The sequence below is a fragment of the Lycorma delicatula genome, chromosome 8 (genome assembly GCF_047948215.1).
Source record: "Lycorma delicatula isolate Av1 chromosome 8, ASM4794821v1, whole genome shotgun sequence".
Taxonomy (NCBI): Eukaryota; Metazoa; Arthropoda; class Insecta; order Hemiptera; family Fulgoridae; genus Lycorma; species Lycorma delicatula.
Genome location: NC_134462.1, coordinates 122,983,065 through 123,126,145, shown reverse-complemented (window position 1 = coordinate 123,126,145; position 143,081 = coordinate 122,983,065). Strand labels below are relative to the sequence as shown.

The window sequence follows — 143,081 nt, the reverse complement described above, 5'->3', positions numbered from 1 at the left end:
ACATCTTATTAAGTTATTATCTAATAATACTAAAAGATATTATCTGTATTGCCATTTTATAATTTGTTTGATTAAACCGAATATGGTTTTTAAGCACATTGTGCTTAAAAACCATGTACCATATGGTTGAGCACAAAGTTCTGGTTCTTGAGTTCGTGATAATAATTTCCATTTTTTTTCAGTTCTTTTATTTTGCAGAAAACTTTTACCGTGGCCTTGAAAAGGCCCAGAAAAAATTTTCTGGAGCAGCACCCCCACTAATTTTAGCTACGAGCCGCCACTGGTCATAACTAATGCTACACTTGGTTTCAATCATTAATTTACTTAATTTTTTGGATATTACTATAACAAAGCATGGTTATCTACAGCACTTTCTTTCTATATAATTTTTTTTTCACTTGTCTTTTTATGTAACATAAGAAATAATGTAATGTAAAAATGTTTGTAAGGAAAAAATTTCTATAAGCTATTAGTATTGATTAACAAATTATTAAAATTTCATATTTTTTTCTTTTTTGTTTTTAGCTAAATGAAGATGATTTTTCTGAAGCAGAAAAATTAGAATTACTCCTGATGGGATACAATTTAATACCAGCTCTTAACTCATCTCTACTTCCTCTTCGATCATTAAAAGAACTTAATTTAACTCACAATGAATTAAGAGAGTTTTCATTACAAGACATAAGAGGTTTACGCAAACTACTTTTGGTTGATCTTTCACATAACAAGATTTCCAAACTTGTAGGTCGTATGGAGGTAAATTTTTAATCGGTCTATAATTCTTTTAAGGATTTTAAAAAATCCTCTTATTAATTTACTGCAGTTCTATCCTTATTTCACTTACCATAGATGGTTTCACTAGCAATTAATTTATTTAATTACAAGAGTTTTTTACCTGGCTGAATAAATTATGAATCAGTTACAAAACTGAATTTATACTCGAAGAAAATTAATGATTTGCACCATGAGATATTCAAAATGAATTTTATCAGTTTTAGAGTGCCTTAACATTTCAGATTCTTCTAGTGTTTTGAGTCCATATTGTTTCTGAGTTTAATGTAATGCTTCAATATGCCCTCTTCTTACTATATAATTAGTAAGAAGAAATTCCATTTTTGCATATTTTCTTTTTATATGTAGCTGAATATATGTTTAAAATAGTATTTTTTCAGACTACATTTTGTTTAGTATGTACACTTCTAAGTAAGTGTGAGTATTTGTTGGTGTATTTGTGTATTTGAGTATTTATTGGTGGAATTAGGAAATCCCTTTGGTATGTGATCAAATAACATATATTATATTTATGGACTTTATTTATTAGTTTTGTTAAATTTAGAGTAATAATAAATTTATTATATTATTATTATTATAACTTAACTATATATTTTATTATAACTTGTACTTTTTTTTGTCTTCAGTCATTTGACTGGTTTGATGCAGCTCTCCAAGATTCCCTATCTAGTGCTAGTTGTTTCATTTCAATATACCCCTTACATCCTACATCCCTAACAATTTGTTTTACATATTCCAAACGTTGCTTGCCTGTACAATTTTTTCCTTCTATCTGTCCCTCTAATATTAAAGTGACTATTCCAGAATGCCTTAACATGTTGCCTATAATAACTTATACAATAAGTTGTTACAATTTTGGTTTTCCAAGCTATGTATACAATTTGTATGTTCTAGTTAATATTTTTGTGTAGGAATATGTATAATGCTTAAGATTGGTTGTTTTACAACTTTCATTGTTTACTGATGGCACGTCATGTCATAGGTTAAGGGGCAAGTCATGTCAGTTTTTATATAACTTCTGACAATCCAAAATGTTTTTTATTATCCAGTACTTCTAACACAAAGCAAACCATGCAAAATAATGAATTTCTTTTTCATTAGCAGCATTTTCCCCCAAAAAATATATAACCACTACCAGCTTAACTAGCTGTACTTAGAAAAAAAAAATATATATATATATCTTGTTTTAATATTGTGTGTATCACTACTTGGTCAAAATATTCTTACTTAATAATTACCATCATCATTGCTGGAATTTTGGTATTCATGACTTAATGATTGTAACAACATGAAAGAATTACTCATAACCAATAATATGAAGATAAGACACACTTTAGCAACCCAGAATTTACAAACACATAAAAACAACATTATAAATAATTTTTTTAAAACTCAATTTCACCCTAATAATGGCAATAGATTCGCCTAGAACTGGTTACTTACTTTTATAATGTCACATAAGGCCATTTAAAAAAAAAAATAGAGATAATTACATTTTTATCTTTCATACAACATATCTAATACATATATCACATAACTTAATACCATACAAAACATCAGTCTATTATGAATGTACTTATGAGTAACATATAGTATTGCTAATGTTAGGGTTAAATCACATACACCTTATCTGAGCACTTCATGAACAAAATTGTCCTTTAAAATCTAATTTAAATATCAATATCACATCCAACAGTACAACACTTTGCTCTCCAAGTAATAATCTGTGAAGAAGCTTGATTTTGAGCAAAAACTAATCAAACAAAGATGTTTATTACTTAAATTTATGTATAAACTATTCTGTAATTAATTGCACTTATACTACTTTTTTAGTGTATTTTGATGATAGTATCATAATATGTATGATTTATAATTACTTGTTACAGAACCTTGTTGAAATGGAGACACGAGTATTTGAACTTAGATTAGAGCATAACGAGTTAGAGTCATTATCTGGATCCCTAATGGGTTTAACTGGTCTACATAGATTAAATTTAAGTCATAATAGATTAGAAAGTATCTCTCCTGATGATTTAATTGGCCTTGATGATCTTAAAATTCTTGATATTTCACACAATAGATTAACAACTCTCGAAGAAACGTCAAAGGTTAGTACAGAATAGGTGTGCATTATTATATTTTGTGGTATTACTGAAAAAAGTTAATCTTACTTTATTCAATAAAAATAAAGAAACTTTTAAAACTATTATTAAGTTTCATCGCTTTGTTAAGTGGTTTTACTTAATTCTGCTTTTTGTCAATTAAAACATTTCTATGCATTAATTATAAGAATATTTAGGTGACCATTTTTTTCTAAAAAATTACAATTCATGTTACAAAAAGACAGACAACATAACTATTTTTATATTATTTTTACCATCAAGAAAGGAATTCAGTTATGCTTCATTCACTATTTTCCATAATTACCTAATAATAAAAAAAAACTAATGACCAGTTTATTTAAATTAAACATTTACTTTTACAGACATAGTGTTACTTTATTGAAGTTTCAATTAATACAATTGAAATTTTTGCTTTTAAAATGTACTTACATACATCTAATCTTTTCAAATATTCAAATATTTAACGATTAACATTTCCAAAAATTGTTATTTTATTCTGTATTAATTGAATTTATTTATTTATTATCCTCACCTAGTTACATCTCTATGATTTCATATAATAATTTTGTTTTGCTATTTCAGCTACGCTTTTTTATTCATTAATTTTATACTTTTTAATACTGCTTTGATGAAGGTTGCCCCATGGTTTCCCTTGATCCTTCCTAGCAGATGCTTTAGCTATTTATTTTTTATAATCTACGAACAATCAAACTTTAGCGTGCATGAATCATCATTTTATTTAACAAAATATGGAAATGTAATGTGTGCATGGACTTGTGCGCAAAAATCAGTTCAGAAGACTTCTGGCATTATAGCCAATATCAGCTTCTAAAAGAATAGAAGCTCTAACATTATAACTAGTATAACTTTATTATTTATTATAATTAATTATAATATTAAAAAAAAATGTGTAAAAATATCAAATTATTATAAATACGAGGGCGGTCCAAAAAGTAACTTACATTTGTGCCTAGTGTGGCGATGGCGGCTCTATTCCCATCCATCTTGCATCAAAACGTTTCTACACTCAGTACACATCACTCAGTACACATCAACATGTCATAGTGTGTGAACTGTAATATTTCTTATTTGTTCATTGTGAATTATTAGAAAATCCCGTGAGTTGTGAGGTACGTTCAGTGATTAGGTTTTTACTGGCAAAAAACCTCAGACCAATTGAGATTCATCGGCAACTTTGTGAGGTGTATGAAGATAGAATAATGAGTGAAGGTGGAACGAGGCAGTGGTGCATTCAGTTTAAAAAAATGGCCATACCAATGTTTCATGATGAGGACCGCAGTTGATGGCCTAGCCTTCTGACTGATGAGCTGACTTCATTGTGAAAATCATTGTTGAAATTTGTGAAAATCACTGCATTACAATTACGGAACTCTTGCTTCGTCTCTCCCAAATTCACGAAGTTTGCTGCATGAAATTGTATCAGGGAAGCTTGTTTATCCCAAGTTTTGTGCAACATTTTTTTTTTTTTTTTTGTCTTCAGTCATTTGACTGGTTTGATGCAGCTCTCCAAGATTCCCTATCTAGTGCTAGTCGTTTCATTTCAGTATACCCTCTACATCCTACATCCCCAACAATTTGTTTTACATACTCCAAACGTGGCCTGCCTACACAATTTTTCCCTTCTACCTGTCCTTCCAATATTAAAGCGACTATTCCAGGATGCCTTAGTATGTGGCCTATAAGTCTGTCTCTTCTTTTAACTATATTTTTCCAAATGCTTCTTTCTTCATGTATTTGCCGCAATACCTCTTCATTTGTCACTTTATCCACCCATCTGATTTTTAACATTCTCCTATAGCACCACATTTCAAAAGCTTCTATTCTTTTCTTCTCAGATATTCCGATTGTCCAAGTTTCACTTCCATATAAAGCGACACTCCAAACATACACTTTCAATAATCTTTTCCTGACATTTAAATTAATTTTTGATGTAAACAAATTATATTTCTTACTGAAGGCTCGTTTCACTTGTGCTATTCGGCATTTTATATCGCTCCTGCTTCGTCCATCTTTAGTAATTTTACTTCCCAAATAACAAAATTCTTCTACCTCCATAATCTTTTCTCCTCCTATTTTCACATTCAGTGGTCCATCTTTGTTATTTCTACTACATTTCATTACTTTTGTTTTGTTCTTGTTTATTTTCATGCGATAGTTCTTGCGTAGGACTTCATCTATGCCGTTCATTGTTTCTTCTAAATCCTTTTTAATCTCGGCTAGAATTACTATATCATCAGCAAATCGTAGCATCTTTATCTTTTCACCTTGTACTGTTACTCCGAATCTAAATTGTTCTTTCACATCATTAACTGCTAGTTCCATGTAAAGATTAAAAAGTAACGGAGATAGGGAACATCCTTGTCGGACTCCCTTTCTTATTAGGGCTTCTTTCTTATGTTCTTCAATTGTTATTGTTGCTGTTTGGTTCCTGTACATGTTAGCAATTGTTCTTCTATCTCTGTATTTGAACCCTAATTTTTTTAAAACGCTGAACATTATATTCCAATCTACGTTATCGAAAGCCTTTTCTAGGTCTATAAACGCCAAGTATGTTGGTTTGTTTTTCTTTAATCTTCCTTCTACTATTAATCTGAGGCCTAAAATTGCTTCCCTTGTCCCTATACTTTTTCTGAAACCAAATTGGTCTTCTCCTAACACTTCTTCCACTCTCCTCTCAATTCTTCTGTATAAAATTCTAGTTAAGATTTTTGATGCATGACTAGTTAAACTAATTGTTCTATATTCTTCACATTTATCTGCCCCTGCTTTCTTTGGTATCATAACTATAACACTTTTTTTGAAGTCTGATGGAAATTCCCCTTTTTCATAAATATTACACACCAGTTTGTATAATCTATCAATCGCTTCCTCACCTGCACTGCGCAGTAATTCTACAGGTATTCCGTCTATTCCAGGAGCCTTTCTGCCATTTAAATCTTTTAATGCTCTCTTAAATTCAGATCTCAGTATTGTTTCTCCCATTTCATCCTCCTCAACTTCCTCTTCTTCCTCTATAACACCATTTTCTAATTCATTTCCTCCGTATAACTCTTCAATATATTCCACCCATCTATCGACTTTACCTTTCGTATTATATATTGGTGTACCATCTTTGTTTAACACATTATTAGATTTTAATTTATGTACCCCAAAATTTTCCTTAACTTTCCTGTATGTTCCGTCTATTTTACCAATGTTCATTTCTCTTTCCACTTCTGAACACTTTTCTTTAATCCACTTTTCTTTCGCCAGTTTGCACTTCCTATTTATAGCATTTCTTAATTGCCGATAGTTCCTTTTACTTTCTTCATCTTTAGCATTCTTATATTTTCTACGTTCATCCATCAGCTGCAATATATCGTCTGAAACCCAAGGTTTTCTACCAGTTCTCTTTATTCCGCCTAAGTTTGCTTCTGCTGATTTAAGAATTTCCTTTTTAACATTCTCCCATTCTTCTTCTACATTTTCTACCTTATCTTTTTTTCTCAGACCTCTTGCGATGTCCTCCTCAAAAATCTTCTTTACCCCCTCTTCCTCAAGCTTCTCTAAATTCCACCGATTCATCTGACAACTTTTCTTCAGGTTTTTAAACCCCAATCTACATTTCATTATCACCAAATTATGGTCGCTATCAATGTCTGCTCCAGGGTAAGTTTTGCAGTCAACGAGTTGATTTCTAAATCTTTGCTTAACCATTGTGCAACATGGGTGCTTAATATCTAAGGCGGCAGATTTTTACAGAGAAGGGAATTGAAAAGCTTGTGTATCATTATGATAAGTGCCTCAATTTAAATGGTGACTATGTAGAAAAATAGTTGATTGTCTCTTTCAAATGTATATAACAAAATTTATTTTTTTTATTTGGTTGGTTTTTTATTTCAAAACAAATTACTTTCTGGACAGCCCTCGTATTTAAAAGTTAATAGATAGTATAAGATTAAAAATTCAAATGTTTCAATACAGTTTTCATTTGTTTAGATATGTAATATTTAACTAGCATTTCTTATAATTTATTTAAATCCAAACTGTTTGGCTAAGTTTTTAACTCTAAAAAATATGATTAATAAAGTCAGGAGAAAGTAAAACAATAGAAGTTAGCATAAATTAAACTTGCTAAATTTAATTTAGCATAAATTTAAAGTAGTTGAGACATCATTATATAGTAGTTCGAATTTTAACTTTTATATGAATTGAGTACATATATGTTGTTCTGCTGTATACTCAGCATCATCTAATCCCTGAAAGAGGAGGTAGGTGGTATAGTCAAATTTTTCTGGTGAAGTTTAGCCAATAAATTTGAAGATTAATATCAAGAATTAAAAAAAAAAAAAAATGAATAATTAAATCAGTGGAAAAGATACTTCTAAAAAAAAAAATAATTGTTCAAAATTACAAATTGAAAAAATAACAAAATAGATAAGTCAAGGTGGTAGGTAAATAAGTATATATGGTTTGAGAGAATATCGATTTTATGAAATTTTGAAATTTATAAGAACTTGGCAAGCTAAGTTAGAAGTGTACTCACCTCTCAAAAGATAGAATCCAAAGATACGGAAATGTTTCTATTCAAGGGCCTCACATTCAAGAATGATGCATTTTGCCTTCTCTGTAAATCAATGTCAAACTCTAACCTTACATTCTGTCATGGACTTTGCAGGCATTCCATTTTGGGGAAAAAACCACTTGTTTATCAAACTCAAACGGTGGAAAATTCTTGCGAGTCAATTGCTGTCATAAGAGTTTGTAATAATGTCTCTTCATCCTTCAATTTTTCATTCAAATCACAGTAATTGTGATATCTCCAGAGCAAATATGAATTAAAGGCAAGCATTGCAATATGTGTTTTATTAGAATATATCAAGGAGTTCCAATATTTACATATATTGTTCATATATTTTATAATGTCAAAATTTTGTCATTTTATTTGTTTGATATCTCATTGTAACTGTATCCCTTAGCAACCATGTTTATTTATTTTAAATGCTACATATGGTGTTAATCGTTTAATATGGATTGTGTTTTCATTCAAACCAATCTCTGTTTATTTTTTTGATTTTTACATAACAGAATACAACTATCATTATTAGATGAGGTGCTGTAAATTAGCTTATCTATTGAATAACCATAGTCCATGACATGATCTACAAACCAGAGCTATGTATCGTGCAACATTTATGTACTTTATTTATTTATTATTGCTATCCCTCAAACACAGATACAGTCTATCAATGTAGCTCTCTCTCTCTCTCTCTCTCTCTCTCTCTCTACATCCCCCTCTAACCCCCCTCCCTCACCATCTCTCATGATTTATTTTCTATTTTTTCTTTGCTTGATAATATATATCCCACATAAGCTTGAAGTTTGTGCGTTGAATTGGAAATGTTAATTTTGTAGTGTATGACCATCCTACATTATAATGTAATGCCATACCTGGCTGGAATTTGAGCGTGGGATCTCTAAATGTAAGGCCTAGACATTACCTCTGCTCGGAGTTTGGTGGATCTTTAGATTTAGATCATAATTTTACATTATGATGTAAATTAGTTAAAATAATAATAACAATAGTAATCATTCAGGAGTAATGCCTTAACAGACAGACTTTCAATATTTTTATTGTTATTTTATTATGTTCAAAAATATACTTTCACATGTATATTAATGAAAAAATGAGGTGGGTGAAATGAGAGTAAAAAAATTCTGGACATTACCGACGATTGAATCACAAGTATTTGATGATGCAATTAATTATTAAAAATTATCATTCATCATTAATACATTGCATATTATTAAAATATGTTGTTTTTTCTTAATGAAGTTAATTATTTTAATCTGTACATTACACATATTTTCACATATTTTTTCTTTTTTTTGTGATGCAGACATTCCTTCCATCACTTGAAGAACTCATAGCATCACATAATACATTAACGGTTTTAGAACGTGATTTTCATGGTTTACCAGTTCTTTGCTGGGCTGATCTGTCGCATAACAAAATAATAACTATGAGCAAAGAACTAGCGGAGAAAACACAGTGTCGCTTGCATGGAGTTAATAGTACTTTAAGGATCTACTTACAAGGTAAATATTATTCCAGATCTTTACTTCCAGTCACGTCTTTTAAACTATATTACCTTACTACAAGTAACATAAAAACTTTACACGATAGAATCTTCTATAAAGATGAATGTATGTATTGGGCAATTGCTTTCTGCAGTAAGCATTTCATTTCCAGACTGGACTTCTGAATAGTTGCAAGATAAAACATCCAAGTGTTTTATAAGCATTTACCAGAGATTACTAGAACTTCATGATATGAATAATTATAATATTTTCAGAGAAGTTATTTAAATTTCTCTTCATTTAAATAGTGATGTTTATGATCCTGGACTTTCAGAGCCAATTCCACTAAACCACACAAATACCAAATACACAGGAACTATACGGGTCACAAAGACCTAATAACAGATCTAGTGGATGTCTAGCCAGTGATGATCTTTGGCTAGAATCCCTTATAGAAAAAGGGTTGGCTAATGAGAAAGGTAAACTCTACCCATGGGTATAGTGAAGGGGTTGCTCCAAAGCCTCTTTAAGCAGTAGATCCCTATCCTTTCAATGATTCCACAAAAGACCCAGATATCATAAATTTGATACTATAGCAGATTGCTTTTCCTTTAAACAATTAAAAAGGCACCTGAATACAGGCTAAACTTTCCAAGAGAAAGTGAATTAATATTTTAATTTATTTAATTCCTTCACTACTTTCAGAGCTGTGTTTCTACAGAAATGTTACAAGCCAGAATCGATGGAAAATTTAGAGTTATCAGTTTTTTCTATTATTTTGTTTGAAACAGATGTATGAACACAATTAAGGCCACTAGCTAATAACTATCCTATAATGAAACTGTGATCTCAAAATAAAATCTAAAAAACTGAAATAAACATTTAGCCTTGAAAGATTTCTTCATTAGCTGATATCCATTCCTAAATGTAACTGTTCTTTCATTGAAATAGATATAGCAAATGCAATAATCCCCACTTTAGAGACCTTTCTAACTAATATCTAGAGAGTGGTTATAAATCAGATGATTTTCTTTAATATTACCAACAGTTGAATGTGATAATTTACATTCAGTGTCTATTTAATATGCCTGATTTCTCTTAGTTTGAATATTTCATCATTTTCTGTTAAAGTAATCACCACCTTGGTGTTTTTATGAAATTGTTGATTTCAATTTTTCGGCTATGTTATTAAAAATTTTATGCAAAGATATATTTTAATTCTAGGAAAGTTAATAACTGTGACACAAAGTATCATAAAATCTTAAATAATTACTGTAGAAAGTTATTTTAAATAATCACTATGCAATACAATACCAAAACAAAAACAAAAATTTTGAACTAAAGTGTTGAAATAAATTTGTATAAAAGTTTTTACCTAGCAGTACAGGTATATATTAAAGATATTTTAAAATCAAGACTTCTCTCGTAAAATTGCATTCACATTATGAAATACTAAATCAATATATAAGATAATGGCTAAACCAATTTTGGTGTAAAACAGCATTCAGAAGGAAGGAAAGGGAAAGTATTAGATTGAAAGAAGTAATAAAAAAAATTGTGTCAATACTCTTGCAAGATCATTTAGACAGTCATAAATATTGCCGTCATATGATCTAACAGTTACTTATTCTTAATAAATTAAATTGAACATTACAGAAAGTGATCATAAATCAGGATCAAACTCTGTATTTAATTAATAAGACAAAAAATAAAAACTTACATGTAGCGTACTGTACATTTATTACTAAATTTGTAGACATTAATTACAGTGTATCGATATGCAGTTTCTAAACAATTAATTATTTATCAATATCTGCTGCATAAAGGATTTTGGTGTGTAAAGCAACTTTTCACTACATCACCAAAAAATAGCTCCCTTTATTAAAAATTAGACTGATCACTGGTCACACAGAACTAAAATCTATATACATACTCAAAAATTCTATTAACATTGTCATTAATTTACACATGTTACTGTGTATGTATTTCACACTATTTTTTTCTATACACTTTGATTTTATATCAAAGTTATGAAAATTGTTATACTATTTTTTTTTTTATCCTAAAACATTCTTTGTGAAATTTTTTATTCTCAGTAGTTTATGCCAAACTATAAATACTTGAGTCTTACCTCAGCATTGCTTATTATACTTCATTGCTGAGTTTTACTTAATTGACTCTAAAGTTTTTTATAAGCATTTACCAGAAATTTACTACAAATTTATTTTATTTAAATAGTTATAATATTTTTAGGATAATCAATTAGACGTTTTTCTATTTAAAACTGATTAATGTGCTTAAACAAACCTTTTCTTAAACATTTTTTTCTTTTTAATTTCTTCAAAATTTTTTACACTTTGTACAAATGGCGTTTATTCTTAGGTGTTATATTTATTAAAAAAATTATATGGTTATAAGTTTTTAATAAGCGAGCTTATTTTCATATCAACTTACTATATTTTACAAAATTGTGTAACCCCTTCTATATAAGGTATATAATATGCTTGTTAAAAATAATATTTCTATTTTATTTGCTTATTTAAGTGCTACTTTTTTTCATCAGTTCACGAAAGTTATTTATTTTGAAAACTGATAATGAATTCCGACTGTTAGAAATAATAGTGCAATTTTGCCCTTTTGGCGTATGTAGTGATAATCACATGCTGGGCATGCAATGTTGTGTTCTTACATTACAAATAATAAATTCGCAATCCCACATTGTACTATTTTTATGTTTGAATGGTTAAATTTTTGTTTTGTCAATCATTTTACTATATTCATACATGTCATTAGTTTATAAAATGTTCAGTTTCTATGTTTGTCAACTAACAAAATTTGCAATGTGGTGTTTTTTCTCATAATTCATCTATTGATGAAGTGGTCCTATATTTTAATAGGCATTCAGCAAAAATGTTTATAAAAGGAAAACCAGTTAGATTTGGATTTAAGCTTTGGTGTTTGTGTAGTTGAGGTGGGTATTTGTATTAATTTATTCCATACGGAGGTGCAAACAAAGAAAAATCTGAATATGGTCTTCAGAATAGATTCACAAATCTGAATATGGTATAATAAATTTGTTAAATGTCGTACCAATCCTAATAAGCATAAAATCTTTTTGACAATTTCTTTCTATATTTGAAATGTTTAATTTACCAAACGAAAAATAATATTCTCCGAATGGTGGCACTGTCAGGAGAAATTAGGTTCTCCTAATTGCCTGTTGAAAAATAAATTTCACTGTCGCTAGATGGAATAACAGTACTAGATGGTGGTGGTGACAGTTGCCAGTAACCACAATGGCGTATATCCATTATCAAATACAAAAAGATGCAACCGAAAAGAAAGAAAAGACACAGTGATTGCTCAGCCATTAATACTAGCAGAATATACTAAAAGTATGGGTGGTGTTGATTTCTATGACAATAGTATTGGAAATTATAAAATTCCAGTGGGGAACAAATGGTGGTGGCCATTGTTTATAAATGCTATCGATTCTATCAGGACTTGCAAATAATAGTAAAATCAGTCAAATTGATTTTACAAGGCTCAGCTGATAAATTTTGTACACTATTGTTTCACGGAGACAAAAGGTACTATCAAGTTGGTCATGCAGCACATGATAGCTAAAATCCCTCTCTACAAATCTGTGATAATGCGTTGAAATCCGTTTACAGGTTTGTTTTCAGTAGCAGATAAAAAATGGATCAAGTAAGGCCAATATGTCAACAGTGATAGAATTTAATCCTATGAATATTTTTCATCGTTTAAAAGCGGTTTATGGTAGTGAAACTGTTGACAGGCGTACTGTGAATAGGTGGGCATTGAAATTTTGTGAATGTGAAGCTGGTAAATCTTCACATTGAAGACATACCTCACAGCAGATAACCTGTTTCTGTAACTGACAAGAAACATCAAAAGGAGGTGGACAATTTGCTTTATAGTGACCATCAAATCACACAGCAATGTATTGCTATTCAGTTACGCATATCTAAAGAATAAGTAGGCCAAATTATCGAGCAATTGGGTTACTGTAAAATCTGTGCGCAGTAGGTACTTCACAATCTGAAAGACAAACATAAACAGCATCGTATCAAATATTGCAAAGACCTTTTACAACGCCGAAGGAAACAACTTCCTTTTCAATATTGTGACCGTGGATGAGAGTTGGGTACATCATTATGATCCGGAAGAAAAAAGGCAAAGCAAGGAATACAGACATTATGAATCACCAAAACCCAAAAAATTCAAAACTCAAGCCTTGACGAAGAAACTCCTTTTGACAGCGTTTTGGGATGCCAAACACATTTATGTAACTGAGTATCTGGAACATGGGATGACTGTGAACTCCAAATGGTATATTGAGACATAAGACACCTCAGATGACAAGTATGTTGCATTCAAAAGACCACCATGTCCATAATCTTGCAACATGACAATGCGCAGCCTCACACATCGCATGCCACTACAGAGGTTCTCTGCAAGCCATATGATTGGCAATCATTTATGATAGTCTGAGCCTATTCCGCATCTGCCATACACACCAGATTTGGTTCTGTGTGACCTCCACTTCTTCCCTCATTTCAACAGGACCTTAAAGGTAATCATTACACCACCAACGATGAGGTGAAGGAAGCTCTGGCCACTTGGATCCAAGAAATACCCCCATAATTTTTCAGTGACGGAATGCAAAAACTTGTCATACATTGGGAAAAGTGTATCAGTGTAAACGGGGATTATATTGAAAAATAAATACTGCATTTTGTAGCTAAGTTATTGAACATTTATTCATTTTTATTTCATTCCAATATCTCTTTTCATTCCCATGGTATGCGTATATGCAAAATTTATCAGACGAGCCTCATAGGTCTTCTTTTGTATTATCACTTATAAAGAGTGAAGAAATAAAAATACCATGAAGCATTGCTGAGAATGAAGAAAAAGTAAAGATAATTTCCTTTCACCACCAATGGCAACCAAGGGTCAAGGGTCGTCCATCAAAATACAGTTTGCCAGAAGACGTTCAATATGATCAAATAGGGCACATGTTATTTCAGAGCATGTAAAAAAGCTACATGAACATGTAAGCTATGCAAAACCATACAATTTTTTTATGTATAAAATGTAAAGTGCATCTACATTCAAAATCTTTTCAAGAATTTCATCCACAGCAAAGAAACTAAATAATATTTTTTATAAAAAAACAAAATTGAATTAGTTTATTTGTAACTGTATTACTTTTAATTTAATAACTTGCAATATAAACTGTTCAATGTCTTTTTAATTTCTTCAGAAAATGACATTTTTTGTGTGCTTTTTGTTGAAGATGTGTAAGCAAACCATTTTATTCCTGAGCGAGAATTGATTTTTTTTTGCTATGAAAATATTTCTAGCTTTATATACTTAATAATAGATGAAATAAAGGATTCATTTAGAAAAAATTGCATATCTTTATGTCTGGCAGTTAATGGGTTAAATAGCATTTCAATTAACCATATCATTGAGTATACATTACTATTTATGTTACAAAATGTTTCATTCTCACATTTTTTTTCAAAATAATGGGTGCATAATAGATCAGCACTATTACAAAATTTATTACAAAAGTACGTAATAATAAATAGGAATACAGAAGAATGAAATTAAATAATATTTCACTACCAGTCATGACACCTGAAGAATAGCTGATAGAATACATTTTGTTATTACAATTTTTATTAAAGTATTTTCATTACCAAAATTTTAATTTTATTTGCAGGTGTAAATAAAAAATTAAAGGTTAATTATCAGACTCCCTCCATTCTGTTAACCTCATTAATGATGGTTGAAACTGACTGAATTTTATTAAAAGTGATCCGTGGGTTTAAGATGAAAACCCTTTCTGTTGAATTTGTTTAATTGTAATTAATGTTATCTACCCTGCCCCAATTCATATCCAATTTTTTTTTTACGTCCTATAAATACATATGCTTTCCAACAGAGGATCTGGCTGAATGGTTTCTAAAGGAAAACCCTTTGCCTATTCCAGAATTATATACTTGGTAGTTGTTTAGTATTTTTGGGCTGATCAATCCAAAATCATTAATCAATAATAAGCTATTCCCATTCAAAGCAATATAATCGCACTTCTCTGAGGCATTGTGGTAAATGCTAATTTCATGAAGGAGCTTTGAATCTTTTCTGTAGGTAAGTTTGTTTGTCTTAATTTTCTCTATGATAGATCATCCCTTACTTACTGACCCCCCAAAGTCATCTGTTGTAAGTTAGAATTAATTAAAGCTAGAATTATTGCATCCTTAGTTTTTGTGTAGTTTGATGAGGGAATTCCACTTTTTTTAGGTGTGTACGTAACTCATTAACAAAATACTGAAGTCAGAAAATCCACCATCCATATTAAATATTAATACTAAATTACTTGTTCTATAAATTGTAAACCATACTCGGAGTACAAAATTGAATTTATAAATGAAAATTAAAATAAAAGTACATAACAGGATTGATTGTTTATCTAAAGTTCAGCCAACATCAAAAATAATTTTACTGTATTAACAATAGTGTAAGCATTGTTTCCAGAAATTCTGGATACCACGTTTAAAAAAAATTTCAATGAAGTACATCCAATAAATATCAAAAAAATTTAGTATTTACAAAGTAGTATAACAAAGAGCACCTGCTAAAAAGTGATTTGGGGATGAGGGCTAATAGTCCATATATGTCACTTCACGTAATGATAAGGAAACTGCCTGCAAATATTCATACTAATTTGAAAATTTCAAAAATATTGAGTTAAAGCAGACCTTTGCTTTACTCTGTCTGTAAATTGCTGATTGAAATATGTAACACATGCCAAGTATATGTAACACAATTACCAAGCGAGTAGAGCCATGAAGGGAGAAATTCAACAAATATATTAGTACAACTTATTATTAAACAAGTGAGACAATGTCCTGTTTTAAATAGAATATTTCGGCACTTCATCCATTTGTCTTGCAATTACAGTCATATATTTTACAGTTTTAATGAGATTTGCAGTAAGGTTCCTTGATATTAGGTAGTATGATGTATGTGAAATGATTTTTCATAAATTTTTAATTTTCAAAATTGCAGCTACTATCTTATCTCAGCTACTGGGGTGAAGGACAGCAACGGTGGGGAAGTGTTTGTCGCTAAGCCAATTCTGCTACAATCTGAATGGAGCATGGATCTGAATGGAGTGGAGAGGGTCTCCCTCTCCACTCTAAATACAATCTACTCCTGTCACATACCACTTCCAGTCTATTCTCAGCAATTATGCCACAGATGCTTTACACTTTCATATTTAAACTCCATCTTAATTCTTATCTCGGAGACCATTCTCCCAGTATTTTCCAGTACTGTTAAATACTTGCAATAAATCACATTACTTTTACACAAAAAAATTGAAAATGATAAAAACATGCATAAAAGAAACATGGTGAAAGAACCTCCTCAATATTTATTGTTAATAATGTTTTTTGTCCCTGGAAATAATACTTACAATATTGCTAATAAAGTAAGATTATTTTTTATTTTATACTGGCTGAACATTTTACAACCATTTATGACTGACTATTCAGTTAAACTATGAGTAGTAACTAAACTCTGCCATTGTATTTTATACATTTAAATCCTTTTCAGTACATAAAAGAAGTAAAGTTTATTTAAGAGGTAAAATCTAATGAGAAGAAATATTTTCTAATACATGCTAAAAGCTATCAAATTGGTTAGCAAAACCTAAATTGCTATGGAAAGGAAAATATTACTATTTAGCCAATGAAATGTCCTACCTAGGAAAAATTATTGAAGTGAAAGTACCATGTATTCCTCACTAAATTGATTTGCATAAAGAGATGTAGCACTTATTTATATCATGTGATAAGTCAACTGGATAACCATTAAAACTATATAACTTTTACTAGGACTATTTTCTTCATTTGTAAGTTTTTATTTTCTTCTCACAATTCTACTTTCATAATATATTTGAAAGTTGACTGTAGTTCTAATAATGGTCATTATTATCTTTATAAATTACTTCTATTATAAATATATATCACTAATAAATTATAATAAATTTATAGGTAATCCTGTATTATGTGATGAAAAAATATCAGAAACGATTGCAGCGATGGAATCCAAAAATAATACAAAAATTCATGGAACAGCACAATGTCAGCCAGAACCTGTTCAAGCAAATCAATTAGATTACAATTCTACAGTAGCAATGTTGGAACCACAAGTTATAGCTGCACAGCCTCAACCTCTTATTTCATCACAGTTGCAAACAACCTAACTGAATGTATTATTTTTAATGAAAGTGTTTTAAATTGAAAGAACAATGTTTGATTGTACAAAGATGTGTATTTTTTCAAATTGTTTGTACAATTTTATTATTTTTTATGACAATGAATCATAATTTCATTTATGAAATACAAGTCATAAATGAATATTTTATTTATATGTTGTGATATTATTTTTCTGTTATGAATAACCAATGAACAAAAAACAAAATAAGAAGAAGGTTCCAGGTAATAAAGTAAACTTATGTATGAATTAAGGATAAGTAAAGATATTTAAACAAACTTAAAATGTGTTGTAGTTATAAACTCATTGTCATTACTACTAATTTTTAAAAATGAAATGTAAAAATCTTATTTTATGATACTTTATTTGGAAAATGTTGGTTTCAAGGGCACCAACTTTATAAAGAATCTGTTATGTTTTTATACCTAGTTATGATTAATTTACACAGGATTTGTTGTCACTAAAAATTATTTTATGTACAAAGCACTGTGTGTTACAATACAGCCATCTGGAGTAAATCTTAAATTACATTTAGTAAAATACTTTATTAGTAATAAAAATCATTTAAAGAGTTTAAGTATAAACATTTCAGTAGTTTTTGAGTTTATTGAACGATTGTTTACAAATAATTAAAACATAACACAACCGAATGAATTATTATCAGTTATATTGTAATTAGATTATATTGTAAGTTTTCAGCATTGATTTCATCTCTAAATATGACAACTATTTTCAAAAGATGCATGTTTGTCTAATTCAGTTTCAAAATCCAGCTGAGATTTAATTCACTTGACAGTGATTTTATGACTGCATTGCCAAAAATATATTTTGTCAGCCGAGTTAAACAAAATAACACTGTAGTAGAAAGATACATTTATTTAGAAAATAAAATTAAAACGGGCTTTAATTATACATATTGATTGTTTTAAGAAAATGTAATTAAATGATAGGTGTAAAGAATTCACCAAGAAAAAGAGTATTCTCCTGATGATAATATATTATGTAATTGTGATAAAAACTGGAATTATTTTCAATTTTAAGTAGTTTGACCATAACATTTCTAAAATAACTTTCATAGTTCCATTTATTATATATTAAGGAAAATTTTTAACTATTTCAGAGAATGAAACCTAGTCAGATTTTAAAATATTTATTTATCATAACTACCTGTTCATCATTTAAATATTCATTCATGATAATTTTTAAAATAAAAATTAATTAGTAATTATTTTTTAATTTTCACTAGTGGGCAGCCTATTTTAAGTATGAATTGCTACCATTCACATACAGGAATTATGTTTACTACATTCAGTGTAAGAACTAACCTGTTGTAAACAAATCTTACTGATACAGGTTGCTTCAAAAAAGTGATTGCCTAGTAAAAGAAATTTATATCCATTATACCTACATTACATACCTCTTTTCACTGAATGTAGTATTACACTTCTTTTGTGAATTTATATTTTTCTTTAACAGTCACTTTTTTAAGTAAAATTCTCAATTTTTCACCCTTGCAGAGATTATAGAGCTTATATTAACGTTATTATTGTTATCATTAACAATACTAATGTAGACTGGACAAGTATTCTAAATAGCCCATGTTAGCCGTTCAGTGAAATCTTCATTTTTTTTATCAGATTATTTGCTTATACTTATAGTATAATTAGTTTTACTTTAGAAATTGTTTTTCTTATTATGTTTATTTAATTTTGTACAGTTTTTATTTTAAATGTCACCTATTATTGGGAAATAAATTATCTTTATTTTTGTTATTAATATTATTGCTTTACCATTAATTATAAGCTAAGCCTACTTATTGTCATTTTAGGTCTTTATAATGTGATTAATTAAATAGTTTTATTATATTACTGTATTTAATTGTAATAACCTGTAGTATAATAATTATATAATTTATATAGCGTATAGTATCTATAAATATAAAAATAATGTATATATTATAATTAATTATATAAGAATTATAGTATTGAAAATTACAGGTACAATATTAATTATGTTATGATTGTTAATAATATATTTATGTTATATATTACATAAAATATTTTATATTAACATAACCTAACATACATCAGAATTTAAGAAAAAAAAGAATGTATTTCTGTGTAAAGATAAGTTATTTTAATTTTAATTACTTACATCAAAGAAAAATTAATATATTTTATAATATATTAAAGTAAGTATAATTTGAAATTTTGTTATTGTATAAATCAATTAATTAATTATAATTAGCAAATGAATGTATTTTTTTTCAATAATGCAGAATAAGAAGAAAAGTATTTTTGTAAACAAGTTACCAAATAAAAATATATTTTACCTATGGTTGATGATTTAATTTTACAGCCAACATAAAAATAATCATTTTTATATTACCTCCTGTATACTTATTATCCTTACAAGTAAAAAACTGCTAACACTTTTAGAAATGTTTTCTCAGCTTTTGTTACTATTGTAATTTGTTAACTTGTTAGATAATTTTTATTTTAAGAAAATATGTAAACCTCTTAACACATTCCACATTAGTATTTTTAAAAATTCTCATAAAAAGAAATTACACTGATAAAAGAATCGTAAATCTTGTGTCTGTGCTTAAAATTCTATTATCTTTGTTTATTTAATTCAACTTTGTGATTAATTATGAATATTAACAGTGGTTTTTAACTTTTTATTCTTTAAATTAAAATTATTTTAACATCTGACTTTCAAATTAGTTGGAAATTGTGTTGCCATGTTCTCTTTGGTAATTATATATGGTTCTTCTCTTTTTTCTGTTTAGCCTCTGGAACTACCATAAGGTATTTCTTCAGAGGATGAATGAGGATGATATGTGTGAATGTAAATAAAGAAAGTGTAGTCTTGTACAGTCTCAGGTCAACCATTCCTGAGATGTGTGGTTAATTGAAACCCAACCACCAAAGAACACCAGTATGGTATCCACAATCTAGAATTCAAATCCATATGAAAGTAATTGCCTTTATTAGGATTTGAACTTTAGAAATCTTGACTTCAAAATCAGCTGATTCGTGATGATGAGTTAACCAGTTGACCAGCCCGGTAGGCTAATTATATGGTTTGCTGCATCAGTGGAGTTTCCATTGCACATCTGTTATATCTAATATGCATGTCTTGTTTATTTCAAATGCAGTACATTTGAAAATATTATATTGTTAAAGCATGCTAAGATCTTAACAAAGAAAAACCCGTTTGTAAAATTTTCATGTTGTGTTTAATGATTTTGTACAAGTGCATACTGTTTTAGTATAAGCCTGCAGTTTAATTTGCGTATTCTTGGCTTACTGTTTCTCTGTTTGTTTTGTCTCTTGTATGTTTTTTGTATTTTGTTTGTGATTTTTAAATGATAATCTTCTTTTCTGAAAATAAAAGTTTACAAATTTTTATTATATTGATGCACTTAACGATTATAAGCATGCTAAATTATATATCTTTCTTATAGATTATTTTGCTGTATGTTTTATATAATATTTTTTCTAGTATTGATGGTTTATTAATCAATGCTAGGTATTTTATTCTGTTCAGTTTTTCAATGTACTTGTCATCTGACAAGGAATTGCATACAATCCCTTTGTCATGGTTCCTAGTTGATGTAACATGTATGAGGAAGCTCCATGTTATGTTGAGTGAAGTGATTAAATATGTTATTTGTGATAGTGTTTTTATGTGCTCTAAGAATTGAGCACATAAGTTGATTGTTCTGTACGTGGTGAGGCCAAGGAAGTCGTGCAATTTGTTGTGTTCATATTTTGCAGTATGAAATAATCTTGAAAATAATTAAAATAAATCATCATGAATTATATAGAAAAAAAAAACTGATAACGTGAGTGAGAACATCAATTGAAGATGGACTCAGGAATGATTGAATGTGTTTTGAAGTAAATTATATTTATTATTTTGCTATAAGTAAAATTTTATTTATTAAATTTGATTTGGTTAGGTATTTCAAAAACTTATAGTTTCATTGCTAACAATTATCAACAACAAATTAGCAGATTTCTGCTTTAACTTTCAAAGGTTGAACATTAGCCTTTTCTCTTGCATCCATTATTTTTTCCTTCGTCTGGTAGTTTCATAATTTCACACCCAAAAAGGTTATCAATTTGCTGGTATTCTTCAAAGTTACTTTCACCAATTTTACCAGTAAGTATTTATTATTCCATAACGCTTTGTTCAATGATAATCATTTCAAAGAGGTTTTATTATATACCTTGTGTATTTATTTATGAGTGCAAATGTTTTTAATGCTTAGACCGACTTAATGTGAATGACTGCAATTTATAACTCTACAGTGAATTAAATGTTAACACATAAATTACAGTAAACAGGATGGTTTAAAAAGTTTGTGCAAATTTTTAGAGTTGGCACCAATGATGTGTATCAAGGGGATTTTCAGTTAGTAGCGTCATTTGGAAGAACACACACCAAGTTTCTACTTGGTCGGTTAATTTCTCTTTGTTTGCTATCTGTTTGAATTGAGAAAGTTGTATGATTTCTAAAAAATGGATAAAAGAGAGTTTCATCTGTTGATTAAACATTACTTTATGAAAGGAAAATCGCCTCAAGAGACTAAAGAAAGAATAGATAAATATTACTGTCATCTGTATGACAGTCTATACAGACTGTAGACGTGTATTAGAACACGTCTATCAGGGTATCAAAATTTTTTAATTAGTCATATGAGCCCAAGTGACACCGAACATTCTGGATGCCCTGTTAAAGTTACTACTGCAGAAATGATTGATAAAATTCATAATATGGTGTTGTTTGTTAGAAGAGTGAAATTGCTAGTGCTTTGAGCATTTTGACTGAATGGTGTATAATATTTTGCATTAATTCTTGAACATGAAAAAGGTATCTGCAAGATAGGTGCCAAGATTGCTCACAGTTGACCTAAAACAAAATCATGTGAGGTATTCCATGAGATGTTTCAGCGAAATCCACAGGACTAAGTGTCCTTTCATCACTAGATGATAGATAGATACACACCTGAGACCAAGGAACAATCCAAACAATGGTTGCCAATGAAGAGTGCAACAAAGAAGGCGAAGACTGTTCCTTCAGCCAGAAAGATTATGGTGACTATTTTTTTGGCATTCGCAAGGGATATTCCTCGTCAACTATTCAGAAAAAGTTTAAATGATTACAGGCAAATACTGCACCTCATTATTGCACTATTTGAAAATTAAGCTGCAAGAAAAATTCTTGCAGCTGATTATTCTACAAAAAAAGTACTTTTCCATCATGATAATGTACCTGCTCACTCCTCTGCAGTATGGTCACAAAATTCATAGAGTTAAGGTTTAAACTCGTTCCATATGCCTCTATTCTCCAGATTTGGTTCCTTCGAACTACTGTTTGTTCCCCAACTTGAAAAAATGGCTGGCAGGAAGAAAATTTTTTTTCAAAAAAGTAAGTGCGTGCACAGTGTGTTACATTGTTATGTGTTTATCAATTTGTTATCACTTGATTATTTGTTTGTTTTTATTGACTATTTATTTATTGTTTGTTTGTATGGACTGTGAAGTGAAGGTATTCTTCCTCTAATAAATTTTAAAAACATTACTTACTGATAACTTTTATGGATTGACTATTATGGCAATTCCTTAAGAACCCTGTATAATGTGACTTGTGGTTCCACTTAAGGAACCATTTGTACTGGCTGTGGAACAAAAAAAGATTTTCAACAAACCATTGACAATGGAGATGCAGTATGAATTAGAAATTTCTATACTTCCTATATCTAACTATTTATCCACCAAATATATTGCAGTAATTATTAACTATTACTTTTCTTAACTCCAATTTAGTAAGTATAAATGAAAATTATTGTAATCATGCTTTTCAAAAACAAATTTGTTTTAAAAAGTCAGAAGTGTGGTAAATTAACAATGTTAGATTGTATAATAGTATTTTGATTATCAGTATAAATTCTAAGGTTGAATAAATTCTCTTCGACATATAAAATCAAATGAGTCAAAAGGTTCTCATTTCACTCAAGATAATCAATCTGATAAAAAAGAATGGCAGTGCTCATTTCTGCACAGTTTGAAAATTAAGGTCCAAGAAAAGCATTCATGATTTTACCACAAAAAAAGTCCTTTTTATTCACAATAATGCACCTGCTCACATAAGTTGTACTTATGTAGGAGGAATAAAAGGATAATCTCTTACAATGAAAGTCATATGTCAGGAAGAAAATTTTAGAGAAAGTATATCTAATAGTAGTTGAAGATCAAAGGAGCATAAAGAACCCCATCAAGCTAGTAGTTCTGATAACGTATCTATCTTCAACATATTTGTCTATAATCACTGTTAAGAACAGTAAAATTCTGGAATACCACATTATAGAGTGCACCTTTCAAAATTCAAAAAGTAGCTCATTTAAAACACAATTTTTGTCAAATCAGAAATGCTAATTTATTCATTAGCTTCAAGTATGCCTATAACAATATATTAACATGGTCAGTGCACATTTTTATTCCGAATTCGAATTGTACAATAAATTAGAAAATTCTGGTGTTAATAATAATGGAAAACACTAAAGCAAGTCTTAAATCTTTCTATGTAATTAAATCTAGGCAAGTTAAGATAAATATTTCAAAAGCTCTGTTTTTGACAGACTCTTAACCCCGGAACGGTTATTATACGTCTAATCGACGTACGTGAGAAGTAATTTATTAACTGAAAGATTCTATAACCCCACTCTTTCAAAAGTGCTATTATTATTTTTAGACATGACTGCAGTGCCGTGATACGTCGTTACATCACACTTGTCATTCGCAAGTTAGATTCCATGAAGATACCGTCTTCGTGGTAGTTTCCGCCTTGTCGGCGTATCGTTATCGTTTACCGACTACGCATTACAAGTCTTTTTACGCATAGTTACTTATACACGATATAGTTTATAAGATTTATTGTTACTTTTATTGGGGGTTTATGATATTTTTATCTGTAACGTCATTATTTTCGTATCTCTTATAGTTTTGAATTATCTGCGGTAGTTATTTGTATTGCTTTCTATTTGCTTTTTTTATTAGTTTGCTTTCTATTTTTTCAAGTAAATTTGATTTAGTTTTCAATGGCTGACCTAGCAAACGTGACGAAACGGAAAGTGTTACGGACAGTGTGTATTCTTCAGAAGAAAGTGAAACTGAAGATGCAGTTTTCGTTTTCAGTGATGACAGTGATTTAAACCCAACTTTTGCTTGATTATGAAGTTGAGGAAGGGAATTTTGAAAATATTCTTTGTAATATTCTTTGAATTTGACAATAAAACGCGATCACCCGCGAAAAAAAGAAGAAGACCACAGAAAATAAGCGCGGTGAAAAAACACGCCTTTCAGAAGTTCTGCCTTTGAAGAAAACATCCTAGTTTATAGCGAACCTGAAATTTTGGGGAAAAATGGATACAAGTGGTATTCAACTAACTCCAATTCACCTAGCAAAATTCCTCAAACAAATGTTCAAGACCTGGACCAACTGCAGGTTGTAGGTTAATTACTGATGATATAATGAATAAAATTCTAAAACACACAGATGAAGAAATTCAACGACAGAAGCTAAAATACAAAGCTCAAGACAAGGCTACATTGAACAATGTCAGTCGTCTAGAACTTGATGCGTGGTACTCGTTGATTCTTCTCAGCGCCGCGTTGAAATCTAACCATTTGCCAGTCTCTCTTATGTTCAACACAGGAGTTTTTTGAGAACGTTTAGAGTCACAATGTCTTAAAAAACTATTCAATTTTTTTAAAAATTGTATCAGATTTGACGACAAAAGCGCAAGAGCCGCTCGTAATCTTGAAAGTAAATTTTCACCGATATCTGAAATTTGGGAGATGTTTGTACAAAACTGTAGAGATTCGTACAAGCCTAGCTAATGTTGTACAGTCGATGAACAGTTAGTTGGTGGGCTTAAGGGGAAAATGCCCTTTTCGGGTTTACATGCCTAACAAACCAAATCAGTATGGGATCAAAATAGTGCTTTTATGCGACAATGCTACGAAATATATGACAATGTGCTACGACATATATATAATATATGCTACGACAGACTCGTTACTACAATAAAAGGATCTAATCGGAACGTAACCTTTGATAATTGTTTCTCAAGTATACCACTAGCACGTAAATTGCTTCAGTCCCAATACAAATTGACAGTAATTACAGGAACCCTTCAAAAGGATAAGAAAGAACTTCCGGTCAATTTCACCAGTCTTCATTACAATGATCACAAAATTGGTTCTTCAGTGTTTCTGACTGATGGAGATGTAACAGTTATTATTTACTAAAGAGGAATAAATTAGTTCTTCTTATGAGTACTATGCACTCAAATTTTCGTTTCAACAGTTTTACAAATAAGCCATATATTATACATTCTTATAACGAAACTAAAGGTGCAGTGGATACTTTTGATCAGCTTTGCCAAGGAATGAATTGCGGACGGAAAACTAAAAGATGACCACTTAGTTTTTTTTACAATGTGATGATGGATATTGCCGCTATAATTTCTTATGTAATTTATACTTCTAATTTTCTAAGAAAAAAATCTGGAATAAAGTCATTATCAAGACTGCAATATATGATAAACCTTCATAAACAACTAGCGTGCGAGTGACAAAAAATACGTTTTTCGTATCTGTCGATCAGCAGAGAACTTCGAAATATAATTTAAAATTCGCTAGGGATTACAGAAAATGTTGCGGTAAATAAAGAAAATTGTAAAGATTCTCGAAAATATTGTAGTGTGAAATACTATAATAAGGATGACAAAAACTGTTTGTGGTTTATGCGGCAAACCTAGTTGCGGTGAACACCAAACAAAACGCTGTTTCAATCGTTGAAGAAATCCTGTTTATACTTTGTAACAATTAAAATTTTATTTTATATTTTTCTATTATTATTGATTATTGTAGTTTTTTACTACTTACAATTTTTGTAAGTACTTTTCATTTTTTTATTTAACTCTTTTTTCCAAGTTTTCTTGTCAAAAATAAATAATTAAATTAAGAAATAAATTAATAAACACAAAAATATGTTTAAATAAAAAAATTATCCAATAAAAAGACGTTAAATAAGCGCTTAATCATGATCGTGGGCTAGGGAGGACGCCAATTCCATTTCCCTTTCTTTCAACCAATTGCTTATCTTCGATACTGCGTCATTTGTAGGTCTCCAACCTCCTTCTCCATACGTCCTGCTGTGAGTAGGGCTAAATCATCAGCATAGGCGATTAAAGTACTGTCATCTTGAAACTCTTGCCTCAAAAGGTCATCAAAGACCAGGTTCCAGAGAATGGGACCAGAACCGAACTCTGCAGAACGCCCCCACCCATCTAGAAACTCACCTCTCCTTCTTCAGTCATTGCCATTATGTTTCTGTCATGTAAATAGTTGTTTAATGTTACTTAATGTACTCACCAAAGCCCTTATTTCGTATTGTCTTTATTATGATCAACCAAAGTACGTTTCCGAATACATTTTTAACGTCTAACAACACAACGAGGGGTGTCCATCTGGTTCTGGTACTCATTGACCTGTCATTTCCCCAGTCACACACTGTTATTCGCAACAACTACGGACTTCCCCCTTACAAATCCATATAAGTTTTCAACTTACTATTGAAAAACTGTACCTGCTGACTGCTACCTCTTACAACGGTAAAAAATCGAGTACAGTATTAAAATTACTAATAGGCACTGAATAGGGAATCTGTAATAACTCTGTATAACTGAATAGGGAATCCTATATTTTGAAATTGGTAAAATTTGAAGCATAACTAACGTCATTAAATCAGTAGTAGAACTAAATAAAATGAAACAGCGCAAGCGCAGAGGTAAGTGTAAGAGTAGGGATAAAACCACGTTTTAAACCAATACAATAGAAGTGTTCTGATTTTGTATTTTGAACACTGATCTCTATATAAAACTACATATCTGATCTCTATATAAGTTTTCTACAACCGTAAATTTCTGCTTGTGTTGCGAAAATGACCGTTCTTTTAGCTATGACTTGAGTAAAATAAACATCCCCACGATCACGATTATAGTCGCGCAAGCGTGCAATGGTTTTATTTAGTTCCCAGCCGCTCGTTCTACGACGCTGATGTATGCTTCAAAATTAACACTTGTATTTTACGCCGAAGTCCCCTATCCAGTTATATAGAGATCAGTGCTCATAGGGCAATTACACTAATTATTCTTCCTCGAATAGTTGCTGATTCAATTATAGTGAGTTAGCATCGTCTTTCATGTTTGGCCTTGACAAAGATGTCATAATCAGTAATATAATTCTGAAATTAAAGAAACAAAAAAAATTGAAGTTAAAGAAAAAAATCCAGTTTAAAACGAAGTTATTTTAACAGTAATAAAAAGTTAATAAAATAGTTGATTGAGCGATTCACTTTAAAAATTCTCATCGAAGTTTAAATAATTGAAATTTTAGGAAAATTAAAAAAAAAATTGAAGGTCAATTTCATTTAAAAAACTTTTTCTCATAGGAATCGTTATTACATTAGCGACTTTAGGGAATGGTTGATAGCTCTGTTTTGTTGGCATACGTGTAAAACATTTGTGCATTGCCATTTACACATTAACTACTAGGAAAATGTCTACTGACTGAACCATGCGGTGATTGCTTTCAAACGTTTTCCTTAAATAAATTAAAATAGTTCGTAAAATTAATTAAACAGTTTTTCATTTTTCAACTGTGATTTTAGTTTTATAAATCCTATGGATAGTGTGTGTAACTATTTGTTATAAAAAATTGTATAACCTACGTTCACGTTACAAGAGTCCGGTTTGTCTGTTGATTTTGTATTTACACCGTTTAATCTAGGTACTTTGTTCTTGATTATTTATACTTATAATTCTATATTAATTATCATAATTGTCAGTGTAGATAAGAAACATTTGCTTGTTTAAAAACATATCATTATGGGTTTGTTAGTAATTCAATTGTGATATAACGTAACAGTAATTCTGTCGTTTCGGTTAGTGGTTATTCTTATCCAGAGTTATTTTCTTAATGTTGATTTTGCTTATATATTGGACTGAAATATTAGTGAATCGTCAGATTGTAGAAATTAGAAAAGAATGAATGTGTTTATCTTGTAAGAGTGTAAACCAATTATGCTGATCAATGAAAATTTATTTTTTCCTATAAATGCAGAAATAGAAAAAAAATTCTTTATAAATAGGCTCCCGTGTAATATTAAATGGGACATCAAAAATGTTAACTGTTCGTAATTTGCTGTCTCTTTTGACAGTTTATTACTTTATAATTAATTTAAACTGTTTTGTATTGATATTTGTTTCAGACATACATTTTAATGAGCGTTTTATTTTAATAAACTAGCCTGTTATTTTTTGTGAATTGTTTCAGTTATCTTTAGTGATAAGCTTAAAACTATTTCAATATTGCCTATTTTATAAAATGTGGTTTTGAAATTTATTGCATTACTGCTTCACTGTTATACAGAAGCAAATAATGCTTTTTCATATGGTGATTTTAGAGATTAAAGAAAATACATTAACAAAAAATTTATGTGCAAAAATTGTGTGAAGTCTATAAAGTGCTCTATAATTTGGTCTGGGTGTTTACTTTTACTTTTGATATTTGTAATAATTAGTCGTTGGTGGGACATAAGTTTGCCTTGATTTTTAATATTTCATTAATTTTGCAGTAACAATCAATATGAAGGTGAAAGGAAATATTCCAAACTATTTTATGTGTGTTTGCTTATATTATGCTGTATTGTTGATAAAATACTTATTTCAGCTTAATTATGTAAAAAGTTGTGGTTAGCTTGGGTCTTTTTAAAATTAATTTTATGGAACTTTGATTAATTTGCTTACTTTTTTTATAATAAATTTTATATTATTACATTTCCATAACCACTGTACAAATCTCATGATAGGCTACGCTGTAAACAGCTGGAAGTATATGTGCCCTGTAATGCAAATATTTATGTAAATAATTATTCTTTTTTAGTGTGCAATTTTTTTTTATCCATTATTATTAGTTTTATTTCATTAATAGTATAAAATATTGAATTTGCTTCATATATATATATATATATATTATATATATATATATATATATATAAGATGAATTACAGAAATTCGTTTGCAATTCTGTTTTTAATTCTTAAATGTTTGTATTAATTATGATGTGCTTTATTTACAGTTTACAAAAAAAACTGTTTAAGTGGCGAAGAATATTGCATCATAAAGTGTTTTTTGATTCCTTAATTCTTCTATTAGGCTGATTTGCATGCAAACTTTTCTTTATAAGATTCTTGAAGCTTCATTTTATTTTATTTTTTAGATTATAGATTTAGATGGATAGTGAAGACATAACTTCTGTATTTACTACAATCTCAAATTGAAACCAGATGAATGATATACCCTCCTTTAGTTGACTATTTATGTACAATTATCTCATATTCGTTTGTAATATTTTAACAGTGTTCTTCACAATTATGCATTTATTTGTTGTCAAAAGTAAATTTTGAGTCATACAGGGTTGCTTTCTGTTGAGTTTGGAATAAAGTCTCTTTAAATGACATAAAGAAATATGAGAACAAATTCCACTTTTTTATACAACTGCAGACTAATTTTGAAAAGTGTACAGTTTGAAGAATGTAAAAATCTGTGCCAGGAAGTTACCTCTGTTTTTACTGCAACCTGTAAGTTGAGGTTCTCTTACTACTAAGTTCCCCCCAGAATGGAAGAAAGAACTGGAACTGTTAGGTTTAGTTAGATCTATCACTGGATTTGGGAATAACTTGTTCCTTTTTATGCAGTAGCCTGTTAGAAATTTATCTTTTAAAATAGTGTTTATTGATATAATCAATTGATGTAGAATAGTGTTAATTGATCATATGATAATTTTTATTTTATTTTATAGAAATTCCTTATTCATTTTATGTTTATTTTAGATAATTTACATATTTTTCATTTTGTTATTATTGCTCAACTTCATGTTGTAGTGTAATAATATAGCTTGACATTCTAATATTAAAAGAATCTTCATGTGAAAATTCAAGAAGATTAGTTTGAAAAATATTGTTTAAGAAGTAATATATATATTTCCACATAACACAGCACCATGCAGTTTGTTGTTTGTTTTTACACCCATTTAAAACATTTGTATTAATAGTTTTTTATTTATTTTTTTTATCAAAATACAAAGAAATACATGTTTTCACATAACCCAGAACCTTAATTCTTGCATGGAAGTATTCCTTTTTTTGCTGTGTTCTCTGTATTCCTTTTCCTACTTAAGTTAAGATTCCCAAATTTGTTATGAGCATTTTTTTAAAAATACAGGTAGCTTTATTACAGGCTTATCCAAATTAAAAAAGATTAATAAACTTAAAAAAATTGTTAAATTAAATAAAATTATGTTAAAAAAATTTTGTAAAAGTAAAAAATTATACCTTTTTTCAATTCTTTGAATTTTGACTTTTCGAAGATGTTGACAAATTAAAAGTTAATAAGTCTTCCTCTTATAGGTATATATATATATATATATATATATATGTGCTACTACATCAAAACTACCTATCTTTCAGTGTGAGATCACCACACTCCAAGCCTTCAGGGAAGTTGGCCTCCATGGCGTGAGTGGTGCGTCTCAGCCTTTCATCCGGAGGTCCCTGGTTTTGAATCCTGGTCAGGCATGGCATTTTTACATGCTACAAAAATTGTCATTCATCTCATTCTGTGAAGTTATACCTAACGGTAGTTCCAGAGGTTAAAAAAAAAGTCTACAGGGAATGTACATAGGGGAAAACAACCAATTTGAATAGTAAGGGTAAAATAACATTTTAAAGGGCATTGAAAACTAAATGTTTTGTTGTAAAAAAGTTAATGCCTAACCAAAATGGTTACCATTTAATATTTTTCATAGCTAGTTTCAAAAGTGTTTTCAAACAAAGGTTTAGAAAGTTCAATACAGTATTTTACTTATTTTTTTAACAAGTTTCTGTTGAGCAGTTATTTAAGAGATGCTGTAAGCCCGTATGAAACTTCCTGTGAAAAATAGTAAGTAAAGGCCATTTTTAGGATTATTGAAACAAAGTTTTTTTAACTTTGTTTCAATAATCCTAAATAACATTTTATTTGTTTTTCAATACCCTTGAAAATGATGTGTTGTTAAACAACCCTACCTGAACCATCTAATATTCACCTATCTGAACTTGGGGTGTGGTAATATACTGAAAAGTAGATCATTTCAAGGTAGGAGCATTAGCTAGATTTCATCTTCATTTAATAGAGAGTCTGTGAGAGAGGGGAAGAACAGAAAGAAATGACTTTGTTTCTAATAGTGAGTTTCTATTATTATTGAGTCGGTATTTAAATAAAAAATACTGAGTCAGTATTGCTGTTAAAATAGACCTAAGTAGCAATAAGTATATTATCTAGTTATATAAACAGTCTTTCTTAACAGGGAGTCAGCCTTTGTTATTCATACTGGCGTTTATCTTGTACCTTACTTTTTTCGTCTTGTAAACACAGTTATATAATATTACTTTTAAATAGTTTAGTTATTGTTATGTGTATAACAATTTAATAATATTTCAAAAATACTATTGTTTGTAGATGGAGACAAATACTGAAATTGGTGAAGTTTTATATATTTTTCGTCAGTGGGAAGAAGAACATCAAACTGCAAATTATGATCCAGTCCCGGTATTAACTAGGTTAGTACTTATTTTGTAAAGTGTTCCAGGACATATTCCCTGTACTTCAGGTACTGATTCAGGACACCAAAATGAGCAAAAAGGTTTATATCAACATTAATCTTATTTTGCTTTGTTTTCCTTCTGGATGCCATTTTGTGATTTTCAACAAAAATATTATTTTTCAGCAAGGGTTTAATTATTACTTTACTTTACTACTTTAATTAAATTTGGCAGATCTAAGAGTAGTGTTTTATTCTACAAAATAAAATAATTTGAAAAGTGTCTCCTTCAAAATGGAGGCCATCTTCATTTTTGTAATCTTTAGTATCTTTGTAATTACTTGTTTGATCAAATTTTTACTTTTCCAAAATTTATTAAGCATTTTATTAGAAAAAAATAACACGTCATTTGTAAAAATCTGTTGACAATCGAGATATTGCAGACAATTAAGCCGGCAGTACACTTGTGCACTGTAATGTAAACCGATCATTTTTATTAATTTATTATATATTATTAATAATTTTTATTACATTTAGTGGAGGAAATAAAAACAGGCAAAAAATTATCAACTTGCATTACGGTTTGCAAGTGTACTGCCAGGCTAATTGTTTACCTGTTCCTGAGAAATAATTTTTTTGTTGAAAATCATAAAATGGCATTCAGAAGAAAAAGAAGGCAAAGTAGAACTTATGTAGATATGAACTTTTTAGGTTCAGTTTTTTTAACATCTGGCATTGTTGGTATTATATAATTTTGTGTATCCACTTACCAACAGTTGTGAGTATTGACTATCCAAGCGCTTTCAAATTATTCCTCCATCATCAGGGATTACTGATTAATTATGAATTTTATAGTTGTGCATATAAATTTTTATAAATGGGAATTAAAATGAAAATAAAATTTAAAATTATTATGTTCATAAGAGTTGATTGTCAATAGTTAAAATAAGTCAACGTTAAAAGAAAAACGTCTTGTGTCAGTAAGATGTTCACAACTGTTATCATTACTGTTAATTCATTTTAATTCCCATTTATAAAAATTTATATACACAACTATGAAATTCATAATTAATCAGTAATCTCTGATGATAGAGGAATAATCTGAAAGCACTTGGATAGTTAATACTCACAATTGTTGGTAAGTGGATACTCTATTTCTATATAAACTGATTTTTTTTTTCTCATTTTCGTGTTCTGAATGAGTACTTGAAGTTCGTGGAATACATCCCAGAACACTCTGTATAATAATGAAGTAAGCTTCAATAGTGTTAATCTGTATAAATTTGGATAATTTTGTTAATTTTACATTTAATAATTTATCTAGAAAAGCAGTAATGTACTTTGATGTACTTAAGGTGTTAGTCTGAATTTGATCTTATTACCTGTTCTGAGTTGGGTTTAATAAGTTTACCATTTGTGAATCATATTTGCATGTTTTTAGTATATTAAAAAATCTTGGTTTTATTAATTTTTTTTCTGGAATGAAATCTCTTTCCTTCAGAATCCGGAGTAAAACTGAAATAAATTGAAAATAGCAAATTTCAAATTGCCAAGTTTTAATTAGAATTTGAAATTTATCAGTCTTAATATTATTTAAAAGTACACACATTTATAATCCTTATTTTTTTTTTTTTTTAAATTGTTATAATGTGGAGTTTCCAGTTGCTGGCCAGTTCTGACTGAAACATAAATCTCTCCATTTCCCTTTCTTCCATAAACATCTATTCTTCTTCCTTCTTTGGCACCTTATTTTTCTACCTCCTTTCTGGTACTTCATCTTACGCTTTCTCCTTGGTATTATCTCTTTCCCTATTCTTTTTTTATGCCTGCATAATCTTTTCCTTTATATCTCTAGTTTCTCTTAAAAGGATTTCTTTTTTTATTTCTTAGTTCTGATTCTTTCATAATTTATCTGTCTCTACTATAATTCCCTTGTCACTTTTTTGAAACTTCTGTTTGTAACAACAATTTATAAAACTGTATAAAATTGAAAAATTGAAATATATATAAATATATATATATTTAAAATTGAAAAAAAAAAAATATATATATAATAATTAAATTTTATATATATATAATTTTACTGTATACTATGGAGACATTAGCTTTCACTGTGTACTTCTTGTTTCTCATTTACGTACAACTTATTTTCTTCCCAGCTTTCAATGAATGTTTAAAATTTATTTTAATGAGTTTTCCATTTTGAAGAATGATCTAGGAAACTTATTGTTTTCATTGGTTTTGCAAGGACATAAGAATTTACAAAATTCTTCATCATTGTTCTAATTCCTTTTACTGATTTCCATTTCTTCCTGCCCTTGAGCCGTAAGTTAACCAACGATGTTTTGTTAGTAATGATTATTATATTATTCTTAATAAACTTAGAAATATAAATTGTGTCAGATTTGCTGATGTTCTGCTGATTGCAGCTAAAGACATTCAGACATTACAAGGAATGATAAAGCATTGGAAGTAGGGATGAAGGAATATGAGATGAAAATAAATGTTAGGAAATCAAAAGTTATGAAGATGAATGAGAGGGAACGTGTGAATGTTGAAACAAGGAAAGATTGAGCAAGTAAAAAGATGCAAATATCGTGGGACAGTACTAACTGAAGACTGGAGTAGTAAAGAAGAGATTAAGATGAGAATTGCAATGGCAAAGGAAGCCTTTTTTAGAAAGATTAATGTATTCTGCTGCAATTTGGATATGAACTTGTGGAAGAGACTGGTAAAATGCTGTTTGTCTTGTACTTTTGCATGGTAGTGAAACATGGACTCTGGGAAAAAGGTAAAAGATAGGATTGAGGCTTTTGAGATGTGGGTCTGGAGGAAGATTGAGAAAATGAAATGGGTGAACAGATTAAGTACATAAGTACTTAGTGAACATAGAAGTATTATGAACAATAAATGAAGTAGAACAATATTGGTGACAGAAGGAGGAAAGGAAACTGGATCGAACATATATTTTGGGAAAAAGGAATAATAAATACAGTTCTTGGAGGCTCTGTTGAAAGGTGAAATGAAAAAGAAAGTCCAGGTCAATTTGTGCCTATTCTCTTAATTCCTGGCATACTCTTGGACAGTTCTCCCTCTGGTCATCAGAAAGCAGTGATGGAACAAACTATGCTGTGACAAAGTCTCATGTCCAAACCTTCAGTAGAATTCTTTGGCATGAACTCCAGGAAATGCAGTTATTTCCTCCAATTCGTTGATTGTTCTATGACGATCAAATGTGATGGCATCGTGCACTTTTTGAAAATTTTTGTCTGTTCTGGACATCGAGAGGCAACCCGAATGAGGTTCATCTTCAAGTGACATTTGACCACTACTGAACCACTTATAAACTCTTTCCTGGCTTAGAGCTTCCTTCCTGTAAGCTTCCAAAACCATTGAAACTGTCTGTGCTGCAGTTTTTTTAACAGGAAACAACATTTGAAGTTGGTGTGTTGCTCCTTTTGCCACTGCAAGTTTGCCATCACACAATCACTGAGAGCATTGGGAGGGGCTTAAGAAAACAGTCATTCTGTCTGCTCCCAATGCGATGGTTTCTTATGAATGCTACTTGGCCAATTGACCAGAGTGTCTAGTAAATATACCTAGCAGGAGAGAACAGACTACCAACCCATCTGCCTACAAAAAATAATTCTAGTTTTTTTTTGGGTAACCCCTCATATACTATCATCCTAAGCTAGCTGATGCCTATTAGTGGGGCTATAACCATGTTCTTTTAATGTATTAATATTAATAAATTTATTCTGAATTAATTTTAAATTTATGTTCATAAAATAATTGTTTTTTAAGCCTTCATAGATATTTCTTCTAGTTCATTTTATTTGTTTTGATTCTTATGTATTTGTTTTATATTAATTTTCAGGTTAGCAGAACTAATTGAGGCACAAGCTGAAAATTATATGAAAATGGACCCTGATCCATTTGATGAGAGACATCCTTCTAGAGCAGACCCTACTTGTGCTTTAGGACAGATGTTGAAAATATTGTTTAGGAAAGATAATTTTATGAATAAAGTAGGTAATTTTTTCCTCAATTTAGAAATTTTCTGAAATTCACTTTTTTATGAGTATGTTTATTATTTCCACCTGTTTTACCAGTATTTCTTATGACTATGGACACATTTAAAGCTCCTGAGGTGTAAAAAGCACCAATTAGAGTTGCTTTCTGTGAGAGTTCATTACAGCCATCCCCTGTAGTGAATGAAGTAACTTGAAGGCTAAGTAATAACTGTACTTAAGTCAGCTGGATATGCTGATGTTTTTATTATATGATGATAAAATCCTTGAAATTAATTTCCTCTTAGTAAACGAATATTAAGATTGTTATATTTGGTGTTTGACATTACTAAGTCGAACAAATAAATCCTATGCACCACACATTTTTTGAAATAAATATAAATTTTTCACTTGTGTGGTCACTTATTATGTATGGTGTGTAGAGAAACTGCCCTAGATGTTTTTCCAAGATTGTTCTTTCCTTTTTTTTTACCTCCAAACATTGCCTCTTAGATCACCAGTTGTTTCTGCTACTTTTTTGTACTGGTTTTTGAAGTATGATGCTATTGCTTGTTTCCTTTTAAAAATTTTAAAGTATATACATTATCCTGCTTGACTGTATAATAATATTGTACACTTTTATGACAGCTCCATTAAATAATTTATTATAAATATTAGCATTTGTAACAATTTAATCTTAATCTGATTGTTGAAAAAATTGTAACTATTTTAATTGTTCTCACTGTAACACTAATATTACTTAGTGTAGGCTGAGTGATGTAACAAGAATGTACTGATCTACTTAATTTAAGTGACTGTTTAGCCAAGTGTAAGTAATCACCATTAATTAGAAAAGGATATTGCCAAGTTGAAGAAGAAATAAAAAAGGACATCTTTCTCTTAGTAGAGCTTGAATAGCGATAATTATTGTTTGGAAATGTGAATAATCTATATGAAAATGAGTGTTATATTTAATTAGTGTTAGATTATGATGTAGTGTTTACACCTAGCTATATTAAAGTACTACAGTCCAAATTGGATTATAAATTATGACGTATAACTTGCATTACATTACATGATTCGTGTATGCTGTTCGTTAAAACATTACTTTCAAATAACATAGATTAAAATAATGTGCAGTAAATAATTAGTGTTTATGTAAAGTGCTATTTTATTGGGAATGATTAATTTTTTCTACTTATTTGTAGGTTTTATAATTATTTGTTTATTGTTTATAAAATATTAATACACTGATTAGAATAGTGTACTGTAAATAAAACTGATGTAATAAGACAGTATAGTAACATACTATTTGATCAATTTCCATGTATTTTTATTTCATTTGTAATTTGATAGCTGTGAAAAATTAGCTAAACTCTAGAATGAAGCTTATTAAAAAGTATAAAAAATACACTTAAATGGTACATACAATTTTTACCTATATTTGCCATTTAAGTGTACTTAAATAAAAAAAAACAATATTTGTAATATGTAATGTGAAATATTTTGTGATTTATTTAATAACATTCCATTATTGTTTGCTGTTCATTATTGTCAGATGATCTGTAATGTTAACTTGAAAAATGTATGTAAGAAGAATAAGAAAATTTTGCAAGAAACAGCATATTAAAAAAACATACACAGATGGTAGTAGTAAAAGTGTACATCTGCCATGTGTGTACAGTGTGATTATAAATTGAATAGAAACTTTTGATGGTTTATTAAACATTTAATGTAATATATTAAGATAATAATTTGTATGGTTTGTCAAGAAATATTATTAAATTGATACAGCTGCTGTTGATATCGATACTGATTATTGTGTCACAGTCAATTTGGCGAGGTGGTCACCGCTACCTCTGTGGAGAAAGCTTTTTTATCTGCTCAAACTGGTGTAAGCAAACTCCATTACCGTTGTGCAGCACTATTTCAGTACAAACTATAATAAATTACTCACAATGCAGTTCATGTGCAAATGGAAAAAGCAATTAAAAAAAAACATTGGACCTCTGTGTAAAAAGGAAAGTTACAGTTTAAAGTTTGTGATGACAATAATATCTTATGTAAAGGTTTCTGTTTGGACATGCTGGATCATGCTGTTGAAGGTGCTTTTTTTATTATTGCCTAATATTTGAAAAGTATATGTTTCACATTAGTGGAAAAGTCCCGTTTACAACATACTAATATGGGGAACAGAAAACCCTAGAGAAACTGTACAATGAATATATGATTTGTGTAAGGTGTATGTGTTTCATGCTATTTCCCACAACAAGATCTACGGGCTGTTCTTTTTTCATATTTCCACAATAACTGGAGGAATTTTTCATGATGTATTGAATGGTTAATACTTTCCACTAAATAAGTGGTGAATAACTCAAGGAACATACTTAGAATTTCTTTCTCATACAAGTTGTAGCTCCACCTTGCTAACATATAAATATTTGAAATTATCTAGATTAACACCTTCCAGGATGTTGGATTAGCCTTGTGACTGACAAAAATGTGGCATTGATACATTGCCACTAAGAAGTTATTTATCATTTTTAATTGTGTACTATTTAATTACTGAGAATTTTGTTATTAACTATGTTTATTATTTTTTTAAGCATAATTTTGTCATCTGATTATGTTTAAATCAACATAAGAATAACAAAAATTAGTAAAAATTTGTTTTAAAAAACTAAAGCACTGCTTAACTGTTTTTACTTCTCATTCATTTTTTGCTCTTTGTATTGATTGCATTATTGATTAAAAAAAAGGTTTTAGTGAGCTAACTTTTTTAAAATTAATCTTATAAACAATTTGAGTACATCCTTGTATTTATTTTTTTAAAATATTATATAGTTAAAAAGAAAATAATGAGGTAAATTTTCCCTAAAATTATCTTTACATTGACCATTAAATGTGCAGCTGCATTCAACCTTTACACAAATGTTAACTACTTTATTTCTCACTTCATATTAAATCACCAAAATTAAGTTAAAAACCTTATTAAAATAAGTTGCTAATTATTAAAAAGAAAAGAAAATTTGTGAGAAAAACCTTTTAGCATAAATAAAAACCCATAAAAATTAACCTATTTCCAGAGATAAGAATTAATGTGATAAAATGTTATTTATTGACAGAAAATTCAATATTACTTTACTATGTAGGGCTATAGCAGAGCTATAATTTTAGAAGGGAAAGTATTGTAGTCAGTCCAGTTTGGGCATATGTGGTTTTCACCGGATCTGTACATTTTGACACCCAAGGAACCCAAAAACCAGGTGGAAATTTTCTGAATGTTTGTATGTGTTCAGTGTCACACTCCAAATCACCTTATATCTCCTAAACTACTTGACTGATTTTGACCAAACTTGGTCACATGTATGAGGCATTAATGGTAAATTTACATATTAAAAGGTCAAGAAGGTGAGGTTGTAGAATAAGGTTACCCTCAATATCTTGAGATTTTGCCTAATTAAGGTCTTATTTTTCTTAGCTACATTTGTTAACAATTAAAAAATAATATTTGCAAAATCACACCCCCATCCCAAAAAATGTTATAAATAAATTAGTGGCTAAGTGGGTATACTGTGTCATTAGTACCCCCTTTCACCATAAGGAGCACTAATGTATCAGTGACATACATCTGCTGTAGTTATCTGCATGTTGTAATGTCACAGGTGAACGATAAAATTAAATAACTGAATATTTAATGTGTAAAAACATATTGAACGGTAGAACCAATACACCTGCGTGAATGAAATATGACATGTGTGCATGCTTTAGTTATAATCATTGTAAACAAAAAATATTATATGTAAATAAAATGATAAATATTTTAAATTAAATTGTGTGTATAAGCCATGGATCAGAAAAAAGCTGCTTGAAGGGAAAAGTTCTACAACTGTGTTATCAGATTTTTTTTTATATTAAAAACAAAAATTCTGTGCACCGCAAGAATGTAAATAAACAATGTGATTTGTGAGTAGTGAACATTTAGATAATGTTATGTTGCAAAAGCCATCACAAGGTGTAAGCCAATCGATTATTTATTTTACCTCATTTTTGTTAAATTTGTGGAATGTTGAAATTGAACTCCTAGGGAAAGAGGAGGAAAGTGGGGTGGATATTTTTTATGTGTAGTTTTAAAAATTCCTTCAGGTTTTCAATATGAAACTATGATAACAGAAAAGAACAAGTTTTGATTTGTTTTAAATTAAATTTTTCTTTTCATGAAGAATATTTCTTTTGAAATATATTTAAATATATCTTTAAATATTTCTTTTGCAATACAAAGAAATATGGCAACAATGGAAATAAATCCTTAAATTGTTAAACGTAGACCAGAATAGCATAAAGAACTAGGAGGGCTGATTCCCAAAAGAAATGTGATTCCCAAAAGAAATGAACTATTTTGATGAAATAGTTCATATGGTATAACTTCAAATGATTGAAGTATTTTTTTGTTTAAAATCTATATTTATAGTTTACTATATTTTTAATAATATGATGTATAATTTTAATGATTTCTTCCTTTTATTTCCATTTAGCTTGTAAATGATTATTTGCGTGATAACTACTGGTCCAGAATGTTAGTTACTGGTAAAGATGTAAGGGAATTAAATATAGCTGCTTGTCGATTAATGTTGGATATCATGCCTGGACTAGAAACATCAGCAGTATTTGAAACAGTGAGTATTATATTTTAAACAATTTTTAATTGCAGGTTTTTTTTTTTTTACATTTTTTTGCTATCAACTGCACTATAAACATCACCAGTCTTGATCAAATAGGTGGTAATGGATCTACATGGTGATCTAAATCAAATAGAAAGATGGTGAAGGACATCTTACATCTCAATAGATTATGATCTCCTTTCTAAGGTCTATTTTGTCATGGTATCCAAGATGGCATCCACCCACTTTTGGTTCTCCTCATTTCCATCGCCTAATTTTAATCATTTAAGATAACAGAAGATTCTTGAATCAGAATATGTTGCAAATGATCATACCACATCAGTTATCTCTCTTCCATCTTCTTCGTCAGTGGTCTGTCCACCAATATTTTTTTTTTTTAATTTGCTCATTTCTAATCCTATCAAGAAGTGTGAGACTATAACATTTTCAATGATTTGATCATTTTTTTTAGTTTGCTGATCTTCTACATCTCAGAACCATACGGAGATTAATCTCAGTGAAAACTGCAAAGAATCAGAACTTAGACCAAGAACATTATTTCTCTTTAAAATAAAATTTATAAAAAAATCTTTTATTTTTTTTCTATTCTCAACCTTATTCAAGATATCCCTATTATCTAATGCTTCTGAATTAGTGACATTCAAATATTTAAATTTTTAGATAACTTTAGTAATATCTTCATTAATAATATTTTTTTGTCTCTGCCAACTACCATATACCAGGTTTATCTAAATTTACTTTCAATTCGCATTTTTTAAATTCCCAATCAATATTCTGATCGTATATTCAGCATCAAATCTACTTTCAGCAACAATCACTTGGTCATCGGTGAATAAAATCATTGGAATATTTTTGTCATTAATTGCAATGTCATATACTACAGTTTACTAATTAAGAAAAAGGAGAAAACAAAGGATCATCATCATCTGGTGTTCTGCCTAGCAGCAGGTCCTTTATGCCACCTCTGTCATCATCTACTTCTACCCAAAGCCTTCTTCTTCATCCTCTTGCAGTTTCGAATCTTCACCTTATCTCTTAACTTCATCTTCCTTGCTTCCTTTCTCTTTCTATAGATCTTACCGATGCAGTTGTGAAGATTCTACTTTGTAACTACATGTCTTAATCAGTTTCCTTTACTTTTGTGTACTTCCCACCTAAGTGCTCTTTTTTTTAAATCCTGTTTATACTTTCTCTTTCCTCTTTTTATTCATACCTCTTATTTTCCACATCCTTCTCCATATCCACATCTCAAAAGGAATTCAGTCCAGACTCTAAGTCCAGTTTATTATTATTTAGCAATTCCTTCTTACATAAGATTTCTTTTGCCATCGATATCCTTTATTTTACTTCCATTGTGCTCATCCAGTTATTTTTTACCATAGTACGTAAAGATCTGTAATTTTTTACTTTTTGTTATTCCACTTGTTCTCTATTACTAAATTCTCTTTGTTGTTTACTTTCATTACTTTAGTTTTCCCATGTGTACTTTCATTTCGTACTCTTTCAGTCCTTTCTCGAGGGCTGTTAATAATCTTTTTTGAAGTGCTTCAAAATAAACAAGGGCAACTAAATTGAAACATTAGTATATAGAACACTTCTAATAATATAACAATTCATAAAAAATCATATCATCCTTGGTCTCATAAAATTAACACTTATACAAATATGAAATAGAGCAATCAAATACACTCATAACAAAGAAAAGTTAAATAATGAAATAAACATGTAGTAGATGAAAGTGGATATGATATTACTTAATAAATAATATTTATAAAAAAAACTATCAAAACACAATAATATGAAATAACTACCTTACAACCAATACATAAGTTACAAAAAAGTGAAGAAAAAAAAATATATATATAAAGAATGTATACAATAATAATATCATTGAAAACATGACTGTAACTTACAATGAATATTTAAACCAGCATACTTAGGTTGGTATGCTAATTCCATAATGAAATATTAAAAAAAAAACAAAAATAATAATAAAGTAGACAATCTGTGTGGAATTTAAAATTAAATGTAATGATTGTGATGTTATTTGTATAGGAAAAATGAATATCCTTTAATTCTTGAAAATTATAGAAATTACAAAAATAATAAATAGGTTTATTATCTAATATTGCAGATCGTCTAATAAACAATAAAAATTTATTTCTGATATTAACACAAATTTAGAAATGCTTGAAATTAATAAAAGTGACATAAAATTAAATATATTAGAAAGATATGATATATAAATACAAACAAAATTTATTTTTTATAAACCATCAGGTGGTTTTTGAGGGAGGTGGTCTTATAAAGCCTGCAACAGATAGCAGCATTCATGTAAATTAATACTTAATTTTCTTATTTTTATTTTTATTATGCAATAACAGAATTATTTCAATTATGACTGAGGATGCAATTGTGACTGAGATAAGATATCTTATCTCAGTATTCTGTACTAGGTGGTTTATTCAATAGATTTTAAATATAATTTGGAAATTGTCATTTAACTTTGAAGATTGTTTCCTTACAATCGCATTTCCCATTTCCTGTTTCTATTAAAATGTGAAATGACATCAGCAAAGTCTGCATATGTGTTGGTTTATTATAACTTCATACAACAACACTTTAACAAGGGAGTGAATGTGAATTAAAAATACTTCTTGGTTAAAAATAAATATTGGAAGGTCTACTTCCAGACCTATTCTCATCAAATTACTTTTAGTATGTTTGTTTTTGTTATGTAGGTAAAATTTTAGTTATTATATTTGTTTTTTTTAAATTGTTAATTACATTTTACTCTGTTCTGTTGTTTTCTAGCCTACAAATGATGCTTTAGTACATAGACTTTATAATTGGGCTGAAAAATCATCAGAACCTCTACAGACTTATGCAACTGGTTTATTAGCAGCTGCTATGGAAGTACAGGATATAGCTGCTGGATTTAGGTAAGTACCTCCTGTTATTATTAAACTTTATAATTTTTTAAACATTGTATTTAGTTATTTTATGTTTATTAATTTATTTTTATTTTATTGTTAAATTTCTGTGTATTATTATTAAGCTGTTCTAAGATTTATACCATGAAAGGTAAATAAGGCCTGGATCTGAATGTATTTAACTTATATTTGGAAAGCAGATTTTTTAAAAACCATTTTATAAACTGGTATAATATTTCTACCTAGATAGGCCATATTTGGATAACAATTGTTAACTAGTGTTAACAATTGTTAACATTTAGCAATAAGAGCTGTCCTATTTTAAACCAACTATTGTATGCAATGTAGGTTACCTCAAGTGGCTGTTTTATGCGATATATTATGATAAGCTTTTAGTAACAGTCAGTCAAAAAATATAAGTATGTTGGGTCATACTCTTCTTTTGTACTCTCATAATGTCATACTGTACAATATCACTCATTGTTAGAAAGAAACTTGATGGAAACTTCATATTCTGAATATAATGTGGTTGTTTGTGAGACTATGATGAAAATACACTTTAAAAATATATTAATTTGATGGGATGTTGTTACTCTGGTGATATATAAAAATAAAATTATATTTTTACGGTACATCACAAAATTTTCTGAAGTTCAAAATATAAAAGTAGTGCAGCTTATGGCAGTGTTTAATTAATGAAATTGATGATTTAAATTTATAAATTTCATATCCTATATATATATATCATTTTGAATTGAATATTAAGGACTAGATAAATTATAATAGACATATATTTAATCATTTTTTTCTGCATAAATTATTGGTGTTGGCAAAATTTGATTTGAAGGCTCCTTGGGTACTTGCTTAAAAAAAATTATTTAATAAACATGATGTAGTTAAATTAAAAAATCAAGAATATTTAATTCTCTAAGTGGCTGGTCACAATGTACTTTTACAGAATTGCATGCATAATGTTTGTGGTAGCTAGAAGTACATCAATACCTAATACATCATTTAATATTATACTGATCTCATTGATTGTGTAAGATTTAAAATAGATATCTAATTGGAAAAAAAAGTGAAAATATTATCTCCATTTCACTTAAACTGTGTGTTTTCAGGAGCTTCCATTTTTATTTTCCTCTTTATATTTTATTTAAAAATATAATAAAATAAAATTGTGATCAGTCATTTAATTTGTAGCCTTAATTGTTATCATAGTAGCTGGTTAGTGACTTAAACTGAACTGAGCCGGCTCAAACTGCAGTTATTTGAGTGTCACCTTTAACATTGCTATTATCGCCACTACTACTAGTGCCACCTACTATTCTCATTTATTGATTTATTTTTATTTTATTACTAGATTTTTCTGTATTAATTACTGAGCTGTTATTAGATTTGTACTGAAGGTAAATAAGGCCTGGATCTGAATGTACTAACTTATATTTGGAAAGCAAATCTTTTTAAAAGCATTTTATTTTTGTAAACTGGTATAATATTCTACCTGGTTAGTCGTCCGTATTTAGATAACAATTGTTAACACTACATTTAACAGTATTATTGTTAGTTGTAAACTATTCTAACACATTCTTCAGTATTGTTTAGTTTCTTTCTTAGCAGTTGTGTTATTCTAAAGTGCCGTATTTGATTAAGGAATGGTTTACTATAGTGGAATTTTATGTGTTTTCTGGGTATCCTTATGTGTGTTCTGGGTATATTTTATGGATAAAATATTCCCTGAGCAATTTCTGAATGTCAGTATCTAAACAAGGAGTAGTATACACTATTTGGTTAAAAATGATATTCAAAGGGGTTGATTTCAGACAAAACAAAATAAGCAATCTTCATTTAGGACTCCAGAAGACATAGCTGATCAAAGAATTTCTGCCAGTCTGAAGAAATCTATATGGAAGTCATCATCATTATGTAAAAAGTTATGTAAAACACATATCTGGCTGTAAGATTCTTTATGACTTAAATTCAAAACCGTATCGTATACAGCTGTACTACAACTTAAGAGAACAGATAAACCAAAATGTCTTAATTACTGTGACTGACTTCTCAAAAATATGTTGATCGACAGATAGACCTGATTCTAAATCTCAGATGAAGTATAGTTTCATTTATGTGGGCATGTTAATTCATACAACACCAGATATCAGATGACTGAAAGTCCTCAGTAGATGTTTGGGCATCTACTTCATGATGAAAAATGTCTGTGTGTGGTGTGCGGTTTCTGGTAATCTTATAGTGGGAACAGCATTGTTAGACCTGATTGTCAATACAGTGTACTATACAATTTTTTCAGAATTCTACGATCGGTTAACTGTACTTGCTTCAGCAGTACATATACTAAAATTGGTTGGTTAACACATCATGAAAAAGAGTACAGATTCTTCCAACAAAATGAAGAAATGAGTTACATATCAAATAATTCACTAACATGCATTCATGTTGCTTTTACAGAAGAATAAACTGTCAGCAAAGTGTGATAGCCTCTGTATTCGCCAGATTTGTGTCGTAATTTTTTCCTGTTCGAATGATAGTTTATGAATCAAATCCCCCCCGCGTATTGTTGAACTGAATGCGAACATTTAGCAAGAAATTTACGGGCTTGACAACGATGTTTTGAGTCAGATGAGTCTTAATAAACGCTAGCACAAAACTGCATTGCTGTGCATTTCAAACATCTTTTGTAAAAACAGGGTAAATATGTAAACTTTTGCTAATATAAATCCTGAATGTAATTTAATTTACATTTTCATTTCATTTATAGTTTTAGATGTTGCAACTGTGTTAAGTTTGTAGCGGTTCAGTTTTAAATTGCTTACCCTGTGTAATATAAGATATAGTTGTAGAAATGTTTTTGCTGTCATTTTGGGTAAAAAAGGTAACTTTCTGATAAGGTATATTATTTGCAAAGTTTATGATCATAATAATTTGGCATTTTATTATTATTCTATGTATCCATTTCAGAGAAGAGAATGGAAAGTTAGTACCATTGATGTTGGAACGTCTGCATGCTCTACAATCAAAGGCTAATGAAGAACGTCATCAAGCAGGATTTAATAATGTTAACCGTCCATTTGCACATTTTGGTCGAATTAAAAGAGATTTAGATCCAGATCCTAATACACCTGTTCGTAATAAAGGTAGGAATTTTTTCACCCATTTCTTTTTAATTTTTTAATACATTGGCAGTTATTAATTATCTTATTCAGTAAATATGATAATGATGTAGATTCCTTTCCTTTTTTATTAAAAATGTTCAAGAATAAATTACTAATTAATTATCAACTGAATTGATTTGGTGTCAGTGAATTTTAAATCAAATTATTATACTTAATTTTGTTTTTGTTTAATATAATATTCATTTCTCTCCATCATAAAAGAAACAGAAAATTTACTGCAACTGAACATCAGCCTGATATTACAATACGGGTAGAAAAATATATGTATAAAATGTTTTTGTATAGTATGGCATACATTTTTTTATTTATATGTCTACTGAAATATAATTTTGATATACCAATTTTCTAATTTGTAAACAAAAGAAATGCGGTTTTTCTGGATACTTATTTTTATTAAACAGAAACTAAAAAATTAAATGTGGACAATTTTTTAAGTTAGATTATTGAACATGGTGAAATTGATTTAATTTCTGTTTTTTTTTTTTGTTTTTGTTAATAGATCAAATTAAAGATAAAAGTGTAAGTTTAAGTACTGAAATGTCTCCACCACCCATTGAAAAAGAAAAAATTGAAAAAAATGATGTTAATGATCCAGAACTCGTAGGAATCTCTTCTGATGTAATTTCTGCTGCTGCAACACCTCCAAGACCGAATGGTATTATTAAACGACATTCTGAAGCAGGTATTGAATATTTATTAATTTTTAAGTATGAGTTAGATGTAAAAATTGTAAAAGCTGATCGCTAATGAAGTGGTGACCAATTAGCAAGTCAGAGTTTATATACATAAGTTTTAACTTGTTCATTAAATTGGTATCAGCTAGTTTTCTCAGTAGTCTATTATTTATTTTCCCATGACAATGGTTGTAATCATTGCAATTACGAAAAATCCTACCAGTGTGTAAAGTTCAGTAAGTGATTTAATTTCTCAAATTTTTTTAGTGCAGCAAAAATATACCACAATTTGTCTGAGATTTATGGGATTTCAGTTATTAAATGATAAATGATGCAGTTTCATCATAAGCAAAGAAGAAGGAAGGAGAACCTTAGTGAATGCAAAAGTTGAAAAATCCTTACAGTTAATTATTGCTGTGATATTTATTGACATTTCATAGAGTACAATGAACAGAATTTCTTCTTAAAAATTTTTAGAATCTGCATTGAAGATTGTTTCTGTAAATGTTGATAGGCGCATATAAAAAATCAAAAGATGATACATTTTTTGATTTTAATGAGGGAAAGGGAGTAAAATTTTTCCTGCATTACGATTGGTCATAAAAAAATTTCTTATATTAATATAAATACAAAACAGCTTGTGCCAATATATCATTTAACTTTATTATAGGTAAAATAATTAAAGCTAATCCGATCAGCATATATAAGAACAACTATATTTTTGGAATCAAAAAAAGGTTTCCCGATTAGTTTATTATTTGTGGTATATAAAATAACATTCACAGTTGAAATAGATGTACCGCAGCATACTTTCAGAATTTAGGTATACATTTAAAAAATTGGTGATGTCACAAATTAATCTTGCTGATGATTCTGTGAGCAAACACTTCTGAATCACATCTGCCAGCTCAGACCTCACATCCAACTATTTACATACTTTCCTTCATTTCAAGAAGTAGCTTGGTTCTCAGGAGTTTCAAGAATTGAAAACAGAAATTTCTTAATAGTTGGTAATTTACAATTATTTAATCTGCTTACTTCTGGAGAATAACATTTATTAATTAAAAAACTTTACCCTGTTCATTAAAAAAAAAAAAAAAAAAAAAAAAAAAAAAAAAAAAAAAAAATTATTAATAAGTGTTATAAAAAATAGTGAGTAAATTTTGCATGCTGTTTCTTTTTGATTACCTTAGACAAAAACCAGTTTGAGAAGATTGTGAACAAAAGTGCTTTAAAAGCAGGAAAACATTCTTTCCACCAGTTTTATGTTTTCTTCTCTTACACATTCAAAGCATCTGTTGGCCATCAGTGCTATATACAGTGTGATGATTTTATTGCGCACATCATTTGTCTTGAGCACACTGACAATGAGTAACCACATTTTAGCAATTTTTGAAAGTTAGTTGATGTTTGTCTAGGTGTTAGTTGCGTAGTTAGCTAACCTATTAGTAGGTGGCATCAGCATGCAGTATGCAGTAATTATTTTTGTATGTTCAGAGCACATGGGCTTTGTGATTACAGAACGTGTTCCTTGTGAATAATCAGGCCGTTTTCAGTAGCACAGTGGGTGTTTATTATTGAGGTGTACTTCAGAAACAAATCATATGTCTACGTTAAAGAACAATTTCGTGTTACATTTCCAGGTGCACCTGTGCCAAACAACTCAACAGTAACACGAATCATCAATCGCTTTTGAGAGATCGGGAATGTTGCTGACAAGAAGATGAATAGACATGCTTCAGTATTGACAGATGGGAAAATGGAAGAGGTATGTGCATTATTTCAATAGCCTCCAAGGAAAAGTTTGCATAAATTATCATCGCAGGCAGGAATATTATATGGGAGTGTAAAAGAAGGCCAAAAAGAAATTGGGTCTACATGCATACCAAATACATTGTACAGGAACTGAATCCTCCAGATGGTGTTAAAAGAATAAGGTACTACCAATGGTTTATCAACCAGGTGGAAAGTAATGGAACGGGCATGCTGGATAATGTGTTTTTTAGTGATGAGGCGTATTTTCACCTTAGCGATTATGTCAATAGTCAGAACAACAGATTTTGGTCAACACAAAATCCTTGCATGTTAAATAAATTGCCGCTGCACTCAGCAGGGTTTGGTGTGTGAGTTTTAAATGACAATTAGTGTACCTTGATAGTCTGGCATACCAGGATATAACTATGCAATTTATAGCTCTTCTTCAGCTTGATGAATGCTATTGTTACCTTCAAAAAGATGCGGCAACGTGCCATGCGTACAAAAATACCATGGAATTTCTGGAAGAAATGTTTGGTGCTTGCATGATCTCAAATGGTCTGGGCCCTCTGACCTATTGTCACCAGACTTCTTTCTCTGGGGTTATTTTTGAAAGTATGTGTATATTGAGCAAACCCACATACTCTACAAGCCCTGGAGCGAGTCATTACTGCAGAGATGAATTCCATTAGCCCCTGATGTCCTACAAAGAGTGTCAAAAAATATGGTTCAGATCTGCCTTCAGGAAAATGGTGGATGTTTCCAACACTGGCTGTAAGACAACCAGTTGTGCATAACTACATTCTATGAATTAAATAAAATGCGAGTATTATAGTCCATAGTGGAATTATAGTGTATAGAATCATGATGTGCAGGATAAAATGATTGTGTTGTGTATTTGATCAGTTAATCTGTTGACATGACTTTATCTTGTGCATAATATTTAAAAAATAAAACATAATTTTAGTAACGTTTAAGTAAAATTTGTTTGTACATTATTGTTAAATGCTTATAAGTAGACTATGAATTATCTACTTGGTAATTCAATTATTCCTTATCATATTTATTGTCTTTAAGAAATGAATTATAATGAAAATATTTGATTTTGAAATGCAATTTCGTGTTTGACTTCATAATACTTTGTAATATTTTAATCTCTTTGTTTATTACAATTATAACTTTGAAATGTAAATGCATTTATTTATCAAATAATAAATAATTATTAAAATTATTTATATAGGTAATAGAATATGTCCATTTTATTTCCAAGACAATTATTTTACACCAGACAAATTAAATTACTATAATGTAATACAGAAATATGAGAATAAATAAAAATTGAACTTACTTTCTTGAAAACATTTGTTTTATAATCCAAATTTTTATTAGAGTACCAGAAATTTAAACTATCTTGAGATTTTTATTAAATTGTACAGTTAATTCTGTTTTTAAATGTACATTTATGAACTATTGGAGTTAAAACTAGAGGACTTTTAACTAAACTCATCTAGAAACAAGCAACATTTTAATTATTGATAGATGTTTTTTTTAAGGCAATTAGTTTCTAGAGTATTAGCTACAAAAAATGAATGTTCATAAACAAAATTTTGTTGCTAAAAGTAATTGCACCCATCTACCACTAAGATTTCTTAATAACAAAGAGGAGATAAGTGTGTCTTCTGTCAGTCTGTGCATGCACATCAGAATTTTTTTTTATTCATGGTGGAGATATAATTCACGTACAAAAGAGGAAGATCATGTGATGGTATTATATGTTAAAGTCAAGATAAAATATTAAAAGAAGTAAATATTTTTTAAAAATAGGAAACTGGGAAAACAAATCTTGAAAAATATTAAAAAAAGATTAGTAAGTACTTGGATGATTACTTGTAAGTACATTACATTGAGTAAATCAATCCAGAAATGAACACAATAAATAGATTTGTGCACAAAAAAAAGTTGTGAGAAGAGAAAAAATTTTTTACCTTAAGTAAATTTATTTTTAAATAATTTTATTACAATTCAGAAGAAATTAGTGAAGAAAATTAATGTAACATGTAATTAATATGTTATGTATAATTAAAAAATAAATTTGATCTTGCAAACAATAGAAAAAAAAGTAATTAAAGAAACTGATTCGTCTAGCAAGAGCTAGAAATAAACAAGAACCTAACAACTTTTTACCAACCCTCATCATTCAAACAGAAAGGAAACCTACCTATTATCTATATCTGCATAATCCAACACAAATGTCTTACATATAACAGCAAAGCTTACTGCCCAAATTCAGCCCCAACTGGTTTGTAGATTCATTAACTTTATTAAAGTATTTAAGACTAATAATAATAGATTTTTCATTTTTGTCCTCATTTAAAATTTCATTTGCATAAAGCACATCTTTGAACTGTTAAGGACTCATACATCAACAGTTATGTAACTATACTGTTTGAAGAAAAAATAATTATAACAGTCTTTTTTTGACTGTTAAATATAGGTATGATTTTTTTTTGTCCTTTTTTTATGTATGGCAAGTAAATTGTAAGTCAAAACATTTTCAACGAGCAATAGACCAACTGTAAGAACAGGCTTACCATGGATCTTTAACGTAAAACATTAACAATGTAAATGTTTTCTACATGTAATTTTAAGATACTCTTGATTTTATTATAACTTAACATTTAAGTACTTTTTTTGTTTTAGATGCAGTTAATGATAGTAAAAGAAGGAAGTTAAGACCTGAGATGGCTAGTCCACCACATGTATCTAATTTGTTAATGTCTCCTCCTCCTAGACCTTCGCCGTTTAATGTGTCTGATTGTAGTAATTCTTCATGGGCTGAAATGGAATCTTATGTTATAGGACATATTCAAATGTATCCACCTACATTAGCTACACAACAAATATTCATATTGAAATATTTAACCCCAATGGGTGAATATCAAGAGGTTTGTACAGTTTTGCATGTTTTGTTTGATAAACAGTATTTTTTATAAAGTATAAAGTACAGAGTTAATTTTAATTAGTTGTACAGAGTTTATAGAAGGCCATTTTGCTGAAATAATGTTTCTTGATTATTTTATTATAGCAGAAATTTGAAAAATAAATTGATTTATAAAAGCAACACTTCAAAATATGTTGAATCAATGAAATTTTGAGTTAAATATAAAAAATAATTTTAACTTAACATACCAAATTTTTCAGACAGTGGCTCACCATATTGTTTGAATTCTTTTCTAAGTTTCCTTCTATACAGTCAAAAATTGTTGTGACTAAAATATTAGAATTCTCATTGTTTTATTATGTATTGAAATTACACTTAATCAGTAAACATCTTTTAAAATAGTTTGTAATGTGCATTTAAACTTTGCAAGAAAGCAGAAGTGGGGAAATCAGTAAATGGATATGTTATTTAGTTAAGAAAATAATTTTTTTTTACTATTTAAGAAGATTAGAATGAGATATAACAAAAAAATTTCAGCGACTAAAAAGATACTGGTCTTCAATTTTTTTTTTCAGAAACATGTTCAGAATTACTGATTTTGTAAGAATGTTATGAGTCTTCCATGAAAGTGGGGGTAATTAAATTGGAATAAGGTAAATTTTTTTTAAAAAACGATTGTTCTAAAGCTTTTAGAAAATTTAATTTTACTTTTTTATCTTTGCACTAGAAAAAATTAGGCCTGCAGCCCACTGCAGAAATATTACATGGTTTATGTTTCATTACACATGATTTTGTTAAATGTTTTTGCCAATTGTAACTAAATAACGTTACTAACAACAAGAACTTTAACAATGAAAAGCCTCAAAATCCTGAACATTTTTAGCTGTTTCTTGAGTTGTGATCTTTTAACATATTTTTTGATCTTAAAACTGCTTAGTTACCATTTAACTATCACTAGAAGGCAGAATTGTAAACTCATTGGATTCTTAAGAAGTAAATAATTTTAAACATATTTCTGAAAGATTGCTGACCAGTATTTTTTTTACAGTTTTTATTGTATGTTTTCTTTTGCTATAGATGCCACCAGTCTGTCATGGAAATCTTTAAAGTTATATTATTTATAACAATTTGCAATGCATATATGTGTGTGTATTTAAATCTATTAATATAAACACCGCCACTTGCAAAAGTACTTTCATGGTAAAATTAAGGGAAGACATGATCTTATCTCAATATTCTGTACCTGGTGGTTTATATTAATAGAATTTAAAATATAATTTAACAGAGGAATAATATGAAACTTAAAAAGATTGCCTGTAAAATAATATATATTTTAAATAATTATTATTGAAATTGCATTTTTCAACTTGATAATGCAATCTTTTTTAGGAAGAAATTTACGTACCATGTATGTAACGTTTTACAAAATATTTACATAGTATTTCTGCAAATAGTCAATGCTGAAAAAATGCATCAAATAAGGAAGGATAAATCTAGTTATTGCTTGAATTTTGTATTAAAACTATTTTTCTTGCAGAATTAGATAAATAATTAAACAGTTAAAAAATAATTTGTAAAATAACTCATTTGATAGATAAATGTCAATTAAAATTGAAACATTTATATAAAGAGTACATAATTTTATATATAAATGAAAATAAACCGCCAAAACACAATAAAGAGATAAGTTAAACTTACCATATTAATTCCAAGAATCAATTTTTGCGGGATCCTGCATCTTCAATTGGTACTTAATTCTATATAACATTAAAATAATTTTTTATAATGGTGAATTTTGAATTTGTTGAAATTGTTACTGTTTAACAAATTTTGAAATTTATTATGGATGAATATGTAAATTCTGCTGGCCTGTAATTTATATGGTAAGTTTAATTTCTACCCGTGTGTGCATGTACAGTGAACGACATAACAGTGAAATAACAAAGAAATTACTCATCAAAAAGCGTTAAATTATTTATAGGCAAATGAGAGCGTAATTATTTATTAAAATTAATTATGATTACAGTGATAATGGAATAATCAATTTTTTACTGTTTAAGAAAGTATTGGACAGCATTTATATACAATAAAATTGGTTTATGGTTTTTTATGATCAAATGAAAGATAATAACAATGTTACAGAAAAAGCTGTTTAGTGTTGAATTATGTTTATAAAATGTATAGAAAGGTTTTCAAATACCTTTAGATTGGACTATAGCAGTTGTATATATCAATACATCAATATGAACAGTAAGTTTTATTTACATGTTTATAACATTTCAGTAAGAAATTTTAGCTATAACAAAGTTGAAAACAGACTGCCACTCATGAAATTTTAAATTGTAATAATTGATTTGGTTAAATTATGTTTAGTTCATTTTTATATACGAGTATACTTTTTTATAAATTGCATTAAAATTATGTAATGTGTAATATGTAATTTTTTTGTTTTTTTGCAGTTTTTAAGTCATGTATTTGAAAAGAATGCGTTAGAATTAATTTTACAATTTATTAACCTTAGGGAATCAAAAAATTCAAGGTTAGCTTTTGAAGCATTAAAGTATCTAGCATCGTTATTATGTCATAAAAAATTTTCAATAGAATTTATTAACATGCAAGGTCTACAGGTAATTTATTCTGCTATTTTTCTTCTGAGAATTTTTTCTTATTAGTTAATTTTATGTATGTTAGTATTAATAGAAGATACAATTGAGTGATCACACATTTCTTTTGTGCTCATCCAGAGTTGAATATTTTGCATTATAAGTTAAAATATGTGTGAAACTATAATCAGTTTATTTCTTTTGAGACTTAAATTTTCTTAGTGAATGAATTTAAAAAATAATTTTTTAAGTTATCTAAGATTCTAATTATGTAATGTTTTCTTATAATTTAATTTTTATCTAGCCCACAAATCAAGCAGTACATGGGCTACTAAATTATTATTGTTAATTTATATATACAATACTGACAGTTTTTCTCAACATCTCTTTCCACTTTCTACCTCGTACCAGTATTATAATTCATCATTCATTCTCCTTATATCTAAACCAAATGCTATACTGTCTTAATCAAATTTCACAGAAATTTAATATTCCATTATATGAATATTGCTATTCTTTTTTGTCGCTCTAGTGATCATGTTTCTATTCTTTAGTCAGGATTAATATAAAATCAGTTAAAACATCTTACACTTATTGTGATGTTTAGACATCTCAATCCTTATATTCTGTAAGAATTGCCATAATTCTTGCCCTGCTATCTCCTTCTAAAAACTTCTGTCATTTATCTTTCATTCTAAATACTTATTAAATATTTTTATACCCTTGCCTCCTACCTTAATTTTCTCTTAGTTAAAAACTCGTTTTACTTCTAACACTACTGATCCTCATTCTGTGTGACTGTTCTTTTAAAAATTTCCAATTTTGATATTTCCTTCATTTTCATCCACAATTAAAATATTGTCAGTAAACAACCTTTCTTTATTTTCTCTTCTATCTTTTATTTTTTTAATTTTATTCATTACAATCATTAATGTTAATAATAGCAGCAAGTCACCTTCATTAATCCACATTCATCATTCTCAGCAAATCTCGTACTTATTAATGAAGTATGTCTCAGGTCTTTCTAATGTTAATGAAAGTCTTTACTATGTCTTTGTTATATTTCCAGTTCTTTTCTACCAATTGCCTTATGGTGGATATGAGATCAGTAATTGATCCGTTTCTTTGGAAAACTCATGATTCTTCATCTAAATTTTTCCTTCACCTTTACCCTTATTTGTTTTTCTCTTGCACTCCTTTGTTTTATGAGTTACTGTTATTGTGCCGTAGTTCAACCACCTTTTACTTTCCCGTCAAGATAGCACTATAGCTCTAGAAGGGGAAGCATTGTAATCTGTCCGATTTGGGCATATGTGGTTTTCATAGGATCTTGACATTTTGATACCTAAGGAACCCAAAAAACCAGATGGAAATTTTCCAGATATTAATGTGTTTGTATTTGGTATTGGCCTATAAATCACCTTATATGTTCAAAACTACTGAACCGATTTTGACCAAACTTGGTCAGATTACTTCTATATACGGGGTAATGATGCCTTTAAATTTTCAACTTAAAAGGTCAAGGGGGTGGAGCTGTAGAGCAATGTCACCTTCAGTATCTCAAGATTTCGTCTAATTAAGGTCATATTTTTTTAGGCACATATGTTAACAATTAAAAATTAACAATATTTGTAAAAATACTTTTTGCAAAATTGCACCCTGACCCCAAAAAATAACTATAACTCTTGAACCAATAAAAATTAGTACCACGTATGATATATCATTGAAAAGCTCTCAATGAGGGCTTATGACTGCAGTTAAGGAAAAGTCCAAAATCCAGATTTTTTTGATTTTGGACACTTTTGGTCCAGTCGATTGGAATTAAAAGGGGAGGTGCACAACTAGATGTTACAACAGTCCTAAATCCAAAATTTCAAACTCCTATGGCTACTCGTTTTTGAGTTATGCATGGTACATATGTCTGTACAGACATCATGCCGAAACTAGTCAAAATTGATTCAGAGAAGCAAAATCAGTATAATGTTGTGTATAATATACCTTGTACTGGTTGTTCAGCATGTTATATTGGGCAAACAGCCCAATATTTAAAAAAAAGAATCTAGGCACATAAATATAGGAAAAATGAAATTACTGCATTGAATAAGCAAGAAAAAGCCAAAAAACATAAATTTGATTTTGATAGGTAAAATTTTAGAAAGGGAACCTAATCTTGTTAAAAGAAATATACTGGAGGTGATCCACATTAAAAAGGATATAAGTTCTATAAATAATAGAACGAACATGTCTGATTTAAGTATTATGTATGCTAATGTGTTTTAAATTAATTGATAAAAATGGGTTGTGTATTATTGGTTATTTGTTGGTTTTAGTTTTTTTTTTGTGTGTAGTTTTGGTTTATTAATTTAGGATTTGTATTTTTTGTTTGGGTTGTAACTTAATGTTGTCATTGGAATGGTGGTGGGAGTATCTATGAAAATGTTAACAATTTTATAGTAGTGGGGGTTTTGGTTTTTTTTTAGATTAGGTGGTGGGGGGGTTTATAAGTGTTTGCTGGTGTTGTTTTTTTGTCATTTGTGGTTTGTCTTGATAAAGTCCTACATCTTGGATGAAACGTCGAGGTTTTCTGCTTTTGTTTTAGTTTTTTTTGGTTGTTGACCTAATGAATCGCATTAGAAAATTTTCTATTAATTTGGATAATTTTCTAACTTATTTAGTTTTTTTTATATTTGTCTAACCAAAGAATTGAGTTTAGTTATTATTTTATATATGTACAATATTTAAATTAAACCTGTTTAGTCTCATGTGCATATTTTTTTTTTACATTTAATTCTTTCCGCTGCTCGTACATATTACATATGATAACATTAAAAAATCTGTCCTTGTTCCTTGTTAATAATTTTAAATGCCCGCTGAGTGTTTTTTCACGCCCACATGTATCTAATATGATCATATTTAAAGATTCTAGTTTCGACATCTGTGCTGTTGTTTTATACACAGATTCAAATACATTGATTTTGCCTATTCTACTCTGTGCTCTGATTTGTAAGCTAATAAAAAGTACCTCTGGGTTTTGCAGTATTGAACACTGAATGTCAGGTGTGATTTGCCTGTGTGTAGTTACTAAGACTTAAAAAGGACTGACCTTTGTATCTTTATTAGGCCTATAAATTGTTTTTTTTTTTCTGATCTTTATTCAGCCTATAACTTGCTTTGTGTTTGTTTTTTTGTTTGTATAATTACTAACAATGCAAAATAACTGCAATTATTAAAAAGTAATTTAACTTTTATTATTTTTACTAAAATTGTAATTAGAATAAGTTATTTCATTTTAAAAATATATGTATACCCATACAATTTTGGTAACTATTAATCACCTATATCTTACCTCAGGTATCTTTACTACCTGCTGCGTGATATCACAGTTATATTTTGAGAGAATTATGGGTCTGTACTAAGGAACTTTAGATAGACCCTTTACAAGTGATCATCAGATTTGATACACGTACATTGGGTTATGGATGAACAGTTAACCACCATAACCATTAAGTCACCACCATAACCATCATGTATGAGGTTTGATAAAAAAAATATGTGGAATTTTAAAATTTTCCATGCTGTATAAGTCCAATTGTCTCATTTTTTTATGTGTTAGTACACTTGTCCCTAACATATTTACATTGGTAGCCATATTGGATACTTATTGTTGACTTTTGAAAAGGCTACATGTGTTTTCATTTGGTCACAGATTTTTAACTTTTAGAAAAATTTAACAAAGAATTTGCATTAAATTTTGCTTTAAGTATGGAATAAAGTATAGCATCATGTTGGAAACGTTGAGTGTTGCTTTTGGCGATTCTTCTGTGAATAAATAAGCATTTACAAGTGGTACAAATGTTTCCAAGAGAGCTGTAATGTAGAAGATGATGAGCACCCTGAACAATGCAACACATCAACAACTGATGACAATGTTGAAAAACTGAAGAAAATTATTATGGACAATGGGCCGAATCACTATCAGAGAGGTTGCTGATGATATTGACATTTCATTTGGCTCATGCCAAGAATTTTTTTCAGATGTTTTGAGCATGAAATGTGGCAGAAAAATCTGTTCCAAAATTGTTGAATTTCGATCAAAAGCAACATTGCGCAGGAGTTGCTGAATGAAGTAAATGTTGATCCAGAATTGCCCAAACAGATCATAACTGGTGATGAAACAGGTGTATGAGAATGACTATAAAATTAAGGCCCAATCATCCCAGTGGAAGTTTCCTGAAGAGCAAAAACTGAAAAGGGCTCATCATGTTCAATTGAATGTGAAGGTTCTGATCATTTTGTTTTTCAATTTCAACCAACGCCTTGGTGTATTATGGGTTCTTGCCATCAAGGTAAGGTCATTAAGACCTACCTGGTAATTCAACGCTGTTTGTGTGAAGTAATCTGTAGAAAACAATGCCTGGATCTGTAACAAAACAATTCATGACAATTGCATGATGATAATGCACTGCTCACACTTAACTGCTTGTTCATGAATTTTTGAACAAGCAGGGTGCTTGCAGGCACATAACAACAGGGTGCCTCAGCCTTCATATTCACTCACTGGACATGGCCCCCTATGACTTCTACCTATTCCCCAAACTGAAAAGAACCATGAAGGGATGACATTTTGCCAGCATTGAAGAGATAAAGACAGAATTGCTGAAGGAGCTAAACACCATACTGAAAATTTGAATCTTCAATGACCTGAGCACCTTTTCACAAAAATCTCTGGCACAAATGTATTAAATCTGAAGGTGTGTATTTTGAATGTGAAAAAAATCAGCATTGATGAATAAATAAAGATTTTTGAGAAAAACTAAAACTTTGCTTATTTTTTAAATTAAACCCAATATTTTGCAGATGAACATAAACTGAAATTCAGCTAATTTAGTAAATAAACTTCTCAACATACTTTTTTTAAGATAATACTATTTTTTAGCTGATATACCAACAAATAAAGTCAGGGTTCTTGGTGACGATTGGTCATTAAGATGTGGAATATAGATGTTTACACAAAACTTGGTATACTAGACATATGAATCTGTAGGAATACTAATGATATACTCTTGTCTGGGACTCGAACTGTTTTATATTCCAGGATGTTTTTCTGGTAGTTTTTCAGAAATATAGGAACCAGATGGCTCTTCTCAAGAATGGATTAGTTGCAGGATACACAATTTTATTTTCTCTTGTTCATTTGCTATTTTCAGTTTTATTTACTTATATTAATTATATATACACATATATTTTTTTTTCTTTTTTTCAGAGATTATTAGAGGTTCCTCGTCCAAGCATAGCTGCCACAGGAGTTTCAATTTGTTTGTATTACTTAGCATATTGTGAAGATGCAATGGAACGTGTTTGCCTACTTCCTCAACATATTTTATCTGATTTAGTTAGGTAATTAAGTCTTCACTTGGGTGATTTCTTGGTTGAATTCTTTTTACATTGATTTATTATCAGCAAAGTATTTTTCTGTGGTTTTGTTGATTACATATCAAAACAAATAAAAATGATTTTGTCTGTTGTAGTATAAAAAGTAATGATTTATAAATCCTTGATAAAAAGATTTAATTGTAATCTTTCATAAAGTTTAATGATTTTTAGGGTGTGAAGCTTTTATATGAAAATTTTATAATGCTCCTTGTTTAAAAAGTTTAGGTTTCTGAAATTGCGATTGATATTTTATATACTTAAAATATCAGATATTTTACTTATTATATAATTTGAATTGCTTATGCCTCACTTATGTGAATATTAACAATTTTTTTCAAATTCATGAAAATATAGTAAATCTTAAAAAACACAAAACAGTAAAACTTATCAAATCTCACATGTGAATCAAAAGTTGTGTTGCTGATACAAAATATAAAAACCAAACATTGTTTTTTGCTTGCTGGATGATATTGCCATCTAAGCCTGAAGCTTGTGTGTGGGATATGGAAATGTAGCATACGAAAAATCCCATACCCAAGTACCTCCGTATGAAAAGCTGTGATGCTACCACTAGCACCAAGGAGGCTGGCAATAATTAAAATTATTAATTTATTGCTAAATTGTTATTCAATTGGTTTTATTATTAAAATGAATTTTTTTAATGTTTTATTACTCATATTATAGAGTAAAATAGATGTACCGTAAGTACATAAATTTGTTAATAATCATATTTTAATGATCATAATTCCTAGAAAGTGATTTATTTATTATCAGATAGAATTTCTTAATGTAATCTTATGTAAAGTATATAAAAGTGTTGTTTATTTTCATTTAGCACAATCGAATTAGTTTGTTTTTTTGTATTTAGGAAATTTATCATTTAATTCTTTTAAATATACTGTAACTTAAATAGAAAGGTTTTCTGTTGTAATTTGCTCAGTTGAAAAGAGTGCCATTGTCTTAGATTATGTAAGTTTATTATTCATAGTTGTAGGATGAGCAATACCCTCAATGAAAGGTATTAAGAAACCTAAGTCTGTTTTCATGTATTGTTTTGATTGTATAGAATAAATTGGAATAAAATGTTCAGCATTTTAAAAAATTTAGGGTTAAAATATAGTGATAGAAGAACAATTGCTAACATTTACAGCAATCAAACTGCAACAATAATAATAGAAGAACATAAGAAAGAAGCCGTAATAAAAAAGGGAGTTTGATAAGGATGTTCACTATCCCCGTTATTTTTTAATCTTTACATAGAACTAGCAGTTAATGATTAGTTCTGATCTGGAGTAACAGTGCAAAGTGAAAAGATAAAGGTGCTGTTATTTGCTGATGATTTAGTAATTCTAGCGGAGAGTAAAAAACATTTTGAAGAAACAATGAATGGTGTGGATGAAGTCCTACGCCAGAACTACTGCATGAAAATGAACAAGAACGAAACAAAAATAATGAAATGTAGTGGAATTAATGTGGATGGACTACTGAATATAAAAATAGGAAGAGTAAAGATTATGAGGTTGAATTATTTTGTTATTTGGGAAGCAGAATTACTAAAGATGGATGAAGCAGGAGCGATATAAAATGCCAAATAGCACAGGTGAAATGAGCTTTCAGTCAGAAATATTATTTCCTTAGATGAAAAATTAATTTAAACATCAGGAAAACATTTTTGAAAGTATATGTTTGGAGCATAGCTTTATATGAAAGTGAAACTTGGATGATCAGAGTACCTGAAGAAAAGATTAGAAGCTTTTGAAATGTGGTGCTGTAGGAGATTGTTAAAAATCAGTTGGGTGGATAAAGTGACAAATGAAGAGGTGTTGGACAAATCGATAAAGGAAGAATCATTTGTAAAAAAATAGTTAAAAGAAGTGACAGACCTGCAGGCCACATATTAAGGCATTCTGGAATAGTCGCTTTGATACTGGAGGGACAGGTAGATGGGAAATATTGTGCAGGAAGGCAACGTTTGGAATATGTTAAAAAAATTTTTAGGGATGTAGGATGTAGGGAGTATACCAAAATGAAACAACTGGCACTAGATAGGGAATCTTGGAGATGCATCAAACCAGTCAAATGACTGAAGGCAAAAAAAAAGAAAGATAAATGGTCTATTTTTGTAATTATACAGTTAAATTTATATTTTTTTCAACTGATATTAAAAGTACTTAATTTACATAGATGTTAAAATTGTCTTATTCATTAATTTAGGCTGACAGATTTTCTCTCATATGTACAGTCAACCATATGTGTGTGAAATAACAACAGATTGTTGACAGCTGTAACCAAGAATATAAAATGAATACTTACAGAAGCATAATTATGATTTGATGCTCAGAATGTTAGGAAAACTGAAACAATTATTACAAAAAAAATAATTTTATTTTTCAATTAATCAAGTTAACATTGTCTTAATTAGTTAATATATAGATAGATAGTTTGTTATCAGCATATTAGAAGATATTATACCCTAATAAAATTCATGTTTAATATGGGTTGTGAAGATTGTTATTTTATATATAAAAATCTAGTAATGTAATATATGAAACTATGAATTTTCTGATAATCTAATTTCAAAAGGATTACTGCACTCCCCCAAATTGCCAAATCTTACCAGATTTTTTTCTCTGGGACTTATAATAAATATTCTCACACTTTTAATAAAAATTTTATTTTTAATAAAAATTCCCATACCATTGAAGAACTGAAAACAGATAAACAGTATAAAATGAAATTTAAAAAATTACAGGAGCTATGTTATGAAAGGAAAATATAATTAAAAGGGCAAAAAGTTTATCTAAAAGTAGGTTTGGACTTTTCCACAGTTTTTATAAAATTCTGCCATGAAAATAAAAAATTGTTTTAAAATTAAGTTTAATGTGTTCTATAATAGTCAGTGATTATGTTTTTTTCGGTTATTTGATTTATGGACCATAAGGTACATTGGAAAAAGCATTTGAGAATGAAAGCCCTTTTTGATTTTAAATATATAAAAAAATTTTAGTTGAAAATGTAATTCTCTGTATTTTTAATTTTAAAATATACAATTGTTTGTTTTCATTAATTCGTTTTCCTTTTTTCCTTTCAGGTATTCTTTATGGTTGTTAGAATGTTCTCACGATTCAGGTCGTTGTCATGCTACAATGTTTTTTGGTTTATCATTTCAGTTTAGGATAATACTGGAAGAATTTGATGTACAAGATGGATTAAGAAAATTGTATAATGTGGTAATTAATAAAACTAGAGTTATATATGTTTATTTATATATATTGAAATTTATTTTTTTTTTTAGTTTTCTTTATTAACTTGGAATTTTTGAATGAATGGTTTCTAAAATTTGTAGATTTATTTTGTTACTCTGATCCAGCTAAAATTAAACATTCATCATTTAGAAACTTGATTGTTATAAGGAATTGTAGTCTACATCATGGGGATGACTTTTTTTTGATCGAGGGGATCAAAAAAAAATTTCTGCTTCTTTCTTGAATATTTTTAATTTTATTGACGGCTTCTTAGAAACAAAAAGCGTATGTATAAAATCTTTTTTGTACATTTGTATTAACAGTAATCTCATTCCTCTCTTGGTAAAAAGTTACTTTCTTTGCTAATGTAGCTAGCATTTAATTAAAATTTGGACTAAACTGATTCCCATTAAACTTAAAAAATTGCTTTATTTCAGAATTACTTGAAATTGTGTTAGTGAAACAGTTTTATATTTTTCATTCTACATTATTACAGACAATACTGCCTCTAAACAGGTAATCGAATTCAGACGATAGGTGTATTAAGTTATCAGTGCAGTAGATATACATGCTGATTTTTGAGGGCTAAAATCCCTTTCATAAAAATAACCTTTCCATAATATTCATAAGATTTTTCTTTGAAATAACATATGGGCTAATAAAATCAGATATTTCATTTTAATTCAACAAATTTTCAAACGTTTTATTGCATCACTATTTTTGATTTAGGTGATATTATCTATATAACTACCCACCTTATAGTGGCCAAAAAATATTTTTTTATATTTAAAAAAAAATTTCTCTGAGTAATAGCCTATTTTCTAACTTACCAACAGGTAAGAACAACCATTTTTGTCACTTTTTCCGTGAGCTGTAGAATTCTTATTTTACATCATACAGAGATCAAAAAGGGCTTTTTGGAAAGTGTAAAGATGGAACTTCATCTTAATGCACTCAAAATTCATTTTATTACATAAATAAATCTTGTAATGCTTACTAAAGTTACATTTACAAATTGTTATTTTTTCAAATTTTGGGCCCAAAATAAATAGTGAAGGGCTTAGGGTAACAGGCCTGTTTTTAACTCAGGCACTTATAAAAAAAATTGGACTGTTACCAAGTGTCCTTCATTAAAAAAAAATGGTGTAAGATTTTGAAAATGTCTCATTTTTGGGGGCCCAAAAACCATATGTGGGACAGGTGGCAAAAATCTGAAATGTTTACAGCAGTAAGTGATTTTTATATACAACTGTATAAAATTTATTTTGTTACTCAAAGAGGTTGATGAGTAATGAAGCCACCAAAACATAAAAACACCATTCCTTCTAACTGAGAACAATATATCCAAAAATTCACAGCATGTATTTTTTTGGATAATAATATAGGCCTACTTTACAAAATATTTTGATATGTCTATAATGAGATAGCTTATATTCTAGATAGTTTGTTACTTAAAAGTATGACTCGTACATACAAACTCATATTTAAATACGGAAGTGAATAGACATGCATGGATATGAAGCTTACGTAAATCTGAATGTAAACATTGTAGTAGGCTCAGTTATTGTTTTGATTTCAATGTGATATGTTGTATTGTTGGTAATGTACACTTGTTTATAAAGTAATTTTATTAGCAGTGAACTTCTCTTTTATGCGATAACTTTTATTTTTATTTTGTTAATTAGGGGATTTTTATTTTAGCTGTAGAGAACTGGGATAAAACAAAGTGAAGTGCAATTGGTAGTTTTATAATTTATACTAACTGTATTGTTATTTAAGAACCCTTGAATTTTATATAAACAGATTATGGAGTGTTCAGTTGGCATTCATACTGAAACAGTAATTGACTTCAATAGATCTTCAGTATTGCATAATATTTTAGGGTTTACTGAACAGCAAATAACATTGATATCTTTAAGAACAAAATGAAACAAAAAATATTTGTACTTTTCATAAAATCGAATATTTAGATAAATATTTTCATTTTAATGGGAAAATTTGCTCTGACCTATTTAGCTGTAAACCAGTTCAGAAATCTCGAGAAATATCTTTGACACTTTCAACAAGCAATCCAAATTTAAAATTAATTCCAGGCAGAGCACTGTGTACAAAATGTTTAAACAAAATACAAAACCCACAAGATGATACAGAAAGCAAACCGGAATGTCAAGATATATTTCAGCCTCAATATGGTATAGTCAAGTCGGTGAATAAAGCTTGTTCAGCACTTGACATTTCCTCCATTATGGTTTAAAAATTATCAAGCAGTGCAAAGGAACCAATTTAAAAAAAAATAAAGTTGCAAAAATAGCCGAGTCAGTTACTAGTAAATTAAACGATTCCTTTGATTTAAATATTTCTACAGAAGAAACCAGTTTAGTACCACAAAATTATTCTGATTTAGGTAGGGAATATGAAGAATTAATCATTAAAATAAAGGATAAAATGAAAACAGTTACATCAACCCAAAAAAAATTTCATATTTTAAGTTTATTACCAAGCAGCTAGAGCATTCAGAAAATTCAAAATGAGTTTGGTGTTAGTCAGTATGATGCCAGGCAAGAGGGATTGTGTCTCTGTAAGACAAACTAACTGGAAGAAAATTAATATTCAAAAAAGGCTTATTGTATGTAACTTAAAAGAATTGTACATAGCCTTCAAAGAAAAACATAATTTAAAAATTGGTTTTTCAAAATTTGCTGATTTAAGAGCTAAATTTTGTGTTCTGGTTGGTGGGTCAGGTACTCACTTTGTGTGTCTTCTACAAAATGGTAAAATTCATGTTATCTGCTCTAAAAATGAAATTTGATTGTAAAATTCTCCTTTCAACCATAGTACGTGGTGATATAGAAAATGAAACTTGCATGCTGTCACAAAGTGAAAACTGTCCAGGCAGTAATGAACTGCTCAGATTACTGCAAGAGAGCTGGGATGATCTTGATTCCGAAATTATCTTCAAACAGTGGGTTTCTGTTATCCATTGTGAACTAAATACTCAAATTCTTCCATTTCAAGAATACTTAGTTAAACTTAGTGAAAATTAAAATAATCTAAAAAGGCATCATTTCGTTGCAAAGAAACAAGCTAATTTCCTCAACATTAAAAAGGAAAACTTGTTGGAGGGTGAATGTATTGTAATGGGAGACTTTTCTCAAAAATCTCCTTTTCTGATACATGATGAAGTTGTCATATCACTGATCAAAAACTTATGCTACAGTACATCCATTTCTCATATATTTTAAAAAAGAAGGAAGATTACAAAGTCAAAGCTACTGTGTGATTAGTGAGTACTTTAAGCACAATACTACATCGTTCTTCTACTTCCAAAAGCAAGTTAAACTGTTACCACAAGTTAAACAATTTTTCTATTTTTCTGATTTTATTTTTTTATTTTTCAGTATAAAAACAAAAAAAAAAATACCTTAAATTTGTGCTACCATCAAGAAGATTTTGAAATTGCAGCTGAATGGCATTTTTTGCCTCATACCATGGAAAAGGACCATATGATGGGTATTGGTGGAACTGTAAAAAGGACTGTAACTACAGCAAGCCTCCAAAGGACAGTCAACAATCAAATTGTTGCATCTTCTGAAATGTACAATTATTGCAAAGACAATATTAAAAATATAACATTTATTGTCTGCTCTAATAAAGATGTTCAAGACTGAAGAATACCTCAGTTCTCGTTATCAGGTACAGTCGTTATCACAACGTTAACGACACAGTCGTTGTGTCGTTATCACAACAGTCTCAGAAACAAGGCCCTTTCATGTTTATATTCCAACAAATTGGAAATGTATTCTGAAAGTCCAGGCGACCTCTGAATCAGAAACATTTACATTAGTATCTGTACCCAAGGACATTAGTGTTTCTGATTGCTTTATAGGTTTACCAAATCCAAATTGTAAAAATGTCTGTTGCGTATGCGATGGCTAGTGGTGGTTAGGCAAAATCATTGAAGTCAAATGAAATTGAAGAGGAATATCGAATACACTTTTCCATCCGCAGGGTCCTGGTACGTCATTCAAGAAATCATTGAGGGATAATCAAACATGAGTTCAGCTGGAAAATATTTTAAAGATTCTCACACTTTTAGAACTTCTTCCATCAACTACTGGAAGAGGACACAACATTATACCAAAGTTGAACGAGGACTTAACAGTTCTATTCAATAAAAAAATGGCAGGAGCACTAAGTGTAAGTTTGTTATCAAAAAGTGCAAGATTTATTCATAATCTCCAATAGCAGGAATAAAATAAGGTAAAAGTGAGTTGAACAACTGGTTAATGTATTTGAATTGTTAATTGTTTTGTTATTATTACTTATCATTCTATAATTGACTATTTATCATTTTTTAATTGACTATTAATTATCAATTTATTCATTCTAATGAATATATAATGTTTAGTTATAATTTGAAAAAAATACATAAAATCAGTATTTGTGGATGTATTGTTTACGCTTAGAAGGAATGTTGTTTTTAGTGGTTTTTTGGATTCATTACTCATCAACCCCTTTGAGAACAAAATAAATTTTATATGGTTTTAAAGTACATAAAAAATACTTACTGCTGTAAAACATTTCAGATTTTTGTTACCTGTCCCAAATGTGGTTTTTGGCCCCCAAAAATAAGACATTTTCAAAATCTTTTGATTTGGTAGTCATTTTTCTTAATGAAGGACAACCGTCCTTAATGAAGTCTTAATGAAGGTAACCGTCCAATTTTGTTTTTATAAGTACTACTAGTACCTAAGAGTTAAAAGGTAAAAACAGGCCTGTTACCCTAAGCCCTTCATTATTTATTTAGAGCCCAAAATTTGAAAAATCTTTTTGTAAACATAACCTCAGTAAACATTACAAGATTTGGTTATGTAACAAAATGAATTTTGAGTATACTAAGATGAATTTGCATCTTTACTCGTTCCAAAAAGCCCTTTTTTCCCTTCTGTACAATTTAAAATAAGAATTCTACAGCTCATGGAAAATAATAATGTACAATAATAATAAATTTTGGACCGGATGTTTCTGTTTTTGCATAGTACCAGGTTACTGCAAAAAATTTTAAATTATCATATATATTTTTATGCTAGAAGAGTTTTTGATAATTTTGAACCTTTACTTTCAATATTGATTTTTCTGGTTCTATGTCTTTAATTTTATTATCTGAGAAGAGAGCCTTTTGCACAACCTATCGGAATTAGGTAAGTTTTATATAGTTTCTTTTTTCTATTATTTTAACTTTTATATTTTAAAGACTTTGTTCCCGATATTAGTTTTGAGTTTTATTTCACCTTTTTGACTGTTGTTTTAATAAATCTTTATTATATGATTAATATTAATTTTACGCCTTATAAGTTTTATTATTTTGGAGCTATTTTACACTTTTCTTAATAAAAATTCCAGGCGATGATAACGCTCAGGCATTTTTCACCCCCAGACAAAAAAAAAAGCTCATGAAAAAAGTGATGAAAATGTCTGTTTTTACCTGTTGGTGAGTTAGAAAATAGTCTATAACTCAAGAAAAATTTTATTTTTAAATACAAAAAAATATTTTTGACCACTAAAAGGTAGTTATCATATACCAAATATCATCAAAATCAAAATTAGAGATGTACTGATCATTTGTTGAATTAAAATTGAATACCCCAATTAATTTTATGTTGTATTTTTTTTAATTTGTAAGTGGCTTTGTTTGTATTACCTTGTGTTTTTTTCAGTTTTATAATAAATAAATAGTAATGATTTTTACAGGAAAGGGGAAGCACAGTGAGCCCAAAAGGCTGAGGTGCAGTGGATTATAAGACCTTCTCAAATGAAGGGTGTGAGTTTTTTTTAATAATGTTTTCTTTTCAAAATTGTGTAGTCTATAAAAAAAATGTATCAAGCCATTTTCAAAAAATGCTTATTCAGAATAGGCTTCCTTTGCCATTACTTTTTTTGTATTCACTTGTCTCTGTAAAACAAATCTCTAACCTGCTAAGGCTAAGGGAATAGTGTTTAATGTGTAGCTTAATATTCTTTAGTTAAAGACATTAGTTACCTTTTATCATAAGAGTGTTTTAGGAACATTCACAGTGTACTGTTTCTGTTCTGCCTTTTCCTTATGTGGAGTGAAGTTGTTATATTCTTATAATTGCAATTTTTACAATTGAAGATATTTGTACTGTAATACATAGTTCTCATTCAATATAATTTGGGAAATAATTTTTAATGCTATTATTAGTCTTGCTAGGGATTAGTGAAAATAATTTTTCATAGATTTATAAGCTAGAATTAGAGATAATTTATTTTTAATTGTTAAACATACTTTTAAATTTATGAAACATTTTTCGGTTGTAAAAACAACTTAGTTGTAATGAGAATATACATTAATATGAATTGAGAATATATTTAATTAATACATTATGAAAATGGATAAGTTTTTAAAAATGTTAAATATTTTGGTGAAATATAACTGTTTTGATGTCACCACTTCAATGAGGAATTTGATAAAAATATATTAAACTAAATGTATGGTTTACAGATGAGTACTTTGCCAATATTAGCTGTAGAAGACGAAACTCCTTTAAATGAAGATGAAGAATGTTCTGCAAGGCAAATTGTGCGACATGTTTGTGTTGCTTTGAAAAGGTACTTGGAGGCACATTTATATATAAAAGCTGAACAGTTAAGGCGTGCTCATATACGCGAATCTGGTACAGAGACTCAAAAATTAGATACTTCATTACCTAGTTACAAAGTAAGTTTTATAATAATGTCTGTTTACTAGAATTTCTGGTACGTAGGTTTTAAAATTTTCAGTCTTCAAATTCTCTTTCCACTTTTATCACATGTGTGTTATTAAATTAGAGTAATAAGAAATAAACTTTTGTAATTAATATATTTACTACAGAAGTAAATACAGCACATTGACATGCTATCCATGAAAGAACTTAATTATAATGATAAATTAAGTAGAACTGAATAAATTCAAAATCTAATTTTATCTTGTAGATTGTAATTTGATGATCTTTTTTTTAGCATTGATAGAGCTAAAATAAGATAACATACAAATTACTTTTTTTCCTAAATCAGTTAAAAATATAATTAAAACAATAGTTGGTAGCAGTGGTTGAAGTTATTTCAGAGAATCTCTTTTTAAATTTTATATGTAAACTAGCTGACCCGGCAATGCTTTGCTATTGCTAGATTTGAGTATATATATATATATCTATATAGATTACATTAACACAATTGAAAGTTTGATAAAACTTTAAAAAACTGAACGTTATGGGACTTCACAAAATGTAACCTTTCACTTTTACTCTATTTCCCTTTTCCCCATTTTCCCTGTTCCCTATTCATCTCCCCATTTCCATGGTCCCTTCCCCCTTCCACATTTCCTCCTTCCCCATTTCCTTTTTCAGTTTCTCCTTTCTCCTCATTTCCCTTTTCTGTGTTCCCGTTACTCTTTTCTTCTCCAATTTTCTCTTTTCCCCTTTCCCTTTTTTCCATTTTCCTGCGCATAAACTAGATCCAGTAGTTTTTTAGTCTACAGCAAACATGCATATGAACATTTCCTTTTGTGTATATAGAAGAAGAAAGTCTGTATATTTGTTTGTTTTGTAAATATCTCAACTCCGACACCACCTAGTAGGTATAGTTTTTGAAAAAAAATTATTTTCATGTAACTCATAATATTCTGAATATGAGCCAAATCGGATCACAAATGCAATTTATTCAAACATCTCAACCCCAGCGCCTTCTAGCGGGTCCATTTTTTGCAGAGGTATTTTTTTCCATGTAACACATATTCTGATTATGAGCCAAAATAATTATAAATACAATTTTTCTGAGTATCTCGACCCCAGCGTTATCTAGCGGTTCCATTTTTTGCAAAAAATATTTCTTTTCATGTAATTACTGTATACTCTGAATATGAGCCAAATCTGACCATAAATACAAATTTCATATCAAGTATGAAATTGTACCTGATATGAGAATTAAACCATACAAATTTCTCTGAAAATCTTGGTCAGGTGTTGTGATTTAGTTTCCTATGTCTGTTTCTGAAAAAGTCAGTACCAGCTTAAGACTTCATAATGTAGGGCTATCAGTACACCCAGATTATTGTAGTTTTCCCATTACATGACATTTTCAGAATATCTTTTCTTTGGTTAGCCAGTGTCTGCTATTATTTAAAGAAACATTAAGTTCAAATATGATCAGATAGTATCGAGTTTTTTAATTCTCTATCTCCAATTAGTACATTTGTTAATTATCAATCTGTAACATTTTTTATTCTTATTCTATATTAATTTAGTCTTTTTTATTTTTTACTGTTAATTTTCAGGCTTACAAAAGCAGTCCAGAAGAAATAGAAGAGCAGATTACTACATTATTACAGCTTATGTCATTTAGAGCTTCTTGGCCTCCTGTTGATGAACTTATGAGACTTGGTGGAATCACTTTACTTCTTCAAGTAATTGCATTTGCTTATGAATGGAACTTTTCTGGCCGGTAAGTAGTTTAATCTTAAAATTTTTTAATGTGTATTTGGGTACATATGTTTATAATTTGTCATCAGTTCAATTAATAAAATAAATTGTCAGTTTCATGGTCTGTAAGAGTGTACAGTAATTCTTTAATTAAAAATTCTTATACTGAAAAATTTTTTAATCAAATAGTTGAATGTGTGTGTGCGCATGCGTGCGTGCGTGCATATGTTTAAATAACCATAAACAACGGTTTTCCTGTATTATTGTTATTATTAAATTCTGGTTTAATTTTGTGACATATTAACAGTAGCTTATTTTGTGCAGTTTTAAATTTAATAATAGTCTCTTTCTAACAAATATATTTAGTATTTGAAGCTTAATTTTTGTACCAACTAGGTTAAGGTGGAAAACCATAATGGAATAGTAAATAAATAATACAGATATTGTACTGGAACAGGTGATTCATGTAATGAAATATAGATTTGATTTTATTTTCACCCTTATATAACTATTGAAAAGCTAAAACTGTGTAATTAGCCCTAGCATTTTGCATAAGATTTTTTTTTATAAACAACATCCTATAGTTGGTGACCATTCATGATTTAGCAATATTCTTGCATTTGTGAGTTCAAGTTGCAGTAACTATCTGCAATATAATAGAGATCACTTCACTCTCTCATGAATCCTAGGCTTCAGTTCATTAATCCCTTGAAGATCTTTTAAAACCTCAGCTTCCCATCAAAAAAGAAAATCCTCTCAAAAGTAAATCATATACGGAAGCTCCAGTGATTTCACAAGCTAGATCATGTCACCATTCTAAGTCACAAAGTGGTATCTAAAAAGATTTTGTATATTGTTATTCAGTATTTTCATATTTTCACTACTATCTTGCTGAACCATGTGTTTACTGGATAATTTTCAGTTCATCTTTGAAAAACATTATATCATGCTGCTTTATGGGACTGAAATTATTTATAACTTCGTGGTCATCACCATTAACAACAGAAATACTGTCCTGTAATTCCTTTTATTGATAGTACTTATTATTAAATTTTCACTCCATAATGATCTGTGTTATAAAAATCAATAATCATCTACAGCGTAATAGAAAAGGTTTTGCTTTGCTTAATAAAACCACCTAAGATGAAATGAGCTTTATCAAACATCCAAAGATTTTTCAGGAATTTTCATTTTATGTCGTATTTTGGTATAAAATATTGAGCTTAAATAAACTCTTCCTAAAATCATGTCTCGGTTCTCAGATCATCTGAATCTTTTATTGAAACAAGTTTAAATCTAGAGTCCATGTTCTGCCCAAAGAGCTGTAAGAAAAAGCTGATGTTACAACATGACTCTGTGCAGGATCAAGGCTCTGAATTCTGACAGTTTCTGATGGTAGGATATTTTTTATTTGGTCTGAATTTCTTTTTAATGTATACATTCTGTAGTTTCAACATTTTCAATCCATATCTTTATAATGTGAGCTGGTGAATTTGGATAATGACTCCAAAAGTGATTGTGATAACAAAATTCTCATTGTCCAATTTTATTGCAATTTCTTTACTACAAACACACCTGCGTAATGTTCTCCCAACCAAAGCTTCATTGTAACTGGCCAACGTTGATTGGGGAATAAACACAGCAACTCAAACTTTTTCAGCTTAAGTCGTGGGCTTTCCACTGAACATATCAAAAAGTAAAGTGAAATTTAAAAAACCATTATTTTTATTTATACTTTCAGAAATGAAGTATGATTATTATTTTTCAACATAATTCTGTCTTACTTTTATACATTTTGGCTAACTTCTATCAAGCTTCTGAATTCCTTCCTGGGAGAAACTTTTCTATCCTGATGCATAGGAAATATTTGCACCGCTTCCATCATGACCTCACCAGAACTAAAGTGATTCCCTTACAGCTCTTCTTTTAATGAGATAAAAATATGAAAATTACACAGAGCCAGGTTAGAACTTTTTAATGGGTTGTCCAGCAGCTCAAAATCAAGATCTTGAAGGGAAAGGATTGTTTTGTAGCCGTATTAAGTCAGGTGTTAACCTGAAGCAAAATTTCACTTTTTGAAATTTAGCTGTGCTCTATAGGCTTGATGTTTGGCCTTCAATGTTTGCAGTAGGTCATATTAGTTTTCACCATACTCCATTTTCATATTAAAGTGTAAAGTTAATAAAAACTGTACCTTTCATATCATAGAATTTCATAATCAGATTTTCTGCAGATGTGTTTTTCATTTTTTTTTACTGTAGGAGATAAAGGGTGTTTCCAGATACAACTTTGTCAGTTACTTTCATGTTCTAAATGATGGATTCATGTGTTTTCAGTGATTATTATCCACTTCTGAAATGATTCTCCTTCATCTTCATAATTTTTCAAGCTCTTTTGGGAAATTTTTAGATAACTCTGTTTGTGGTATCTTCTCGGTTGACATGGAGTCCATTGAGCAAACTTTTCAAAAGTTTAAAATATAATGATTGAAAATGAAAAATGCACAGCCATGACTTAAGTTCAACTCATTTAGTAAAATATACGAGGGTAAATCAAATATAAACAGGATGTTTGTTCCTGAGCATCTGTGGTTGGAAGGACTGAGCCCATGCTACTAGTATGCTTGGGTGAGGTCATTAGGAGTGGGAAGTGCTGGCCATTCCACACACCCAACCAATTCGTCAGTAATGCTCACGATGTCAGAGCAACAGATGCACCCCCCCTGTTTATATTTGATCTACTCTTGCTAATAAAAGTTTGAGTATAATTATGAGCAGGAGAATATCTCTAGTAAATAATACTAAGTAAATAACTAAATGATACCTAGGTATATTAATGTAATACTAATTTATTTGGTAATTTTAAGAAGAAATTCATGTCATGTTAGCCAGATCACACATTTTAATTATTTTTAATTTATAATTTTCGATGGATTTATTTTATTTATTTATTTATTTACAATTTAAAACTTACATGGTCATCCGTCAGACCTAAGTCTGTCGACAGATATACTAAAGAGTTATTATTACATTATTAAGTGGTTAATGTAATAACCAATTTTATGTAACAACTAAAGATATTATTAGTTTTATAATACTTATGTTGATTAGTCTCTTAAGTTTGGTGTTTTTGTTTGTTTTTTTTTTATTATTTATATTGAATAATCTTAGTTTTAATTTTTACATAGATAATCAAAAGTTACTTTGCCATTTGTTGTTTACCAATTATTAGTGTGCACAGGGCTGAAACGGTACGCAGTGCACTAGATGTATTGTGCATCTGTGCCGTGATGCCACGTGTTCAGCTTCACCTGTGTGAGCGTGTTGATCTGCCTGATGAAACTATGACTGTTGGAATGAATGTTATTCTTGGTGCTGCTGAAGGTGAGATTGTCGCTGATCCAGATGTACAAAGAGCTGCACTTGGAGTTTTAAATACATGTGTCTGCGCACCAATTCACAGGGTATTTATTTTCTTTGAGCATATAAAAATGTAAGATTATTTAAAAATAATTGGCATGATTTTAAAGTTTTATCTTAATAGTTAATTCAAAGAGAAGAAGTTACTGGTGGAGGATGATATCACATTGACTTTGAGTTTATTTTCCTTTCTCTATAGCCTTCCTGTTTTCTTATATCTGAACTCTTCTCTTCTAGATGGTAGATAGATAATTGTCAGATGTTGCATAGGTTATTGCATCATCTGTTAGCTACTGGAGGCAGCTATTTTAATTTTGTTACTGTGTTAATGATTACACCTGCGTATCCTGTTTACCAAAACTTGTGTCCTGTCTGGAGTATCAGACAGAAGAGTATGAATGTCTTGGAATGCCAAGCTTCTTACTTTAACAGTCAATGGATATTTATTATTTTTCTGGTGAAACCTATTTTTAACATTACTTGTTCTAATGATTGGCTATTTGTAACACTTTTTATCTGTTCCACCAAAAGCCTGTAATAAAATTTTTAGAATTTCATACCTGTAATGTTTTTAGCATTTTTAATGTCATTTATAAGCCAATAGTTAAAATTTGTAAAGATATTTTTCAACACTTCTCAGTGACCATATTGCACACCACTACAATATGGCCATTAATTTATCTGTTTAACAACCTCCAATAGAATGGATTTTTTTGTATAAAAAAGTCCCAAAAAGGAAAAAAATTATACGTTGGTGTAAATGTTACTGAAGTTTGTGGAATAGCAAATAAAGTTTAATTTAGATCAGCAGTTTATTGAATTCTTTTTTTCAATTCTGTTCACAGTACTTATTTTAATTTGTTTTTGATGGACATAGTAATTTGTAGAAAAAAAATATAAAGTGCTTGACCATTATTAAGAAATTTCTTTCAGAGAAGTTAATTAACTTTTTTTTTTCACTTGATTTATTGACATGATTATTTAACATTGACTGATTTATTGTAGTGTAATTTTAATAGAACCTGATGATTTCATGTTTAGTTGGCAGCATCAATTAAATTAAAGACAGCCAGAATTTATTCAGCCACCCTAAACTCATGTAATAATCCAACCTCACTATTTAATGAAAATAATTTATTACATAAAACTGATGAAAATTAATTGCCTAATGATTCTGTAATGTTAGATTACACTCTATAATATTTATATGACTCTGTAATGTTAGAGTACTTGAATTAGTTTTAAAATCATATCGAATTAAATAACAATTGATATAAATTGCCTTTATCAATCTAAATGTTGAATAATGTAATTGTTCGTGATTATTCACGATAGATAGGTTCACGGTTGAAAGGTTGGTTAACAGAATATCACAACCATTATTGAGTAGTAAAAGTATATTGCTTGAAGGTTAGAATACTATAGAATAAAATAATGGTAAGATTTTACATTTCACTCATAACATTTTCCTGCTAAAATACTACTATTTTTCTTCATTCCTATGAAACTATTGCAACAGATTTTTACTGTACTTCATTCTGTTACTTTCTAACTTAACTTTTAATATAAAAATATAGTAATTTGATACTTACTTAATATCTTATAAGTATTATTTGTCAGTTTTTGTTTTAGATTATTTTTTTTTTAGTTTATTCTTTATGATAATTGTTTGTACTGAATCTTTAAATAAATACATGTACAGTTTAATAATAATTTATTAAAGTAAAATCAGTTGTTATTTTGAATTTTCCTTATATGTCATCTATCATTAAAAGTTTTTTAACCTTTTCCCATCACAATGATCCGCGGTTGATTAGCGCTCCGTGAAAATATTATGTTTGTATCTGATTGTCTCCCTTCATAGTCTTATGCAACCCTCTTATGAAAAAAATTTCAAAAAATTACAGTATATTAAAGAGATTTAACAGATTTTGACAAAATAAACCGTTACGATTGGATATTTTTTATGCCTGAAACAACAAAAAATTTGAAACAGTACAAAAATGACGATAATTTAATTGCAGAATTTTTTTTGCGCATTTCTACCGCATCTTTTATTAGCGAAAATTTTTTTTTTTGCTTTGTGTTTATGAAACATAGTTTGCTGATTTTAAAAATAATACTTTCAAGCAAATCGGTTGAAAATTGGGCAAAATATCACTCAAAAGGCTATTCAGATTGACAAAAAACCATTTTTACTGTATACTCTTATTTATTACGAATCTATATGTGTTACATGTTTACCGATATCATTTGTCAGAAAAGATATTTATAGGCCTCAAGTAAAAGTGACATATTTATGACCACAAATACCTTATTTTTTTTTGTGTGCCATGTATCATAATTTATTATGTTTTTCAATACATCGATATGTTGCTAATAAGATAAGCTATTTTTGTAAATAATAAATAAATCTGTAATCCTCATAGCAGTTATAATACACAAGTCACACACACACACAAGCACATTTCTGAGAAAAAAATGGTCATATTCTTTCTAGTCTAAATAAAACATTTTACATCGTATAAAAGTCGTTCAAATTGTGTAATAAAACTGATTCCTTTGTGAATATAAAAAAAATTACCGACTTAGATCCCATATAAAATGATTTTGTAACAGCGTTTAATGATTTTGTAACTGATGCCGCACATAGCCAGTTTAATGGCTACATTATCTGAAAAGGTTAAAAATATTTTCTTCTGTAGCATAATAGAAGATAGGTCAGGGATTCAAGACCTTCCCACTTCATAACACAATTTATCTAGTGAACATTCTCTTAATTTTTTCAGGTTTTTTTTTTGAATTACATTTTTCCATTTTCTCAAATGGCTTGTATTTTTCTGCACAAAGAGAATTTTTCTTTCTTATAAAGATTTACATTGACAAATAATTCAACATCATGATTTACTTTATGTAATTTGTAGGAGGCATTGTTGAATTATAAACATGCTGATACTAGTTTTTGGCATTTGTCTTGTTAGAAACTGAAAATTATGGAAAATCATATGAATTCCCAGATTTTGTTTATCTACTTTGGAGAATGTTTAATATTTTATTGTTTACAATTTCAGTTTTATATTTCTCAAAAAAAAAATTATCAAAATAAACAGAGAAAAATACAAATTATTCTTTAATTTAAAAATAATAACCACTAATTATGATCGGTTTACAGAATTAAAATTTATTGAGTATCAAGAAGCCAAGATGATTATTGGTGGTCTGTCTTAACAGATTCATAGTCATTCATCCTCCTTCTAAAGGACCTGTAATCTTGATATTGTCTTACAATTAGTACATTTTCTTCTACCATTATTACACATGAAACTTGGATTTTTCTTGTTATTATCCTTTTGTCTTAGCCATGCGAATTTGCAATCCAGTTCTGTTTCCTTTTACCTACCCTGATGATAGTTTACTGTTATTTCCACTAACATTTGGATATTTTACATTCTTTGACTTCTAATATTTTTTTTTCTTTAACCTCCTCCTGACCACGTTCAAAAATTGTTTATATTAATATGTACTTCAGTACAGTATAGTGCTAAAAATTAAATAAATTTTCTCTGGTGTCAGTCTGATAGTCTGCAAAACATTGATGACATATACTCTTTTGCTCATAAGATCTGTGACTTACTATGCCCATAGGTGATTTACTATGGAATTAACAAATCTAACTTTAAAATATTAATGATGTATATTATTTTGCTCATTAAGGTCTGTGACCCTGAAATTCATGGTACGGAATTTTATATTTGTATGTGATTTACTATGGAATTAACATATCTAACTTTAAATGTGTTATTGTCTTCTGAAATATTTATTATTTTCTGTCCTTATTTTAATTTTTAATTATTTTTTACTGTCTTTTACTTTTTCTGCTCTGTTAAACTTTCAGCAATAAGCTACGCAATCAGTGTTTCTTATTACGTGGCAAAACTGATTTATACATTTTAATACTCAACAGATTATTATGACTAAATTGTTTCTTTAGATTTATTACCGATGCAATTGCTGTATTCAAAGAATATTTTCTTCCTGAAAATAATATTTGTTTGAATCATTCAGTAATAATCGATTAAGTGAATGTTTGTTTTTTTAATTTTTGTAATATGCTTTCTGAAGTTCTTCACATAATCTAGTGAATTTTTATTATTAAAAATTTCTGTTATTTTTTTCTGAGCATTAAAAATACGATATTGCAGTTTTTAAAATTGCTTCAGTTGTTCCTGTATGGCTGCCAACTTCTTTGTCTTTTTTAAATAGAAACATATAATTCTTTTGCTTATTTTAATAGAAAACATCATTTTAAGACTGTCATTTGGATATTTTTTGTATAAAAGCAACTGTTCAAAACCTACACATGATCTCCAGTTGGACTTACAGTTTTGTCTACAGTACTCATATATTTTGAATCCAGATCTTCAGTGTTGTAAATTTATTATTTTGTTATTGTTTTAGTGAAATGTTTATTTTTAATTTTCTTTTTTTAGGTACCTTATAAAAGTGAAATTTTTTATTATTAACAGTTTTTTACCACTAGTTAAATGTTCAAGTCATATGAGGTGTGTGAATCATAAAAAATCAAATGATTTATTTCAATTTTTGAAGATAAATTAATACTTTAAAAAACTGAAAAATTACAAAATTTTAATTTTAGAAAATAAACTATTTACAAGGCTAATCTCATTTTTTTAAATATTTTTACTTATACAGTATTACTTCGATTTTTTTATCTGTATTCATGCAGAGATAGAAGAATGCAATAAAATATTCACTGTCTTAGAATTTTCCAGCACTGGTTAGGAGGATCATTTTCCTCATTTAGAACTATGAATATAATTTTGTCATTTATTCACAGTTTACATTAATTCCACATTTTTGGCAAAGTTAGTACATTGTGCATATTGATTATGTCTTATCCATCTTCTTTTCAACACCATCATCGATTGTATGAGGAATATCAAATCGATGATAAATCCTCTGTATACCATGATTTAATAATTAATGTTTTTTGTCATTCCACATGTAGGCTTCAAGAGACTGTGACTACTGAATGGTTGCATTTAGGAAAAATAACCAAAAATATAAAAGGCAAGGTCACTTCCTATTAGAAAATGTATAATTTACACTGGAAACATGAATTGTAATAGGAAAGATTAAGTTGGTCGTAATATTGATTTTCAATTTTAAGAGCTTATACCTAAACATTTATGTTAAGAAAAAAATACACAAAAAGAAGATAATCTTAAAATAACGTTTTCTCTATCAAATAAACAAAAAATTAAAAGTTTCCATTTAAAAAGTTTAACATAATAAAATTGACCTCCATATTGGAAAAATGTCAATTCATATTTTTAACATGCAGGAAAAATTGAAGTTCTCCATTTAAATTTTTATTTTATTTGTAAATCTCATGGGTTCAGAGATCATAATGGGGCACACTTAAAATCAACACTGTATAATATCAACTATATCATAATTTTGTTATTTTGTCTTATTAAATTTATGCGGCCTATGTTCTTTATGGTCGCAGAAAAGTGCCACAGAATGCAATTATGAAAATGTCTTTTAAGCAGTTAGCATCTGATTGTTGTCTAACATTCTCAAAATGTTTCAAAATGTTACTTCTTTGAATGTTTCAAGGTATTTTGCTGATTTAGGTTTTAAGGTATTACTGTTCGTCATTATTTATTTATATTTATATAAATATCATTTGCCATTATTATTTATAATAATTTTTTAATTAAACAATTATTTTATGTATAAATATTTTCATTATTATTATTATTATTACTAATATTTTACTTTAAGAATTTAATGACATTATGTTTCATTTAATTTTTATTTATTTTATAATTTTTTTTATTTATTAAGGAAAATAATTTTCTTTATTGTATTTTTTCTCTTCATTTTCCACTTGCCTCTTCTCTTCACTTAATGGTCTTCTCAGGAATCTTCAATATCTTGTCAAAGAAGTATTTTTCAGACACCTTGGTCTGTTGCTGGTACATCCCAATCATCTAAGAAGCATGATGTATGTATATATTACGTGAATCTAATTAATGAATTAGAAAAAAAGTATTGATAAATTTTGTTTGTTTATTTATGTGTTGCATACTAAATAAAATAATAAATGACATCAATCTAAAAAAAAAAAAATAAACAAAATAAGTTAATACAATAAGTTAATATAATAAGTTAAAAAGTTAACAGTCTAGCAATTTAAAATTTTTTCTAGCAATTAAAAATTTCTCTTTCCATGTCTTTTGCCTACAGTGGGCAGGCAATCTTTATTTAATGTTCCCTAGAATTTCATATGTTGTGTTTAAAATATATTAAGTTTTTAAAATTTTTCTAAAATAATTATTCTAATTGAAAAAATAGTTTATTATTTATGAGATAAGATAAATTAATTTATGAATTGTTAGGATTCTTAGCTTTTTGAATAATTTCAACTGATAAAAGTTTTCAAATTCATATTGTTTAAAAAACACATCATACTATCTTTTTTAACCTTTTCACTGTTTATTAAATTTGATTCACGAAATGTTCATGAATGTCTAATGTTCATGAATGTACCAGTATATTTTGTAGCAACTGTATTTTCATGTTTTCTAATGTTCTGTGCAGTTTGTTACTAATTTCAGTCACTGTATGTCCTCTATTTTCTGTATGTACTTTTCCTCTATTTAAAAATAAATTGTTACTGTATTTAACATGATTTGTTTTTATTTTTATAAAATTTTTAACCCATCTGTCACATCACACTTGAATAAACTAAACAGAGGCAATTTGCAAAATTTTTGCACGGGTCCATTTGTTAAACCTTATATGATTTTTTTTTTTTATAATTGTCACTTTCAAAATTATATTAAATCACAAACTTATGTTAAAAAGAACAAATACATTAAAATTAGCTGATTATTATTTCAAATAAGGAACCAAAAAACTTATAAAAACCTTTTAGCATGCGAAGGAAAACAAATGAAAACTTTTGATAGTTACACATATTGCCTGCTTATAAAACTTAAATTAACCTGATTTGATTATATTTAAAACAAGAAATTAAGGGTTTTTTTTAAAAAATAAATATGAAGTAGCTGAACATTCGGACAATGTCCGTCCTATTTTATTATCTGACATTAGGTGACAACATATGTTAAAGATTTGATAATGTTATTTTTTTAACTGAAATCAGTCAAATAGACTAGTGAAGAGAGAATTCTCCAGTTTAACCAAAGTAAAATAAACCAGTGAAAGGGTTAAATATGTATAAGACTCTGTATATGGTATAAAAGACACTTATACTTTGAAAACAAAAAAAAAGTCACTTATTCATAAAAATAATATGTTCACTTATAACAAACCAAACAATGGAACTATTTTTACATTATGTAGAATAGCATAATAGGAAGGACCTTATTAAGCCTTTGTTTGTATTTTTACTAAAATGTCATACAATTAGAAAGTTTTTAACCAATTTATTAAATTAGAGTAATATTACTCTTTTCAAGTTTTTAAATTATACTAATGTAATAAATCGTAATTTTACTCGTTTAACATGTATTTAAATATGTTCTCATATCTTTCAATTAACACATTAAAAATTGTTATTTTTCTGTTCCAGTTTTTTTCATTTATTACTTTTACACAGATGCATGATTAATTTTTTGTATAAGTATACTAATATGGACTATAACCACTTCTTATTTTTTATTAATTAATTTTATATTTTTTAATGCTGCTCTGATCGAGGTTTTTTATGGTTTCCTTGATCTTTTTTTCAAATTCTGGAGCAGTTTTTTTATCCATGCAGTAACATATATAGCATTCTAATATGATTACATAATATAATTATGTTCTGACCTAATTAAAGAATTCATTTACTTACCTCCTTCAGCAGTTAACTACATGAAGGGTTACAGGTGACTCGGTAAATCACCCTGATCTACCTTGGTTGTAGAACTTTCCTTTCCCACGACATGCTCCTTTCTTCATGTTTGAGCCCTTCTCTTTTTATTGGTCATATGAATATAGATCATATCCTCCTGCTAGGTTCTTCTCCCTTAGGATCTCAGGACCTGAAAAACTTGTGTGTATTGATGATATCCAGTGAGGGGCTGCATGTAAACAGTATAAGGATTCTATTTCCTATACAGTGGATGGATAATAAACTTAAGGGCTATTAGCTTAAGTGCCTGTTGGATAAATCCAGATCCCTAAATCCCTCCCCTTATTAAAAAACCCTACAGGAATACATCTGTTATCTTTCAAACACTTCCTGAACCAATTTAGTCAGTTTTTTCCTTTTTTTTTTAGTATAGGTTGTTAAGTCATTATTAAGAGGTTGATCTTTTGAGAGCATTTATCTTTAAAGCTATAGCTTTAACTATTAGGATTCAGATTAATTTTATTTCCTTTTACAAGGGACATTCATATATAAACCAGAATTTTGCCGCACAGATTGAGGAAGAGCACTAAATGTGGTGGGGCACTGGAAGTAGTTAGTAGGATAAGTGTGGAGGGGAGCAGCTGGCCAGCTATGCCAGTATATCATATTCCCATGTCAATAGCAGAATGTCTGAGCAGGAGATACCATCGTCTGTGTGTAATGAATTATAATCTGATCTATTACCAACGAAGGTGTTAAATCTTCTGAAATCTTAACTCAACTTAGGCAGTATTTGGAGATACTACGCTGTCAAAAACTCAAGTGTTTGAAGTTTGAAGTGTAATTGAATTGAATTTAATTTTGAAGTGGTCATTATATAGTGGAGAACAAAAGTCATGGATGTCATCCACGAACCAATGATGACAACATTCAGATCATTCGTGACCTTGTGGAAGGTGATCGCTGTATAACCGTTGCTGAAATTGTATCAGAGGGGCATAAAAATTGGGAGTGTTTATACAATGTTGTCAGACACTTTGATACACAAAAATGTTGGCGAGGTTGGTTCCACATCTTCTCACTGAGGCACAGAGAAATATCCGGAAGGACATCTGTCCACAGCTTCTGAATTGTTTTGAGGAAGAAGAAGAGGCAGTCTTGGACCATATTGTGACCTCAGTGAAACGCAGATCCACCACTAAACTTTGGAAAGCAAGAGAAAAAGTATGGATTGGTGGGAAAGTGGGAAGGGGGCACACCGATCAAGGCCAAGACATGCTTGTCAGCTGGAAAAGTTCTGGCAACTATGTTTTGGGTCTCAAAGGGGTGCTGCCGATTAATTTCCTTCATGAAAAAAGGATGGTAAATGCACCATACTACTGCCAGTTGTTGGATGATGTCGGTGCTGCTTATAACAACAAATAACGCCGGCAACTGATTTTCAATGACGTAACAGCATACAGCAGCTCAGATTCATGATAAACCTATTAAAATTCATTTGACACCTTTTGGAACACCCACCATACAGTCCAGATTTCATGTGTAATTTCCATTTGTTTGGTCTGCTGCAAGAAGCTTTAGGAGAGAAAAAATTTGAAGATGATGCTGCATTCAAGCATTATGTGCACAATTGGTTGTTGGGACACCCATCTTGCTTTTTTTTATAAGGGGATCAGGCAGTTACCCATTTGGTGAAGAAAAGTATTTCTATTGAAGGAAACTATGTGCAAAAATAAGGTAATTTATTTGTTACATTATCTAATATCCATAAGCTATGTAAACAAATACCAGTTTATATTTGAATTACCTTCATGTTTTTCAAAATACCTAATCCCTGTGAAGTTTTAGGTATAGCGAAATCGTTTTGCAGGTAGATCCATTTCCCATATTGTTCAAAACCGATTTGTTTAGTCAATGTAAATTTCCTAAAAATGTTTAAAATTTATCATGCGACCGAGACACTTTGCAATTAGAGGTATGGACACATGTAAGATCTCTAGTGTAAGTTGTTTCAGTCTCTCATTTAGTTATTTAACTATATGCAAACTATTTTTGTTATATTCACTATTTTTATGTGGATAAAGTAATTAGAGGAATAAGAAGTGTAAGAATGGAACACATCTAAGATCAAACCACATAAACATCTTTACTATTACACCTGAGTAAATAATCAACGTTTTAAAATAAAATGATAGGGTGTCATAATAATATCTGAATTATGGAAATCTAGAAATTATACATATTGCCTAATTTTAATATACTTCAATTTTTTAATAAGTTAATTACCAAATATTCTTTGAAAAAATACAGATTCTTAAAATTATGCACATATTGCATCCTACAATTTTTTAAAATTAAGTTATTACAGTTATCTTGTATTAAAAATTTTTCAAATAGAAGTTATGCTAAATTGTGATTTAAACAGTTAGGTCATTTAAAAGATATTTAATATTTAAAAGAAGAATGTTGTTTGTATGACCTGGCATAATGATAGCCTTTTACTTATAATTTATATTTAGTTTAAGTTCATGGTTGGATGCAATTTAATGAATTAACAAAGCTGATCATGATTTTTGTTATATGTTGACCAATAAAATAATGTTTAGGTTATAAAAGCAAAATTCAGATTTTTAGGTAAATATAAGATTGTGGATTTAAAGTTTTTTTTTAGATTACAGCTTATTAGACAATGGAATGTTTAATGGTAGAGAAAAAAAAAGTTAAAACTGGGAAATATATAGCAGAAAGTGTTCAAATATTACAATTGATAAAAAAGAACAAACGTTTAAAATTATATTACTAATTTTTTTCTAGGTGGGTGGTTCAGTAGCTCGGTATTCAACGAATGGTTCAGCAAAGAAAAGAACACATAGTTTAAAGAGTAGTGAGGAAATAATTGAAAAATTATGGGATTGTGTTCGTTCCAATAATGGTATTATGGTAAGAAATTTTTTATGTTTATATTTTATTAGTTAACCACACATATCAGGAATGGTCAGCCTGAGGTTTTAGAAGACTACCACTGCTAAAATTACTAAACCACTTCTTTGATATAGAATAATTTAAATTTACATTTCACTTTTAGGAAAGTTTGTTTTTGATACAGATGTTGCAAACTTCAATACAATTTCAGAAAATTAACATCATTCAGCATCTTCACCTTTTATGCTGAAGGTTTTGGGTTCATTCCTGATCAGGCTTGGCATTTTTCATATGCTATAAATATTTTGTATTACATTCAAAGTATTAGAATATTTCATGGTTAGAAGCATACACAAAGTTTCAGTCATGGAAGCTGACTATTTATACTAATGGCTGATAATATTTATCCAGCATGGCTTTAGTTTCGTGTATCTTTCAGAAAGTAATGTTTGATCAATACATGAAATTCTCTTTTGTCCACTTCTTACGCATCACAATACTTGATAAATTCAAACAACTGCCAGCCACAGAATTATAAATGTATCTGACTGAAACTTTCTGTATGCTCCTAGCAGAGATGTAAAAAACTAAGAATGACTTCAATAATGTTGTTACGAGGACTATCTCTTGATGTTCCACAGGCTTAACAAATACTCCTTGTATACCCTGTGAGTTGGATGCTTATATTTATATACAAATGTAAACTGTTTTAGGCACTCATCTCTCCCCTTATTCCTCATTTGAATTCATAATTCGAAGACATAGGAATGATCTAATAACTCCAGTGTAGATCTAAAATGGACCATACTTGTAGATTTATTTTATTTAAAATTAATTTTATCATGACTAAAGTTTGGATGTATATCAATTCACACATGAAAAACTATTTTAAATAAGTTTTTTTGTTTCTGACTTTACTCTGTGATCTCAGTAGGGTATGTATGACATTTCCAGATTATGTACTTGACTTTCATGAGCTAGATTACGTTCAGTTTCATCTGTTCCAGAAGGGATTTTACTGTAATAAAATAATGAGTAATTTTTGGAGAATGTGATTTAAGTATAGCATCACTAACATTTTGTCATCTTTATTAACACAACAGATGTATACTATGCTTGCATCACATGCTTATATTTACATATTCAACTTATTTCAGCATTAGCACTGTAAATTCAGTGAATTCTTACAGAAAAAGACTTAAAAAATATTGTAACAAGACTGGTATAATGGACCTGAGTAACAGATTCCTCCTAATTAAGAAGAAAGTAGTAGAAAATATAATAATGGGAGAATCCAGAAAGGGGCTAAAAGAAACCCTTTTTGTTAATGTAACAGGCCTGTTTAACAGTCATCTTTTGTAATACTGCCCACTGATTCACTAAACACATGTTTGTTCCATGATAAGAGTTACCCGACCAGGGTAGGAATTTCATGGGAATGTGGTTCACACACATTTCACCGAATGCTTCTATGGTTCAAGTAAAGAAGGTAAGAGTATAAATACAACGGGGAAGACCAGTTGAAATCAGTTCAGCGCGATTATGGTGATGTTATAAGTGATTAGAGTACACCAAAACAAGAAATGGTTCGGTTAGTTAGTGTAAGAGTTAGTTAAAGAGATAATGTACTATATTTCATTCATAAATTGTTAGGATAGTTTTATTTGTGAACAGTAAAGGTATATGCAGCGAAAGAACTTTATACTTGTCTTACCTATTATATTATTATTGTTAATATAAGACTAGTGGTTAAAAGTGTTAAGACTAGCGGCCATGTTAATGTCTTTAGTCAATGGGACTGAATTCTAGTTTTCATTGTTTATCTACGCGTCAATAAATCCTGATGATTACTTTTAAATTCTCTTTTGTATGTAATCTCTAATTATATAAACATTTTCAATTGTCAGTCTCTCAATATCTTGATCAAGTCATGAACATGTGACAACATGTATTCTTGAGTAATATTTCTGTTACTTGATAATATTTTATTGATTGTTTTTGAAAGTTACATTACATTGCATCAGCAGTGTTCATTACAGAGAACTCTGTGACTCTAGTTTTGACTATAATACACTTTTTCAAATATTTTTGAATTGTATAAGAGTTGTATCATAAAATTGTACTTTTAATACCTGTTATATAATGTTTTAATCTGTAAATTTCAGTACTATAGTTAATTTATTTGTGTTGCAATTAAATTATAAATAGTGATAAACTAACCTTGTGTATAGCTTTGTTTCTTCAAAAATACCTTCACTTGTAACACAGAACATTAAAAATAAGAATTGATTTTAAAAGTTACATCATTGCATAAAGAAAATGTTTGTTTTATGTGAAGTAAAAAGAAAAAAAATAGTATTAAGTAGTTGATTAATTAACTGCATCTCAGTAAAAAAAAAAAAAACTCATTGGAGGAATGGAGGTTTGGGAGAAATAATATAAATAAGAAATTTCCTATCTGCACTACAGTAAAAGTCTAAAAAAAATCTAAATTATGTTTAAAAACTGAACCATTTTAAACAACTTTACGCTGGTTTCTGAGTATGAATAAAATTACTATTCAAAGAGATAATAGATTTCTTTAACACAGCATTTGTTAAAATGCTGTTGGCTTCTATTAAAGGCAAAAGATTATTATTTTTTTACACTTATGCATTTGAATTAAGATATTTTAATCTATGTTAGTTTTTATTGTTATTTTATGGTTTAATTTGTTAATTTTTTCTTTTTTTTTAGGTGTTACTTACCTTGATGATGGTTAAAACACCAATAACAGACGCCGATTCAATCAGAGCTCTTGCATGTCAAGCTTTGTGCGGTTTAGCTCGCAGTGAAACTGTTAGACAGATCATTAGTAAATTACCATTATTTACAAATGGACAACTTCAAAGTATGTAAAATGTTGTATAACTTTAGCTTCTTTATTTGTACAAATTATATAGTATGTTATTATATGTAGCAAATTTTATCTTAGCAGTAGAATATAATTATTTATTGAAATTAATTCTACTTACTGGCCTATAGTAATGTCAAATAACAATGAAATCAATCAAGTACATTGTTCAATCAGAGCTCTTGCATGCAAACTTTTTGCGGTTTAGCTCACAGTAATATATATATATATATATATATATATATATATATATATATATAATTAATTATATATATATATAATTAAAATATTAATAAAAATTTCATATAAAACCAAAAGTCATGTCTCGTAAGTTTTTTTATCTGTTTTCATCTTCTACTGAATAGTATTTATTTTCTCTCTAAACTGCCAAACTAATCTCTGCTAGAAGTTGTCAAACCAATTTGAAGGTGTTCACCCACTCATTTTCATGTCTTGCTATTCAAACATTTTATCCTAATTTGTCCATTAGCTTTTAAATATCCAACTGCTCGTAAACTGTTCTAAATGTCTGGTTTCTGTGCAGTTGTTTTAGCCAAGAGTCTCCGCTGTATGAAAATCAGATGATCAACAATTCAGAAGTTAACAATGTTGAATAGTCTGTTTCGTACTTTAAAATGGATACAGTTTAACACTTTAAAATTTGACTTAATAATTGGATGATTCCATCAAAGATTTGAAAGTAAGTTACAACCATATAAATTTTTCAGCTTGGGATATCATAATAAAAAAATAACATGATGTGCAGGTATAGTACAAATTTATGTGGTGATTTTCAGACATTAGTTGACCGAAATTGTTATTACTCCATCCTCAAAACCTACTGCAAAAAGCTGTTTTGCTTTTGCTTTAATTGGGTTGATTTATGAGTTTAAGAAAGTATTAATTTTTTTTATCCATGTTGCTGCTGTTATATATTATTGATATTGTTATTTTGCTGTGTTAATTATTATTAATTTGTATATATTTTTAGATTTGATGCGGGATCCAATTCTTCAAGATAAAAGGCAAGAACATGTTAAATTCCAAAAACATGCTGTTGAATTGTTAGAACGTGTTTATGGTAAAAGTAAACCAAGTGGAACTGAGTTAGAAGTTTCTTTAGCAAAAATACATAGAGTAAGTTATTTTTTATTTTGGTTTACTAAATAAACTAGTTACTTATTAATGTTATAGAATATTGAAGGGGGTTGTTAATAATAATAATAACAATAACAGTACTACAGTACCAGTATGCTTAATGTATTTATTATAACTACAGTCAACCCCCGATTATCCATTAACAGTTTAACCACAATGCTTCTCAAAAAAAAAATTAACTTTTAAAAATTTATTAAGATGCTAAAAGTTTAAAGTATTTTTATCATTCTGTGATAGGTTTTACTCCTTCATTCATTTGTTACTTAAGTGTGTGCTTATTTTGAATAAAATAAGGATGATAGTTCGTTGTGTGATATTATGCCTTGAAAACTATGAAGTTCAATTAAAAGAAAGTGCTTTCAGTCACCAAAACAACAAACGGTCTGTATTTTAATATCTTAAAGAGTAAAATGCAAAATTTATTAATTTTTTTTTTATGTCTATGTTTTTTCTCATTACCTACTGTAGGTTTAATAAGTGTTAATTCATTACATAGTACTGTATGTACAGTCTATTTACATGAAGTATTAGTGATAGTGAAAATTTGTTATATGTTAATACGTATTTTGAATAAACTTCTGGATATTACTTTTACCAGGTATGTAATAGTATATTTTATTATTTACCTTAATAGTGCAAGTAAATACTTTGGTGTAATATAATATTTATTTTAACACAGTACTTTACTAAATATTATTTTTGGATCAACTGCAATTTTGCTATGATTTTTTTATTAATCTGTGCTCTTCTTCCTGGTTATTATCGCAGATAATTGGGAGTTGACTGTACTTGAATTACTAAGTATATTGTGGAATCTTGTGTGTTTATTGTTCATATCAATTTGTAATGTAATGTAATGTTTTTTAGAGACTACTTTTTTTTTACAAATAACCAAGAAAATATGTGGGAAAGATAATCAATTCTATATATTTTTCAAGTTTTCAATGTATTATTTAAACAGTAGATCATTGGAAGGTCATTTTATTTATGCTTTTGATTTCACAAAGAGCTTCAACTCTAATCCATTAGCTATTTCTGGTGTAATTGTCTACAGAGTTTTCAATAACATGGTTAATTAATTATTTCAACAGATTGCTTTGCTTGATTTTTATTAATTGATATTTTTGGCTGCCTATCTGTCATGGGTTCTGGATTGATTTTAGTAATGTTTTTATTATATAAATATTGCATTTATCTAACTGTAAATTGTTCCATAATTTCAAATAAATAAAAACTAAATAATTTAATATTTATTAATAGTTGGTGAGTAACAAAGTAATAAAATATTTAATTGAAGACACTGATAATACGTTCACTTAGACAAACATCATTTGCAACTTGGAACATCACTTTTAGGCTATTTTAAAAAGTTCACTGGAGTGTACATGCTCAATTTCTTTTTCTTCTTTCTTCATTATTGTTAGCATTGATTGTTTTTTATTTAAAATTTAGTTTTGTTTTATTTAAAATTTAACATCAGCTGGATGTAACTTGTCAGCTAGGTCAGACTTAATGAGACTAAAAACACCAATTTATGGGCCTACAGTATTTTTGAAGATGAATAACTAAAAAACTATCAATTTTAGAGAAAAAAAGTCTGAAATGAAACTATTTTTTTTTTTTAATTTGATTCTGCGATAAAAAATATAGGTTTCTATTTTAAAAAATTAAGTCGACATTTAAATGACCTTGTCAAAGATAACATAGGTTGTGAACGTATTTCCCCCTTGAAATGGAAAAACTTTATGAAACATTTTTTCCTAAAATGTGTAGTTTTTGATTTAAAAATGTGTCTCAATTTAAATGAACCACCTGATATACAAATTTGTTTCATATCTTGAATAGGAATTGTGTCTGTTTCTGATATGCAGGATGTATCACAAAGTTTTCTTGGGGCTTTCATAACCTATTATACGCATGAAAATAATAAAAAAAGTTCATAACGTATGTTCTACAATGCTTTGTTTGCAAGTTACGGCAAGTGAAAGATTTCACTTGGATTTCAGCAACCTCATTTTAATGGGATTAATTTAATTAAATGTTTTTGTAGTAAAATCTTTTTAACCAGAAAAATTGAATGAACTACGTCCCAGAACTGTATCTAGTTTTTAAGAACTCTGTGGTTGAAAACCAATAAATATGGGTAATAAACTATAATACTTTTAAAAAAAACTTATATAGAATTTAATTCTGAATAAAATTAATAATAAGATAAGTTTAATAAAACAAAGAAAAATTAGAATTTTATTTAGAAACAGTACACTAGATCAAAGTACATTGTGTTCAGACTCAGTGCATGTTATTAAAAATTTATTTAAGAAGGACTTTGTAAGTTAAAGGTCTTTCTATCAGTGCACACTTGGCTTCTGTCAGCTGCATCAGCTCAATACAGTTCACCCAGCTCCTTTCAGACGAACTCGGCTCCTGATGATTCACGACTCTGTACACACTATATTTTTTGGTCCTCCGACTACAGATATGTATTATCTACATTTTTGAAGAATTCATTATTTAATCTACCAGAACAGCGGATAAAATGTATAATTTGAAGAAACATCATTCAAGAGTCTTCATATTCAACAATCTACTGCATAAATGCACTCACAGCATCAACATCTACAACATCATTTACGTAAACATCTTTGATAGTTTATTACATTTAATTTACATTGTTTCATCATTTATGTAATATCGTTGATTCATTTCACATTTTATTTATCTTTTTAACATTTCATATTATTAGTTTATTTAATATCATTATGAAATTGGAACAATTAATAAGACAAAGAGGGTCAGTAAAGGCTTGTATAACAAGAATTTGCAATCTTACTGAAATTTGATTCCTCACAAGATGATAGAATTGAGTTACAAATTAAGTTAAGAAACCTTGATTTGTAAGACAGATATAACATCATTCAATCTAAAATTGAAATTGAATTTGATGATGTGATTTATTTTTGGATCTTGAACGAGACTTGTGCATTACAGAGTGCAAATTGCAACATTTAAGAAATGAAAATAATAATCAAAAATCATCTAATAAAGAAATTAATTCAAATACAATATTTAAGCAAACACAATTATAACCAATCAATACACCTGTATTTAGAGGTAATGTGTTTGAGTGGCAGCATTTTTATAACATATTTATTGACTTAGTACATAATAATACTGATTTAACATATTTACAAAAACTGCATTATTTGCATGCTTCGTTAAAAGATGAAGCACTAGCCATCATTAAAGATCTGCCAATAACTAACGAAAATTATATTATTGCTCTAGAATTATTAAAGGTACAATTTGACAACAAATATTTAATCGCATCTCATAATTCTAATTGCGTCATAAGTTCAGATTCCATAAAAAGAGAATCTGTAGATACTTTGTCTAATTTTATTAACAAAATATCCTTACATGTAAATTTTTTTTGAAGCTATACAACTTCCTGTTAATACATGTGAATTTTTCGTAGTCCAATTTCTAACATGTAAATTGGATTAAAGTACTTGAAGATTATGGAAAGAGAAATTGTCAAATCATAGATTTCCCAACTTTAAAGTCTTATAGAATTTCTCAACATGAGAAGACAACTTCTAGAAAACATTTACTAATCACTTCAAATACGCAAGTGAATACAGGAAACAATGTTGAACTAAATCGCTACAATAATTCAACCAAATCTTTTTCCAAATGCTTTATTTTAAATTATAGCAAACAATATAAAAGAAAAAAATGTCAGTTTTTATTCAAAATTTAACTTTAACCAATGTTCATTTTTGAACTCAAATCATTACTTATATCAGTGTAAGGAATCTTTAAACTTGTACATTGATAATCGTAAAGCCTGTTTGAAAATAATAATTGTTTATCTAATTGTCTGCGTAAAGGCCATTCCACTAATCAGTGTTATTCAAAAATCGATGTAAGATTTGCTAAGAAACACAGTACACTCATCCATGGACAATTTTAATGATTCTAAATTAGAAAGTAATAACTGAAATTAATAATTATTGTTTATCTAAGAATCAGTCACAGAGAAAAATTGGTAGAGTTGTATCGTACATATCATGTGTTGTCAATGTAATGATGGAAAAAAATAATCAAAGGAAAGTTAAAAGAAGATGATTTGTGCTTTTTTGGGATCAACAAATCCAGATGAAACAATAAGGATCGAACATCGAAAGACATTTTATTACTGAGAAACCACAACCTAAGGTATCAATCCAACAATTTTATAATAATAATAAACAATATTCTAAGAATAAACTAGATTATTCAAATATTGATGATAATCATAATTATCTGTTGCAATGAGATGACAATATTTATCAAAATAGATTGCATATGTTATCTCAAGAGAATATTCCTCTATCGAAGCATATATATGGTATCTGAAAAGCGAAGACTCCTTTTGAAAATCTTAATTCACAACAAAGGAAATAGAGTGTACAAAAAACGAATCTTAACATTAATACAAATGATAATATTGATAGTAATAATAAGCATAATCCCTATCAAGATTTAAGACCACAATCAAAACATTTAAGTCAAGAACAAAGGTACGTCTGTTATAGTGATGTACTACCACTACTGCAAACTAATTCTTTTCAATCTGCCCAATTATGATTCGTCATGGAGGGCAGAGGTCCAAACTTGCATAAATTAAGATTGCCGACTTACTCATAAACATCATATTAACATTTATAATTTAATTTACATATCTGTAACTCACATTTAGATTATACATTATATTCATTAATATTGTATTATTTATTCATTAACTACATGCTTCTGTACTGCTTTTGATGCTCCTTTTAGCCCTTCAGGGCTGTCAAGTTGCTTAGCTGCATCCATAATGTGGTCAATTAATTCCTCATGAGAATGTATTTTTGTTTGTCTGCAATATTTTTTATCCATCCCCAGATGAAAAAATGTAAAGGTTGATCAGGCGATCTTGGTCTTGACCAGGAATGTGGACCTCCTTTTTTAACAGTAAATTTTGTTTTTACAAATTTTTTACATCAACAAATAAGCAAGAATTGCTGTAGCTGCTTGAAGAAGTTCCTCTAGCGCTGAGACGCAAAGTATTCTTCCAGCACAATGGTGTGCTTACTCACTTTTCTTGTGCCATTTCCACTTACATAAATCATCATTTCCCTGAGAAATGGTTCATTCATGGAGCTCCTTTTTTTGTTTCATTCCTGACCATTGAAATTGTCTTTTCTAATACCTGAAGATTTTTACATCTGAGGATGGATGAAAAATAATATCTACAAAACAAAAATACGTTCTCAGGAGAAATTAATTTTCTGCATTATGAATGCAGCTGAGCAACTTAAGAACTGCCCTGAAGAACAAAAAAGAGCTACAGATGAATTTGAATTTTTCAGACTTTTCTTTTCATTCAACTTATCTTATACCATTTTGTTGAGAATTAAATTTTCTGCATAAAACAAAGGTTTTATGTGTTTATACTCATTTAAACATTAAAAAAAAAAAACTGGTTTTTTACCTTATAAGTTGTTGGTTTTCACCCCAGATTTCTCAAAAACTACTGCAAATAATGGTTCTGGGACTTATTTTATTTGATTTTTCAGATCAAAAACCATAAGAAATTATACATTCATGTCCTAAAAATTAAAGTATGACGCTGATGTCATACCAGGGTAGCTGAAATCAGAGCGACATCTATCGCTAGCCTTAACTCACAAACAAAGTATTTTAAAATGTATGTTTATATGAACTTTTTCCATTATTTTCAAAAGTAGAAAAGGTTATGAAAGTCCCAGGAGAACTTTGTGATACACCCTGCATATGTGCTGAAAGTATCTCAATCTGTTTTGCTGCATCTCTTACAGCTTACCTTGGCTATATCACTCATTTTAGATGTAAGTAAAGCTTTTGAGAGTGAGAATTTTGAACTCCTGTAAAAATGAGAGAAAATAGACAAGACAGGTGTAGTCAATAACTAGTTTAGATAACCAAAATATTTGTTACTTTAATATATTTCTGTTTAATTAATAAAATATTTTCTCAAATTTTTGTACAGGCAAACATAATAGCTCAAACTAGAATACAATTTAGTGATAAGCAATTATTCCAATTAATGCATAACCATTTGTTTCAACACGGTATGGTAGAATCTGCTATGGTTTTACAACGTGAAGCTGGTCTTCCACCAAACGTTACTATAAAATCTGGGACACCATCCACATTCCTGTCTCCATTCACGTATCAACAAAGAAGTCCTGGTCAACCATCTAGGGTATGTAACTCATCATTTATCGATCATTATAACCATAACTTTATTTATTCATTTTTTTTTCTCTATTGTGGTTGTCACCTGTTAGTGCTTGTAAATACTGTGGCATATAAATGTCATTTATTTATAAAAATACTGTTGGTGATTTCAAGTAAGTGTTTTAAGTGCATAGATGAAGAAAATATTTTTAGTTTTTTTTTAGTGTTGGCTTTTTTGGCACATAGAGGAAACTGGTTTCTTTAAGAATGGTCATTTTCAAGATGTTTTTAAAGTGTACCGAAGGAATTTAATCCTGAATATATATGATTTTCTATTGATGTTGCTATTTGCATATGTAGTTAATTATATCTTGTTTACCAGTTAAAAATACTGAATAAGTTAAAACTTCGCTTTGTCAGTAAGAAACAGTTATTTATCACTAGTAACTTGAAGTTGAAGAAAAGTTGAACTTGAATATGAAATTAAAGATGCCGAAAAAAAGATTCCTTATGAAACCATCAGCTTTATCACTAATGAATAAGATACTATTAAAAGTAATTTATAACTTATAACTATATTTTACTTCATATAGACTAAAATGTTTGATTAGTAAAAACTACTGTCAGCACCTGAATGGTTGTTAGTGCTTACTGCAGATTGCTGTACTTCATTATATCGAAATATGTTTTGAGTGTATTGAAATTTACAAGCTCTTTTTATGAAGTGCTTAACTAGTATCACAACTCAACATAAAAAAAAATTGTGTATTGTTTAGTTTTCACTATTAATAAGTAATACTTGAAAAAATACCAGTATTGTAAAAAGTATGAGGGACATTCAATAACAGGTTAAAAAAAAAAATGAAAATGAGATAAAAGTAGGTGGATTAGAATTACTGAATCTTAAAATGAAATCAGTTTTTCTTCATTATCCTCAGATTTTTTGTTACGACCCTTTAAAATATTGAGAAAATTTTTAAATAATAGAATACAAAAATAATAATAATTACAATTAAAATTACTTCCTTTACTTTGCAGACATTTATGATTATCTTATTTTCTTTTTTCTTATTTTTTTTTTGTTTTCAGTGAATTCTTCTCTTTCTTCATCTAGTAGTAGTCATTCTTCATATATTGATCCTATCTGCCTTGATAATGTTGTTCCGTCTGCAATATATCTTGGTGGAACCCTTCTCCTTGTTAGTCGCTTATATCCAAGTTTAAAGGCAAAAAGTCCAAATGAGAATTCAAAAAATGAATTTTCAGTGACATTCTACAGCCTAAATTTTTGTAGTTCACTGTGAGTTCATTTATAAGCTGATCATGGTTTTTAGCTTTTTTGTTTCCAAGAAAACCAATAACGACATTTTTGAATGACCTTCCATGTTGCTAGTTCTTTAGGATTCAGATTGCTGTCAAATATATTTTTCGAATTAATTTTCTTATTTGTGGCCTGATGAATATTCCCTCTTTTAATTTGGCTTCACTTAATTGTGAAAAAACCTCAGGTAAATATTTAAAGCCTTCTCCACCTTTATCTAATGCTTTTACAGAATTCTTCATAAGGCCTAGTTTTATGTGTAGAGATGGTAAAGTAATACGATCTACTTCGAAAAGGAGAATATTGACAACATTTTCTTTTCTTGAGGTAAACTGATTTGTTATTGGTCAGTCTTTAACTGGGTAGTATTTATCTGTATCCCTACTATCCCAAAAACACAAGAAATATATATTTTCTAAAGCCACTCAGGAGTTACACTGGTACAGCATGTGTTGTACCGGTACAAAAAAAAACTTATTTGAGTTTTAAACACTGTCTTTAAGCTTCTTTTTGACGAGTCTATAAATAAATGCCGATCATGAATAACATATTCAATGTCCAGTTCGGACATTAGTCCCTTAACATCACGGCAGGAACAAATTAAACCATCTCTTCTAAAGTATTTCAGTAAGTTTTTGTTTCGATTTCTATATACTGAAATTTTAGTATCCTTGTTTAATAAATTCCATTATTTAAGACATGATCCTGGGAGATACTGCATGTTGTTTCGACAAATACAAGTCATGAATTAGGTCATTAGTTCTGCTTGTGTGATGAGGTGAGGTTCAGTATCTGATTCTTTTAGAATGCAATTAATATTTATTTAAGTTGAGGATTCATCGGTTGAGCCTTCTGGGGAATCAGAAATTTGTTTCCAAGAAGTTGGAGTAATCAGAATCAATAAATCAACACCATGAAGTACCGGTCTTATAGCTGAATGAACATTTGGGTATGCGATACTGCTTTTATTGTTTGGATTGAAACCAATAACATTTGTTAAGCAGAAATAGCAGTCATCATAACTGTTAGTAGGCTCTTGCCAAATCATAGGGACACCTTTCATCCAAAGGCAATTGCTCTTTAACATAGCACTTGATGCATGCTACATGTGGAGCCCAGGATCTATCTTAGTCTCTCCCAAAGGACAGTCAAAATAATGTTTTAAGCAGTTTTTCAGCAGATTCAATGCTGGTTTTCATTAACTTTTCATGGTGAATTCTCTGCAAATGTAACAAAAAATATTTGGAGAAATTTTTATAAGCCAGACTTTTATTCATTGTAAAATTCACAATATAAATCATATATGCAAAAGCAAACATACGAATGTACTCACTTATTTGTATTGTTTGTTCCGTGAATGCTAGAACAAATCAATTTAAGGGGTTGTAACTTAAGAATGGGTTGCTTTGGAATACATATTCAGATTCAGCCTATAAATACTATATAGAACACCTATTCCCTTTTCAGTTCCAATTTTTATGTTGACCAGTGTAATTAATGACACAAATTGATGTAGAGGAAAAACAATTTATTCAATGGCAATAGATCTTACACTTCTAGAACACCTATTCCCTTTTCAGTTCCAATTTTTATGTTGACCAGTGTAATTAATGACACAAATTGATGTAGAGGAAAAACAATTTATTCAATGGCAATAGATCTTACACTTCTTTTCAACATAGTCTCCAGCAACATTTATACAGTTGTCCCACCATTCTGTGAGCTTTCTGATAACTGCAGTATAGAAGTCTTTACTTTGTTGTTTGAACCATTCATGTACTGCTATTTTGATCGCTTCTTTGTCAAACTTCTTGCCACATATAACGTCTTTGAGCAGACCAAACAAATGAAGATTGGATGGAGCGCGAGGTCTGGGCTGTAAGGAGGATGTGGGGGCACACGGCATGCAAGAGAATTACACCTTTTGTGAGAGCGCCCTGAAGTTTTCACCGTATCGCAGGTCCCACATTCTGTGGGAGCATGTTAGAGTAGCACCCACTTATTGCTGTACGTTCTTCCAAAAGTTAAGCCTGGCAAGTCAGAAGACCATGAACATCACGTTATCAGGTGACACATGAGTTTTTAATTGTTAATTTGCCATTTGTATTCAGGCTCAAAATGCTGTATCCATGTTTCATCACAGGTTATTATACTTGTACGATCTAGAAAGTTACCTTTCACTTCAAACTATTCTTTAAGCCCAGAAAAAATGCAAGTCCGGGTGTCTTTATGGGCTTGAGTCAACTATCTTGGAACCCATCACGAACACGTTTTGCGATAATTCAGCACCTCATGAATGATAAAATGCTTAGTTCCAACACTAATATTAAACAAACTACCAATTTTGGAATTTTTACTCGCCTGTCTTGGTGAATTAGATCATTATGCGATTTTGCAGCACGGTACTTGCAACTTCAACTGGTCTTTCAGAAGCGATGGAAATCAGTCAGTCATTCAGGAGTTCTGCCTGAATTACACTGTTCCACCTATTCATACACATTACTGTGGTTTTCACACTTCTCACCATACTGTTACAACATTTTTGAGTAAATTTCTGCCGGTTTCACATTTCTGATAGCAAAAATCTTATCATTGAATGTTGCTCTTCTGGCGAACATGTTTCAATCGTAGCAGACGTTCTGAAATCAATAAAAACAGTATATTTAGATTAATTATGACCGAACAGCTGGTTAAATGTGTTCCCAAGGTTGCCAACTTTACCCTCAAAAAGTTTCATTGTCACTGAATGAACCATCTTTTTTCTACATCAATTTGTCCTGTTAATTATTGAACATCCCTCGTATATCCAAAAATTAAAATAAAGTTTGTCCGTTTTCTTTTTTAAATCCTGACAGTAAAAAAAATTAATCTAAATTAACTCAATTTCATAACGCTTTATCTTCAATTTCCACCTGCATAAAAAATAGTCTGTTGCTTGCAAATTGTGGAAATTAGGATTCAAGATCTATAATTTTTAGTGTCATCAGCTGAATCATCCAAAAAAAATGAAAACATTAATTATTCCAATATCTTCTTAGACGAGAGTTAATTGTATAAATTTATTTTAATTTTTAATCATAGACTTAAATTTAATGCGTTTATGTTTTGTTTTTAGTTGACAAAATAGAAATGTTTAAGAGTATTATTCAAAATTTTACTAAACTCTGCATTGTAAAATTATCAAGAAAATTAAACTTATTTTTCATGAATGTAAATGTGGTGAAGGAAAATTGTGTGTTTAAATGATAGAAGGTTAACCATATAACAGTTTTATGGATATATATATATATATATATATATTTTTTTTTAATGTCAATATTTGGTATATTTTAGGGATAATGCCCTAAGTAAGAATATGTGCAGGCCATTTGTATGATAATTAATGCTTGTGTCCAGCAATCATCTGGTGACCTCTGGCCAACAATGAAGTCATTTAGTTCTCTGCTGAATTAGCTTACTTTGAGCCAAGGTACATGACTGTGAACATATTACTGTTTTCTTAAATGTTAAAAAATATATGGGGAAAAATAAAATCCAGCCAGTTGGAAAATTTGAATTTTGATTTGGTTTTTTTGAATTAGAAATGGTTACCCTCATGGGAAGTGATTAGCAAATAAGGAACATTATTGTGATGAGATTATGAATGCAAGCCAGGAAACACTTGGTTCTTGTCATGAGATACAAAACAAATGACACAGATTATTTTTATTTCTTTCATGATAACGCCTGTCTATTATAATCTGCTTAAAAATTTTCACTATGAAATGTTCTCAGTCATCCACCGTAGTACAACCTTGGCTCCTAGTGACATAATTTTTTTTTTACAAATTAAAGAATTTTAGATTGCATCATTTTGGAAGCGATGAAAAGATTAAAACCTGACACTGAATAGCTGATAGAACTAATTACATTTTTATTTATTTGAAAGATTAGTAGTGGCACAGTGTTAAAATTTAAGTGGAGACTTTTAAAAAGGAGGAAAAAAGGAAAGTTTAGTTTAAAGATACAAATAAATATTTTTTAATTATCAGTTTGTGAAATTTATTTCCCAAATGTTAACTTGCAGACAACTTACAGAAATACAAATTCTCGTAATTAATTCATTCAACAATCAAAGGTAAATGCTCTTTTAAGTCTGCATTAATATGCAAAAAAAGTATCCAATAAATAAGAAGTATATATAAATAGGATGTCCAATAAATATTGGATAAGATTACAGGATAAATGTTATCCTGTAGTTTTATCCAATAAATTGGCATGCTTTGTTTAACAGAGTGTAAGTTCCTCTTATTTGAACACTAATAATGTTTTCACAGTTAAAAATAAATAATGGAATAACTGTTAACGCATGTTTTGTATATAGAATTCCTGATTCTATTTGCAAATTATAATTTTTGATAATTAATTATCATCATCATCAATCATTTCAATCAATCAATCAATCGTCAATCACAATCAGTCAGTCAGTCAATCAATCATCATGCTTCTGTAATCTCACTGAGAGATCAGAGAGGCATTCCTACATCATTAACAACATGTGAGCTATTTATGACATCAATTAACTGAATATTTGCTATAAAGGGATTACAGCTTTAAAGTAAAACTGGCATGTATCTTAAAAGGCTCTAAAAGTAATGGTTGAATTAATGATAATTTTTAATAATTATTTCATGAAAAATTTAAGTTGATGTAATAGCAATATGAAATCGGTAATTACGAGTTTTCTAACCTAAATTGAATTTTTAGATTACTTAACTTCTGCTGTGAAATAAAGAAATTAAAAAAATATAATAAAACCATTTACTGGCAATTTTAAAATATTAACTCTATAAATAATAATCAGTTCATTACGGAAGCAATGGGCGGACACAAATATACAAATTTCATTTAATAACCAAAAATTATTTTATAAAAATGTCTTTTTTGTTGCTTTTTTACATTTATTTTTGTATTTTAGTCTAGAGGAGCACAAACATCACATCATATACATAGAATAGCACCTTCTACAAATCAGAGTTCTGATCTTGCTTCACCATCATGTAGTCCTTTAGGTGCTGGTTTTAGTGTTCGTGGTAGTGCATCTTCTAATGTTAATACAGCATCTTCTGGACAACCTATTAAGCTTACATTATCAAATGCCAGGTAAATTGTTTTCTACAAATCTCTTTAATATTGTGCATTGCAAAGTTGATGTGAAGTATGCTTTAGAATTATGTAATGCATTCTGTTCTTTCAGCATTAGCTTGGTTGCCATGCGGGTTTGTTGGGCAGTAATAAACCAAGACGTCAGTTGTTGAGTTGTGATTGAACGTGCTTTGTTTCATGTTGTTTCTTTTATCAAAATCAATAGTTGTAAGAAACATAATAGTTCTTTCTACAGAGGAACACCTTTTTCTTGTTGAACACGTCTTGTGAAGGTGACAAGTATACTGATTTAGTAAAGTACAAGTTTTCTGGAAAGTTGCCAAGTACTTGTATTCCTCACTGCAATGATGAACTCTTATTCTTATTATAAGAGTTCTTATTCAAACTCTTATCAAAAAATTTTGGGTAACAGGTTCTGTTGAAGACAATGATCAAAGTGGAAGATACCTAAACTAAACAAATGAAGTTGCTTGATATTTCAGTTGCTTTGGCCTAAAGTCCATCAAGATCAATGCGTTAGTTAGCACAGCAGCAAGATATCAGACTTGCTATTACACAAAGTCGTAAGAAAAGAAATGAAGCTTACCTCTTACAAAGTAATGTGAGTTCAAGAACTAAAACCTATAAATCATGCAAAAAACTAAATTATTGTCAATGGTTTAAACATTTTATTGACCAAAATTCTTTAGGTATCCTCGACATTACACTTTTTACAGATGAAACATGGTTTCATCTTTGAGGCTATATTAATTATATATCCTCCCATGACAACTAACAACCATGAATTACATAAACAATCTTTACGCAAAGGAAAAATTGGATTTTGGGACAGTGTGAGTAGTAAGTGCACAGGGGTCCAATCTTTTTTTTGGAAATGCGGTTAATCAGTCATCATTGTGCTGTTTTAATAAACTTCATTAGTCAGTTAACAGAAGAAATCAATCATGGTTGGTCCCAACTAGATAGCACACACCAGTGATTTTTTTTTAAATATAAAATGTTTTTGGTGAACAAATCATTTTGAGTGTTTGTGGCCTGCACGATTGCCTGATCTAACTCTCCCAGATTACTTTCTATGGGGGGCAACAAAATAAGCAGTGTATCGTAACAGACCATCCACAATTGACAAATTAGAAATTGCAGTAATGGCAAGTGTACAAGACATTCAGTACATAAGCTCGTTAAAGTATTTGAAAACAAATTGAGATGCATGCAGTGTTATATTGATGTTGGAAGAGGTCATTTTCAGCACTTTATAAACTATTCCAGTTATTGTATTGTCATTTTTATAAAATATTGAAATAAAAATTTAAAGTTAAGAAAGTTTCATCATCACACTTTTATAATTCCAGTACATATCAATTTTCCAGATGCACTCTTATTATATGAATTTTATATAAAATAAACAGATAATCATCTCTTTCTTTTTTGCTTAACATGAAGTAAGCTGAACTATGTGGATTCCTCTTGATTTCAAATCTTATTATTAACTAAAAAGTCAAAATTCTAAAAAAAATATATTTTTTACTTGCTGATCAGGGTTTGCTTCGCACATCCTTTTCATATATCCAGGGGGCTCCATCCTCTGGAGCCCCACTGTGTTTATTATTGTCATGCTTGTAAGAATAATACTGATAAAATAACAATTAAAGCCAGTTCAGTTTATAAAGTTTATCAGTATATTATAATTTCTTCTGAACAAAGTTTCATCAGCATAGCACTTGAAATTTTTAGTGATCAGGTTTCAAAATAATTGGTCCTCATTTTAAAAATAGTAATTATAGCTGTTTACCATCCTACATAAGGGTAAAAAAGTATTTTGCACAGTCTTAGTATAACCTAAAAAACACCACAAGGAGATCAACATACTTCGTTTCTCTTGTATATTTAATCAAGTTACTAGAGGCAGGTGCAGCCATTTGTGTCGCATCCATAGTAACTGTGACAATGTGACAGTGGCTGTGTAGGTTGAGCTGCCATGCCATATACTGTCACACCTTTAAGACTAATTTCTCTATAACCGAAAGAGATATTGAAAAAACAAAGATAATTTTTTTTTGTAGAAATTAATTTTACAATACTGCAAATGGTCTCTGAATGTGATTTGACCAGCAGTATGGCCATAGTAAAGTTGAATGTTGGCTAAGGACATATCCATACTGCAAGCCATTAAAACGACCACCATCATGAAACTGTGAAAAATTTCATAACAGCAATAGTGTCTTATGTTCTTTTCATGTACAGGGTCATTCACGGGAACCGGATGTTTTTAAAATAATCATAAAAAATTGAATATTTACTTGAAATTAGTTTTATTGGTACTGAAACACTTGTTAAATCAAAGCATTTGTTACTTACTCATGAACAAAAAATTATGTCCAGCAAGTGATATCCATTTTGGGCAATACATTGTTGTAGCCTTTCACGGTAACTGGCTTCAATTCTTTCCAGCATGTCTACATCAATCTGGGTAACGTGATGACGAATTGCGATCTTTAGGTCCTCCAATGTACGCAGTTTATTGCCGTACACACGCAATTTCAGAAACCCCCACAGAAAAAAAATCACAACTACTCAAGTCGGGGGACCGAGGGGGCCAAGGAATGTTGCTGAATCTGGAAACGATCCGTCCCGGAAACAAGTTACAGAGAACAACCATCGTTGCCCTCGCTGTGTGCGCTGTAGCTCCATCCTGCTGGAGTAACACATTTTGAAAATCGATTTCCTGGTTTCGTAACTCAGGGATGAAAAACGTATTCAACATCGCAATGTAACGATCAGCTGCTACAGTTACGGCAGCGTCATTTTCTTCAAATAAATATGGTCCACTAACACCGACCTTTCCTATTGCACACCAGACAGTCACCTTTGGGCTATGAAGTGGTCTCTCGTGAAGCTGATGTGGGTTTCTTTCTGCCCAATACCGGCAATTCTGTTTGTTGACGAAGCCATTCAGATGAAAATGGGCTTCGTCACTCATTAACAATAACAAATTTTCATTTTCTTAAAAAATGGTAAGCATTTGTCTACAAAATTGTAATCGCTGCGTGAAATCTTGCTCATTTAACTGCTGCACGACGGCTATCTTGTAGAGATGGAAATGCAGGTCTGTATGCAGAATTCGTCTTACCGTACTAGTGCTCATTTGAAGCGCTGCTGAATGCCTCTGAATAGAGCGGCGTGAACTTCTGACAATGGCTTCCCTTACTCGTTCGATGTTCTCCAGAGTGCTAGCAGTTCGTCGGGGACCCGGTGGTTTTTTCTTCAATATTGAACCACTTGTTCGAAGGTTGTTTACCCATCGCAATATTGTGTTACGAGAAGGGACACTTGCATTACGATGGATATTAAACTGACGGCGGAAATCTCACTGAACAGCAGTTATGGATTCGTCATTTCACACAAAAGTGTCATATGCGTACAGGCTTTAGTCTAGCGTCCACTGCTCCATCTCAACGACTAAAATGTAAATGCTATGAACAAAGGAAACGTCAGACACCAGCCACGTGCCCCTCCCACCACGAACGCCCGAGTACAACCCACTTCAAAAACATCCGGTTCCCGTGAATGACCCTGTATAAAAACTATGTTCATGTAAAAATTTTAGCTCAATCAGTTGAGCAAATTTTGTGTGAAAAAGTAACAGACTCACAGACACTATTAGATTTATATATTTAAATATTAACTATATTATTATAAATAATATTGTATTATATGTAAAATATTAAAACTGTTCCCAGATTTGTTTTAATTCTTGTCTATTAAAATCTTTTCAAAAATTCAACCACATTTTAAGAAACCACAAAAAAATTGTCATAAACTCCAATTTGATTGGAGTTGTTCATTTCATTGTGTGAAAGTTTTCACTAAAATACATTCTTAGCAAGTAAACAAATAAACTCTTATATCATCAGAATAGTAGAACACCTGTTCTCTATTTCAAATAAAAAGAAAATTATTTCTTATTTTATAACTTATCAGTCTTAGTTGTAGAAATAACAAAAAAATTCCTAAAAGATAATAAAATCGTTTTTTTTGTGAAGTGTAAAGTGAAAAAATAAATGTTAAAAATCTATATAATAAATTCTGCCCTGCTGGTAAATATTTCATATGAGGAAACAAATATTGCTAACATTTCAGTCATAAATTACTTTGATTAATTAAAGGTAAGTTCATTCTGTAGATTTTGTTAAAATAATTGTGCTATTCATGGGTAATTCCATGCAAGAAAAAAAGCACAAAAATAAGAAAATGAACATAATTGAAATTTTAAAAAAAACCATTGCAAAAAATTAAGAATAAAAGATTTACTAAAATGTAAAGCGCATCTTGAAAATTTACAGATATCATATCTTGAACCATATTAGTATTTCTTACAGATTGTGGTTTAGTTAGCAAGTAAAAATATTACTACATGAAAAATGATGCAAAATATAACATTACGTGTAAGCTTTAACTGTTCACCCAATATTTTAGTTACCTAGATAAATTTATCCCTAAAACTATTTCCAAATTCAGTAAAAACAGAATAAAAAGAGATTCATCCCATGATTCCTGAGTTTTAGGTTTTAATACTAAAACTAACAGGAAAGATACACATATTCTGGTTTAAGACAGAAAGGAGTCTTTTGTAGAAATGAAAATAAAATCAGGATATATTTTGTTACTGATGATCAAGGAAAGGTATGGATATACAAAAGCCTAGAAATGCTTTGTTTTCAGTTTAGACAGCTATTGAAAGCATTTGCCCTAATTATTGCTATTACACTGAAATTCTTGGGGGCTCAAATTATGGGACAGAATTCAAACTGTCGTAAAACTATAAATTAGAAACCTTTCAAAATATTTCGGTTATTAATGTTAAAAGAATTTTCATTTATTCATACTTTCTAAAATTAAATACTTATAGGGTCTTACTTCTTTAAATAAACTGCTTCATTCATTAAGCATCAGTAAATAAATAAGAATAGCATAGAGATAAACCATTTATATCATATCATTGCCTATCTTTTTGATTTATGGTAAATTGCATTAAAAACATGAGCTCAGATGTTGGCATTTTATCATACTTTCCAATTTCCAGGATACCACTTCTTGAGATGTTCGAAACATTTTAATTATCAGATTGTAAGGGGTGAAATTTACTACCATAACCAGATCCTATTTTACTTTATGATATACATACATAGTGTTTTAAAAAAAGTTGTATAATCAACCAAAAGTTTTTTTATGAGATTTTCATTGGAAAATTCATTTTAGGGATCAGACCCCTGGATTTAGAAATTGGTTTTAATAATATTAGTGTGTGTGTGTTACAAACAGGACTGAGCTAAAATTTTCCTGATTTTATTGAAATTTGGTGTAAGGTTATATTTTTACAATATCTCCAATTTTTTCTTTTGTTGTTGGTGGGTGGATAGGTTTATCACTAAAAATGACCAAAAATTAGGGGAAAAAGTTTTCTCAAAATGGTCATGTAATACTTAAAGATTCTGATATACTTCTTTATAATCACTATATCTAGGAAAATTCATGAGTCCTGGCCCACAAGTGATCAAAACTCCTCATTTTTTTTACAATTTTCAGCCCAGTGGTGCATTTTAGTAAAAAATGTGTGATAATAAAAATTAAACTCATTAAAAATTCTAATATTGATTCTTGTATATTTTATCTACATAAAATTTTACATTATAAGAAAATTGAAATTGAATGTTCTGAGTGTTTCAAAACACTCCGTTTCAATTGTCTTGTATAGTAAAAAATTTTCAAATTAGAATGGATTTTATAAAAAAAAATTCTATTAAAAGTACAAAGTAATGTAATAATAATGTACATTTACTTTTAAAAACCCAATTAAGTTTCAAACCTGTGTTATTTTACTACGTTACTTTAAAGAGCAGTCTTGAGAACCACATATACCAGCATAATTTAATAGGAGTTCTTAATTATATGCCTATTAACTAGATATATCCTTCTATTAAAACTGCAATGAAATGGTACTCTTGGAATTGCTAATTTTCTTCTCTTAAATATGTTTTTTTAATCAGAACATAGGGAATATTTTGTTATTTTATGTACTTATTTTACACTGTTATAAGCAAGAGTATTTTATAATATATTTAAATAAATAAGGGTTAAGAAACGCTACAAAATTACATTAAGGTACATTAATTGCATTTAAAGTTAATCTTAGAGCAAGTGGTTGTGTACATTAGGATGTATTAAAAGGAACTTTTTTTTTTCATATCTTTTACATTCATTTTGTTTACTGGTTATAGGAAAACGGAATTAAAATATCCATCAAATGGGACACCATCAAGATCACTTCAGAAACAGTTGTGTTTTGAACCAAATCAATTTATTATTTCACCACAGCAAACACAGAGTAATGTACCTATATTTAAAGAATGTCACGTAACCCTTGATTCTATTATTACGGAATACCTTACGAATCAGCATGCCCTTTGCAAGAATCCTATGGTTACCTGTCCTCAGTTTAACTTGTTTGAGTAAGTATCTTCTCTTTTTTCTCAATTAAATCAATTTTTTTAATCTTAATTTATTTTTCATTTGTTGTGTTATGACTAAATATGGATTCCTTTTCATTTTCAGACCTCATAAATGTCCTGATCCTAAGGCTAAAAATTCAGCTCCAGCAAATTTTACTATGAGGTTAGCTAAAGGTATTACTTCTCGTCGTTTAGACCAAAGACTTGTTCATTCTCGGTTCTGCCCTGTTAAAACTTTTCGTCTGGGAGATGATGATATTTTTTTCACTTGCTGTGTATTCCTTGTAAGTACTGCTTTCGGTAGCCTGATAACTAAAAAAATATTTGTAAATTAAAAACATGTTTTAATAACTAGTAAACTATTAACTAGTTAACATGTACTGTTAAGAATATGGTTAAAAATATAATGATTGTTGAATTTCTTCTTTGCTTTGTAAAATAGTGTTTCTTTGTTCTTTTACATAGTCACAAATTTTTAATTGCTAATTTAAGAAAAACATGAATATTTTAATAAAATAATCTGCAATTTATTAACTGAAATGGTAAAGTACAGCCGTTTCAACTTATTGCTTTCACAACACTCGGAGTGCCTAAAGGAGTAGTTTCCTGGAAATAAAAGATGTAAGGTGAAAATGCCATTAGCCAAAGTCACATATAACTACTTTCCATAAATCATCAGAATTAAGTACTGTTGGGTGTAGTTAATTTGTATTAGTGGCTCAGTAATTATTCAGTATTCTTAAGTGAACTCAGTAGTCTATATCATTTTACAAAGATGGAAAAATTCCTTATCCCATTATTTAATTTTTTATTTATACTTCATCCTTGTTATATGATGATGACTCATAAGCAATTTTAATGCAAGTTGATTTTCATTAGCCTAAGTATGTGATTTCACCAGTGTGTGGATGTGAGCATTTCTCATGACCAGACTCATGTGAAAAGTATAAATATTAAAAAAAACATTTCACAACAGTTATTTATAACTTGATCACTTTTTACTTCCTTGTATGAAGAAAAGGAAGTATTGTAATCGCAAAAAATTTCAGATTTCAACAGAAATATCCATTTTGACTAGTTTTGGCGTGACATCTGAACATATGTATGTGCATACATATATATCTCACATGACTCAAAAAACTATTTTTGGGTGGACATCCAAAAATTCCATAGAATGTTGAAATTTTGGATTTAGGACTGTTATAACATACTAGTTGTGCACCTCCCCTTTTGATGGATCAAAACATGATGGCACATCGCTTCGAATCCAACTTCATCTACTTTTTTTAATGTAAATATGTTGATTTAATAATAATTATTAACTTCCAATGAAAAAAAAGTTTTACAATAAATAATTCAATAATAACAAAAAAAAAGAAAAAATACTTTTCATTTAAAAAATATGTTTATATGTAATTTAATAGGCGTAGAAAGAAGTCATGTGGTGTTCACATCAGATTATTTTTTTAAAACTGGAACTTCTGTGACTTCCTGTCCTTAGCTATTATGTTGTTGTAGCTTCAGTTAGACAGTGAAAGAAATTAAAATATTGTTTTTTTCTTGGTCAAATAAGAACTACGTAGGACAAAAATATGTTTAAGAATGAATTTCATTATCTAAGGAAAATTTTACTCAATAGTTCTTCTGAACTTTCGTTTTAGTGCTTATTTTTATGTATAATTTTTTTCTATTATAATCTTTTTTAGTAAACTTTTTCTTTTTTTTGTTATTTATTTGTTTTAGATCTATTTAATAAAAACTGATGTGGACACCACATGACTTCTGCATTTTTTGCTGTAGTTCATTTAAACTTATTTCATGTGAAAGTGAGATATGATCCTACAATTCTTTAATAAAGTGGACAGTTATACAATTGCTGAGATATTAGTTTTTAACATCAAATACTTATACAATTATTAATCCAACAATCTTACATGAAGTATTAGGATAGAGTAAAAGTCCCTTTATTATTTGTACTGCTAGATGCAGTATTATTCATAGCTTCATGAGATGCTGATTAACAAAAGTTTAATCAGTCAGATTTCTGGTGTGTCATATAATAAATAAAAGTTAATAATAATAAACTACTCCATTTAGTGAACCCCTGTGTTCTGGTTACAAATGTTAATTTCGACTTTACGGTGTAAAATATTCAGTTTTTATTATTGGATTATTTGGTGAATAATGAAAAATTAAAATGAAACAATCATACAGGAAAAAGAAACATATCTTGAAAAAACATATCTCAGAAAAACGACATTAAGAGGAAGAAAATTTTAAGAACAAGGAAAGAATAAAATGATTAAGAGAGGATGATGAATATAAAGCGAGAACATTTTAAAACTAGAGAACATGTACACAAATTAAGATCAGAAGAATTATATCAAACCAAAGAGTGATTAAATGATTGTCAACAAAAAACATACAAACGAAATGATGATCAATTTCGACTTAGGGAGAATAATGTCCAACAATATCAGAGGAGTAATGAACTAAAAGATAAGAATTTTTTTCGATTTATTAAAGATTGGGCATGTATGCCTCAGTAATATATTTTGTTCTTGTCAGGGTCTATTTTTCAGTCACTCTGTAATTAACTTTAATGTAGACAAAAATTAAACAGAAATTCCAGAATAATTAAATAAAGTTAGAAATTAAACTAGAAAATCAAAAATAATACAATTCTAAATTATAATTTTCAATTAATATAAAATAATCAGATGTTTCACCAAATCTATTACATATACACATATGTAATAATGTATATTAAATTGCATATACACGTTTTTAAAAGTACATACAATTTTATTTCACTAATACTTTTTTCCTTTTATTACTATTATTTATTGTAAAGATTATTTTATAATTACGGGTTAATAATTAATTATGAATAAATCAATATATTTAAAAAAAAAAAGAGATGAAATCTGATTCAAACTGATGTGCCTTTCCTTGCAAGATCCAAATATATCATTAATTAAACTTTTATTTGGCTATAACTCTGGAACCAATGAAAATAAGTACCACTTATGATATATTGTTGAAAAGCTCTCAGTGAGGGCTTACTACTGCAGTTAAGAAAAAATCCAATTTTTGGGAATTTTGGGCTTTTTTGGACACTTTTGGTTCAGTCGATTGCAGTCAATAGGGAAGGTGCACAACTAGATGGTACAACAGTCCTAAATCCAAAATTTCAACCTCCTATGGCTAATCGTTTGAGTTATACGAGATACATACGTATGTACAGACGTCACGTCGAAACTAGTCAAAATGGATTCAAGGATGTCAAAATGCTTATTTCCGTTGAAATCTGAAGACCAAAATTTTTCAGGATCACAATACTTCCTTTACTTCGTACAAGAAAGCAAAAAATAAGACTCGATAAAGACCACATTTAAGGAGATATAAATCACTATATAGTTCTGATTAGAAAGTGATTTGAAGTTTGTGATAGCTGTGTAATAATTATAATTTTAAATTTTCTAAATAATATTTAGAAGTAAACTGTAAATTAAAAACATGTTTTAATAACTGGTAAACTTTAAAATGTATACTTTTTGCTTTGTAAAATAGGATTTGCTCTTTATTGTTTTGAAATTATTTTGCTTTCATAAAGAGCAGGTGACATTTTTTGTCAGATATTGCCTATAGACAAGTAAGGGATGGGCACCTCTATTGCCTCATGTAATGGAGGTGGGTGTCTAGATATTTTTTATAAGTTCTCATTTTTTGTCTGATTTATACTGCTGGTTTTTACAGTCGAAAGATAAGGATCTTATGATTGGAACACATCAGGGTGAAGTGAAAATGTTCAATCTACACAGTGGAGCTGTAAGTAATTCATATATAATTTTTTCTTTTTCACTTTTTGTGACAAATTAATATTTTTTTAATAAAGTAAATATTATAGAATTTACTTTCTTATATTTTGTTAAAATAATTTATTCTTAATTTCACTGCTTGTTTTAATATATGATCTTTTATTCTTTATTACTGCATTATTCAATATATTCCTTATGAGTTTAAACAACATATTTACATACATTACACATTTGTTCTGTAAAAAAATGAGTACTGTAAGTTTTATTTTTTCATTATCTGTACCAGTTTTTATTATAGTGTGACGTGTAAAGAATCTAAGATACAACAAATCCGATTTAAAGTTTTTTTTCTAAGATTAATGATGTTAACTGTACAACTAGTTTCTACGGCAAATAGAATGAAGGTGTCACTTGTAAGGCTAAACATCCTTACTATTTTGGTAGCTTAGGATACTTAAATACAACAACAATATATTCAGCTTGGTGAAGAAGACAGCATACAACCATTTCACTTTTTGCCTTGCCTACTAAGCCTGGCATTAATAGATACTTGTTATTGTTGAGGATGACCTTGTTGTTTTCAGGATTGACTTTGTCTCTTGTCAGGTTGGGTACAACTGGTTATGGTACTTAACTGAAGTAAATGTATTTTTAAAGCATGAAACAAACTTTTGTTTTTGTACCACATATATATTAGCATGGCAAATTGTAGAATCAGGGAATTTGAGATTTCCCTAGGGAAATCATGAAATGTCCAATTTTCAGGGAAATCATAAATTGCCTAAACTTCTTTCAGGGAATTTGTGAAGTCCCTGGGGAATTCACAATTTACCTGATTTTACTTAGATAAAATACAAAATGATCTTTATTTTACTGAGGTTATTCGTAAGATGTTATCGATGAATATTAAATATGATGAACCTGTATTAAAGTATAAGTGTGTATAAGTATATAGCTGTATATAAATAAATATAGGATTCTTACCTTATGACACACAAACAAGCATGCACACAACTAATTGGATAAACATTAGTAGCGAACAGATAGGTACATACAATTATGCACAGATTTTCACATTAGCACATTCCACATGTTGTTGTGATTTTACTGGTGAGCAGAGCTAGTCTGAGAACAACCTTATTGATGACTTGCTTGCGTGCACAATGCAAGTGAATTTGAAAGCGTAGCTTTACAGCATAGACACAAATGTGTTTGAAATTAGTTCCGTGCCTAGTCACCATAGAGTGATGAGTCAAGGTTCCACCTCCACTTTACACTCCTGAGTAAGAGTGAAAGGAGCTATGGGAGACACAAGAAGACAGTAAATACCAGCATCGGCAACACATGGGGTAGTTATACACAAACACTCAATTGAGTCAGTATTTCATTGTATAGTATATTGGTGCGTATAGTACTTAATAATCTATTGAAGATGAATTCTGTGGTATGATCCAAATCTCAAATTCAGTGGGAAAACACCTTTGAGCTTGAAATGACCAAAGGCAACCATTATAATGTCATGACCAGGGCTGAATATGATGATCTTATTGTCATCTAATTTCTGTAAAATCCCCAGACAGTACACTACAAAAAGTTCTAAACAGTATTACTGATTATGAAAATACGATGTGTTTGACATTGCTGGTGTTCGCAAATTAAACTGTAAACCTCAGCTTTATATTATTTTTTGGAAACAACATAAAATATTATTTGTTTATTAATTATTCAATGTCATTCATTCTGTATATATTATTACAAGATATGGTGGCAACAGTCTTATTTCTAGTGAGACATCCATAAAGTACACTAATGTAACATGAGAAATGGTTATACTTTATTTATCTACATGTAAAGTGTGTCAGTAAAAAACATTAAAAATTCAGAAGGGTTTTGTTTCCAAACCCATTTTGTACTTTCAAATTAACAGTTGCTGTTAATTCAATTTGATTGACTTTCAGTCAAAAGCTGATGGTAATTTTAAATTCACTACCTTACTAAATTTGTTATTTTATGTTCTCCTGTAAGTAAATGAAAACAGATGTTGCATATAATTTGTTAAAATATATTTCTACTGTTAGGTGCACCTTGCATTCTTTCTTTCTTTTTCTGTTTAGCCTCCGGAACCACGTAAGGTATTACTTTAGAGGATGAACAAGGATGATATGTATGAATGATGTGTAGTCTTGTACAGTATCAGGTTGACCATTCTGGACATGTGTGGTTAATTGAAACCCAACCACCAAAGAACACCGATATCCACGATCTAGTATTCAAATCCGTATAAAAGTAACTGCCTTTACTAGGATTTGAACCTTAGAACTTTCGACTTTGAAATTAACTGTTTTGCAAATACACATTCACCACTAGACCAACCCGGTGGGAATGCACTTTGCAATCTGATAATGGTCACGAGTTTATTAACCAAGTAGTATCCTTTAGCCAGAGTTAAAAATCGTCCACGGTAAACCTAGAGACAATCAAAACCAAGGGTCTGAGTAACAGGTAAACCAAGACATTGAGAATATGATAGCAACATAAATGAAAGGTAATAAAACTTCAAAATGTTCTACAGGTCTTTGATACGACAGTTAATGAAAAACAAAGCTTTTCATTCAGGTATATGACAGTGCCCTTATAAAGCAATGTTTGGTATGAAGCCAAGAGTTGGTCTTACAAGTACCAAATTTCCTGCTGAAGTGTTGAAAAATATTTGCAGTGAGCAGTGAGTTTGAAGAAATATTAACTACAATAATCAATGATGGGAATCAACCTAAGGATGAAGGAGCAAGTCGAGACACAGATCAAGGAATCACTCAAGTTGCAGATTAAGGACCCAATTAGAAAGTAGATAAAGGAATCAGTAAAGTAGCAGATCAAGCAAATCAGTTAAGTTTTAGGTTGAGGATCAACTACCAACAGTAATGCCATTTCAATAGCTAGAAAACTTTTGGTGAAAAGATTAAATAAACAAGCAAAGAAAATGAAAATTTATCAGATCAACTCCATTCACCAGTTGAAATAGGTGACATGACAATTTCAATACCCCAAGTTGATAGATCAAAAACAGATTTGCCCAATATCATGGGGTTGTTCTGGAAAAGAATGACAGTAATCTATACACCATTAGGACCAAATATGGTGCTCTGGATAAATTACATTATAGGTGAGAATTTGACAAGTGTGTACGGAAGTTTATTTAGAAAAATGTTCCAGTAAACAAGTATATATCCTTAAGGTCAACTGCAAGAATCGATTACGAGTAGATAGGATTATCTTTTATGTAATTGTCAAAAATCCTGCTTACCCATTAAATGTAAAATAATGGTATATTATGTCATTCAAAATATGTTGTAATAAATAAAAGCTTTAATTTTAATGAATAATTATGAATAGAATAACTAACAGATTGTTTTTTATGTTTTTAAATAAAACATTTATATGTTAATAATGCATTACCAAGTTTTCATTTATTTATTCCCTAAGAATATTGTATAGTCAATCTTATACACTTAAACATGCTTATTATTTAGTGTAGATTCATCATATTTAATAATATTCATTGATAACATATTTTACAATTACAAGTAAGCTCAGTAAAGTAAAGATCATTTTATATTTTACCCAAGTAAAATCAGGTAAATTGTGAATTTCCCTAGGGCTTCAAAGAAGTTCTTTCAAAGAAGATTGTAGGCAATCATAGATTGCCTACAATCTATGATTTCCCTGAAATATTGAACATTTCATGATCTTCCTAGGAAATTTACAATTTGCTGGTAACATATACGTAATAATTTACTATTATTTAGTATGTTTTAGAAATTCACAAACATAATATATATTTTGTAGTGTAATTTAAACAAAAATGTAATGGCACTTTTCTTTTAAGTTCTTGAATGCTGGTATTTTTTTTTTTATAGGAAGAAGCCACTTACCAATGTCATGAATCATATATTTCTAATCTTCAAGCTAGTTCTGATGGTTCCTTATTATTAACATCTTCAACATGGAGAAGACCTTTGTCTGCTTTATGGGGAATTAATAATTATTTTGAGTTGAAGTAAGTTATAATATGTGATATATTTCTTACCTTGAGTTGAAAAAAAAATCTGCAACTCTATGTAAGAATCATCTATATATTGCAGTGATTTCCAGACTGTGCGCCGTAATGCCCCAGGGAGCTGCAGCCTCTTCACAGGGGTGGCGTGAAATATTGTAAAAGCATCATAATTAATTGAGCCAAGACATTTATAATTATTAATTTAATGTTAATAAAATTAAAAAAAATAATGAAGATTCAAGAGTTTTATTTATTTTTTTATCTCTTGCTTATAAGTAGTAATAATTTTACTTTGGGTAGGGCGCTATGGAAAAATTTTAATTGAAAAAGGGTGCTGCGACTCGGAAAAGTTTGGGAACCACTAATGTACTGATTTGTTTTAAAAAATAGAATTCAGTTGCACAATGTACTAATATTATACAAATTTATTTATTAAGAAGGATAATAAACATTGTTTGGATTTATAAAATCTGTAATAATTTTATACTTTAATTATTATACTAGTTTTTCAGAAAAAAAAATTCTGTAAATACGTTTTTCAATTTTTAACATCACTACTGTACTTGCAAGGGGAGGGAGTAGTTTATTTTATTCCTAAAAATCATATACAGCAAATTATAGAAACTGGTAACATGACTAAAGTTCATTTTATTTTTAGTTCTATAAGAAATCAGTTTTTCCTTTTTTTTGTATTTGTGTTGACTAATATATCTTTGTTTGATTTTTTACAAATAATTGTTGTACTTTATTAAAAATCTGACAGAAAGAGAAGGATATAGTTGTTATTGTACTGTTCAGTCTAGTGAACAGTACATCTTTCATGGGGAAGTTTTTTCTACTCATTACATAAAATGTTTAATAAATTATTACATAAAGAAAAATTGTTGATATGATGCATGAGAAGCAGATGGGATTTCATTTTCTATGATAGTTTAGATGGATTCTTTCCCAAATTGGGATATCATAAGTGATTGGTAACTTATTGCTTGTTTGTGCAACAATCATAGTTATTAAAAGTTTTCAGTTTGTCAATCAGTAGTGGTTCTGTGGTTGTTCCAGTATAATAATTAAAATAGATCAAAACTCATTCTTGATGAACAAAAATATTTTTGTTTAGTAAATAGTAGAAAACTGAGTCAATTGTCAAAAGAGACAAGTAAATAGTGAAAAACGGATGATATGTGTATTAAGTTATTAGCTACATTTCACATCATTCTTATTTTAAAATATAAAGTTCTGAGTTATGGGTAAATTATATCATTAAAAACCACCCGCTACTCTAATATGTTCTAATAATTTATTGTTTTGCAGATTTTCTATGGTTGAGGATGATTATGTTGAATTCAGTAAACTTACACAAGATAGAATAATTGGAACAAGAGGTGAAGTTGCAACTGTAAGTATAAACTGATGGGTAAAATTAATACCATATCATTTAATATCAGATCATAAGTATAATTCATGAGTAGACTGGGTATTCGTAAATGATTGACATTATTAATGTTATGATTATTTATCAACATAGAATTATGATATTTTTATAAACTGCTGAACTCCTTTTCGTGTAAGTTTGGTGATTTATCAGAAGAGGATAATTAAAGAGTAACATTTTAATCCTTACTAATAATTATTCAGTTTACAGAATGATTTAAGTTGTTCCAGGTATTGTTTAACAATCAGGTAATAAAGGATGCAGTTACATTATTACTCAGGAACCAGTATATTTATATTTTCTAAAGGTAACATATTTCGATAAGCACCACTCCATTGATTACCTAAGAGATATCAGATCAGAACTTGCTTCAGCCAAGATCCATTCAGAAATACCCTGGGCAATAATTGTAATGTATTGTTACTTCATTTTAAGATGTTTCCTGTTGCAATTTTTTTTTTAATATTGTAAATTTTTTGGTTTTTTTTTGCAAGAAAAGTCAAAAGTTTTTTGCTGTTAAGTCTGAAATATATCACCAAATGCGTCATTTCTTTCATCTTAACATTTGAAACTGAAATATGGAGGTTATCTACATTGTGCTAAAATATTTTATGAAACCCATTTTTTCTGCTTCCATTTGATCAGTTTACTTAAAAAAAAGTTTGCCCAAGTATAACCAGATATGTGGAACTTACGACTAGTTTTCCATAAAAATACTTTTTTTTTTTTTGACTCTCCTCCCCTGGGCCGGTCCGACTGGTTGGTATTGTGCCACCCAGGGGAGTGCCTGTTGTACTCAAATGGGCCTTCCCACTACCGGCTGTATGTCCGGCATGGCAGGTCGGCCCACCGGTCAGTTCTTTTGAGTCTATTGATATGCCCATCTATATATATTGCCACACCATACTATGATTGTCTTGACGTGATGATTGGGTCTTTTCTTTGATCCCTTTCTTTTCTTTCCTATCAAGAAAACCCTTGGAGTCCCCAATGGCTCATCGAAACTGGGACACCTCAGCATGCCAGTCCTCACCACTGAGGCTATCCGCCCTTCCCTATACTAAGATCAGAACCCCAATCTCCTCTCGTCCTCATTTTTCTGCGTTAATATTTTCTTAATAGCTGAATCAACCCTCTTCCAGGCATCTTCACTCTGCAACATGTGATTAATTAATCTGCCGTTACCATCAGATGATAGATCGATGTCTACTAATTCTTCTCTCCATTTATGGCAGTCAGTAAATGTGTGCTCAACATCATCTTCGCAATACATACATTCCATCGATGCTCTTCTACCGATTCTGTGCAAGTAAAAATTAATGTTGCCATGCCCTGTAAAGTATTGTGACAGATGAAAATTCACTTCCCCATGCTTCCTATATATCCAGCTTTTAATATCAGGGATGAGTCTCTTTGTTCTACCTCCAGGGCCATTCTCATTCCACCTGTCTTGCCACTTTGCCATTAGCCGCTGCCTTGATTCGTGAATTCCAACTCCCTGGTCTCTTTCAACTCTTAAAAGAGCCAATAAATCAATCGGTGGGACTCCAGCGAGCACACATAAAGCCTCATAGGAGACCGTCCTATATGCAGAAATCACTCCAAGCAACAGTCTCCTATGGGTCCTGATCATACGTGCCAGGTTTTTCTTTACTTGCACTGAAATCCACCAAACCGGCACCGCATAAAGCATGGACGATATTACCGAAGACGCTACGACCCTTCTCTTTGATGCCTTAGGCGCTCTTTGGTTCGTCATAATGATATTTAAAGATTTTATCATTCTATCAGCCCTGTTACAAACTTTGTTTATATGTTCGGTGAAGGAACCGTTCCTCTGAAAGGTAACGCCTAGGTACTTCAGCTTATCAGTTTCTGCTATTGGTTCACCATTGATCCTGATATCCAGCCGATCAATGATCCTTCTTCCAGTGAAAGTGATAAATTTGCATTTATCAATGTTCATCACTAAATTTTTATTACATAGCCAGTTTTCTATCATCTGTAATGCCAAATTGGCCTTATTTTGTACTTCCAGTGCATGTCTATCACTTGCAAGGATCACCAGGTCATCTGCATAGGCAATGACCTCGACTCCTGCAGGATAATTCAAATTCAGGATTCCGTCAAAAGTTAAAACCCATAATAATGGGCCCAAAACGGAGCCCTGGGGAACTCCACCATGTATGTTGACTTCCAAATCTCCACTTTGCGTTGCAATTCTGCACGATCTGTCAGAGAGGTATCTCCTCACCTGTCTCCTAAGATAAGGACTTACGTTCTTAGCCAATAATGCACTGTGAATATGGCTCCATTTGATGGAGCCAAAAGCATTCTTAACGTCTAGGGAGACAAGTAACGGAATCCCTCTTGTTCTCCAAGAACAACCTCTTCTGACATCTGCTATTCAAGTAGTTACTTTCTTTGCTGCCAACACGGTGGAGCGTCCCTTCCAGAACCCGAATTGATTGACGCTTATACCCCTTCTTCAATTTCGCATACAATTCTGTTGGCGAGCATCTTCTCTACCGCTTTGTCCAAGTTATTTAAGAGACTCAGCGTTCTAAATCGAGACAGACCTTGATCATCACTGCCAGGGTGGTCTTGATCAAGACCACCCTGGCCTCCCTCCCCATAAAAATACTGGCCTTACAATAGTGTACACCATACATAAATTTTTGTAGTCACTGTTACATCTACTTTGGCTGTTCTGATACCCAAATTTGGCAGTTTAATTAAAAAAACAACCATCCATCTGAAGTGTAGCTTTGTCAGAAAAAACAAAACGTTCAAACATTTGCTTTGTCAATCACATTAAGCATACACAAACAAAAATATAAGCATTTCTGGTTATCTTCAGGTTTGATTATGAACCAACTGAATTTTTTAAGATAATACATAAATATCTATTGATAACTTTTTGTGCACTGATCTTGAGAATACCAAGATTAAACTTCATCTAGAAATTGTCACCTGGGATCCACACACGATTCATAAATGGCACTGTATATCACCTTCCAGCCATCCCAATGATGTCTTTTTCTTTACCGAATAGTTCTTTAAATTTCTTGTACATTGACATAATTGCTTGCTTTATAAGAAGGTGGAAGTTGGGGCCTCATCTTCATACTTAGAATTACATTACATACTGAAAATAGGTTTTGATTCATTATACCATATTACAAATTTGCCTTTCTCCTGTAACAATACCATTGGCATTATTGACAGTTAAATATTACTGTTACAACAGTTTAAAATCGATCTATTCTTTTGTCATATATTGCTGATTTAGATCATACTTAATTACCATAAAGAAAACTGTAATTTTTTCATCATTTGTCATCGCATCAACTTCCACTTTTAATAAGTTAGATTTCTTGAAAAATAAGTGTATCATAGGTTTAGTGAAATCTATCTTTCATTACCTTTTATAAGTTGATTGATAAAGTATAAGGAAACGAAGTTACAATTTTGATTTTTCTAGATTTTAGAGTTTGATCTCTTTTAAAATGTTTTTTCTTATTTATTTTAGTGATAATGTCATGAATGAATTTTTTGGATAACACTGATAAACATAATTTTTGTTTCCTAACATGTGATACATGATTTCAATCTGTTTTTTGATGCTGAAAACAAATATGAACTCAGAATGTTTCTACCACCCACCATTTTTGGAAAATTTTTAAATTTTAATTAAAGGATGTTTTCATTTTTCAACATATAGTTACCATTTTAAGCTCCTATATTGTATTCTGTTAGCTCATTTTTTATTGTTTAACTTTTTTAACATAATTTATATGCTATAAATAAACAATACTACACAAGGAATTAAATCATATCATAGTCACATATGACATCATATCTAATACTGAAGAGTGAGCCTTCATGGACAAGATTAATTATGTCTGTGCAGGTCAAAATATGTAGCTGAAAACACAGCTGTGTTTGTATTAATCATTGGATTTAGGAATGAATTAGTTTTTTTCAGTCTTATTGCTGTCTTACATTTGTTAACAGTGCAGTGTCATAACACCTCAAAATTGTGTAAAGGATGTAGATGCCTTTTTATGTATGTGGTGAGTTTACCATAAAATCAAATAAGAAAAGCATTGCATCTTTAATTAAAAAAGCATATCTTTAATTTAAATTTATCAGAAAATCAAGCTGAACTGTTAGGATCAAGACTGCAAGGTTGGAATTTACTTCAAGAAAATACAGAAATTTTGGGCTGACAGAAAGAACTTTCTCTGTATTTTATTGATGAAAATAATTGGTTTTATTGATGAGCTTATGTTGCACTTAAGACAGTTCATAAACCTGAGGGCTGGCGCCCTTTCATAGATTCGTCCAAGTATAGTTTAAAAGTGGTTCTACTACACAATAGTAACAAATATCCTTCGATACTAATCGCTTATGGTATTAATTTGAATGAGACATACGATGTGATGAAAGATGTTCTTGAAAAAAATAAATTATAAAAACATAGCTGGAACTTATGTGGTGATTTGAAAGTTAGCTATTTTGTTGGGCATGCAGTTAGTCAGTACTAAGTACATGTGTTTTCTTTGTGAATGGGACAGCCAAGCTAGGGATAAACATCATGTTGCCAAAGAGTGGAAGAAACAAGACAACTTAACTCCAAATGGGAAAAATATTATTCACGAGCCCTTTTGAACCCAAAAAAAAATATTTTTACCACCTCTCCATATCAAGCTAGGACTAACGAAAAATTTTGTAAAAGCAGTGAAGGATAGTTCCAGATTTTTAAAATCAGACAGAAATTTCCGATCGTAAGTGGAGGACAAATTAAAGAAGGAATATTTGTTGATCCTCAGATAAGAGAGTTGGTCAAAGATGATGTTATTTAACCTAATGTTAATGCAGAAAGTGCAACTTGGGCTTCATTTAAAGACGTTTGCAAAACTTTTCTCTGCAAACAAAAACCCATCAACTACCACGATATTATTAATCAACTTCTTACTTTAAGCATAGCTATGGGATGTAATATGTGTTTGAAAATACATTCCTCCACTCACATCTGGATTTTTTCCCGGACAGCCTCTGAAACATAAGTGACGGTGAAGCATGGTGAATGTTTCCACCGAGACATGTCGGTGATTGAAAGCCACTATAAAGAGAATTGGAATGCTAACATGCTATCCAATTACTGTTGAACAGTAATTCAGTATGTGCCTGAGGCTATTTATAAAAGAAAATCATTCTAACACAGGTATGGCCACACAAAATTATAAATTTTACACATTTTAATTATATTTTTCGTTAATTTTTTTTTAAGCATAATTTATTTAAAACTAAGGGTGGTAGAAAGATTGTATTCACAAATCTGTAATGTATGCAAAAAAGCGATTCAAGAAATGCTATCACACTTGGAGAAATATTAAAAACTTTCTTTTTTGTCTATCAGTGTAATTAATGTTATGAATGAATTTTTTTTATTAAAATTTACACATTAATGAACTCAATTCCTGTTGATAATCATTTCAGTAGTCCCATCTTACTCATTAAAATACATGTTCAGCATGACTGAGATCATAATATTAATGTAATAGTAAAAGAATATGATAAAATAGATTTGTTTTATTTTTTCAGACTTGCTAAATTTATGTTGTTTATTAGTCTATGTTAACACTTTTTTGTAGCAGTTAATTCATGAATGTCAAGGTGTTATTTAATAGGCTTTTGATAAGTAAATATAATTTAAATCATCTTAATTAGTTTTCTCATTTGTTATAGATTTATGATATTGCAACTGGAAAGTCAGTTTTGACATTGACACCGACACAGTCTAATCAATATAACAAAAATAGAGCAACTTTTAATCCTACTGATGAACTTGTTTTATCAGATGGTGTCTTATGGGATGTTACATCTGGTAAAGAGATTCATAAATTAGATAAATTAAATCAAACACTTAGCGGTGTCTTTCATCCTAATGGATTAGAGGTAATGTGAAATCTTCTGTCATTATATATGCTCTTATGTTGTTTATTTTTCCAATTTAAATGAAATTAAACTTTCATAAAAAAAAAGAAAGCATTTGATAAGTAATATGTTCTAAGCATGTGTATTAATTTTTCAGAAAGAAATTTTTTTTAGAAAGTGTTAAATGTAAATGCAGTTAATTTTTTGTATAACATTTATAGTTTTTAATTGTAATCTTTAATTTTTATAAATCACAAGCTGAATTATCTATGTTGGTTGCCAAATATATTAGCCCAATAGGGCTAACATGTAGGTCATTGTAAAATTTCTTAAAATGGATTTACTATTTGTGCATAAACTCTGAAAAATTCACACAAGTCAGAATAAGAGGATACATATAATAATGTGCACAAATTAATGTGCTGTGGCTTTAATTGTATATGACAAGCAAAAACATGAAAATGAAACTAATTATTACTGATTTACAGACAAAACTTTAATTATACCTACAAATTTTAAATAAAAAATGTTCTATTTTGTTCCTTTACCTACAGAACAGATCACCAAATTCTGATAAGAGATACCAAAATGAAACTCACATAATTAATAAAATTACCAGTTTGTTCAATTTTGGTAAATGAAATACTAAAGTAAAATTCAGTCTATTATAATTTCAGTTATGCAACCATCTAACAAGCTCTTATAGGAAACAATTTAAATCGACAGCTCAAGGTAATTAATACATGAAAAATAAATACTTCATGCTAAATACTACATACTATAAAATACAACATACTTTTGATGTCCTTAATGCTCATTCAGTGATAGTTCTGTCTGCGTAAATCTGTGTATTGAACATAAAGATTGGCGCAGTGGTCCTTTATTTTTAAGGGAACATCTGCACAAATAGTTCAGACAACAATCAGTTCATATAGAAATTCAGATTTATTTATTAAGAATTTTACTATTACTAATACAATGTATAGATTTTCATTAAAGAATATTTATTCATTAATCTAAAGCAGATTAGGTGTGCGCAATTACATATGTAATGATTAACATACTGTTACATCCTTTATGCATTCAACTTCATTTGTAGTCCTGACATTTATTATGTTGGATGCTTTGCAACATTTAGTAATCTTAACAGCCAACTTTATTTTTTATTATTAGCTAGTCAGTTATTTAATGTAATGTTTTAAAATGTTAAAATATATATTTATTTTTTGCAGATTGTTTCAAATACTGAGGTGTGGGATATAAGGACATTTCATTTACTAAGGACTGTTTCTTCATTAGATCAGTGTGATATATTATTTAATTCAACTGGAAGCACAATATATGCAGTCTCTCTTGAAAGAGAAAATGAAGATGATACTTCATATGAAACATCATTTAAAACTTTAGATGCCTATGACTACTCTAGTATAGGTAAATTAATTTTGAGTTTATAAATTTTCTTCATAACATTGAACTTCAATGCATTTTGAGTATTACAGTAATTTAATCTTTTTTAAAAATTAATTTCCATTTTTTTACATGTCTGTATAATTTATAAAAGTATCATTTTACCTATTCTTGATATCTTTCAAACACTTGTACACAAACAAAAAAAATTATTTGTTGACTAATAATACAAGAACAACAGAAATAATAGGTTAACCCTTCATGGGCGGCGATGTTTTATGGCTGTGGGTGGAATACATTTTCAAAAAAAAAAAGGTTCATGCAAAAACAATTTAAATAGTAACTTAAAACATGTATTCATGAATAAAAACAACATATTCTTTGTGTTTTTGCTGAGTTCTGCCACTAATCTGGTTAAGGAACACTTTAATTATCACGCAAGAAAAAGCTTACTCGAAAACAGCACAAGTCTCACTGAGCACTAGAATTTGCAAATTATAAGTGATGATTTTGGTTATGTTTTACATTGAGTTCTTTTCATGTAAAAGACTGTGAATAATAGTAACAGTAGTAACATTGATGGTAATATAATAACAATAGCAATTTTGAAGAATTAGTGCACCTAGGCAGGGAATACTGTAATAATATGGTTTTATAATAATGATAATATAAATTTTTTTTTTAATTTATTTCCTTCTGAATTTTTGTCTCACAAATTTTGTTGAGCTTGTAAGAAGCTCTCTTTTAACCATCATATCAAAAATGAGTGAAAAACAGGAAAAAAGTAATGCACGTATCTTATTATATACACACGATCATTGAACTCATCTGATAACTGAAGTAAAACGATTCCCAATCACATTGTATCAGGAATTTCCTCCTCAAAATGATTGAAAGAACATCTCTTGGAATTTATATGTAACTACATGAAGACAAATAGCCGGTCACATTCAAAGACTCATATATGGGTTTCCGCCCCCCAGTGTAAGTACAGATATCCCTGAAATGAAAGTGAAAGCCCTTAAATGGGTTTCCGCCAGCAAAGGGTTAAATTTTTATTAAAATGTTGATCACGCGTATCTCATTTTACTATGACTACCTGTTGTACACTACTTGGCTGTGATTTTATTAGTTTAATTTTTTATTGATTTCCAGCAGACTTTGCTAGGTATGTTTTGTAGAGAATAGTCTATACATTTGAATATCGGTATGCATTATTTTCATTAACTTCCTAATCGATAAACTGTTGCACTTATATAATGGAAATTTACATTTGTATGTTTAGTAGTTTATTTTTATTTATTTTGTTTGTTTTATTAATTTAGTTTATTTATATTTAAATGAAATCTCACTTTTTATTTTAGTTATGTGTTTTCTTTCCAATAAAAAGCACTGTGCATTGGTTTGTTTGCTGTATGTGCTCACATACAGCTGGTGTGTTGGTTTATTTGCAGTATGTGCTCACTTTTTTATTTTCAATGAAGCGCTACCATCTAGCAGAAAAAAATTGAACAACTGAATAATAAATATTTACAGTTATTAAATTTAAATCTGAGATTAAAAATTCTTATTAATTATTTTAAATAATTACATATATATATATATATATATATATATATATATAAACTTATTAATAAAAGAAAGGGATTATTAGTAGTTAATATTTTGCAGTAAAAAAAAAGGATTCTTTATTTAATGAATTATTTAAAAGCACGTTATAACGGACTGTGGGAAAGAAAGACTAAGACAGCTCAGGAAGCGGGAAAGGGTCGATTGTGTACAGTTGCCAGTGCACCATGGGGTTTGCTCTGTGCCAGTACAGCAGAATAAGGAGCAGCAGGTGGCCTAGCAATTAACACAACCTTACATGCACACACACAAGATTAAATGAAGAAGACAGTGTCTCAAGCCAACTCCCTGTTATCAAAATAACTAGTGTTACATATTATATTTCCATTAAAAATTATCAAATTCTATATCTACTCGCTCCTTAAGCCTGTTTTAAATATAAAAACACCAAAATGTTCAGAAAAATATTCTCTACACACTAATATTTCTTTTCTTTAATGAATATCTGTAAAATACTTAATACTCTCACAGACAGACATGAGAATACGAATGTGTTGAGGGTCCAGGAGGTGGAACGCCTTGATAGATGGTTGGGCAAGTGAAGCGAATGCTGACCGGCTAGTACTTTAAAATAAAATCTGGTATAATGATTTTTTTTTAAGCACTCACAAATTCAGTTTCCAATAATTTTTTATTGTTAGTAGTTTTTTTTTCATTTTTTATTACTTATTATTATTTTGTTTTTATCTTTTATGATTGTTTACTTACTTATGTCATTTCATGTTGCGCTACTCTCACCATTGAGAGACGGTTTTAGTACTTTGATCAATGTCATTATTAGTTTTATTATTTGCATTTAAACAAATATTTTTGATTTTCAGTTGTACAAGGCATATTCATAAAGTAAGGGCCGTTTGGTCATTAAAATAAATTAGGAATAGGTTTTTACTTAAGAGTTTTAGTTTACTACATATCTACTTCACTTTTCCGCATAATCGCCATTCAGTTCCAAGCACTTTTCACAACACTGCATCAGTTTCTTTAACTCCTCTGCATAGAAGTTTGTCGCCTGGGAATTGAACCGGTTGACAACGGCAGCTTGAGTTCCTTGTCGTTTTCAAACCGTAGTCCACCAAGCATTTTTTCAGATGCAAGAAAAGGAAGTAGTAGCTACGTGTAAGGTTGGGACTATATGGAAGGTGGTAAAAACGTTCCCGATGAAAATCTTGAATCTTCTTGGTTAAGGCAGCAGTGTGCGGACGCATATTGTCGTGAAGGAGGATTACGCCAGACAACAGTTTCCCACGTCGTCAATTTTGGATCACACACTTCAGTTTGGTGAGCGTTTTGCAATACACATCAGCTGTAATTTTTTATTCACGTTCCATGAAATCAACCAAAATGAGACGCCCCTTTTGATCCTAAAAAAAATGGTAGCCAGCAATGTTTTACTCGAGTACGGAGATTGTTTAAACTTTTTTGGTTTTGGGGAACTTAAGTGGCGCCACTGCATCGACTGTTGTTTTGATTCTGCGTCGGTATAAGATATCCACGTCTCGTCGCCCATAACAATGTGAGAAAACAAATCATGTCCATCTTGTTGATAACGGCCCAAAAACGCTCGTCTCTGTACATTCTTTGCTCTTTGTGTTGGTCAGTCAGAATTTTCGGTACCCACCTTGCACACAGTTTGTGATATCCAAGCTTTTCTGTGACAATCATGTAGATACTGGGCCCTACCACTCTACTCATTGTCATGCACATTTGTACAGCCATTTTTAAAGTCTCGACACCATCGTCTAACTTTTCCTTCACTCATTACTGTAGGTCGATACACGAGAGCACAACTCTCGATGAATTTCAGCAGCTGAAGATCCTTTTGCACACAAAAATTGAATCGCAGCACGCACTTCACAGCTGGCGGGAGAAACGATTTTTGTGGACATTGCAATCTGCATTCACCGGCAGGCAAACAACTACTGAATCAAAACATCAACTGTAGTGGCTTCATAAATAGCTGATAGATGGCCCTGCACGCCTGAAACTGTGTTCAGACTTGCTATTATTTAAATATAAGCTGATGGCCCTTACTTCAAAACACTAAAAACTTAAAAATTAAAACCAAAAATAGTCTAAGGACTGAAAGATGTCTCTCAAATGGTGAATTTACAGGTTCATTTATTGATATTTATACAAAATTATATATTTTAAATTATTAAATTATTTTTTACATGGATTTGTCAAAGTCCAATGTTTTATAACAAATTTATAATAATATTCACCCAGAAGATTAATTTTGTAACACTGCAGCCAAACAAAAATAAAACTCACTGCAGATGTTATTTCCCCATTTATTATGTGATATCCTTATACATTAGGCCAAATCAGGAATATGCAGATTAATTTTTTTTTAAATGTGTGAAATTTTTGGTTGGGCAAATGCCTGAGCTGTCAGTGATTTGAAACAATATATTTATGTTTCTCTGTAGCATCTATTAATTATTCATATCAATATATTGTTTATAATATTAGTTTTTAGAGTTCTATTGTTAGTATAAATTTCAAGCTTTGCAATGAAACTAGCTGTGAGGAAAACAAATTAGAAACACTGAGAAAAAATAGACAATTTTACATGATCTTTTTAAAAAAGTGGAAGATGAAAAATTTGATTTTATTATTGCTGTTAAATGTTGGGAGTTTTCCAGAACAAACCGTGGAGCCTTTTTTTTCAATCGATAAAGAATCAGATTTCCATGGATAAAAACTATATGAAATGAGAAAAGTTAATGTATACCAGAAATTAAACTATGATAATAGAAAATTTTCAGTTTAAAAGCATAAAAAAGCTGATTCCAACAACGTAATTGAGAAAGATACCGAGGAAAGTTCAGTATTGTATACTGTGGCTAGAGTTATGTCTTGTATGAGAAGACAAATCAAGATAATAAAAGAAAATTTTAGATGAAAAAAGCAAACGAAGTTTGAGATCTTGGAATTTATATTGTTTCAATGCAAATTAAATCCCATGGAAATGTTGCGGGGCTCTGAATGCAAATAACACATCTGTTAAAAATGATGATTTAAGAAGATAATAATGATTAATGATAATAATGATTTAATGATAGAAGTAAAGGTAAAGTATGTTATTTTGTATACCAATTATGTACTTGTAGCTTAACACAAGAAGCAAAACTGTAAAAGTTTTTTATATAGATTCCAAAACTTCAATCAAATGCTAGTGTCTCAATTTTCTTATCATATTTGGTGTGAAATTAAATCTTAATTATGTATAAATAAATAGTAAAATGTATGATAAATTATTATTCTCTGTGAAATTGCAGAACATAATTGTTTTGTAACTACATCATCCCTAATTTTGAGTAATATCAGCAGTTTAACATAAAAATGGCTTATAAAAAAAATTATTAAACTTATAAATTAAAGTTGTATTATAATTTTTTTGAAATAATTTTAACCGTCTATTGTATTTATATTATTGGATTCTACATGTGTTTGTTACAGCTACAATTGATGTAAAAAAGAATATATATGATTTGGCATGTAACAGATTAGATACTCAAATAGCTATTGTTGAAAATCAAGGGATGTTTGATAGTGTACAGGAATCTTCTGTTAGATTGTATGATGTCGGTAGACGGAGAGACGATGAGGATGAAGCGGTAAGTTGTAAAGTCTTTTGTATTAAAGACTATTGCTGTTATAAACATGAAAATTGAGAAGCTTTTTTTTATTTTTCTATGAAAACTGTGAACAGTAGAATAATTTATGAACATTATAACTAAAAAAAAAAATTTGCTGTGCTCTTTAATTAAAAAAAGTAATCGCAATAAGTTTTTTTAATAAAAAATAAAATAAATTATTGTTTTAATTAACTCTGAAAAAATATAGAAGTTTTTAATCTTCAGTATAATATAAATTTACCAAAAAATTAAACACAAATCTTAAGTCGCATGAGATATTGAAGGTTCTTCCTTTAGTTTGTGTGCTAATTTTTCTTAATTTTTATAAAAAATATTTTGTTTAAACAAAGAAAAAACAACATAACAAAAAATAGAAACTAAAATTTGATATTGTTACAAAATAACTTGTACCAGTACTATTTTTACTTCATAATTTTTTTTTTCAAGGTTGTTTGTGTAATGGAATATATTTATTAAGCGTAATTTTATTTTAAAAATTTATTTTATGTATCATGTTTATCTCTTGAAATTTCTTTAGTTTTTGTACAATTTGTCTTCAAGAATGTGTTTAAAAAAATATTTTGTACTGTTAAGAAGAATACAAAGAATGATTTGTTGGAAAGAACAAAATCTTATAAAATGCAATGAATTGTCAACCGTCAAAAGTGTAAGTCATATTTTATTGGGTATTCCAAACTGGGAGTATGTTTTATCTACATTTCGAAAATTAGATTCAGTAATATTTTTTAAGGATGAAATGAGTTTTGGAATCGTACAATGAAATTAAATTTCATTGATGAATAAAATAAAACTTTGTACCATTGATTTTCATATCGCAATAATTATTATAATTTTCAGGATGATGAAGAAGAAGAAGATGAGGATATTGAGGGCAGTGAAGATGGATCTTCACCAGAATCAAGATCTGAAGATGAAGAAGCAGATGGTAGTAACAGTTCAGTGCTAACAATTCTTCAATTATAAATGATATTTAATGAAGTAATTTTTTGCTTTAAAATGTTAACTTAAGTATTATTTTAGCAAGTTGATTCCATTTTTTTTCGTTCTGAAGTTTAATGGAAGTCATTTTGTTTCATTATCTAATAAAGTAATGAGAATTTAAGGGTCAGATATATTTCCAGCTAGTTTGTCACATATATTTTTTTCCAAATGTGCCTAGTAGGATCATGAAACTGCTTGTCCAGAAACATTATACTAAGCCAAAAAGTTGTCTCTTGTTTGAATCTAAGAAACATTTTAGTGTATTGATATTGTATATAGGCTGCATATAAACCATCATTTTAACTGTTACAAATTATCATTTCTACTTAATGAAAACTTGAATAATCTTCTTTTAAATATCTTATTCCTTTGTGATTAAACTGAAAATCCAACACTTATTTTCACATTCATAGAACCGAATGAAGTACCTACCTGTAAGAATTTGCTTTATGTCTTTAGAATTTGACTGATTTTGGTTGTCTTTTAGTGATAATAAAAACACATTCTAACTGGGTTGGTTGTGTTTAATTACACTGACACTTCAGGAGACAGAGCATCTATTTTTCAGCGATTTTTCCCACCTTGGGTAACTTTGAAAAATTTATATACCTCTTTTTCTCTTTTACTTGTATCAGTAATTAATTAAAAGTTTTAAGAAAAATTGTGTTATTGTTTCTCTTGTTAAATAATGTTGGAGTAAATCGTTTGGATAATACTTATTATTGTGAAAGTGACCAATCTATGCATGAGGTCCATTCAAGAAGTTCTCGGCTTGACAAAGAAAACACAAATTTAAAACGAAAATTTTTTTTCAAAGTAATCATCTTGCAGTTTGATATATTTATATCAATGACTTTCTAACTTTTTGTTACCTCTGTACAATATGATTTGTCCATCTCTGCAAAATAAGTTGTTGGCTTGGCGTTTTTCAATTAGACATTCAGGATCATTGTCACACTCACAAGACACAAAGTTGCAATCATTTGGCCAATAGGATGAATCTGTGAGAGCCATTGTGGCCCATGCAACCAATGTGGTGATCCAATCAACTTATTGGGAAGACAACCTCTAGAGAGTAAATCAGTTGGATTATCATGCAATTTAATATAATGCCAGTAGTCCTTGAAGCGTTTTGCTGTATTTCAGAAACCCCCTATTGCCAATGAAGATTTTCTACTTAGAAGACTGCCCATGAATTCAGTGTAAGGCTATGGTGGAATCTGAATGTAAATGAATTTTATCAATATTTATATTTAATGAACCTGTTTACCTTTTTCAGTAAACGGGTAAGAAGTGAGCAACTACAAAGCTCAAGCCTAGACTAAGAAATTTTTTTCAAAGAAGCGACTCTTGATTTAGAACAAAGTAGATGGATGAAATTTCACGATTTGCCAATAAAATTTGTGCATAAATACAGTATCTGTAGCTTTTCGTAGATGTGTCAGCAAATCCAGGATTTGAAATGACTTAACACTACCATCTTTGTTTAATGATGGTAAATCAACCAATATAAATCATTGTTAAATCAACTGATTTATATTTATTAAACCAATCGATTTTAGTTGATTTTGCAAATCCAACTACTGAGATAATAATGCATCGGGTCCATCCCAATTAAACTTGAATTGACATAATTGCCGCGTAAAATGTTTATATTAAAATAAAATTGGGCCAATTAGACCTAAAGGGTCGTAAATGCCTGCAATTACAGAAAGAATATTTCTTTTAGTACAATCTTTGAGATTATTGGTATGATTGATTTCATAAAGTAGTGTATCTCAATTGTTATGCCATAAAATCCCTAAAGTACATATGTACCTTTCTTTAAAGAAATATAAGAATCTGCTTTGAGTGATGAGGCAATTTCCTTGTTACTTAAAAACCATTTGTGAAGGGGAAAACCATATTGCATTAATAGTTGACAAATATCCAATTTTAATTGAATAATTTAATTCAGATTATCTGATCCTGAAATTAGATTATCAACACAAAAGTCATTTCTTATTGCCCTGCATGCAAGTGGAAAATTGTCCCATTTTTGTTTAGAATTTGGATAAGACATCAAAAGTGGCTAAATAGGAAGCACTAGCTGTACCTACCATACGTTACAGTTTTTAATGTGAAATGTTTCAACTCTTTTTCTGATGAATCACACTATAGAATTCGTTGTAAGTTAGAATCAGCTTGCTAACACTTGTCTCTACATTTTGGTATGTCTGAAGTGATGAAATAATTGTGAATTCTAAATCTAAGCATAATAGTAAACAGAACTTGTTGAACAATAGGTCCAACTAATAATGTATCATTAAGAGATAGACTATTTGTAGTTTTGGCTGAACCATCAAAAAGGACCCAAATTTTAGTAGTAGGAAGGGATGGTTTAAATACTGCATTATGAGGTAAATAAAATATATTTGACTTGCTGACTAATAAATTATCTGAGTGAAGTGCAGATATACAATCTAACTCTTAAGTGCAGTCATAATTATCCTAAAGACGAGTTATTTTTGACAAGAACCTGCCAACTTTAATTTAAAAGATGTTAGAATAAATTATCAGGTTGATTGAGGCGAGAGGCATCAAATGAATCAACACGTAGGCTACCTGTTAAATTTGGCGAAACAACACATTGTACTTAAAATACAAAATTTTAATAGTGATACAGTAATTTGATTGTGACACTACAATCAGATTGATATGATAGATTATTTTTAATAAGATTAAGTCCCAACTTATGTGCAAATTTATTTGTACAAAAATTTGCTTGGCTGCCAGAATCCAGCAAGATTCTGCACGAATGAACATTTTAAAATTTATCACCTGTATTTCAAACTGCAGCAGATAAAATAATGTTTTTGTTTGTTTGAAATTTGAGAGCACAAGTATTGTTTTCCAATTTAATGCTTTCTACCTTAAAATTGTTAGTTTCATCTGTATGAATCAGAAAATGGTGCTTTTTGGAACAGGTTTTACACACATGCTTATTAAAACAATCATTAGCAGAATGATCTGTACACAAACATTTATAACAATATTTGTTTTGGGTCAAAAAAGCCTTTCTCTTTTCAGTAAATAGATTTAGAAATTTTTTACAATAGATACAGATAATGATATGACTTACACAATAAATATTGAATAGCTTTAAATTTTGAATAATAACTGACATTATTTTTAGAACCTTTGTTGGTATTATAAATAGTGTTTTTATTTTGTTCTTTACTTAATTTATTGTAATGATGCTTATTAGGAGTATTGTTTAAAATTACTTGTAAGTTGAGTCTCTGTCATGTTAATTTCAAGTAATTGTCTACTTGAATTAAGAAATTTTATGAAGTCTTTAAAATTACGGAAATTTTCATTTGATAATCTTTCCTTCCAAATTTTTGAAGTATTAGAATCTGATTTTGAAGTTAAAAAATGAATGACAATCACCTCATAAGTATTTACAGAAATTTTCATGGCTTCAAGCAAATTCACACATGAAGTTATTTTGTTAACAAAACTAGAAAAATTAGCAGCAGACCCTTATTAGTAGATTCTATTTTAAAATATTTTCAACATTATGATTAGAAATTACATAATTGTTATCAAATCTCTTTTTAAGTAAATCTAAGACAACCAAATAATTTTCATTGGTCATCGGTAAATTTTTGGCAATATTTAAAACTTCATCCTTTAACGATGAATTAATGTAGTTTTGCAATTCAGGTAAATCAACTAAATCATTAAACATATTGTGATAGTGTTGCCATTCCAGTACATTTCCATTAAAAAATGGTAGATTTATTTGCTGTAACTGAATTTGATTGGTACTAGCGAAAATTGGTTTAATGTCTTTATTGAGTGATTTCCCTTTAATGGATATTTTATTTATTAAAATTTATAATTTGCATTCAATTTTACACAGATCATCAATTTGTATCCTGTCCGAACAGACAGTGTCATCTTCATGATCAGCTTCAAGCTGTGACTGAATGTCATCATATTTTCTCTGTAATTCAAGCAAACTTTTTAATTTAATTTGTAGGTTGTTGTTTAATTTGTTGTAATTTTTCAGAAAGGTGTTAATTCTAGGAATTAAGGCTTTGATTACACCTTTCATTTTTATTATTTTTTCTTCATGATTAATTAATTTAAGTTAATGAATACAAATTTCACTTTAAAAAGCTTAACTAACAAATAAAGAAAGAAGAGGAAAAAAGAAAAATGAATTGAATTGTAATAAATAATAAATGATGTTTTGTTATGACTATCAGTTGATGTAAGTTCACTGGTATGTTGATAGAAGATAACGAACGCATGGAATGTTACTGAATTCTAGTCCGGTATTGTGATGTCAAACAAACTGCTGGCACTCGACAACGTTGAGTCAGTGACCTTAGCATCTAGTTATGTCGCTATTTCTATTGCTCGCTGTTGATGATAGCATAGATATTTCTAATATCTGATGATAGCTGTTGAAAGCGTTTAGGTAAATTATAAGATAATTTATAGAAGTTAAAATTTTATTTGTATGTAAACAACACAACACGATTGTAATAATTGAAAATGCAATAAAGATTTGTTATGAACAAATAAATTCATGTGAGACATGTTAATGCATTGAGTGGAGAGACTTGACTGAGAAAGCAACCGAAGAGGCTAGAATGTCCTAATGATCAGTAGGAAAACTTAACACTTTCAATTGCAATCATCCTAACAAAGGTTTTAAAATTGTGATTCTAACTGTGACTTAACATGAAGTAATATGGCCATGTAGCAATATCAGCTAAGTGATTATTATGATGTGCGAGTTATTTATAATAAGGATAAGATAAATACTCCTACAAACTGTGATAAGCACACTATAGTATATTTTTGTCAGCATAAGACCATAGTATTGCTGAAATACACAGGCACTATATGAGGTTGTTACTGTAGTAAAATTAGGCAACAGTGTCATTTGTATACAGAATGATGAGTGAATGTTCACAATGAAGAGTGTTCACCAATTAAACAACAGTTGAATTAGTAGAAGTAAATGTAAAGGTTTTTGAGAGTCGGCCATTTATGGTTCAGTAATTGTTTATTACTGTAACATTGTTACAGAGAAACTCTAGTTATAAAAAAAGTTGTGTATAAGGTAGGCGCCAAAAATGTTAACAGATATACAAAATCACAAAAATCTGGCTTCAACTCAAAATTTTTTTCATGTTTTGACACAATTTGGAAAGTTTGAGATATTTGACCACAGCATCACTGGAAATGAAACCTGGATTTCCTACACTATGTTAAATCAAAATAACAGTCAGTTCAGTGACGACACTTATCATCTCTGAAAACAAAGAAGTTAATCGGCCACTTTCTGTTCAAAATTCATGTCTGCTGTTTTTAGGGATAAAAAAAGGCATTTTGTTGATCGAGTGTTTTGAATTTGGACTGATAATTAATGCTGAATTATATTGTAAAATCCTGCTAAAGACATTTTAAACTAAAGAATTCGCATAGTATCCAGTGCGACATTGCTTTTGCATAATATTGCTCGTCCTTGCACAACAGCTCAAAGTATTCAGTTGTTGTACCAAGTGATTACCACTTATTCATGCACTTATGGCTTGGCCTAAAGCAGTTAAAAATGACAGTAAACTGCAATACTAACAAAGATGTTAGTTTAAAAAATGCTTGTAGGACAGTGGTGCTTAGGGTTAAAAATCAATAAGGTTTGTAGTTTGTTTGGCTGTAATGTGTAAGTTTTTATTTTTAAATTTCAAAACAGGTTCTACTTAAAAAAAAAATAGCACTCACCTTACAACATTGTTGAACAAAATAACTGTTGATCAAAAGCATTTTACTGGCTCAGTAAAGTGTGTTGCTGACTATTTTAGAACACAGATTTATGACCACTTGCTTTAATAATGCTTCTAACTTAGTAAAAATAAGTGATTTATGAGTTGCTTAAAAAAAACGTATTTATTGCTGTCTGTGTGCCGTTGATTTTACATTAGTATTACAACATTAACTATTTAATTATTTCATTTTTGCAATACTGTGTAGTAGAGCATTTCTGTTAACATGATGCAGTCTCAGAGTAGGGATTTATGAGTTTAAAGCATCCCTTTTGTTATGTTACCAGACCAGTAATACTTATTACAATGTTTTAGTTTAAACATAGTTTAAAATTTATATTGCTACGTTGTGTTAGGTAGTGTGTAGTTTGCAGTTATTATTTATCATCATTTTATATTTATATTTGTTACAATTTTGTTAACTTTCATAGAATGCATTATTGGCAGAATAAGGACAAATAAAATATATCTTCATAAGCATATAAGCTTTTTTATTAATATAACAGTAGAGAAAAAGAAATAAACTTTCAAAAAAAAATTCAAGGAAATTAGTTAGGAAACAAATTAAAATTTTGAACCTAAGAAAATGAGGTAAAAAGTAAGTTACGCAGCTGCGGAATGTAAAATATCTCAGACTGTTAAGTAATGTTACACTGTTACTGTTGAGTAATGTTATACTGTTAATCAAATCCAATAAGAAGTAAATCCAAAGTAATTAAATCCAATAAGAAGTATCAGATACAAATGTTGCTGAATTTGTGAATCATACCAGAAGTAGAAACAAACTTTAAAAGAATGGATTGAACTAACGAGTGCAATCAGCTCATGTGTGTCTCATTCAAGCAACCATTTCTTTAAAGGCATTGTCAATATTTTATACATTTAAACAATAATGACATTAAACAGAATGTTTCTGTTAATCTTTGTGGTTTGATTGATATAGAAGATAAGTCTATAGAGAAAAAATCCACTGGCTCTTGTAAAATATCATAATTTAATATAAAGTATAAATTTAAATTTACCTCGATGGAAGATCTTTTTGCATTTCTACAATATGACTGATGATGTTTAGGGCTTGATTTACAAACCACTTCCAACAAACAAATTAGCTCATTACTAGTACATTTACTTATGAATTGAAGCTTCATTTCTTGAATCATTTTTTCACTGAAAATAAATTTTTAGAAAAAACTTATTAAAACCAAAATCTGCAGAATTGAAAAAAAATTGTTTTCAGTTCTTTATGAAAAATTGCATTTATGATAAAATCTATTAAGATATAAAAATAGTATTTATTTCATTCATGTTATTTTTTTGTTGATCAGCAGTTGCACACCAATAAAATTAATTATTCATTCATTCAAGCTTCTAATTTGTTCTTTAGGATAACTTTTTTGTAAATTCTTATTTTAATAGTTTTTACAAAACATTTTTTCTTTAATAAAAAATCTAAAAACCAATTATTATTATTATTGAATCTTATTCAGTTGGGTAAAGATAAGATATCTTTTATACATTTTGTATTTTCAAAATTGTATAAAAATGTAAAAAAAAATTAATTACACAAACCTCTAACACCAAACAAATGAACGTACGTGTATCATTTGTATTCAAAGGTTTCTGATCTATTTCTCTAAATAGTCACATGCTACCTGGATCTTATTCCCTGTTGTCACCTTCAAAGTAGACCCCTTGGTTGTACAGACACTAATTTCAGCATCCTGAATAGTGAGTGTGCCTAGCACCTCCTGTGTTTTCGTCTGAATCTCCTTTATCATGTCAAACCTTCACCGCTTTAATTTGATTTTCGACTTAAGAAAAAGAAAGAAATTGCGTAGAATGCTGTTAGGCAAGTATGATGGTGAAGAACATACCCACCAATGTTTTTTTACCAAAATTCTGCGCAACCGCAGTAGTTGGCCATGTATTACTCCTGCATCGCTTCATTGAACGTTTCCTTTTCACATCCTCCTGAAACTGAAGACAGCATAATAGAATTTTCCATTAATCATCTGGCCAGGAGAATGAACTTGTGGATAATCCATCAATGATACAGAAACAGATCAATAATGGTTTGATGTTCCTCTTGATTTGAAGGGCTTTCATTGGCCAAGGTGAAAATGAACTTCTATTGAGATTATTGCCTCATAGTTTCAGAGACATATCCCTAAATCCAACTTGTGTCATCTGTGATAAACTTAGAAGGAAATAGTGAATTAGATCAAAGCAGTTCTTTCAGTTCATAGCAGACATTTATGCGATGCTGTTTCTTATCACTTGTATTTATGGTATGTGTGACCGTCATCAATAGTGTTCTTATGATCATCCACAATTATATTGTGAACAGCAGTGACATGTAGTGTAATGATAGTAGATGATCATCCTGAATGTTCATCATCAACCAAATGTTTGACCATTTTTAAAATGTTTAAATCTGCCATATCTTTATATCTAGCCTAAAGCATCATTACCAAATGCTTGAGGCTAATATTTTGCAAATATTCTTACCAAATTTGATGCAGGTATGCTGTTCTCTCAGATCAGTCATTACAAAATTGCTGTCATAAATAAACACCGTCTGCTGACCATGGAAACCCATCTGCTGACAACAAACACATCCATTTATATCAAAGCTAAGAGGTGTACTGGTTCATGAAGTATATATAATGCTGCTACTAATGGTATTTGGTTGTACTAGTACTCATTAATGGAATTAATTTAAATTTAGGAAACTTTTGGATAGCAAAATTTTCCGTAAAAAAATTAACTTTTGGTACCTTTGGGTAGTTCATCTTGTAAAAAGTAAGTATCAAAGAAACTAAATCGGGCAAAAATTGTTCTAATGAGATTATAATCTAAGTAATGTTTAAAAAAATTATCCAAATATGTTAAAAACATAAACATGTCCATTACATCAAAGATCAGAGAACATTTGACAAGAGATGTCTGTAGATTCAAAACTGTTTTCCGTTTTATTATTGAAAGCATTAATGTGTACTATACATACACATGCTTATGTTATGGTTGTCTATTGCTATAGTTAATTTTTTTTTTTACAGGAGAACCAACTGAAAATGCTGAAGATAACATTGAAGGAGATGCAGCTGCTAATGGTGCTGCTGGTAACGATGAAGATGCTGATAATGATAATAGCGATGAACTTATACTTAGCTTTTCGGACGTGACAGATGATGATGATGATGATGATGATGATGATGACGAAGACGATGATGATGATGAAAACATTATCATTAATGAGAACGAGTTAGTTGGTGATGAAGATGATGATGATGATGTACCGATTATTCTTGATGATATCAATGATGATGATGATGAAAATGACCCAGATTATATCTAATTCATCCAGTTTTTCATTTATGATTATGTAAATAAAATAAAACTGTTATTTTTTATATAACATTTTAGTTGTGTATGTGATGATTATTAAAAAAAAAAAAAGTACCTATTTCTTTCTTTTATATATGCAAGTATATATGTATACATTATGTTAGGGTCCCACCTTCCACTAGTTAAAATGTACATATTATTGTTTATATGTTTAATTTTGTGGAAATATTGCTATTATTATTATTACTATTATTATTATTGGATGTTTTTCTGTAGTTAAATTTTTTTATTGAGATAGTGAAATGTCTTCTAATGTTACTTATACCTTTAATGATAGAACGAATAAAAAATTAATATTTTCAAAAATTATTTTAATTTCAGATTATTCCTTATATGTTTAAAATACCTTGTCTATATTTTTTTAAATTAAAGTAATTGTTTACTTTATCCACTGTTGTATTTACATTGAACAAAATCAACTGCATGTGATCAAGTGATTCGATTTATAATTATATCAATTTATAGCTTTGTGTTAAAAAAATTAATGGGATTAATTTAACGTATGATGAAGCCGTGGCAGGAGAAATGTTCTCCCATTGTAGCAAATAAACATCAGTTATATGTCTACTAATATACCATCTCTGAAAGTATAAAAATCAAATCTTCATTTATAAAAGCTGAACTTTCGTAAGTTGATTTTGATAAATTTACCAATAAAATAGGAAAAAATGAATTTAATGATTTGATTTGCTAGACATAAAACTAATTGCTTTGATTTTTAGTATTAACAAAGAGCTTTAACAGATGCACTTTATATTCCATACAAATATGTTTTTTATCACTGAGTATGTATGTGCTGTTAAAACAGTAGTAATCCTTTTCGGTTTAACCTTCTTTCTCTAAGTACAGGATATAATTAAATTGTAGGTTAAAATTAGCTTGCGCAAAATTGTCTTTAATTTAGAATTTACTTACATTATAGCTTTATATTCAATAGTAAAATGATGTCAAGAGGAGAGGTGGTTCATCATCACCATTGAAAGAACATAACATTATATGAAAATGGCCAAAGTATAGAATACTGCATTAAATTTAAATATGGTAATTTCTATGATAACAGGTGTTGGAAGATCATTTCAGATGTAAGAAGATGCTCCTCAGAAATTAAACCGATGAATGAATCAAATGAAAACCTTAAAAGTACACTAACAAATTTTTTTAAATGGATTATTGTCCTGCAAATTAGCGACTATGATAAGTCATAATTGAAATTGAGACCTTCAGGTGCCAGTGCAATACCAGAACACAACTTGATGGTGCAGCAACAGTGGTGGCATCATTTACGTAATTCAAAGATGTTAATTATGTCACTGGTTTTTTAATAGTGAAAAGAAAAAAAGAGGAACAACAAATAAAAATTCAGGATAATATATCTGTCGCTACAGTAAATGGACTATAATGGTTCTAGATGACATTACTTCTGTAATAGACCCTTATCGACC

The 143,081-nt window shown here is 29.4% G+C and overlaps 2 protein-coding genes across 7 annotated transcripts in view; both read left to right on the top strand.

Moving 5' to 3' along the window:
* Positions 1-19,649, top strand: part of ltl (leucine-rich repeat-containing larval translucida) — a 158,392-nt gene extending 138,743 nt beyond the window's left edge. Inside the window, exons 6-9 of the mRNA XM_075372416.1 lie at positions 526-756; positions 2,679-2,900; positions 8,816-9,014; positions 17,090-19,649. Of these exons, the coding sequence (XP_075228531.1) occupies positions 526-756; positions 2,679-2,900; positions 8,816-9,014; positions 17,090-17,301 (864 nt within the window). The 3' untranslated portion in view covers positions 17,302-19,649. The remainder of the gene's footprint in view (positions 1-525; positions 757-2,678; positions 2,901-8,815; positions 9,015-17,089) is intronic.
* Positions 19,650-27,905: 8,256 nt separating this feature from the next.
* Positions 27,906-141,651, top strand: mahj (LisH and WD40 domain-containing protein mahjong). Of its 6 annotated transcripts, none has more exons than XM_075372422.1 (30): positions 27,906-28,177; positions 31,948-32,048; positions 35,907-36,057; positions 40,575-40,715; positions 43,536-43,663; positions 46,631-46,806; positions 47,345-47,527; positions 51,975-52,219; positions 54,675-54,842; positions 60,082-60,215; positions 63,343-63,481; positions 70,020-70,235; positions 71,829-71,995; positions 75,205-75,436; positions 81,343-81,426; positions 86,098-86,223; positions 88,942-89,095; positions 90,090-90,235; positions 96,309-96,524; positions 102,778-102,962; positions 109,244-109,474; positions 109,578-109,758; positions 113,234-113,305; positions 117,213-117,352; positions 118,664-118,748; positions 124,539-124,748; positions 125,960-126,158; positions 131,226-131,383; positions 132,263-132,403; positions 141,291-141,428. In XM_075372422.1, exons 2-29 carry the CDS (start codon positions 31,948-31,950, stop codon positions 132,386-132,388), a joined length of 4,494 nt encoding a protein of 1,497 aa, XP_075228537.1. In that variant the 5' UTR covers positions 27,906-28,177; the 3' UTR covers positions 132,389-132,403; positions 141,291-141,428. The 6 variants fall into 6 exon arrangements, with proteins under 6 accessions (XP_075228537.1, XP_075228534.1, XP_075228532.1 ...); XM_075372419.1 differs by having other exon boundaries at positions 27,907-28,177; positions 75,214-75,436; positions 132,263-132,359; positions 141,291-141,651; XM_075372417.1 differs by having other exon boundaries at positions 27,907-28,177; positions 132,263-132,359; positions 141,291-141,651.
* The last annotated feature ends 1,430 nt before the right edge of the window (positions 141,652-143,081 follow it).

What these genes read in the sequence shown, in the direction of transcription:
- mahj (XM_075372417.1), top strand. Translation starts at nt 31,948, where the DNA reads ATGGAGACAAATACTGAAATTGGTGAAGTTTTATATATTTTTCGTCAG. An exon ending in TAAACGACATTCTGAAGCAG is followed by an intron (nt 47,528 to 51,974) that starts GTATTGAATATT and finishes TTTTTGTTTTAG; the next exon opens with ATGCAGTTAATGATAGTAAA. An exon ending in CTTTAGCAAAAATACATAGA is followed by an intron (nt 90,236 to 96,308) that starts GTAAGTTATTTT and finishes ATTTTTGTACAG; the next exon opens with GCAAACATAATAGCTCAAAC.